This window comes from Polypterus senegalus, chromosome 14, assembly GCF_016835505.1.
Source record: "Polypterus senegalus isolate Bchr_013 chromosome 14, ASM1683550v1, whole genome shotgun sequence".
Lineage (NCBI taxonomy): Eukaryota > Metazoa > Chordata > Cladistia > Polypteriformes > Polypteridae > Polypterus > Polypterus senegalus.
In genome coordinates, this window is record NC_053167.1 from 35,225,761 (window position 1) to 35,369,939 (window position 144,179).

Here is a 144,179-nt window from a genome sequence, read left to right on the forward strand (position 1 = left end):
ACCTAAGTCAACTCACACTTGCATGATAATACGAGAGCAAGGCATGATGAGTGAAATAATCTGCCTTTCTCAATATGGTCATCATAACCATTTTATTTATACCAGGATCAGTAGAGCTCGTGACCATCCCAGCAGCATTGGCTTCAAGGCAGGAACCAACTCTTGCTGGTAGGCTTAAAGTGCAGTCTCACTCAGGTTGGGTCAAGTCAGGCAGACGTGCAGTCCAGTCCCACCCTCTGGAAATGACCATCCATCTGCTGCAGCCAGGTGTTACTTGGGCATCTCCTTGGCCTGATCCAGTATCTGAGGTCCCCAACAATGAGGATCCTGTGAGCCGGTTCATTCTCACGCCACATGACCATAGTGCTGTAATTGATGCAACCTCACAATGCAAGTAATGTGCTTCAATCAGGACTCCATGAACAATTGCTCATTCGACACAAAGTCAAATCAACAGTACCCAGTAATCAGACACACTAATCAAGAAGTCCAGTCTTTGTCTTAGGTCACTGGATAGCATCCATGTCTCACAACCGTATACGACAATGGGAAGCACCAGGACTGTAAAGACTTGGACCTGCATCCTTTTGCAAAGATATCGGGAGCACGAGACACCCCTTTTCAGTGACCTCATGACCAAAACAAACAACCTCCCAATCTGCTTACTGACTTCATCGGAAGAGTCACCAGAGACATGAATGTTGCTGCCAACGTAAGTAAACTTCTCCACACGGTCAACACTCTCTCCACGGACAGACGTACTGCTGATGGCTGTGCCCAAGAAGTCATCAAAGGCCTGGATCTTGGTTTTTATCCAGGACACTCACAAGTCCAGATTCTCAGACTCCTCGCTCAGTCTCTTGAGAGACCAGATCAGAACCTCCATTGACTCGGCGAAGATCACAGCATCGTCAGCAAAGTCAAGATCAGTGAATCATTCTTCACCAACAGATGCCCCTGCCCAACATCCAGTCCATGCAAGAATTGAACATTGTAGGAGCAAGAACATATCCCTAACAAACCCCAGAATTAACTGGGAAATACGCAGAGGTTCTTATACAGTAATATATCAATCAAGTTTCTGATTAGAAAAGATAGATAGATAGATAGATAGATAGATAGATAGATAGATACTTTATTAATTATTAATCCCAAGGGGAAATTCACATACTCCAGCAGCAGCATACTGATAAAGAACAATATTAAATTAAAGAGTGATAACAATGAAGGTATAACAGACAGACAATAATTTTGAGTATCATGGCCCCCTCACAAAAAACATAAGGAGGTCTGTGCCTCACCATGTGTCATGCCCTAATCACAGCAGGCTCACTGTACTTTAGTTCAGTTTTTCTTTATAAGTAGCTAGTGTTTCTTTTTTTTTTTGTTTTTTTTTACCTCATCATTACACATTGGCCTGTTTCCTTTTGGTAAGGCTAACTAAACCTGCTGTCTGGTCAAAGCCTGACTGCAAATGCACAACATGTTTGTTTTGTTGGCTGTGCAGCCATTTCAGTCCAGCCTTGCTTTGGGCTACACAAGCACTGTTATTAAATCCTTTCAATGCTGCTTTATTCTGTGTTGCTAAGAACTTTATTCCCTGCAGTTTGCAGGGCTGCACCATGGTGTTCCAGGCAACAAGTGACACCTGATCCAGCAGGGTTGAACATTAATTGTACAAACACAGTTCTTGGCGTAGACATTATTTACAGTGAGTTGTGCCTGAGGGGAGGAGGCTGCAGGTTCTGTGGATCATGTTACAGGACCCAGCCCCCCTGTTCATGGGAGTCAAGTGCCAAGCTGCTGCCAGTGCTTTCAGGGAGACTTTACTGTTGAAGTCTTGAAGGGTGGTCTTTGTTCAGTTTCCTTCATCTACAGATCACAGCAAGCACATCAGACCAATGTTGTGGAAGTGACAGAATATCGCAAGTTCAGCCCCACCTCAGTTTGCAGAATGCCTTGTTAGAAGTGACAGTCTTTTATCAAGGCTGACTGTCATCCCACATGATGGAGAGCATTGTCAACAGTGTTAAGAAGAAGGCCACTGAGCGGCACCACAAAGCTGAAGTGATGATTGCTGGAGAGCAGCTCAGGTAAGACCTCTTTTCTGCACATCAGTAGCTGTCAGTCTGCAAGGCATGAGAAAAACAGCTTGCACCAGGAAAGTTGGCACCTCAGGGAAGGAGTGCCCAAGATGTGTAATGGATGACATGTATGTGGCTCCCGCCCTGCAGGTGATCCAGAGCTGGTTTACATTCTCTCATGTGTGACTTGGCTTTGATTTTCAACATTAGGAGCGTTTTGTGTCAACAGGCTTTCCTTAATGTTTTTAAACAGATTATCTGTAGGGCACCTTCTCTTTTGACAATGGTGAGTGTTTTTTTTTTTATCTTCCAGTATCTGTGGTACTAGGAAGGCTGTTTGTTATCTGTTTAATTCAATGTGCTCTCATGCATTTACTCCAATGTTTTGGCTGTACTGACCGCACCTGCCTGGCAATGGTGGTGTTGTGTCTGTGCCTGACTTAAGATCCCTGCCTGTTGAGCTCATGCCTGTTTATTTACCCCGCATATTCAGAGGCTCCAGTCTGTTTGAGTAAGGGTCTCCTTGATTTCTTATATTTCACTGCCTCTGTGACACCTTTATACTTTGGGACCTTGTTTGAGACTTCTTTGTGATGTATGGGATACACCTCTGTACTGCATCTTTATCTCAGATCTCGGTGTTCCTACTGGGGCTCATGTCTATTTACACTGAAACATCTTTAATATAGCCAACTTTTCTCTAGTTGCCCCATGGTATCCCTTGCTGCACAGGTTTAGTGATTAGCAATATTGCCTAATGGATCCAGAATCCTGTGCCAGGTCACTCTCTTTGTGGAGTTTGCATGTTCTCCCTATGTCTGTTTGCATTCCTCTCAATCTACTCACATCCCAAAGATGTGTATGTTCAGTTACTTTTCTGTTCTACATTTACTTTTTGTAAATACTGCTTGTTCATAATTCACCCCTGTAGTGAACCAGCCCCATCTTAGTTTGGGTTCTAATTTGTGAATGATGTTGCCAGGATACCTTTTAGTTCACTTTACCTTCAATGGGATTAAACAGTTTTGACAATGTTGTATTTTGTTTTCTTTGTTTTAATTCAGTTCAGTTCACCTCATTTTTGAAAATTGTTCTTCATTGAGTGCTGGGTCAGAGCGTTGTAACAAGTTCATAGGTAAATGCAATTACAAACTTTACAGATTACTAATGACATAATGAATATATGGAAACTCTGAAACATGCAATTAAAAAAAACGAATGGGCTAGCCCTTATTTCATACGTACGAGTTTGAAAATATCTTGTATATACGGGATACTTTCACTAAAGTACAACATGTTGTGAACGCTGGCCCGGACACAGACAGACGGACAACATAGTTCACCCAACACACTTGTTTATTTACACTATATACAAATTTACCGTGCACTCCAATCCCCAGTGCCTCCAGCACCGATCCCCCAAAGTCCAGGCCTTACAGTCAAACAATGCCTTTCTGGCCTCCTCCAATCCTCTCTCCAGCTCCGTCCTTCTTCCACCCGACTTCCGCCAATGACTGGAGGGAGGCGGCCCCTTTTATAGGAACCCGGATGGGCTCCAGCTGCTTCCCGGCAATCAGTCCTAGCCACACCCCAGTGGGGCGAAAGTGTCGGCTGCACACCCGGAAGCTGTCCGGGTGTCCCCTGTCGTCTTCCCCCCAGCACTTCCTGGTGTGGCGGAAGTGCTGGGCTCCGGGGTTCCTCAGGCATCTGGGCGACGCCTGGCGGTGGCCACGGGCCCCTACAGGGTTGGACTTCCAAGCCCTCTACCCGTGGCCCCCAACATAACCAGGACGGACACCCCCTCGCGGTCTGGAGGAGGCACAAGCCCTCCTCTGGTCCTCCTGGGCGTCCGACCGGGGACCACAATGTTTTCACGTTCACACAAGATAAAGATGGATTGAAGAAATTACAAAAGTGCCTTTCAGGTATCCCGTATGTACATGAAATTATCTCATATGAACGGGATACTTTTATGTATGTACAAGATATTTTCACATATATATGAGATATTGTCACATGCGTACAGGATAGGGGTTATCCCATAATATATTTTCATTGTGTGGTTTCGCACTTCCATATGAATACACATAAAGATTTGTTTAAACACACAAGAAAACAAAGCCAGTTGAAAATGGTTACCAGAAATGGAATCTAACAATATCTGTCCATTAATTCATTCTTGAACAATGGCTAGTTGAAAACAGCCATACTTGTACTTGGGGCTTTTACTTATATTTGCAGCTTTACCTTTGGATCACCACGTGACAAATATCTCCAGTCTGTTCACTACTGCACCCCTTTTGTGCTGGCTACTCAGTTCTTCACTACATTGCTGAGTCTTGTTTTTATAAAAGACATCCGCTCTTCTACTAAACTTATATTTTCTTGTAATGTATATCCCTTTATGTTCTGCTTTATTAAAGTCTTCTGTCCGTTTGTCATGTTTACTATTCACCTGTATGAATACCCCAGTATTTCAGATTAACTGGGGCTCTTTGTCCCAATATGTCTGTTTTATGGGAGTCTCCTGTATTTAGGAGATTTAATTTGCAATGCTTTAGAGTATCTGATATATCATGAGAGCTCCTCTATTTACAACAAGGATTCTGACATCCTCAATATCCAAGTCTATATACTCTTCAGTCAACACCTTTTACTGCAGACCCTCTGCCTTCACACCTAAACTAAGCAAATGTAATATTTTCATGACCCCATTTATATCAGTACTAGGCTGACGCGCCTTTTAAGGCGACCGATTTTTTAGTTGACCACTTCTTAAGGCAATTCAATATGTAGATCAATTTGATATTTTATACAAACTCATTAATTTGGTTATATTGCATTTGAGCGGTATTACTTTAATACTCGTAGTTTCTGTTATTTTTGTGATGAAATTTAAACTTTTTTTCTATATTGAGGTCGTCCTTTTGAACCCCCCTGATATTTACTACGCGGTGTGGCATTTGTACTCCATCAACATTAATTATTTCCAGAGACATAATTTTGTCTATTTTTCCAGCGCATCGCGCACAAAAGCAAGGGGACGATGGGAGCACCAGAACTCTGCTCACATCATGTCGATTCGTACCGCAAGCTGCAAGTAGTAAGTCTGTGATAAGCGGAATACCGCTACGCATTCCACTCACGGGACGGAAGGACAATCCCGACCGCTTTTATATAGTAAAGAAGAAGATATCGCACAGTCTGGAGTAGAAAATCATCTTTTACATGGAAAAACGAAACTACAAATCCCATCATGCATTGCAAAATGGACGGGGCGTGTGTGAAACTCCGCGCCTGTGTAGCACTCACGGGACGGAAGGGCAATCCCGACCGCTTTTATATAGAAGGATATGGTTGCAGAGGGAGGAGCCTGTCCCTGCAACATTGGATGCAAGGTTGGAAATATTCCATTGCAAAGCCAGTTTAGTGTCACCAGTCAACCTATCTATCATAACTTTAAGGTGTGTGAAGCAAAACTACACAGAGAACTGCACACATGCTGTAAACAGGACAAGATTTCAATGGAAGAATCTGGAGCTATGAGGTAATGGTGCCAATCAGTGCAGGGCAGTGCCATGTCAGTCTATATTAATTCAGTTCTTTTTTTTTTTTCTTTAAATAGGGCAATTCTCAATTATAGAGCAGCGTGATGATGCAGTTATTAAAGCTGCTGTTTCATGCATCCACCTTTCTGGATTTAAATTCCACCTCTGGTTTTCATATGTCTTTGGGTTTTCCTCTGGATACTTAATTATTCCTTACACATCTTCTTAGATATTCAAGTTAGGTTAATCGTTGATTCTAAACTCCCCTCAGTCTGTGTATACACTTGTGTATGCTCTATAATGGCTTCCCACCTTGTGCTAATTGATTCCATGATAGACTCACAGTTGTGAATTGGAATATATGCATGTACAGTACATATGTATGTACTTGTCTTTTATGAGCTCAGAACACTGTACATTTATACAAATATTGTTAAACCTATGCACAAAACACAATTTTAAACATGAACATCCATTCTATCTGTCAGTATTGTTTTTTTAATGAATAAACCCTATTTGCTGCTATTCTTCTGTTTCTCATTTATGTACTTCTGACTTCCATCTCTTGCTTTTAATTTGTGATTTTTCTTCTTCTCAATTTATTTCATCTTGTCCCTTATCCAGTATGAGTAAATTCTCTCAAATTCTTTAATGTCTCCCTCATTTTAGGCTGCGCCTGCATGATGCCAAGCTCATAAAGGATCGACGTTATCATCTTCGCACCTATCCAAACTGCTTTGTGGCCAGGGAGCTCACCGATTGGCTGATTGACCACAAAGAGGCTCCGGATCGAGAGACAGCAATGAAGCTTATGCAGAAACTAATGTCTCACAATATCATCCATCATGGTATGATTCTTAGATTGACCAGCAATTACCTAACATGTTTTTATCTTAATAGTCTCTTACTGCTAAATGTGCTTCACTGGGATGAAAGTCGTGGATGGACGACTTCTACAGGTTATAACAAGCTCTGAGTGAAGTCAGACTAACTGGATATCAGCAGCCCACACTGGATTGGAGTGCCCAGCGCTGGTGAAGTCTCAATTAACTCAATCACCTAGGCACTCCAAATCCCACAGGAATGTGTGCTGCCATTTTTTAATGTTCAGTGTGAATCAGAATTTTTTTTCTTATTTCCAGAACTGCCGCCTTTGCTCCCTGCAAATATGTTCTGGGCAATCCCTTTTTTTTCCCATCCCCTCTTGACCTCTCTGAGAATACGTAACTAACTGCAGAAGGAAGGGTGCCTTTCCATAGTTAGTTACTTGAGAATTCCTTCTGAGTTAATGTATAACTTGAGTCTTGGTTGAGTTTGAAGGGGATGCAGTTATGCAGGACATTCTTCTAATGAGGTTAAAAAAAAGTGAAGGACGAGTGTACAGTGAGGGAAAACAATGACATTTTTTCTGGAAAACAGAACACCACCTGCCTTGAAATATGCATCCAGGTTGTCTATTCTTGATCTTGCACCTGGCTGCGCAGGTCCTCTCTTTGTACCAGATACATCTTGTTTGGCTGGGTATCCTATCAGCTTTACAACTGGTGCATTGTGGAAGCTGTGTTGGCATAGCAGGAATAGGGTGACATGCTTGGAAACTACAGTATATCACCCTTATTTCTGATTTCCTTGGTGATTTTAGCACTGTGTTTCATCAACATCTCTGGCCATTGTTACTTGTGGCAGTGGTTTGGGAAATGTTGCCAATGACATGCTTATTCACAGCAGCTGTTGTGCACCCATCCAGTTGTAAAAAACATTTTAAACATATCCTATTGAGAGGAACACCAGTAAAACCAGCTTTTTTAAATACTCCAAGTGAACACTGATACACTTGTTGAATATTTGCAAAAATATTGTAGAGATAGATAGATAGATAGATAGATAGATAGATAGATAGATAGATAGATAGATAGATAGATAGATAGATAGATAGATAGATAGATAAGAACTTTATTTATCCCGAGGGAAATTCTTTTGTCATATACATGCTCAGTGCAACAAGAGGAATAAAGATAAGGTAATAAAGAGTTAAGAAGATCAGTAGTAATAGTGCAAACAGAATAACTAAATAAACAGAATAACAACATAACTCTCAACAAAATATCAAATAACTATAACTAATAGTTTGTATTATAACTATATAACTCCTTTTATACCACTCAAAATATTTTGTCTTGTTTTTGCAACTCGACTCTTCGCTCGCTGACTTCATGTCTTCAACTTTTTCAAACCATATTTTATTTAGATAGTGCTTCAGACAGCAGATGAGCGATAGGTCCAAGTCTGGAGAGACTGAGTGTGCTATCTTTTTGAATCTGTAGTTTCCCAGAGCAGTCTTGGGATCTAATGCAGTATGAGCGGGTTGCATTAATATGAAATAGAAAGAGAATGGTTGACTAACCCCTAAGAAAATCGGCCTAAATTTTGACCAGTTATGTTGGTCTTTAGAGGCATATACAGGTTGTTGTCGACTTTTGACCTATGCATCTTACGACCAGTCAACATACAGCCGTTACGGCATTTCACAGGCCGATCACAGTTTTCACCACACTAGCTCTTTATGATTTGACTCATTCATCTCAATCTCAATTTATTACCTACAGAAGTTTTGACTATGTTCAGTTGCATTTGTCTTACAATTACAGGGGAAAAAAAATGAAATTGATCTCAACATAAAAATGAAGGTGATCAACCAGTATGAGGCAGGAAAGAAAATGAATGTCATCACATGTGACTTTAAGTTATCCTGTTGTAAATGGTGTTCACCACATGCGCTGTACTGCTGTGCTTTGGCTTTGAATCCGGTTAATGTCCGAAGCTTCTGCATTTTGAATCATGATGTGCTGCTTCGTGCGAACCGACACGAAGGGGTAATGAAGTGACACTGAGCTCCTTTATCTGTTAATGTTTATTATTAACAGGCTTAAATGTTAAAACAGAAAACATTTGAGTGCTCCAGCTCTGTTGGTACAATTCGTCCTCTCATAGTTGAGAGAGGCTCACACTGATGATGTAACATAACACAGATAAATGAAGTATTTGTGAAGCTGTTAAAAATCCGACATCCATATGAGCATCAGTAATAATGAAACAAAATAAAAAATAATTTTACACAAAAAAACTGAAAATCTACACAATGATGATGAAATGGATTTGAAACAAACAATATAACTAAAGGGACGTATTGTACAGTACTATATACACTCACCTAAAGGGTTATTAGGAACACCTGTTCAATTTCTCATTAATGCAATTATCTAATCAACCAATCACATGGCAGTTGCTTCAATGCATTTAGGGGTGTGGTCCTGGTCAAGACAATCTCCTGAACTCCAAACTGAATGTCAGAATGGGAAAGAAAGATGATTTAAGCAATTTGGAGCGTGGCATGGTTGTTGGTGCCAGTATGAGTATTTCACAATCTGCTCAGTTACTGGGATTTTCACGCACAACCATTTCTAGGGTTTACAAAGAATGGTGTGAAAAGGGAAAAACATCCAGTATGCGGCAGTCCTGTGGGCGAAAATGCCTTGTTGATGCTAGAGGTCAGAGGAGAATGGGCCGACTGATTCAAGCTGATAGAAGAGCAACTTTGAATGAAATAACCACTCGTTACAACCGAGGTATGCAGTAAAGCATTTGTGAAGCCACAACACGCACAACCTTGAGGCGGATGGGCTACAACAACAGAAGACCCCACCGGGTACCACTCATCTCCACTACAAATAGGAAAAAGAGGCTACAATTTGCATGAGCTCACCAAAATTGGACAGTTGAAGACTGGAAAAATGTTGCCTGGTCTGATGAGTCTCGATTTCTGTTGAGACATAGTCAGAACTTGGCGTAAACAGAATGAGAACATGGATCCATCATGCCTTGTTACCACTGTGCAGGCTGGTGGTGGTGGTGTAATGGTGTGGGGGATGTTTTCTTGGCACACTTTAGGCCCCTTAGTGCCAATTGGGCATCGTTTAAATGCCACGGGCTACCTGAACATTGTTTCTGACCATGTCCATCCCTTCATGACCACCATGTACCCATCCTCTGATGGCTACTTCCAGCAGGATAATGCACTATGCCACAAAGCTCGAATCATTTCAAATTGGTTTCTTGAACATGACAATGAGTTCACTGTACAAAAATGGCCCCCACAGTCACCAGATCTCAACCCAATAGAGCATCTTTGGGATGTGGTGGAACGGGAGCTTCGTGCCCTGGATGTGCATCCCACAAATCTCCATCAACTGCAAGATGCTATCCTATCAATATGGGCCAACATTTCTAAAGAATGTTTTCAGCACCTTGTTGAATCAATGCCACGTAGAATTAAGGCAGTTCTGAAGGCGAAAGGGGGTCAAACACCATATTAGTATGGTGTTCCTAATAATCCTTTAGGTGAGTGTATATGGTCAGGTTTGAATACATACACTGGTCCGTCTTACGTCCAGATCAGCTGATGACCAGTCCATCAAAATCAAACATGGTCGTAAGTCGACAACTACCTGTACTGTAGTTGATATGGTCTATACCTTCAATTTCCCACAAAGCTGTGCTCATGACCTTGCAAGCACTGGCATAGATCTTGAATTTATTTGGCACTAGAGAATCATCTTGTTTCTATTGTTTTGACATTTATAGACACTGGGGCATAGTAATCTATCTATGTTTCAATCTCAGTTGTGAAATGCATGTTAAATTTCTCCAAGTCCAAATTCGTTAGCCTAGGATTTTCTTTGGGAACATTTACATGCAATGATGCTTCATTTCAGGAGTCAATGTTCTGGGCACCCAATCTGCACATGCCTAGGTCATGTTTAATTATCCATAAGTGATGGATTCAGCTGACCATAACTAATCCCTGTAGTGCCCTCTAACTCACAAATCATCACTCTTTTATGACCATGTGTTTTCAGTCTTTGGTGCTGAAGACCAGTCCACCCTTTTGTAATTTAAAAGACATCCTGTCGTGATAGAATTCTGCAGTCTATTTCTTGGACATGTGAAGGGGACTGGTGCTTGGCACATATTGAGCAGGCATGAATAAATCCCTGTTTTCTAGTTTTGGAAATGCAGTGATAGCATATGATAGCATGTGATACGGAGAAAAAATCTTGATCCCAGATAACTCTTGATTCCTGGTTCACTTTGTCACAGTTATATACTTACAGTAGGCTCTCAGAACTCCAGCAAGTATATTGCATAAGAAATGTATTTAACAAAGACATCTTAGGAGCATACCACGCAAGATGTTATTCTTGCATTCTAATCACAGATATGCTAACAATTCTTTGTTCAGGGGAAGCTTTTATAGATATTAATATACCAATTTAGCTCATACTGTAGCTGTTGGCATGCAAATTGAAAGTATAGTGAGATGGTCTAAACATGAGTAATGGAATATTTTCTTGTTATTGAGACTCAAGGTCAAAGATTGCTTCCTAGAGAAGCATCTGTTTATTTTAATCAGATACACAAATGTCAGTTGTGATGGATGGCACACATGTATGGGTGTCGTGGCCAGGATAGAGCATGGTTCCTTAATTGGAAGGGAAGTCAGCCCAAAGATACCGCAAGAAATAGGCCAAAGATCATCCTCTTTCACCCAGAAGACAGGCAGAAGATGCCAATTTGGTGGTGGGTACACTTGCATCCTGGCCAGGTTGGACCCAGGAACAATACCCAGCTGGGAGAACAGTATAATGGAAGGACAAGAGGAGTCATCCCAGGAGGACCGTGAATTACCCCGACCCAAAAGGAGGCAGCATTCCTGGGTGGTTGTGCCTGAACAGATACAAGGCACACTGGATGTTGAAGAGTGGATATATGTGGAGTAGTGGTCAATGCTTTGGACATTAGACCATGAGGTTGTGGGTTCATATCCCACTAGTGACACCATGTGACCATGAGCAAGTCACTTGACCTGCATGTGCTCCAACTGGAAAACCAAAAGAAATGTAATCGATTATATCATAAATGTTGTACATCGTCTAGGATAAAGGCGTTAGCCAAATAAGTAAACGTAAATGTAGTCCTCAAGAACAGCCTTGTTGGGTTCATTGGGGGAACCAGGGGGTGCTTCAGGGATTCTTCATTCCTACTTTCTGGGACATCTGTTTGACACGGAAGTACTTCCATCAGGTCAAACCAAGTATGGGATTGAAGAAGTCGTCCGACCTCATCCAGGCGAGTCAGAGTCTGGTGGAAGTTAACACAGCTCACTGGAGTGGTGTAGGTTAGGATTAAAGATAGAGAAATCGTGAAGAGAATTGTGTTTATTGTACTACTGGAGCCTTTATGGAAGGTACATGTAAAGATAAACTGGTTTTATTTAAATGGGACTTTGTCTGTGTGGTTATGTCTGAGATTGGCTGCTCTTCGGCTTCCTCTGGTGTTCATAAAGTATAAAGTGCCTTTATTGTAATGGTAATCTTACGGAAGTCTTTCAAGAATAAGTTGAACACAGCTGCCTCTCTTAGAACAATATTTCTTAATTTAACACCAACACCCAATACTTGATTTTGCCGTGTGTAGCGTCTATGTTGATGTGGTTGTGTAAGAGGAACTATGCTCTATAGATTGCCACAGTTAGAAACTTGCAATTTACATATTTTAGTACATGGGAGATCATATTTGTGTGCTTAAGTAAGTACTGTAGGATACTTGTTTCTGATTCAATATTAAAAGGTTTTTGTTAACTCTTCATGCTTCTGCTGTAGATGGTTGTTGGTTGTTAGGATGTCTGGTGGATGGTGAATAGATGTACTTTTTGCTTTCAGTCTTCATTTTGACAAAGTGCAACTAGGAATGCTTTCAATCTGGGCCATCTTTATCCTGATTAGCAGCTTTGACACACTAATTCTTAGAAAATTGTTCACTGATCATTCATGCATCTACAAGAGAAAAAAACCTAACTATTCACTTACTGCAAGGTGAGCACTCTCGTGCCAGTCCATACCAGCTAGGCTCCCACTGACGTGCTTTACTTTTAATAATTTTCTGTAACTGCCTGAGCCAAAATGATTGATTGGATAAAGAGCAACGGAAAAATGTACAAGGAGTTAAGAGCACCTGTTATCACTTTACACACATAGCCGACCCATTAGTTACTCAACTGCTTGTCAGCTTCATATCAGCTAAAGTAGTTTCAAAAAGCTGGAAAAAATACCCCTTCAACTTTCATCCACTGTACTTGCCTGTTACAGACACTGACTGCCAGGGTTAATATGCTCTTCGGTGCTTTTGAAAAGTAGCTCATGTTTAGTGAGTGAGGGTTCAGCTTTTTGTGTCCCTTCAAGGATGAAAATTATTAATTGTTCAACCATCTCTTCATTTTGCACTCTTGCTTTCTCTATCACAGGATCACAGAAAGCCAAATTGTTTTCTGGTCATACTGGAGATAAGGCAGAATTACTTAGCAACCAGCCCATCCCAGAGCACACTTAAGGCTTTGAAATGCAGGAAAGAAAACAGAGTCCCCTTAAACAAGTCACATGCAAAACATCACCATACAGTTTATTTTTGTGTAGTGCCCTTCACTGAGTGCAGGGCTCTGTGACAGATTGTCAGTGTAAAATGCAAGTATGGATTATACTAAATATGTAGAGTATATAGATACAGATTTATTAAATCACACAGAAAACAAAATAGAATCTAATTAACATAAATGGAAACCTACCATATCTGTCTATTAATTAATTTTTAAGCTATCACCAGTTGACAACAGATGGCGATTGTAAAAGAGTAAGACAGCCTCAGACTCATTCACATTCCTGGAAGATCACAGAGTAATGACAAGAGTCCCCAGTTTTACTTTTACTTATTTGACTGACACCTTTACCCATGACGGCTTTTATGATACAATTGGTTACATTTCTTTAGACTTTCAAATTGGAGCAAAGGCGGGTCAAGTGACTTGCTCAGGGTCACACAACGTCAGTAGCAGGATCTGAACCCACAACCTCAGGGTTTGAAGTCCAACCAGCACTACAAGTTTTAAAATACGTCTTAAGGCTGTGTTAGATTATGCAACATTTCCATTGATTTTTTAGAGTCTGAGGCAGTCGGAAGCATGTGCTCACATAATGTGACATGCCTGGTGACTCCCTCCAGCTAGTTTAGGGATATGCATGAGAGCTGACAAGCAATGAATGTTCATATAATACAGCAACGAGGAATTAGGAAGAGATGCATGTGTTTTGAACCTTACAAACAGAAGAGAAAGTTGTCTGTCTGATGTCTCAGGTTTTATGTGCCATTACAGAATGGAAAAAGAAAAAAAAGGACAGCGTCTGAGGCTGAACTCACTGTATCTTTTAACCCTTTGAACAGCACAGAATATAGTAAGGCAGTGTGTTATTAGCAGTCACCAAAAGGGGCAAGCACCACTTCAGTGGAAGGATAGCACTTAGTCAGAAAATGTGCTAGTCAGCCATTTTAACTTGACAGTAAATCTGACATACCCCATGGCTAGAAGTTACGTAATGTGACATTAGCTTTAGGAATGTGAGTGGAAAACCAGAGTATCCAGAGATTTCCCACTAGGGACAAGGTTACACATACTTAGCAAACCTAGAAATTGAAAACAGTCTCTCTTGGATACAAGGCAATAGTGCAAACTCTGCCTGTTTTCATGCCAGTGAGCCTTTTATTTTAATTCACTGCAACTCAACTATTCATTTTAGCATTTTAGCCTACTGTTATCAGTGCAAGACCTTTAAACTTTATGCACTGCAGAGAGAAAGTTGTTCTGTAAATGTTGCTTACCTATTGGAACAGTATGCATTTTAGCTAGTCCATCATCTGTTGTCCTTGAGACTTGAATATTTTAAATTGTCAATTAATTCTCAAAGATTGCCAGTCTTTGCCAACTATAGAAGAGGTTCAACCATTTTTCCTCATCCCCTCCATGCTTTTCTGAATGCTCATTCACAAAATTCAGCATACACAGTTCTCAATGAGTTGTTTCTCCAGTGTGTTCTGACTCACTAACATCGGTCTAAGTCAGTGTTTCCCAAACTTAGTCTTGGGGGCACACTGTGGCTGCAGATTTATGTTCCAATCAGCTTTTGTTTTTATTGGACTCCTGGGCTAATTAAGTGATGTGTTATTTCATAAGTTCTTTGTTTTGGAAACAATATAGAAATTAGAAAACTAAGTTTGGTAAATATATATATATATATATATATACAGGCCTGTTGGGTTTTCGGAACTCATGTGGTGCTGAGGCATTGCCCCCTGCGTGGTAGCACTTGGGTCCCATTTTGAGGTGGCCCATCCGGATAGGTGTGTGGAACATCTTGTCTCTCCGGCATGATGATCTTCTTCTTCTGCTGTCGGAGGAGCTGTGTAAACTCTGCATTTCAGTGGAGGCACTCACTGAGGTTCGCAGACCTGGGACTGGCCAGATCTCTGTAGGTGGGTACACCTTTTATTGGCCTGGTTGCTCTGATGGCTGTCATACTCATGGAATAGCTGTTGCTGTAGTGGATAGTCTCCTTCCAATGGTGTCCGATGTCATTCCTTTCAGTGAATTATGAGACTTCGACTAAGGCATTCTCTGGGTTTTTTGTCTGTTGTCTTAATGTATGCAAATGAATGATATCTCAGTGTTGGAGACATTTTATTCACAACTTCGCTTGGTGGTTGATGGGTGCCCACGAGGTGACACTCCTCTAGTCATTGGTGACTTCAATGCGACCACAGGCACTGACAGGGCAGGCTATGAGGATTGTGTTGGTCTCTAGGATCTGTGATCACTTACTCAGCGACTGGAGCAGTCTGGTTTTACTCCTAAGAAGTCTACCATTGAACGCATTATACTGTAACACTGAGGGCTCTCATGGAGCGCAAACGCGAATGTGTGCAGAGTTTCTTTGCAGCCTTTGTTGATTTTCATAAAGTGTTCAACTCAGTTGATCGAGCTGCCCTGTGAGACATCCTGAGACTGTGACGGATCCTCTCAAGGTTGCTGGATATCATGGCCGACCTGTACACTGGTACTGTGTGTGCTGTGCTGAGTGGAGGCAGAACCTCTGCATTTTTCCCAGTTTATTCTGGGGTTCATCTGGGATGTGTTCTCGATCCTACTCTGTTCAATGCTTGGGTGTTAAGCAAGGTCGTGAGGTCCAGCGGCTGTGGGGCACCTGTTGGTGAAGAAAGATTCACTGATCCTGACTTGGCCAATGATGTTGTGATCTTCATTGAGTCAATGGAGGCTCTGATCAGGACTCTCGAGACACTGAGTGAGGAGTCGGAGTGTCTGGGCTTGAGAGTGTCCTGGATGAAAAACAGGATTCAGGCCTTTATTGGCCTCTTGGAAACAGCCATCAGCAGTGTGTCTGTCTATGGAGAGTGTCGACCTTGTCGAGAGGTTTACTTACCTCGACAGTGACATTCATGTCTTTGGTGACTATTCTTATGAAATCAGTTGACAGATTAGGAGAGTATAGGGGTTCATAAGGTCGCTGAAAAGGGGTGTGTGGTGCTCCCGATATCTATGCAAAAGGGCGAAGTTCTAAGTCTTTAGAGTCTTGGTGCTTCCTGTCTTGCTATATGGTTGCAAGAGATGGACACTATCCAGTGACCTGAGGTGAAGACTGGGCTCCTTCAGTACTGTGTCTCTTCAGAGAATCCTTGGGTACCGCTGATTTGACTTTGTGTCAAATGAGCAGTTGCTCACAGAGACCTGAGTCAGACACATTAGCTGCATTGTAAGGGAACATCAACTAAGGCACTACAGCCATATGACACGATTCCCTGAGGGTGATCCGGCTCACACAATCCTCATTGTTGAGGACCTGAGTGGCTGGACCAGGCCAAGGGGACACCTATGTAACACCTGGCTGCGGCAGACAGATGGTCATTTCCGAAGTATGGGACTGGACCGTGTGTCTGCCTTGGGGGTTGTCAACTAGGATCACAATCTGTTGTGTTGTGTGGTGGATGTGGCAACGCGCCATACCAGTGCATGTTTCCAACCTGACTTAGTCTGTTGTAAAGCTCAAGTTTCTCTGAGCTCTTTTAACTGAGTCCAGTCCTTGAATGAGCAGACAAGGTAGTGGGCTTCCATGAACCAGCTGTATAAAAGTTATTATGTAACCCTTTTTTGGTGAAATGTATGTTCTCTGTTAGTGCATGCATCCAATATGGTGTCTGTTACTGATGCAGCTTTAGTATTGCAATCATGAATGTCACCATAATGGGAAAAGCAGGTGTCATCCTGTTTCATTAGAACTCCACCAAACAAATTTACACTTGACAAGAAATGACTCCAGTGATTTTTTTTATTATTACATTTTATTTTTTTTGGACTTCAGAATTTTATTTAATCACAAAATGCCAAGTAAGTGATAGGCAGATGCGTGTTAATAGGGTATGAAAACACATATACAGTAAATATATATACTTTAACACACAAAAACGCGTAAAATGTACATGTATTGACATCTGTCTCTGAAAATGCATAGGTTTTAATTTTTCCTTAGCATAGACCACATTGTACAATTCTTTGAAATTTGCTTTTGCTTCATCTCATTTTTTCACGCATGTTCTTTTCAATTACTATAATGTGTAGCTTGCTTGATAAACAATTACACTGTGATACAGAGTTTGAAGCTACAGTCTTCTGGTTTCAACGAGCTGGGTTCAGTTCCTTACCTGGGCAAATTTTGCATGCAGTTTGCACATTCTTCTCATGTCCTGGTGCACTCGGGTTTCCTCTCACACACCACAAATATGGAGAATAGTTTAACCCGTGATTGTAGAAGTTTGTATGCCCTAAAGTAGTGTACCATTTTTGTTTTTTGCCTGGTGCTACCAAAATTTGCCCCAATTGCTATACCCATGTAATGTATAAAATGGATACATGGATATTCAAGAAGCCATTTGAACAGATTGTGATCCTTTTTGGTATTGTTTTCTTTTAGTGTGTGATGAGTATTCCGATTTCAAAGATGCAAAACTCCTGTACAGATTCCGAAAAGATGATGGTACATTTCCACTCAGCAAAGAAGTCAAAGTGTTTATGAGAGGGCAAAGCCTCTATGAGAAGTAAGTAGTTTAGTAGTAAGTAGCCTTGAGTTTTGCATCATTTTTATTGTTACTGTTGTGACACAGTACTGAACTACCATATAAGTGCCAAGTAGAAGGGGACATAGGGCAGTTGGCCAAATGGGATATGGGTCTGGGCAAACTTTTCCTGGCAAATAATACTCACTGGCACAGGCAAGCTTCTGTAAGATACAAAGTAGGTAAACCAGTGATAGTGGTTGTTCACAGATGATGATAATGGTGGTGGTTGTTGTTGTTACTATTTATTATTATTACTATAATAAGGATATTATGTGGGTAGCCTTCACTCTTTGTACTCAAGTACTTTGGAAGGAGGAATCCAGAGTGTTGCTAAGCAGGTACTAGCCATTTGTGTGCTTGAAAAGTTTATGGAGTATCCCAAAATTAATTACTTTTCATATACAATCAGATGGGAAGGTCCTAAAATTAGTCAGAAGGTCTGGGTGGTTTCTGTATTCTGTATGGAAGATGAGGGCAAGGGCATGGAAATGATTTCACGATGTTGCTTCTTTGAAACTAATAGTACCACCAGGCTTGCCTTGGCCTTTAGGTGCAAACTGGAACTCACAAGTCCATTGAGTCCTGGGTCCACAAGTGGGAACTCTTGAGGCCAAATGATTTTTTGGAGATGTCCCTGACCCTAGAACTGGTTCCTGGAAGATTTATAAGGGCACCTTATCTGCATCAACCAGCCCTTGGTGATTGCTGTCCAGATTTAGACAAATGTTTATGGAGGTAGTGTGGCCACAGTAATTTGTGCTGGTGTCAGAAAATTTCTGAACCTTGTAGACAAGCTATGCTACCTTTTAGGCAAGGTTCAAACCTCCAAAACTAGAACCAATAAGGCAATTTGGTTTGCCTTCTATTTACTTTGCTGGTACTTTGTGTTCTTCCTGTTTGTCACTTTCTTGCTTCGTTTTTGAATTAGTAAAACCTTGTTTTTTTAAGGAGTGCAGGTTTCGCAGTTTTGGTCCAGATTAGTTTGGAATATACGTAAAGCTGCCTCCATCACATTGTATTAACCTTAGATTTTATGTGAACATACAATAATTATGACTATGCTAATGTAATCCTTTTTCTGAATTATTTCAGTTATATTTTATTTATTCTTATAAAGCAATTGAATTTATTTTTATTTTATCTCTTTTAAAGATTTGTTTTTACTAGTACAGGTGCCAGTCATAAAATTAGAATATCATGACAAAGTTGATTTATTTCAGTAATTCCATTCAAAAAGTGAAACTTGTATATTAGATTCATTCATTACACACAGACTGATGTATTTCAAATGTTTATTTCTTTTAATTTTGATGATTATAACTGGCAACTAATGGAAGTCCCAAATTCAGTATCTCGGAAAATTAGAATATTGTGAAAAGGTTCAATATTGAAGACACCTGGTGCCAAACTCTAATCAGCTAATTAACTCAAAACACCTGCAAAAGCCTTTAAATGGTCTCTCAGTCTAGTTCAGTAGGCTACATGGGAAAAACTGCTGACTTGACAGTTGTCCAAAAGACGACCATTGACACCTTGCACAAGCAGGGCAAGACACAAAAGGTCATTGCTAAAGAGGCTGGCTGTTCACAGAGCTCTGTGTCCAAGCACATTAATAGAGAGGCGAAGGGAAGGACAAGATGTGGTAGAAAAAATGTACAAGCAATAGAGATAACCGCACCCTGGAGAGGATTGTGAAACAAAACCCATTCAAAACTGTGGGGGAGATTCACAAAGAGTGGACTGCAGCTGGAGTCAGTGCTTCAAGAACCACCACACACAGACGTATGCAAGACATGGGTTTCAGCTGTCGCATTCCTTGTGTCAAGCCACTCTTGAACAAGAGACAGCGTCAGAAGCGTCTCGCCTGGACTGCTGCTGAGTGGTCCAAAGTTATGTTCTCTGATGAAAGTAAATTTTGCATTTCCTTTGGAAATCAAGGTCCCAGAGTCTGGAGGAAGAGAGGAGAGGCACAGAATCCACGTTGCTTGAGGTCCAGTGTAAAGTTTTCACAGTCAGTGATGGTTTGGGGTGCCATGTCATCTGCTGGTGTTGGTCCATTGTGTTTTCTGAGGTCCAAGGTCAACGCAGCCATTTAGCAGGAAGTTTTAGAGCACTTCATGCTTCCTGCTGCTGATGAACTTTATGGAGATGCAGATTTCATTTTCCAACAGGACCTGGCACCTGCACATAGTGTCAAAGCTACCAGTACCTGGTTTAAGGACCATGGTATCCCTGTTCTTGATTGGCCAGCAAACTCGCCTGACCTTAACCCCATAGAAAATCTATGGGGTATTGTGAAGAGGAAGATGCAATACGCCAAACCCAATAATTCAGAAGAGCTGAAGGCCACTACCAGAGCAACATGGGCTCTCATAACACCTGAGCAGTGCCACAGATTGATCGACTCCATGCCACGCCGCATTGCTGCAGTAATCCAGGCCAAAGGAGCTCCAACTAAATATTGAGTGCTGTACATGCTCATACGTTTCATGTTCATACCTTTCAGTTGGCCAACATTTCTAAAAATCCTTTTTTTGCATTGGTCTTAATTGATATTAATAATAATAATAATAATACATTTTATTTATATAGCGCCTTTCCCATGCTAATTTTCCGAGATACTGAATTTGGGACTTCCATTAGTTGCCAGTTATAATCATCAAAATTAAAAGAAATAAACATCTGAAATACATCAGTCTGTGTGTAATGAATGAATCTAATATACAAGTTTCACTTTTTGAATGGAATTACTGAAATAAATCAACTTTGTCATGATATTATAATTTTATGACCGGCACCTGTATATGATAATTTTCTATTAATAATTTTATATCTTCGGATCTTTATTTTGAAGTTATTTACTAAATGTTATATGAATAAGGATTGATAGGCTGTTCTGGTCATTTCTCATCAAAGCTTTTGTCTAAGGCTAGTGCACTGTGCATTGTTTACAGAAGTTTGCAGGAAGTTTTGTTAAGTTAATTGAAAAAATAAGATTCAATTACTCACCAAAATACCTTGCTATATGTACAGAAAGGTGGAGCTCAGCTCTATCTTGGCACCCATCCATAAACACACTAACCATTCATACCTTGGAGATAATCCAACAACTTTTCTATATGGTCCCAATTTTTATGGTTTGTGCAGATCCAAAATTAATTAGAAATAATTCAAGAGCTTCACATCTTGCAGTGACAAGTTAGGCCCTCTTCCTCCTTATGATCTGCTACCTGCTATTCCAGTTTCTTCAGTTATGAAAGAGCTTCAAAACAAAACAGTTCCGATTGTCTTGTAGGACTTTGCCTCAAACTACAGATCTCCAACTTGTAAGGTAACCTGATGCACTGTAACTGTCATGCCACCCTAACCCTAACCCTGAGTACACCAAAACTCCTACTCTCAAATATTTTGGTATGTTGAATCGAACCATCTCCATATTTTACCAAAACCATTAACTTCTGCAAATGTAGATTTCATGTAGCCAGTTTTTCATTTATTCTCTTGATTGGATGTCCCACATTTCATTTGTGGAGAATGGAATTATGTTTTTTTTTCTTCTTTTCTATTTTCATATGAATATATTCATAATTTCCCAGTTTTTGGTATTTATAAGGTTTTGGAAGTTAATGCAAAAATAGGTTGTATGACCATATATGTATATTTGTACAGAACTGCATGGTGTTTTAGTGTTCAGTGTCATCCTTTATTGCACAGTTACATGTTAACATTTTTTATTTGTATATTGTAAATACAAGTCTGCAATATAAAGTAAGAGTAAAATGAATTAAATTAGCCAGCCTATTCACTGGGCCCTTCATGACTTTTCATTTAGCCAAAGTATTCCAAAAGAAAGTTATTATCGTATCTTTGATCATGTTTTTCTTCATGAAAATGATTTCTTTAATACTAATTAAACTTTTTCAGAGGTGACATGGTGGCACTGCCACTGTCTCACTGCTCTTGAGAACTTCTATAGGTTCACAGCCTGGTCTCTGCATGTCTGGAGTTTATATGTTCTTTATATGCTCTATGTGGGCTTTTCCTGCTTCTCCTCCCACATCCCATATTAGGATGACTGATATCCCTAAACTAACCCTATGTGAACAAGAGTTCCCAAGATGCACTGTCACTCAGTCTGGGGTTTGTTCCTGCCTTGAATCCAATGATGCAGTGATAGACTTCAGCTCCCTATGACCTTATGTATTAGTGTTTAATTGTTTTCCATTAAGTGTTTTTCTGTGCATCTTTTTGTAATTTTGTTTTCCTTTTAATCATGTCAGTTTAGTATGTTATCTGTTCTGTGTTTTGTATATTGAGATTACAGGCCCAGCTAGTGTTCTCAGGCTTGCTTTTTCAGAATATTCGAAAAAGAAAAAAAAAAGCAGTTTTAACCTTCATGGCCTAGTTAACACTACGGTGTTTGAAATTGGATAAATAGATGTCTATATTTTTCATATTATTGGATTCACTGAAATTAGAATAATATATTATATAAAATAAACTCAAATAATTTAGTCCATCTAGAGATATTCCATCTATTCCATCTAGAATAGAGTACCTATTATGGTTATTTTTGAAAATTTAGCACCTTACAACAGCATTCATTTTTGTTTTTACGTGTCTGACATGGGAACTGAGCTGGAAGTCCACTGCCTTAGCTGCTAAAGTATAATGCCTTGTGCCTGATGCTGCCAGAATAGGCACTGTGCTCTTGTGACCCTTTGAACCAGACACATGTGGTGCAGAAAGTGGATGGATGAATATAATCTAGTGGTCAAATACTTAATAATAAACCTTACTAAGCTCATCGTTGTGTCTTTCCTACTGTATAGCCTCATTGGGTCCGAACAATCCATTATGAAGGTGAGAGAAGAGAATGGCATGAAATATCAGCGCACATTCCCCGGGTGCGAGATGATTGACTGGCTAATTCAAAATGGAGAGGCTGACTCCAGAAAAGAAGCCGTGGAGCTATGCAGGGCCCTTCTGGAACATGGAATCATTCAGCACGGTAGGGCATGGTAACTTACCTATGGCTGTGGTAAAAGCAGTTGATTCCAAGTAGCATTGTGCTGCTGATCTTATGGAGTCCAAGGCATTGGGTTCCTGTAGGTAATAACAAATTATTTTCTGTATCATGGTAATCACACTACAAAACAGACTTATAGCCATAGTATTCCCCCTGTAATAGAACTGCAATTGTGGGCTAAATTCAGGTATGTGTTCTTCTACAACTTGGAGCACTGTTTGTATTTCTTTGATTTGATATACTTTATTAATCCCAAGGGGAAATTGTCTTTTCCTATAACATTTAGGGATTAAAGCGCAGGGTCAGCCATTGTACAGCACCCCAGGAGCAATTGCTAAGGGCCTTGGTTAAGGGCCCGACAGAGTAAGATATCTTCTGGCATTAATGGGATTTGAACCAGCAACCTTCCAGGTACCAGTGCAGATTCTTAGCCTCAGAGCCACCACTCTATCCTAAATGATTTAGCCCTGCTGTACGTGGGAGTTGAAGATGTTGGCTATGTCACTATCATTACCTTTCAGATATAAAAAGCGATGGAAGCTTAATGGGTAATATTTATAGCAGCATTTCTAATTTGCCCACAGACAAAGAAATGTGTTTTTTGAAAAACTGTTTTGGAATCATAATTGTTCAAATTATGCAAACAAAGGTCAATGTAGAGGTCTGGATACCAAGTGGCTTCCATGTATTAAACATGAACGTGAAAACAAGAACGTGAACTATTTTATCAGCGGTTTTTAAGGTTATAAGAGGTCTAACTTTTGTTTTATTAAGTGTAAAAATACAGTCATAGTAATCTGGTTAATATGTGATTTAAAGTTTAGATCAGAGTCAATGATTACCTCTAAATTCTTTACCACCACCTTGACTTTTAAACCTAAAGGATCTAGTTTATTTCTAATACTTTATTTCTATATTTGTCAATCACTGATTTTTCCTTAGTATGACAAAATTACTACTCATTCATTCAGAAATACTACTAAGACATTGGATCAGAGAGCCAAGAGCATCAAAGTCATCAAGCGCTATCAATAAATAAAGCTGCATGCTATCTGCATAGCTACGGTAGCTGACCTTGTGTTTCAAGAAAATCTAAGTTAATGGAAGCATGTAGATTGAAAAAAGCAGCAGACCCAGAATAGATCCTTGTGGTACACCATATACAATATCATGGGTCTTCAAAGTACAATTACGTCAACTAACAAAGAACTTTGTGCCTGTAAATAAGGCAGAAAAAAGTTTAAGATGTTACCAGAGAAGCTCATCCATTGTCTAAAGTGATTTCTAAGAATACTGTGGTCTATGACGTCAAATGCTACACTCAAGTCATAGAGAACAAGAACAGATATGTAGCCTCTGTCCGTATTAAATCACAAGGCATTTACTGCGTTAACCAGTGCAGATTCAGTACTATGATTTCTTCTAAAACCTGGCTGAAATTTGTTAAGAATAAAATGTTTAATCAAAGAATCATTTAGCTGTTTGAAAACTGCCTTTGCTAGAATTTTACTTAAGAAAGGCAGGTTAGAAATCGGTCTAAAGTTTTGTCAAATATAGAGCAGTCAAGATTATTTTTCTCGAGCAGGTGTTTAACAACTGCACTCTTTAGACAGTCAGGGAAGACCCCCATACCTAATAATAAGTTCACTATATCAAGTACAGAATCAATTAGCACATTGGATACTTGGGTGCTGGGTCAAGGACGATTTAGGCTGATGTAATATATTATTTCTAATATACACTCAAGTCTCTGGCATGTTCTCATTGAATCTGACACTCTTTCTGTCTTCCAAGGTATAATAGTGCTGGATGATTTCTATGTCAGCTGTAGCTCTCACCTTAGCATTAAAATTTTCCACCTTACTGGTTACACCATTAGCATTATTAAGGAAAGCACTACAATCGGACTGATCGTTTAGAATATTAGCAAATAATGAAGATGCAGATGTATCAGAATAACATTTTTTAACAATACACTTCTCATTAGTTGTAGTTTTTAGTATTTATACATAAAATAATATGAAAAAATGGTCTGATATACCGATATCCACGAACTGCCTCAGGTCAACTTTTAATCCTTTTGAAATTATTAAATCCATGTCCCTTATGTGTGAGCTGGCTGTTGTACTGAATAAGACCAAAAGAATGCAGTACGTCCATTAATTTTCTTGTTTTTGGGTCACATTGGTTATCCACATGGAGACTGAAATTGCCTGCAATTAAGAACCTGTCACGGTTGGTTATTATAGCTACTAAGTCTGAGAATTCCTCAATAAAAGACACATTACATTTTGAATATTTATAAATAGTCAATACTAGAGACTGCAACTATCTTTGAATAACATCAGCAAGATACTCGACAGATGTGAAAGTACCAAAACCGGCATGTTTGCCGTTTAAATTGGCTCAAGTAAATACTCTTTAAATCGCTGCCTTTTTTCCCTTGATGAACTGAACTGAACAAAACTGTAATTCCTAGGTGCTGCTTCAATTAACACTGCTGCACCGTCAGCTGAGCCACGTTTCACTTAATGTAAGAAAGTCGATTTTCATATCATTGATAAGATTAATATAAAACGTCTTGCTGGTTAATGCCCTAATGTTTAGTAAAGTCACATTTAATGTCTCGGAAGAGCAGAACTGAATTTGAGTGTTACAGCCGCTTGAAATGGTAATTAAGTTATTCATGTTTATGGCACTTTATGCAGATTTTTTATTGAAACTTTGAACTGTTATTATAGTTCTAATACAGTGCACATCTATAGGTGAAATGATAATTAAGTTATTTGCATTTATACCACTTTGTCCTGTTCTTTTAGTTGAACTATAGTTTGTTGTTATAATGCTAATAGAGTGCACATCTATAGGTGTACTCCCTAAAGAAATATCACATCCTTAACACGGCATTATAGTAAACATTAGGACTAAAATTACATAGTCAAGAAAGAGATTACTGTACTTTTGAGATATTGTCGGAGAGGACCTGGGCTCCGAATCTGTTTGGATGTAGGCCATTCCATCTATACAAAAGCAGTCTCTCAAAGAAGAGGTTCCATTTGTCAATGAAGCCAATGTTTTGCCTCTCGCAGAAGGTTCTCATTCATGTGTTTAAGGCCAGGAGTCAACTATAGGTTTCATCTGATCTATGGAGCTTTGGAAGAAGACCTGATATAATGATTCTCACAGCTGGGGTCCTCTTCTTCATGGCCTAAATATGAGGATGTGAAGTTCATCTTCAGGAGTTTCGACTGTCAATATCTAATGTCGTTGACGCCAGAATGGACTACCATTGTCCCGGTAGTCCTGACCTTGAGCTCTGAAAGAACTTTTTGGGATTCTTCTTCCTACATCTTTAACTCATGCACATGGGAAATGCAACACAAATGTTTTATAGTTGGGTAATCCTAAATTCAGGTGACGCACAATCGAGTCTTCTTTAATGACCAAGTCATCACTGTCTGCAGAAATAGTGGGGGAGTGTGGAGCGTCAAAGAGGTTGTGTGTGGCAATGCTAGATTGAGGAAATGGAGATGACCTGGGCTTGTGTCAGTAGTGTGGTAGACAATAGACTTTAGGGACTTTCAGATTAGACTTGTTTGTCATTTTAGAAGAATTAAGTGGATAGGTTGGGTGACCTTTCTTGGGCTGAATGGCCTGTTCTCATGTAGATTGTTCCAGTGTTCTTTTATAGTCATGTTACCCCATCTTTGTCTAAATCTTTACAAAAGCAAATGTTTTGTTAAGGTGATACTTTAAATTAGAATACTTTTTTATGATGAGGCTCATAAACATATTGTGTGTGTTGTCATATTCTCTGGTGATCACTTTCAATATAATTATTCCTAAGAAAATAAAGGACGGACTGAATAAACAAATAAATATAAGGCCATAAAAACATTCAACATTTTTTGACTATCAGAGTTGGATGTAGTATATTGTATACATTATAAGCTTGATAAAAGAGATTAAAAAATTAAGTGTTCTCGCAGATTACCATTATTAAGTTTTTTATTTTTTTTATTTTATAAAAGAGCATGAGGACACAGGTGAAACCTCATTAAGGGCAAATATAACACAAACTTTACAAAGTTTTCTTCACATAGAAACACATTAAATAAATTAAAAAGTAGTGTTGTAAATAATAGGACTTGGCTCAATATTATTTTGTTGGTTAGGTGGTTAGGATACTTGGGCTCAATGGGCTAGGCTTGTTAAAATTGTCCTGATTTTTATGGCTCCTCCCTTTTTACTGCTGAGCTATCCATCCATTCTTCTATCCCGAAATGTTCTCACCATAAAGCACCTGCCCTGTTTTAATTTAAAAACTGCCATTAGAGTATAAACCTTTCTGGCATTATTTAAATTTTACAGAGGATAAAAGGGTGAGGTAAACTGCATCAGGAAATGGTGTATGGACCACCCTGCATTGTTGCTTTAAACATAAACTGCTTGTCTCATACAGTACATGTCTCCTCATATAAGTGCTTGTCTCTGTTCAGTTGATAGTAGCCATTTATTCCAAATTATTCTATATTAAGCCATTGCACGAAGACACAATGTATAGATAACTCAGGGTAAATGTAAGAAAGATATTCAAAAGTAGGCATACAGTGCTGTAGTACTTACAACTGCTGACTCACAGATCCAGTTCCTTGGGTTTGAATCCCATACCTGGTTTACTGTCTTTGTGAAGAATGCTTTTGGGATTTTCTCTGGGTATTCTAGCTGGGGTTTCAGAATTAGCCCTGTGTAAATATCACAGCTGATTCCAACCTTGTGCTAGGCATTAAAATTACAGGTTCTAGCTCCATACAACCCTAAACTGATTTGAGAATATTATATTATGTGAGAAAGCAGTTCTTTGTACAGGAGACAAAGGATACATGGGGTAATTTGCTACCAAACAGTACAGTATGGCTGGAAATAGTCGGTCAACTCTCAACTTCATTTACTTTAATATTGTAATTTGAAACAATTGTAAAGTTAAAAAACTGGACTGTTTAAATATAAATGTGTTATTGTTTTACCTGCAGAAACAAATAGGAGATGGGGAATCATCATGGGGCAGCTTGGTGGCACAGTGGTAGCGCTGCTGCCTCGCAGTAAGGAGACCTGGGTTCACTTCCTGGGTCCTCCCTGCTTGGAGTTTGCATGTTCTCCCCATGTTTCTGGTTTCCTCCCACAGTCCAAAGACATGCAGGTTAGGAGCATCGGCAATCATAAGTTGTTCCTAGTGTGTGTGTGTGTGCCCTGCGGTGGGCTGGCGCCCTGCCTGGGGTTTGTTCCCTGCCTTGCTCACTGTGCTGGCTGGGATTGGCTCCAGCAGACACCCATGACCCTGTAGTTAGGATATAGCAGGTTGGATGATGGATGGATGGAAGCATCATCATCATTTATTTTATTGACTGAAAGTAAGGCCTGATAATTAGGGTACCGCATTGCGTAAAGAGAGAGTGAACCATAAAAGCATCATTGACTATACATCACAGCTTTCTTGTATATCATCAGACTTTCCTACATATTGATATAATTTAAATAATTTAATCTAATTTTTATTGCTGCCCACCAACAACCTGGTTTACTACGATGGCAACATAGCCACTGTTTAATTTGTACATTCTTCTTATGCTTATGTGCTCTTACACTTACCAAATACATTCATTTTGTATTTAATATTAGGTTTATTATTTTAAATAGGATGTGTTAAGTCCAGCCTCTTGCTGATGGAATTGTTTCCAGTCCCCCGTGAACCTGTGTCGGATTAATTGGGTTTGGAACCTTCATGAATGTATTGTAATGCTTGTATTTAAGTGAACATCATTTCATGTATTCGAGCCAGCCAAGCCATTTACTGAAGAGTGGTAATGCATTTAAGAGCCCATGTAAAAAAAACCAAATACACTGCCTTAGTCATTAACATTGAAAGAATCCATGTGTCCAGTTCATTGTGCTAATAGGTCTGTTTGGTTGGCTCCACTACAAGTTTGTTGTAACTTCATACAGCTATTTGAAGTGGAAATTCACCAAATGACTTGTATTTTCTGTCCCGCAGTCCTGCTCAGACACCATTTCTTCGACAGTAATCTACTCTACCAGTTTCGTATCAACTTTCGACGGCGCAGGAGACTAACAGAACTGCTTAGTGAGAATCTGCAACCCATACAGGAATGTACTGATAGTCCCTTCTGTCTTCGCAAGCTGAACCCTGAGCCGAGCAATAGCAGTTTCCTTTCAGGTACAGTGGCAGTGTTGTGTTTCCACAAGTTTACCAGTTTGTCAGTAACTGTGTCTACATCTTTCTGTCACCTTTACTCTGTCTCTCTCTCTCTATTTGTTGATAGTTGTGTTACTGTTTGTCTGCCTTTGCAGAGGATTAACTGTAAACTTCATACTGTAATTTGCTCCCAGCTTAATACTATATGTCCTTTTGTATATACAGTATATTGCACCTAATTGGGTATCTTTTATTTTTTGAGTGGCTTCTACTTATTTAATATCCTGCACAACAGACTTAATAATTTAATCACTCCCCTTGTGTCCGTCACAATGAATGTTGTCCAGTGTACTTGCTGTAATTCCATGCTGTAATTCAAATATTTAACACATTCAGTACATCCCAGAAAGATGTAAATATATTTCTGAGTTAAAGGTACGTATGAACAAATGTGGAGTAAAATAGACCATGGAATACAAAGCAACAACCTCCTTGTTAAGATCTGATATAATTCTGGGGGATTTGCTTTGGTTTGTTATGTCAGAAATGTGTAATAAACTGTCTGAGCCAGCCTTCCAAAATGTTGAGAATGCCATAGGTGACGCACTTTGAACCGGTTTTAGGGGAATTGAGCAACTACATTTTAAAGTAATGGTCTAAATTGATGGTTTCATGGATGTAGGTTTGTTTTGTTCTGTAGAGTTAACTATACAAAAATCTACAGAATTTCGAAAGAGTCTCAAATAAGAGAGCTCTACTGTGCATCCAAATCAAGGAGGCAGTTACTGTGCCACATTTCCAAAAGATGCAAACCAACTAGTGAAGTTAAGCAGTGTGCTCAGGCAGTCAAGAAGGAAATTGTGAAATGAATGGTATAAAGTGGTTGGAGAGTCAGCTTTGTGGGGACAATCAAAGTGTATTATTGTATACTGCAAAAAGGATGAGACAGTAAAAGTAAAATGGTTTGTGGATGGCCACCCCATATACTGGAAAACTGCAGAGCAAAAAAAGAAAAACATCTTTACAGAACAGAGTTCGAAACAGAACTAAACTAACAGTGCGAGACTGGTCTATATATGTGGATGAAACAGGAATGGGTGGGATTAGGGAGGCCAAGATAGGAAATGACGTCTTCAGTAGGTGGGTTCTGGATATCGGCGGTGACATCAGTGGGTGGGTCAGATGTGACATCATTGGGAGGCATGGTCTTCACTCCGTCTACAAAGGGACAAAAGGATCACATGACAGCAGCAACACAAAGTCCACCTTTAGAAATACCACTTTTAAAGATTATAAAACATCTGTGACGATGTGGGTTCTGGCTCCACACTCCCATTGCTGTTCGGGAGCCCTTCAACCCAACACCGTCGGTAATGTTACCGATAAGCTAGTCAGTGAAGGCAATAAACATCTGAGAAAGCGGATGGTTGAAAGTGAAACAGTGCTTTTATTAAAAATCCAACAAAACAGTGTTCAATAAATAAAGTGCAGTGCTTTCATAATTCCATAAATAATCTCATAAAAGAAATGGGGAGGTTAAAACCATTAGAAAAACAATCCTTTTAAAACGAGGTTAAAACGATCAGGAAGCAGTCTTAAAAACAAACAATTGACAAACCCGGTGCCTTCATTTAAAACTAGCGTCCCTCTTGCTTCACCCATCAGGGCCCCGCAACAAGGGAGACACTCACTCTGCAGCTGACCTTCTTCCTACTACTGCTACTGCTGCTGTCAGTTGCCTCACCGGTCCTTGGCTCCGGTCGGCTCCTCCGGACAGCGACTTGGGAATCCCTTAACGGACAAGGCTCTCACGTTAGGGACACCGCGTCCCGACTCCCGCGGAGAGTCCTGCGCCTTCCCGGTCACTCCCGCCCTACAAAACAATCTTCTGCGGGGCGACCACAACCACTTCTCCCGGGTGTTGGCCAAACACCCAGGCTGCCTTCAGCTGCCTGTGAGCATTCGCTCGCTTCCTCCTGCACCGAATTGCTTGCGTTCTCTCTCCTTCCTGCTTCCAACCTCCATTTCTTTCTTTCTTTCTTTCTTTCTTTCTTTCTTTCTTTCTTTCTTTCTTTCTTTCTTTCTTTCTTTCTTTCCCTCTCATTCTCATTCCTCTTTCATTTCTCTCGCGACCGACTCGCGCTTCTTTTAAAATGAAGAGGGACCATGACAGCTGTAACGTATTAGCCACGGGAGCAATCACGGATGTGGGCAGTTCCTCACCTGTGCACTCGGTGAGAAACGCCCACACCCCGAGCGTCCCGCGGCTCGTCATGGCCCAACGCCCTCTCGCTATGCCCGCCGCGAGAGCGGGGATTATTTATTTAAAAATGAATGGTCTTTGCTCAATGAGCTGTGGACCCGCTATACCACAATCTCCCATGCACACATGTGGACAACACATTTTGATTTTCGCTACTGTGGATTTAGCTCTGCTATTTTTAGTTTCCAGTACACAGTGTTGCTTAATTCTTAAATGTGCCAATGTGGCTTAAACGCATTGTGCAAAAAGTAAAAAAAGTAGAAAAAAAGCATAATTTGACCTATGCAGCTCATTTACTTAAAAAAATAAAAAATAACATCAGAGGCTGTGATTGTTTTGCACGCTGTTCAAATGTCCAGAACCTGACCTGAGACTGTCATGTATGAGCAGTAAGAATATAGGGAATTATAATTTTGCCAGAAGCAAGTTCAAGTAAGTTTCTGAGATTGTAAATTCTATAAGTGGGTCCATGTCTGAAAGAGGATACTCTGTGGTGCCGAAAGTGTCATTCTCTCTATACCAAACAGTAAATGTTATTTCCTATTTTACATTAACTTGAATAACCAAGGACATGGAACCACTACAAACTAATATTGTGTGTCTTTTTTAATTCTGAACAATCACTTCTTCTCCTTCTCCTAACAACTGAAATGCTCTCAATTCACAGTGCATCCCAACAAGGAGATTAAAGTGGTGTCAGCTTCTCGCCGGAGCAGCGTCACATCACTGGCTGGAGGGCCCGGGAGTTACTTCAGCAACCCACCCAATCTTGGCTCACAGCCTGTGGTAGAGTGCAACCCCAAATCAGGTTGGCATTCACTTAAACTTTCCAGCTTTTTTATTTATTTATTTATTTACTTTTTTTAATGGGTTACACAAGGTGAAGAAGCTGAAAATGGGGTTGGAGGCCTCGCTATGAGCTGTAAAGCTACATATCTTGAGTTACTACCGTGTCTTACTTGCAGGTGCCCAACACTGAAGCAGAAGCTTAGGAGTGCAGCGTGGTGCCCGTCTGCCATATAAAGTATTAGAGGCATGGAGAGATCGCTCAGTTCTCCTTTACCTAATTCTGTAGTGCATTCTGTAGCCTCTTTCATTTTTGTGAGTTTTGGCAGAATTCATTCTTTCAGTGTAGTTAATGAATGACAAGATTTGCCAACGACTAGCACTCTAGGACCCTGTGCTTATATTACTGAAAAAAAGACCTGCCAAGATTAATACTTGGATAATGAATAACATAAAAACATTTCCTATGATCAATATGGTTTAGGTGACAGAGACTAGAGCCTTTTTATAATCAGAGTACACTGTATACAGGAAATTCCATTATTTATTTTGGTATGGTGCCTTGGAATATATTGAATACTGTGGACAAAAGGGAGCAGCGTCTGACGTGTACTTCAGACAGCATGGAATATAAAGTTATAAATAAAGAGAATAAAACAGTAGAGTTTAATATTGTAATTTTTTGTCATGCTATAGTATGTACTTAGATCTGACTGGAGGTTAAGATATCACCCTAGGACAGGGGTCCTCAATCACGGTCCTGGAGAGCCGCAGTCGCTGCAGGTTTTTGCTCCAACCCAGTTGCTTAATAAAAAGCACTTATTGCTAAAGTAACACTTCTGCTTCACTTTAGTGATTTTGAGCCCTTATTGCTTAATTTTGTCTTAAACAGATATTTTAATTGCTCCCTATTATCAATAACATGCAAATGACAAGAGAGAGCAGCATTTCTCCATTTAGCTTATTTACATTTACACCTGTGTGTATTTATCTGCACTATTGGGTTTAATTAAATACTTGGAAGAAAAATGAAGAGAAAAAAGTGAAGGACTGAGAATTACTCGTCCATTTTAGCCTTCAAGTCATTTGCATGATAGAAAGGGAAAGAAAATCTAGGATATGAGAATGACCTGACATAGCAGAGTTAATTTAATTTCATAGCTTGTTAGTGCTTTATTGGCAAGAAGAATTGCTTTCTAATTAAGCAACCAGGTCAGAACAAAAACCTGCAGCACCCCTGCTCTCCACGGCTCTCCAGGACCGTGATTGAGGACCTCTGCCCTAGGAGGTCTTTCTAATTCCATTCCACTGTTTAAATTTTTGTGGTTTGATATGCATCCCCAGCAATGTGATATGCTATGCCGCCACATTAGAGCACATACACTAGCAAGGCCAAGTGTTGAGAGAGGATGATTCCAGAGGTTTATTGTTATGGTCCATGCTGAAATAATGCTTCTTGGAAATCATGGTGCCAGACCCTGGCAACATGTTGAATGCTGGACTGATCTACAAGTAAGAATTTTACTGTACTTGAAAGTAAACATGACTGGTTTCAACTTCCTACCCCCATACCAGCCAGGTTCTATGTACTTGCATCTCCACCATAAACATATGCCTTGTTAGCCTTTGGCTGGTGTTCCACATACTCCTTATTGGGCAGCGTGTGAAGTATCAAAATCATTTTTCAGCAGCTATCCCACCATTCTTATTTATAAAAGAAATTTGCTCCTTGATTCTCATATAATGAAATGAAGCACCATGGTTTTGAACAGAGACATTGATATTTTTAAGCAAAGTGCATTTTTCATGCAAATGTAAGCAATATCGGCACTGAAAAAGGGAAATAGGCATCATTGATCAAGTATGACATTTAAACGAAATGACATTTTAAAAAGCTGAGATGCATTAAAACAAATGAGGCACAACAGAAAGCTGCACTTCAGCTTCAAGTTTACAGTGAAACAGCCTGTAATGCAGACAATGGCAAGAAATGCCACGTACAACACCTTTCAACATCGCTTTGCATTTACACCATTAGGCAGTTTAATGACCAATGTTTTAAGACCTTTGAACAGTGCCAGCAGCATGGTCTGGTTCATTACCCTTCATTCTTTACTTGGTGTCTAAGCAGACATTTGGAGCTTAGGGTGACAATGTGGTGTAGTGGCTATGGCTTTCAACCTCCAACTCTCACGGTGCCAGTTCAAATCCTGCTACTGCAACTAGAGTTTATAGACAACTATGCAATACTGTGATTTCTGAGCATTTTTTTTGTTTGTATAGGATTCATAAATGTTTATATCTCTAAAGTATATTATAAATGACTTTTTAAAAGTTTTTCCAGGCAATGTGAAGACTGTGAAACTGAATGCCATCACGCTTTGCTGATATATATCACGCGACATACATTCTTACAGGTTCAGAGTATGAACTGCAGTTCTATAAAGATCACTTTTCTAAGAAGCATGTGCCCTCTGTTGGATACCACTACTGACAATGTGTGACCACGAGCAAGTCGCTTCACCTGCCTGTGCTCCTGTTGGGGAAAAAAAAATAAAGGAAATGTAGCCAATTGCATTTTAGATGTTAGGTTAATTTGGATATAAGTCAGTGTAAATGTAAACTTATGATCACTGACTTGTGTTAGGTTCTTTTGCTCCCTAGGCCAAGCTTATTAGTTCGCCAACCAATCGTTCGGTAGTTAACCTGTGGTTAACCTAGGTGAATGCCTAATACGCCTTAATGTTGGCACCGGCACTGCTTATGATGAAGGCCGAACAATGTCTTCACCGTTCCTTTCTTACAGCCCTAACTTGGGCCTGGTAATGGTAGCAATAACAAATATTTTTTTTTAATATTTATTGGCTCTCTACCTGAAGGCAAAAATGCTTGTGTGCACAGGACACTTATACAAATGACCCCATCTTACATGGACTTCTTAGTCAGTAGGAGTCAGTCCTGTTGGACATTTATAGAGCTACCAGCAGTATGCAGGAAGACTTCTAAAGAATAGTGTCATGTTTTATTGATAACTACATGTAGTTGCCCCAAGCTACAAATGACATTTATTACTTTTTAATTACATTTATTTATTTTAATAATCACAGTGCTGCTGCCTCACAAATCCAGGGTCCTGGGTGTGAATCCCATGCCTTGCTGCTGCTCATGTATATTTTGCGTATTCCACCACAATATGCCTGGGTTTGCCTCCAGCTACTTTGGCTTCCCCCCCCTGTCCCCAAAAACATGAATGTTAACTTAATCTCTATTATGTTTTCTCAATTTTTCAGTGTTGAAGAGAAAAGTAACAAACGAGGAACTTCTCTCCCCTGGTGCCCCATACATTAAGAAAACAATCACAGTGAGTAATTTATCATGGACTGTGACTTTTTTCCCCCTAGGAATCTCAAGAACAGAGATTTGTTTCTACATGCTTTACAGTATTTATTAATTCTTTTTATTATCTTTAACATTTATGCATATTAACAGCTCAACTAAATCAGTAAAGCCGTGTTTCTGAGTGTGGTAGATATTTATTAAGTGGTAGTTAAGCACCCATTTTCCTCTTCTGTCTGAATAAATGTACTTCCACTACCTCCCATGAGCTACTGTATGTCATTCAGTCTTGCCAGTTATGCTGTGTTTTGAACCATAATTTTCTGCTACTATAAATTTGTTCAATGAAACAAGGTGCCAGCTGAGGATATTTGTATATTCTCATTGAAGTCCATTATCATGGCTGTCTTGTAAATATCAATTTATTTTGCTGACTAATATATGTTTGACAACTGTTTATATTTGCTCCCAGTTAGTGTCATATAGATTGCTTTGGTGACACAGTGGGCTATGCCGCTGCCTCATGGATCTCATGTCTTAGTATGAATTCCGTGTCCAGGTGTTGTCCTTTTGGAGTTTGTGCATTCCAAACATGTCCGCTTGAGTTTTTCTCTGGTACTCTGGTTTTCCTCCCACATATCCAAATATTTGCAGGTTAGTTTCTTTAGCAGTTTCAAATTTTCCCTCACTTCAATGTGAATGTGGGTGTGTGTGTCAACAGGTCCTGAGATGGACTTGTCACCTTGCCCTGGCCAGTCTACCAACCTAAATTCAGTGCTGCCAGGTTAAGCTCTGGCTCCCCACAACCCTACGTTGGATTAGGCTGGTGTGAGAATTGTATGTTTTGTTAGGGTTATATCATGTGATTCCAATGGATGGAATGTTTTCAAGAGACTAAATCATGCTTGTCAACTCAAAGTCTATTTATTATTTTTTGTAAATATTTTTAGCTTGGAGCTTGTCATTCTAACTTCACAGTTAGTTGTTTGTTTCTCAATTGGTGATCTTTAAGCAGGTTCCATCTTTGTCCACACGCTCATATTGAAGAAGTCCTTTTCTAAATAATAGCTGGGATACACTGTATTAATTCCCTTCATAATTTTAAATACTTTGTCATTCTAACCTCTAAACTGCCTTGTGCTTAAACTGAAAAGTTTAATGTGCCTCAATCTTTCCTCATAGCTCATACGTTGTACTCCTAGAATCAGTCTAGCTGCACTTCTCTGGAAGCCAAAACTGTAGACTACTTAGGGTGAGGCCTCACTCATGCAGCACAAAACTTAAATATGACCTCCTTTGACATGTGCTCTTCAAAGCAAGGTATACAACTTAACATCCGTATAGGTTTTTTAATTACTTCTTTATACCATAGATAGTGAAGAGTCCACTGTGAATCCCAGCTCCTTCTCATAAGGTGTGCCCTCAAGTTTAAAAACTGCTAATGTGCAGTGAACAGTAGGGGGTACCACCAAACTCCCAACCCCTAAACACACGCGACCCAACACAACTCCGGGTGCAAATGTAAGGATTTTTAATCCAGACAGCTCAATATAATTACAGTTACAACCAATATACAGGCTTTGTAAGTTCTCTCTCCTTCTTACCTACCGGAATGTAGCCCACTGCCTCCCGACTCTGACTCCTCCATGTGTTGCAGTGGGCTCCTGTTATGTTGGACCTGGGAGCACTTCTGGTGATGTGACATGGCCAGTTTAGAAGTACTTCTGGGTCTTAAGAAAGCCAGGGAGGTCCTCCCCTGGCAATGCACTCTATTGTCCGACAGGGACCCCTACAGGGCTACACCTCTGGGCTCCAACTTCCATCTAGCCCAACAGGTGTCCAAACCGAGACATTACATGAGAGACACTGCTGTTATAGTAGGCGATTAACTGCTCCCTGCCATCCTGTTTTACTGATTCCTGTAGTCTTCGGGCATCTCGCTCGGGATGGAAATCATAAGGTGTCCCCACTGGGTACTGCCTGCACTTAGTCCAAACTTCCATTATGGCATTCCAACCAGGTAAGGGATCAATCTCTGTCCTAGGCAGGACTCCTATTCATCCTCTGGGGCATCTATAATGTATTCAACTCCAATATTTTTACTTCATACGTATAATGATTTACTTTTAATTACGTGTAGATTGCATGTTATCTGCCTAAGCCTAAATGCTGTTCTGGTTCTTTTGTAATACGTTGGCTGATTCTAGATTAAATGCCATTCCGCCTACATTGATATCATCAACATAGTTATTCAGCTTGTTAGTCACATTCTTATCAAGATCATTTACTATCTATTGTCACATTTTGGGCTCTGAGTTGCACAAATAAAACCTAAAAAGTGTTTTTTTAAAGCAGACTTTATCCTTGGAGTTGCAGGAACAAGCTTTGAAGTCTTTCAGTAGAAAGTAAATGGGAAAAGCACAACAAACAAACCCAAGAGAACCTGACTCTTCATGTCTTCTTGAAAAGGTGTCTTCCTCTGAGCTGCTCTGCTGGAGAGGGACAGGACTGGTAGCTTTGCGATGGATCTGAAAAACAGGAGTACACCTGCCAAGGAAAGTCTTATTGTATCAGCAAGATTTTAAGACTTTACTGTGCGATATAAGAGTTGCACGTTAAGGCAGCTGACGTTCTGCTGATCCTGCAGCTTTCTGACTAATGCTTGCATGAAAACTACTTAGAAAGTGTAAGCATAGCGCTTTACTGCCCATACTTCACAATATATATTAGAAACAGCACTGGTACCAAAACGCACATCATACACTGAATGGTGTAGCTAATGTGCCATAACGTGCTTGTGTTTGACGTTACTACGGATGTCATTTCTCCTCATGTAAGGAATTTGAAAACACAGAGAGACTCTCATCTTTTCTGACCTTTTAAGAAACCTTTTTGTCATTTTCTGACTTTGATCACTCTGCTGGTGTTGTCGGGTGACTTCTTTTGTTACTCTTTTAGGCATTGATATTTCTGTGGTTTTGAGCAGAAATATTTTTGCTTTGCAATGCTTTTTGTAGTGTTGTGGTATACATTTGTACAACCTGCTCAGTATATGCCTGTGCTTGGTCTCCTTGGGTCAGAAGAACTAAGTAAGGTCTTGAAGAGTTGACTGTGAGGCTTCTACTTTTAGGTCCTATTTCAGGTAAATATTTCAGGTAACGTGACGCTGTATTCGGATTCAGCGGGTTAGAAAATGGATGGATGGATATTTCAGGTAAACACTGAGCCAGTTAAAGAATTCGATCACAACACCCTCTCTTGAGTTTCCCTCCTAGTCACAAGTTAGATGTTGGCTATCTATTAGCATATTCTGTGCCTCCTCTTTATTGTTTTATTGTCCCTGCTTTGGTAGCAACATTTACATTTCATTTTAGGTATTACTATACCTACTGTATCTGTTATTGAATCTGTCTATTGTAGTTCCAGTTTTGGGGGGCAGACATGGAGCACAAGGCAAATACCAGTTCTAAATGCAGCGCTAATGTATTCAAGGACTCACCCACACTCAATCAGATCGGGCAAATAAGACAAAACAATGAATATCTTACTCACATCTTTGGGATGGATGGATTAAACCATGCATAAAAGTGGTATTAATATTCAGAGTTCACATAGACAGATTCCAAAGTGGGACTCAAACCAAGGCTTTTTTTGTGTGTGAATGTTTTAAATATATGATTTAAGCATATCTTTGATTTTCATGATAATAAAGACTTGGAATGAAAGCATATACAAATAATATGAGAATAACAAGTGATGGAGACTTGCAAACCTATGCTCAGCGTGTAGCTTTTGTCTTAAAAATAAGAAGTGCTATTTTTACCTCAGCCCATATTATTAATTTTTGCTGGAGTGTGGAGAGATTTCACCTCATTGCACTACGCCTGCAGATATTTTAGAGTGGGCTGGTGGGCAAGAGATAAACAGAAAAGAAAACAATGAATATGGTTATCTGCAAAATCTCAATTTCAGGGTCTTTTCTGACCATCACCCATTTTTAAAGGTCACTTTAATTTTATTTATTTATTTCTTTAAATTCAAATTCAAAACAGTACTGACAGGTATGTGACACCCAAACCAGCTGGACTAGAAGAGTGAGTCAGACTCTCTGAACATCATGCTCTGTTGCTGAAATCTGTTTATGCAACAAGCTGTTCTTATGCTTTTAGGCAGCTTGCATTTGCAGTATCTCAAGAGAGTCTGGCACCATTCCCAGTGTTTATTAGGTAACACACACTGGGAGGCTCTCAACCTGCGGAACAGTATTTGTAGGAAAAAATTAACTGAACAAGCAGAAGAACAGGGTTTTGTTACTAATTTCTGCTTCATTTCATCTTTGCAGTCGCACGCATCTGTTTAAATACGTTAGCCATGGCTACACAATGGAGTGTGTATACCTCTCTTGTGTTTTTTATCAAATAATTTACCAGTCGGTTAGGTTTGGCCATTCTGTTGTCATTCAGGGTGCAGTCACTACAACAGCGCCATCTCCTGTTACAGCAATAATATTGAAACTTACATTAAATTGAGTAAGCCACTTCAGGAAATGGATGGATAGATTATTTAATCCATAAACTGTAGATTCTTTTTTAATCTATTAAGTCTGCGTTATTACACAGTGTGAGAAGTGCAGTATATAGTGTCATGTTCACTTCTTCCTTGAAACATTGTTTTGTAACAAGAATTATTAACTAAGCAATCAAAAGAAAGAAGCTTCGTTGTCTTTAGTGTAACATTGCTTACTAACTAAGTTAACACGGCTGTTATCGTGTTAAAAACACATGGCTAGCATGTTAAATAATTCCACCCAAGACAAGGCAGCTTTTTGTGGCCCCCTTCCCACACCTTCCTCATCTGCAACCCCCTATATCCTTACTAGGCATGAGATGATGCATTTAATTCACATACAATGCTGTGTATGTTTTGTGATACAACTTCATAATACTATTCTACCACAAAGCAGAACATCTTTAGGGAAACAAACAATATAATAAAAATAAATTTTGAAAAAATTTTAAAGTAAAAAGAGAGGATATTTTAAAAACAATAAAATACATTTTTTGATTCTTATGTTTCACAAAATACATGTATGTATGTATGAATGTATGAGTATACGAGCGTATATATATATATATGTATATATATATATAAATATATATATATGTGTAAATATATAAATATATATATATACAGTATATATACAATAATTCAAAAGGGGAGAACCCTGTAGAGGCTTGTGGGACTTCCCAATAGGCAAAAAGGAAGAGGGGGAGAAGTTGATCCCAATTCCTTCCATCCTCGTTGAACACCTTACAAAGCATTTGTTTGAGAGTCTGATTAAATCTCTCTACCAGACCGTCAGTTTGAGGATGATACACCGTGGTCTTTAGCTGATTTATTTTAAGTAACCTGGCAGTCTCCTTGTACGTCTCCGAGGTAAAAGGCGTTCCTTTGGTCTGTCAGGACTCCCTTAGGGATGCTGACTCGTGCAAAGACCCCTACCAATTTCCGTGCGATGGCTTTAGAAGTACCTGAGCGCAACGGAACAGCTTCGGGGTATTTGGTAGCACAATCCACGAGGACTAAAATGTATTTGTGTTCTCAGGCTGAAGGTTCTAGGGGCCTGAATAAAACGACCCCAATTCTGTGAAATGGGACATCAATTAGGGGAATAGAAATGAGAGGAGCACGGTCCTTCCTAGGAATTTGTCTCAATTGACACTCCGGACAGGAAGTGCAAAAGCGATGAACCTCCTCATTGATTCCCGGCCAATAAAAGCGGAGCTTGATCTGCTCCAGAGTTTTCGCAGTGCCCAAATGGCCACCTAGGAGGTGGGCATTTGCTAACTCACAGAGCTGCTGCCGGAAGCAGTAGCAGTAGCCTTTGCTCCTTTCCGTCATGCTCTGCTACGCAATACAGAAGGTAATTTTCCAAAACTAAGTGAGGACCCTGTGGCATCGACTGGTGAGTGTGCTAGTCGCTGACCAGAACCACTGCATTTTTGGCAGGCTTAAGGGAATCGTCATTCCACTGCTTTTAAAAGAAGCTGGCGTCTCTTTAAATTGAAACTGCAAAAGGGAGAGAGGGTCCAGGCCGACCTCAAGGGACGTGGTTCCTCCCGTTTCGTCTTGGCGCTGGTGGATGACGTATCGGCCCGCGACGGTCCAGGAGTTGCCACGTCACTCTCCGCTGGCTGGTTACACGGTGTGAAGTCAGCTTTAAATGCCTCATCCCCATCTATAACAAGGCCTAAGTTAAAAACGGGAGTGGTATGTGTCTCATCGCTTTTAATTTTAGACCAGTCCCGTCCCAGTATCGCCAGATGTGGTGGATTTGGGAGGACCGCCATGGTTAATTTCTGTACCTATCCTCCACAACTGATGACACAGGTGGTGGACCTGTACCAGCGGATTTCTTTGTGGACACAGGTTATACTGGTCTTAATATTTAACCACGGCAGCACAAACTGGCAGGCAACAATGATAATGTTGCTGCTGGAATTCAAATAAGGCTCTGGTCTGGTACCCATTTACAATCACCACTCCTGTGTGTGGGACCACCAAGGGGTTAGTCAAAGCACACCAACCCCTCCTCCCCCATTACCTTCACTCCTCCTTGTTCTCAAGCAGTTTGCGTGCCCACAACACCGAGTACGTAGGCACAAGCTCCGTGTTGTTGTGCCCTGCGGGGAGGGGCTAGGTTTTGGGGACGTACTGAGCTCAATTCAGGGACGGTTCTGCTCTCTCAGATTGTGAGGCTGTCCTATGTGTCTCCAGGAGCCCTTTCATGTTTGTAAACTGTATACCCCAGACTGGCTGCATGAAACGGTGGGGCAGAGCTTTTAGGAGAAGGTAGCAGGCCACCTGCTCTATTACTTGTTAGGGCTTATTCTAATGTGGCCATAGCCATTGCCCTACCATTGCCCATAAGGACCAGGCTTGTTTGTGGGTCAGCCGCTCTGGGCCCAACCTCCAGTTTCTGACTTTACTCACCTAAAAGTCTGAGGCATCCCTAGGTGGAAATCGTGGCCCTGTTTTCACAGGGAGGTAGGTACTCTCTCCCAAGATATCATAATAAGACCCTTTTGCTTCCCCCCTCTGGACCAGCCCAATTCTGTGAGCCCCTCATGCACACTCCCTGGCCTGCCTAGATTGCCCAGCTAAGCGTACTGGGAGTGGAACCCGTACCAAGTCTCTACGAACCACGGGACAGTTACCCCCCACCTGAACACTCGGTCATGATACGCTAACACCTGGGTACATTACAGGTCCTGTCCCCTTCTCTTCTGGGACCTTTCCATCCTGCCGGCTATGCCACTGTCACCGACTTGACCGTAAGTCATAGTAAGGTTTGGGTCAGCCACCCGTATAATTGGTATCCTGGCTGCAAAATTGTAAAAATGTTACACAGCGCTAATGTGCAGAAAACCGAGTCCAAAACAGAACTGAGGGAATAGGGTAAAGGTGGAGGCTTTTAAAGGGGAAGACAGGAAACAAGGTCAAAGGGTCATAAGGGTCTTCAGCCATAGGCTCAAGCCTGGACGTGACATTACAGGGGCTGGTGCCGGCAAGGTCTTCTTCCATAGGCTTGGACCCAGAAGTGACGTCAAGAGGGCCAGGTGGAATCTCCCGTGAATGGTCTGCAGGAAAGGGAGAAAACGAGTCAGTGCACTCTGCCACATCCCGGTATGATACAGAACTGCAATTCCTCATTCCCTTTAGCTGCCTCCCATGCACACGTGTGTGACAATATATATACATTATATTATATATATGTATATATATATATATATATATATATATATATATATATATATATATTTTTTTTATTTAATTAAGTTTCGGGATGGCAAAATTTAGTGAGTAGCAAACCTCTTTCAAGCTTCTCTAAATACCTTGGCAGGTTCAGACACAGTTTCCTGCCAGCTAAAAAGTGCCTGCCTGCCCTTTAAACTAAAAATGTGCAGTGTAAACTTAACAGACCTTTAACAGACATTATATTTCTGTATGAAACGTTAAAAACAGTCTTATAATTGGCAAACTGTTACGAAATGATAGTCAATAAATATTGAGAAGCCAAGGAAGCTCCATCCATCCCTACCCTCACACAGACAGGTGGAGACACAAATGTTGCACTGTACACGTTAATTTTTTCCATATGGGGAAGCACTTTCTTCACTCCCCACAAAAGCACAACATCAAGCCCAGTCCTTTTCACCTCCAGTCCTCCTCACTGGCTTTGGCCTTCTTTATCCCGACTATGGCTTTTGAGTAGTGGTGACTGGCCCCCATTTTTGTAGGACACCTGGAAGGAACCAAGCTGTCCACCGACCTTCTTCCAGCAGCACTTCCTGCTGTGGTGGAAGTGCTGCCAAACTGGGACCAGTAAACATCCAGGTACCCCCTGGCATTGGCCACAGACCACAACAGGGTTGAGCTTCCATGTTCCAAACCTGTGACCCCGCTGTAAGCCAATAGGGCTACCCTCTGTTGGTCCTGGGGAGACAGTATCCGGAATAAGCCATCTCCCCTGGTTCTTCTGTGCTGAAGGTGTCTCGGCAAAATAAGGGCCCAGGCAGTCCACCACACAATCTATACTGAGCTTTGTGGGGCGAAGCATACTGTCCCACGGGGGCCGTTGTTCTGCTGGATGGGTAGTCATATTCATCTGAACCACAGCTCCGTCCTGTAAGGTAAAGACTAAAGGGGGTGGAGAGGCACTGTGCCTCCACCTGTGGCTGACTTGGTGGCACTCATAACATTGCTGCTCCCCACCTCGCGTCTGTGCCCTCAGGATGTGGAAACATTGCGGGATTCGCAGCTCTGCCTTAGACCAGCTGAGGTCGGGCCATACATAATACAGTATGTGAAAATCTTGGAAAACAAATGCCAATATCAATTACTGACATGTAATTTTGAATATGCACGTGTGCCATTTTGATTCTTGGGAGCTTGCAGTACAGTGTAGCAATATGAATTGCAGCTCTGAGAAATATGACACATTTTAAATGTAAATATTTCTTACATTTGTACAAGGCAATATATAAATTAGGCACTTGATATGTATTATAGTAATGAGACAAAGAGAGATTAGAAATCTTTGGGGCATCACAAGGACCAACCCCATATATTCAAATAAAATGCATGATATAGCGCTATTAAAAAATGTCAAAATGATACAAGTCTCCATCAGACTGATTCAAGATGACGTTGCTTCCAGAGATAAAGGTCCTGGGCAGGAAGAGGCAGGTCCAGGCAGGCGGAAACCAGAAGTGACGTCAGAGGTGTCATGGTGTTAATGATCTGGTCTGCAGAGAGAGGGGAAAAGAAAAGTGCATTAGTCAACATCACCCTCTGTTTTTCCGGAGGAAGTGTACAATTATCCCAACCTTTAAACTGTCCCCTATTCACACACGTATGACAGTATACAATTTTAGTGGCTCTTATACTTAACTCTCATTGTTTTTATTATTATTATATTTTAATGTTAACGAAAATACTTTTGTATGAAAATGCCACTCATACCAATCATCCAATAGCTTCTCTCCACATGATAGAGATCATGCCAGGGTTGGTCAGCTCTGATCCTGGAGAACCACAGTAGCTACAGGTTTTCATTCCAGCCATTTTCTTAATTAGTGACTAGTTTTTGTTATTAAGTAACTTCATTTAATTGATTTGCTATTTAAGATTCAGACTCTTTAAATCAGGGCTGAGCAACGTTGCTCCTGGAGGGCTGCAGTGGCTACAGGTAATTGTTCCAACCCAGTTGCTTCATGAGAAGTCATTCATTGCTAATGAAGCACTTATTATTCCTCACGTGACATTTTTCTGCTTCATTTTAGTTGTCTTGCTTGTTAAGCTTTTGAACCCTTAATTGCTTATTTTTGTCTTAAACAGCTGTATTCATTGTTTTAACTGCTCCTTATTAGCAATAAGATGCAAATGACAAAGGAACCAGCAGTTCTATGTCTAGCTTGTCTCCATTTCCAGCCGTGTGTATCCATCATTCACTATTTGGTTTAATTAAGTACTCAGAAGGAAACTGAAGAGAAGGTGAAGAACTGAAAATTACTTATCCGTTTTAGGCTTCAAATCACTTGGATGATACATCTATCATTAGAAAAGAGAAAACAATCTGTGATTTAAGAATGAACTGACATGGTAGAGTGAAATCACTAGAGATTGGAACAAAAACCAGCAGCCACTGCAGGTCTCCAGGATCAGAGCGGGGCACCTCTTGATTATGCATTGCAATTGTGTTATTCAAAACATTGGTAAAAATAATAATGATAATAAAACAAAAAGGGTAAGTAGAATAAGCTCTTCCATGAATTGATCACAGACAGCCAAAGCCAATTAATTCTGCATTCTATCAGACATGCTTTTAAAATGAAACACTGGGCTTAAAGGCTGCATATTTAAGAGTATTTCAAATTAACGAATATACTGTTTGACTCCTTGCAAATGAAAAGACTGACAGTGGCAGCTGAAGCAGACTGACAGTGTGTTAAAAGGGAAAACAATAGCAAAATACTGAAGCATCAGTAAAGAAGTGCAAAGTGATTGGAGCCTCTTAGATTTAGACCTACGTCAGTAGTCATCCAGGGAGACCAGACCATAGCTCCAGCTCGCAGATCCTGGCATTTCTGCACATCTGACCCTCTGCATAGCATTAAAGATCGCCTGTAGATTTTTCACTCAGGTCACACTTTTCTTCTTCTTAGTTATGCCACTGGCTGTAGTCTTTTCAGCAAGCCATTGAATAACCCAGGAGTGTCTAACTTTTTGCACCAACATTGAGACTCACACTGTGCTCTTGTAAGTGCACATACTTTCAGAGCCTTGTACGACCTTGCTCCTGTCGTATGCCATATTAGCATGACTAAACTCATGATCTTGAAAAGATCACCATTCAACAACATCAACCATTGTGCTCAAAAATGCTCCAGACAGAACATTCGATGAGTTTCACCTCTCATCTGTGCTAGTGCCTTTGCCAAACTGACATAATTAATCTATGTACTCCGTTGTGTTACATTGTTCTTAGTGTTGCTATTTTGTTAGAGTGTGGAAAAAGTAAATTCACTGCTCTGTTTATCATTAGCATAAAGAATCAGGGGCAAATGATTAGAACTTTGTTAGGGAGGATCACATCTTAATCTGTCTTTGTTAAACTTCAGACATTTAGTTTGATTTGTTCTTTGTTGTTGAAGTGTGAGTTATTACCATCTCCAGATATCAACAGAACTCAATGAAAGTAGTTTATGGATGCCTATGAGTTTGGGAAGGTTTTTAAAAGTATTTTCAAACAATTGGAAATAAACAATTCCACTGCCTGGAAGTTCATCTATAAATTGAGGAGATTTCAAACAACTTTTCCAGACCAGGAACCCTCCAGCAAGTTTATCCTGAGGGCAGAACTAAATATACAGAAAGAAGTCTCTAAGAATCTCAGAATTTCATCACACCGTTTACAGGTAGATCTTGCCACTGTTGATGTCAAAGTACAGTATATGTGTCTACAGTTTGAAAGACACTGAATAAATTAGATCTACAGTACTAGGGAAGCATACCCCAAGGAAACATTTGCTGTCCAGAAAGAACATAAGAGTATGAGTGAGTGAACACCTAGGCCACGACCAGAGGTTCTAGAACAATGTGATCTGGACAGATGAGACAAACATAGAAATATTTGGCCACAGATACTGGGATGGGTGGGTGGGGAGTGGGTCAGGGTTTGTGGTGAATTTGAAATGGGCTGTGAACACAAGACACCTCTCGAAGACCACACAGCTAGAAGAATTCTGCATGTAGGAGTGGGAAAACTTTTTCTTTCAATGTCAGAGACAAATAGGCAGCTGCAGAAAATGTCTATTTAAGGGAGCAATACCAGCTTTTAGAGCCAAGAGAGGAGTTAGTTTTTCAGCAGAGTAAAGTGGCATAACTGTACATTTTTATATTGAATAAATTACTGCAAAGTCAATTTTTTAAATTACATCTCCTTTATGTAAGATACTGTTTAAAGGAAGATCAAATTTTGATATGTCCACATACAGTATGTATAAAAAACATTTAATAGAGTGCACTTACTTTTTGTTATAAATTAGATACCTTACAAATTTGCCTACATTTCCCCCTAGGTACTAATAAAATATTACCTGTCTATTTCTCTGCCTGATCAGTAGTAACCCAAATTAAAATCAGCAATTCAATTAATCATATAAAATTAAAATAAAATTAGTAACTGCATGTCTTAACACTGAAAGCATCAATGTAAGACAAGTAAGTTAGAGATAAATGTAGCTGCATACAATTATGATTATAGCAGTAACAGAAACCAGGCTAAATCTTAGGGATGGGCATGAACATAATATAATTTTTAACTAAAGATAAGCTAAATCAACTAAGTTGCCACTTATTTACAGCAGGAGTTGGATGCAGGTTGGCTTCAAGTGGGTGATGTGTCAAATCTTAGTAAGGACTAGGCTCACCCGCCTTTTAAGTTGACCACTTCTTAAGGCAATTCAATATGTAGATCAATTTGATATTTTATACAAACTCATTAATTTGGTTATATTGCATTTGAGCGGTATTACTTTAATACTCACAGTTTCTGTTATTTTTGTGATGAAATTTAAACTTTTTTTCTATATTGAGGTCGCCCTTTTGAACCCCCCTGATATTTACTACGCGGTGAGGCATTTGTACTCCATCAACATTAATTATTTCCAGAGACATAATTTTGTCTATTTTTCCAGCACATCATGCACAAAAGCAAGGGAACGATGGGAGCACCAGAACTCTGCTCACATCATGTCGCTTCGTACCGCAAGCTGCAAGTAGTAAGTCTGTGATAAGCGGAATACCGCTACGCTTTCCACTCATGGGACGGAAGGACAATCCCGACCGCTTTTATATAGTAAGAAAGAAGAAGAAGATATCGCACAGTCTGGAGTAGAAAATCATCTTTTACCTGGAAAAACAAAACTACAAATCCCATCGTGCATTGCAAAATGGACGGGCGAGTGTGAAACTCTGCGCCTGCGTAGCACTCACGGGACGAAAGGACACCGGACCGCTTTTATATAGAAGGATATTTGGATTCATCTACAAGGCACCAGGGACAGAGACCTGATATTGGGAGTGCGTTGCACACCCACTGCAGACAATAGTTTCAGTATGCAGTATTTATAAATAATATTAGAAATAAACAAATTTAGCAGGGGATATTAATGTCATGGGGAGTTTTAATTACCCAAAATATTAACTGGAAGATCATTAAAAATAATTCAGCATAAAAACAGGACTTCATAGAAGTAATCATTAACTGTCATTTAACACTGTATGTTAAAACACGAATGAGTGGAGAGGCTGGTGTAGGTTTAGAATTCTGTAATAATTAGGATAGAATTCAGGAGAGCCATTAAGATATGGTGACTATCATATAATACATTTCACAGTATACTTTCAGAACACCTATTCAAAATTAAAATTAATTTTAGTAGTCTAAAATTTGAGCATATATGTAAAAGTCTGAAAAATTAAACTGGGTAAAACATTTAAGCCTGGTTGTAGTCAAGGAGCAGTGCAGCAGGTTTAAAAGCATTTTACATAAAGACAAACATCCCAAAATTTAGGAGTAGAGAGAAGCTAAAGAGAACTCCACCATGAATAAATAAATGAGTAAAAAAAAATCTGCAAAAAATAATAATACATCTGTAATGCATACTGAAACAATACTGAACCAACACTAACCGTAAGTATTTATGATTGTAATGGTTAAAATAGGATATTAAGAAAGCTAAAAGGTATTTAGAGAGAAATATTTCAGAAAATACAAAAAGATAACCTAAGGAGATTCTTTCAGTATTTTATTAATAAAAGAACAGTCAAGTAGAAGGCTAAAGTTTATTAAAGATTATAAGGGTGATCTAATATGTAATGGGAGTCTGAGATGAATAGACATCCTTTCCAGGGTGGAGGGGGTTCCATTTCCTGGACAAGAGGTTGGTATTGTGAAAGGACATTGGTAGATTGTCTTTCAGGCCCATGTGTTCCTCCAAGCAGGCAGAGCTCCTGACTGGACACCTCATTGGACTTGTCTGATGTTTGGACACCCCCTACAGGGCAAAATATGCAGACATTGAGTATTGTGAATTCTGTAAATTTAAAAGTTTTCACATTTTATGAAGTTGATAACCTCCTAGCAGTTACATGGACTATTAGGAAGGTACTTCATGATTTTGAAATTGTGGATTGTGGAGGTAGAAGTATTACTTAGATTAAAAGCCCTGAAATCAAACAAATCCCAAGACTAGTTTACCTTTTTCCTAGAGTATTAGGGAGGTTAAAGAGTACATACAGTATACTGTATAGGGGAAAATCCTACAGACCCGGAGCAAGGAAATGTTGTTCCATTATATAGAAACAATAATTAGCCTAGTGCAATTATCTATAGGCCAGTAAGGGGTAAATTAATGGAAGCAATTATTATGAAAAAGACATAGCATCATATAGAAAAATAGGTGTATATGTGGGCAGTTAGCATTGGAGCACAGGGGAGACTATATTTTACTAATATACTTGAATTCTATGAGAAACCAATAAAAGCATGCAATTTAATTTAAAGGCAGGAGGGTTATGTTAGGGAAGCTAAATAATGTCACAAGTGAGGCCACTACTCTTTTTAGTTGTTATAAATGATTTGGATAAAAGTATACCTAACAATCTGGTTAAATTTGTAGTTGATACTAATCTAGGTGGAATGCAGAAAATCTAGAATTATTAGAGATGGACATGGACAGAATGCTGACTTGAGCAGGTTTATGAATGATGTATTTTAATATGGCAATGTAAAGTGTTGCATGTAGGAAGTAAACATGCGAACATTAAGCACACATTAGAAGGTGTAATGTGAACATGAAGGTATACATTATAAGGATATAGGTGCCATAGTGGACTTATCTCTATCTACATATAGACACTGTACAGAAACCGTTAAACAAACTAATAGGGTGTTGGGTTAAAGAAACAATGTGTGGAGGACAAGTGATACAACCCACTGTATATAAAATTGCAAAGGGAATTTTTATGATTGATGCAAGCTATTATTTTAAAATGTTCTCAACAAAAACACAGGGTCATAGATGGAAATTGGTCAAAGGTAAATTTCTCACACATATTAGAAAGTTTTTCCTTTGTCCAGCGAACCAGAGAATTATGGAATAACTAATTGTTGTTTTGTTAATTTGTAGAGCTAAATGGACAGTTCTAAACTGCCGCATTCTAATCTCCTAATATTCTTAACTGATCTTTAAACATTCACAAACACCCTACTTACTGAATGATGACGTGACTTACTTGTTGAGTATTTGATTGCTAAAGGACTTTTGCTTGTTACATACCACTCTTGATGTTATAACCAGTTGATCGGATCATTTTAAGAACAGTCAAACGAAAAAAATAAGTAACAAGATAACGCGGTTGAACTGCCAAAACAAAAGCAAGAATGGGAGTAAAAAATGAATGTTAAAGTTGAGGTCCTTAAAATGTCTTCAATCTGAAGTGAATTCTGTAGTCCATCCATCCATTATCCAACTCGCTAAATCCTAACTACATGGTCCGGGGGTCTGCTGGAGCTAATCCCAGCCAACACAGGGCACAAGGCAGGAAACAAACTCCGGGCAGGGTGCCAGCCCACCGCAGATTCACTATAGTGTTTCTCTTAAATAAATTAAAGCATGGGCATACCCACTCAGTGTGCAGACATCTAAAATAGGGCATTCTTTATAAGGCACCTGCCACAATAAGTCTGAATTACCACAAGCAACATGTCAGTGTCCGTGGAAACCAAAAAACAAAAATAAATTCAAAGTGTGTACAGTAAATACACCATTGGTCACTTACATTTCTGACACCTGGAGTCTTTAGTGTTTCCTAACACAGTGACTGATGTTCCCTTGTGCCACTGTTTATTTAAATTCAACACTTTTACAGACCTGCATTGGTTCTTTCTCCCTCCCTCTGGACTAAACACAGTCACTCCTGTTATTATTATCACATTAATTAGAACCTTAGAGGCTTTTCTCTACTCTTACAATAAATGCCTCTTCTCTCCTGCATACTTTATGACATGTTTTTTGAGCCTCATTTAGAAAATATAGGAAACTGAAAGTCAGCTGTCGATACCTGTATCTTGTAAAATGAAATTCTTCTATTTCAGGATATGCTTAGGTGCTTTAGCCTTCAGTCTGCAGTTTCCAATTCCAGAAATTACTTCTAGTATTTCAAATGGTTCAGTTGTTGGTGTATCCACACACCCAAACCCTACAGAAAGAAAGTAGAAAATGATCAAGCAGAAATCAATGCTAACCTGTACCTGCCTTTGAAATAGAACAATGTAACCCTTCTCATCTGACTCACTTCTACTTCTTGCAACTGCTTTGCCTCACAGATTGTAGGTGATGCTGTGGGTTGGGGATTTGTCGTCCGTGGAGGAAGACCTTGTCACATCCAGGCTGTTGACCCCGGTGGCCCTGCAGCAGCAGCTGGAATCAAGGTATGATAATGAGCTTTTACTATGTAGTCCAAAGTGAAAGATGATTCAGAAGCAGATGATCTATTTTTGTTTTATTTTTTGAGTTTATTTTCTTATCTTCTTAGGGAGTCAAAGCTACGGGGCTGTCAAAAAGCAGGGCTTGTTAAAGTCCATTGAGGCATTCCTTCTGTGATTTTGGGCTATACAAGGAATAAATTGTTGTTGTTCTTTTTAACAAGGGATGAGATAGTATTAGATCACAGTTTTTCTGTTTCATCATTACATTTTATGCATGATAGTCTTCATATCAGGATTCTTATTTTGGATTTTAGGGTATTTCGTAGACCTGTAAGATTTTTAATGAATGAGTCCTTATATTATTTAGTGCCTTTCAGATTAAAACAGTTTTATTCACAGAAGACCCCCATAAGGTGCAGGTAGGATTGAATTGCTGAGGTGTGAATTTAACATTCTCAGTTTGAACTCAGCAGCCAGATATTGCATATGAGGTTGACCTTTTCTCATTATGGCTGCAAAAGGTTTTTTTCCAAGTATTCTCTCATATATTCAAAGATGTGTAGATTAGTTTGATTGGGGACTCTAAAGTGCTGCTTGTGGTTGTGCATGTGTCTTGGCCCCCCATCCTGGGTTGATTCCTACCTTACACCTGATGTGGCAGTGCTTTGAAACTCTGATTTATGTTAAATGATTTTGAGATTTTTTTGTTAGATTACCTTTACAATAACATGTGAAATTTAGACACATGTATTACAATAAAGTAAATCCAGCAGCATAGTACAGGGAACAGACAAATTAAGGGTGGTTGAAAGACACAAACTGCATTAGTAATTTCATTTCATACAAGCCAATAAGAAGGGATGGATCTTCAGTTTCAATTTGGATGTACTGTATGAAAGGAATTTCAACGCAAATTAGTGAAGGAACTCCAAAGAGCAGATGTTAAAGAGCCAACTGGGCACTGGTCCAAATGTAAGCAGTGAGCCTCTGATTATGTGAAAAGGCCAAAATCTATTTTTAATATCCAGGGTGAACCAAAATGAAGTACCACAAGTCATTGCACAAGGTAGAGGCAGCTGAGTGGGTTGGGGTGGGGGGCCTTTTGATAGGCGGACCCTTGTAGTTTTCAGTCAGCAACATTCTTTGGTCTGGTGCACACCGTTCTTTTGCTGTCAAAGCAATCTTCAAAAATAAAACAAAACAACAACACCATTTATTTGTATAGCACTTTTTCATACAAATGAGGTAGCTCAAAGTGCTTTACAAGATCAACAAAGAAAATATATATAAACATTAGGTAATAATAATTAACAAAGAATAAAATAAGGTCCGATGGCCAGGGAGGACGGAAAAAAAAAAAAAAAACTACAGAGGTCTGGAGAAAAAATCAAAATCTGCAGGGTTTCTGAGGCCACAAGACCACCCAGCACCCCTGGGCATTCTATCTAACATAAATGGTCTCAATCAGTCATGGTTTTCAGGCGTCATGTGAAAGAATTAGACGATGATGGTCATGTGGACTTCTGGCCTTCAATCCATCAATGTAGAGACTGCAAGTTGCTTTGATCAGGTGGTGGTGGTGCAGATCACCACCAAAGAAAAATGGAAAAAGAACAGCAGAGAAAGTAGGTGTTAGTATGGATTGTGGAGCCATGAAAAAACACAAAAAATGATAATTAAATGCATGTACAGAATATCAGAGTTACACTATAATGAAACTATGATAAAGCCATGTTAAAGTAATGGGTTTTTAACAGTTTTTAAAGTGCTCCACCATATTAGCCTGGCGGATTTCTATCGGTAAGCTATTCCAGATGTTAGGTGCATAACAGCAGAGGGCTGCATCACAACTTCTTTTAAGTTCAGCATTTGGAATTATAAGCAGACACTCATCAATCATCATCCATACGCAACATACGTTACGAGCGAACTTCAGCATTCTTCCTAATGGTGACGTTCCAGATCAGATAACAATTTTTCAGTGGGTGGCTAAATTTAGACATACAGGTACAACATTGAACAGAAAATCTCCAGGCCATCCTCGGACTGTATGAACAGCTGAAAACATCCAAGCTGTAAGGGCATCAATGTTGCAGTCTCTTAAACGTTTAGTGTGCAAACTTGCTTCTGCCTTAGTAATTTCCAACATGTCAGGAGCATTTTGCATGAAGACCTTAATTTCCATCCATAGAAAATGATGGTAATGCAGGAACTCACTGAGAGAGCCGTAGAGAGTTGTGCGTGAGCATTCTGCAAACCGTTTATCGAGATGCCATCGTCATGTGCAGCGACGAGGCACATTTCCATTTGAATGATTGTGTAAATAGGCAAAACTTTCACAATTGGAAACCAATCCTTGTGAACTTCATCAGAGACCTCTGCACAGTAAGTGTGTTACAGTTTAGTGTGCAGTTGCAAAATTTGGCATTGTAGGACCATACTTCTTTGAGGAGGGTGGAATAACAATCATCATCACTTCAGGATGTTGCATTGGAATGCTAAAGAACATTTTGCAGCCCCAACTAGAAGAAATGGATGTGATGGATGTCTGGCTTCAACAGGATGGAGCAAGAGCTCGTACGGCCTGGAGATTCATGCAATTTTTGCAGAAGATGTTTCTGGGGAAGCCGATCTCCCTGCATGTTGATGTTGGGTGACCTTCTCATTCGCCTGATCTTGCGCCATGTGATTTCTTCTTGTGGGGTTATCTTAAGTCAAACATATACACACACACCAACCTCAAAACCTTAAAGCCCTTAAGGACGCTGTTTACCGCAAAATCGCCACTATTCCCCTTGAAATGGCCAAATGAGTCATGCGAGCATTCAGAAATCATGTGGAAGAGTGTATCTCTAATGATGGCCGCCAACTTGAAGACATCATTTTTAAAACAAAAAAAAATCCATTTTGTATACCCTTTCTTGTGTCGTAATGAAATGTATTTCATCTTTTAGCATTTTAATATAATAAACATTTGAAATGTGGTGCTTCTTTTTGGCTTACCCTGTATAAAGATTTAGTCATTCTTCAGTGTGAATTTTCACATCTTCATAAAAGTAACTCAGTCAGTGATGCATGCAACCATATTCAGTTTAATTTAGTTAGTTTAAGATCAAAGCATTGTCATTATAGCTTTCAACCATGGACACATGGAGTAAGTTAACAAGTAGTGTGGTAGACAGTAGGACTTTGGGAACATTCAAAAGTCAGCAATTTTATTTTGAAGAATTAAGTTGATAGGTGTGGCAGGCTTTGTTGGGCTGAATGGCCTGTTCTTGTCTAGATTGCTTTAGTGTTCAAATGTTCTAATACAACTAAATGTACTGGGTGTTCATTCAATTGGTGCAGAAAAATTAAACAGAGATTGACAGATTAATAGATGGTACACAACATATTGCAGCAGATAAAGGTTAACAAACATAAGAATAACAATACAATATTAAAACATAGCATAATAAAAATGTAGTATATTAAGTACACATAAACACTATAAATTATAAATAAAAATATTAGATAGGATTATACAATATGTTTTCAAGCAAAAAAAAAAAAAAAAAGACCTTATAAGTGACTGAGCTGTAGAGGGCGCAGTAATGGCACAAAAGTGCTGCAGATTTCTACATTGGACTTTCAGACACAAAGCAGGTCAAGCAGCTGACTGCATGTGAGGTACAGTATCTGCTTACTTCAATGTTACAATGTTACAATGTTACATTACGTGATTTCCAGTTGGTGGGTTATGGCATACTTGCTGCCCGCGATCACTGGACAAACCATATCAGTTTAAATGACTGGAAATCACTGTTCAGTACTGACCCTCCAGTACAGTGCTCACCCCTTTCTGTGACAGCAAATAATGTGCAAAGGGTTAACATGTACAGTAGCTCAGCTGCAGTCCCAGCTCCTTTTTTTCCCTTTGCCATTCTATCAGATTTGTAAAACACATCTGACAGATGAGCTTCTTTTCTTTTGGCGAAATCCAAAACATCTGAGGTCCTTATTTCTCGTCACTGTACTGTATGAACTGTACTTCTAGGTGAGCACTCATTGATGGTCAGCTCTCATGCACACAAGCCTGCCTTTATGACCAAAAATCAAATCTGTTTGATCTCATCAGAGCAAATTGCAGACTCGCTAGAGCAGTGTTTCTCAAATAGTGGGGTTAGTGGTTATAAATGTAACATTGCAGTTTTATCTGAAAGTTTAGAAAGAGGTTGTACATTTCAATTGTGTTATTTCTTTAATGAAATTGTAACAGTAGACAAATGAAAGGAATAAGGTACATGGCCATCCAAAAAAGTAATGCAGTATTAGTATTATTCATATTCAAGATGGACCATGTATAAACTACAAGGGACAAATTAATTGAAATTGAGTGACAGGTAGTGAATTTAATTTTAGAATTCAGTTGTTCTGTCATTAATTTGAATTTACTGAAGCAGTAAGTGACAAGTTGTGTTTCATTGCATTTGAGTAAGCAATTCTTAGCGATGTGGCGGATGGCCAGGGCCCTTGCCCGGCTGGGATGCCTATATACTGGAAGGACTGGGGGAGAGAACCTGCTTAGGACATTACCTCCCCCGGAGCACTAGATGTCAGCCTCCTGAGTTTCTACAGCACCACAGATTCCCACAGGGCTTCATGGTTGTTGGAGTCTGGCACAGCCCTGTTAGGTTCCATGGATGCCACCAGTGGGTGCTGCAGGGACATGTGGAGTCCTATTTCATTGGACTTCCGCCTCACACAGAAGTGCTTTCAGATCATGCTAACGGATCACCAGAAGTGCTCCCGGGTACAGGATTAAAGAAGCCAGCTGCCACTGCTCCAGGAGCCGGAGTCCGGATGTCAAGGACAAAACTTGCTTGAGGGAGAGAAGGCACAGAGAGGAAGACAGGGTGCTTTATGCTTCATTTGTGCTCTTGTGCTTTGTACTGTGCTGTAGGAAACGCTTGCCGAGAAAGCATTTCACACTGAATAAAGCCTGTGTGAATAAAGCTGGACTTGCGTCTGTGTCTGTCTGTGTCAGGTAGGAGGCGCTAGAGTGCCCCCTGCAAACCACAGGGGTCACCTTTAGACTAGGATCAAAGACATATCTTTAATAAACATTATAGATCTAAGAATTCAGTTTGATGTTTTTATTTTTTTTAGTGTTTCAAGATGCACATTGAGATTTTCAGATGTTTAGGTAGTCATAATGAACAAGTCTAGGTGTGCAGGTTATCTGTTGTATTGTAGTTTAGCTTAGTTAGATATTGGTCAATATGGAAACACAGGATTTCATAGGATGCAATTTCAATCTTTTGGCCATTGGTTCATGGATTTTTGTTTAACCTCTTGGATGTTTCAACTTTTTCATGGTCTTGTCCTCATTCATGTTTTATTGTGAAATTAACAGAGACAGTTATAATTCTGTTAGTGATGTTTGAATTTTTGTCCACCTAGGTACGTCAGTTTGTGTACTCTGTGAATGGAATAGGAGTGCTTCATCTCGACTACCAGACCATCAGTAACCTTGTTATGACTGGTCCACGAACACTAGTAATGGAAGTCATAGAAGCCATAGAGTGATAATCGGTCAAATGCATCGGCACCAGGTGTTTGGTGTTGAGAAATACTATTGGACTAAGACAGAGAAGAAAAGTTTCCTAAACCTCTTTGTGTGGAAAATCAATCAAATGTGTTTAAAGGAATGGCATGAGGTAAAGGAGGATATCGGTATGCTCTCTGTGACTTGTGTCTACTCACCTGTCATCAAGTCTCAAATTCTTTGTATTTAATATTACTTGAAGATGATCTTCTTTTTCAAAGCAGGTGTTGAATAAGTATGAGAAAAAATGGAAAGACAAACCCTTTGGTCATTTTGGTCAGGATGCAGTTTTGAATTGCAAACTCAAAAGATAAAACAGAAGTTTCCTAGATATGAGTGTCGAGATTATTACTTGCAAAGTAAGACGGAATGGGCCTGCAGACTAAATGGAACAGTGTGACCAATAATGAAGCCACAAATTGTCATCTTCTTTTTCAGAGATAGAGGTATAATTTTAGACAATCACTGGACTGGAAAACAATTTGTAGATCCTACCACTTACTTTTTTGGTAAACCATAATGCAAGTATTTCATTTTTAATAAACATAAACCTGGTTTACTGATAATTATGTCAACGTGCAGTGAGGTCAAACTAAATCTCCAAGAAAATCTGGCATGAAAAGAGTAGCATCTTAAGAATGACCAACTAAAGGAGACATCTGTCATTTGCCAGTGCACCTTAATTTAGGCTTCTGTTTATCCATCTATTTACTGGCTTTCACAAAAGGAAATTTAGAGTAACAAATTAAACTAAACATAGTTTTGAACAGTAAGACCCTGGTGGAAGTGGTTTTTAGATGATCTTACTCAAAATGAGTTCTATATTAGCTGAATGAATAAACTAATGAATGAATGAAAACCCTCTTTGGGATTATGGAGAGGTCATATGTTCTGAATCATTTTTACACAGTACTTTTCTTTCAATAGTGTCATTGTAAAGGGGCTGCTGGACTTCATGTTTACCAATTCTTCATTTGAGGCCAGATTAAAAAGTGTTCAAGAAATTATGGTAAATTGCTGTTAGATACCCTGCAAAGCCATTCAAAATCTAAAAAGGGATGGATGTCATGCCTACCAATCTGTTCTTAACAAGAGTTGAAAAATATGATGCTATCATTCATGCTAACCTATTGTTGCAGGATCATCAATGAAAGGATCATTCTGAGCATTTCCTGAAACTATTATGAAACCCTACTTTCAGGAGACTAAACTGGGAAACCGGGTGGGATGAGGTCAGTTTGTTTGGCTGAGGTAAATACGATTGGATTGACGACAGTGTATTTTATTGAGATGTTTGCTGTGCTGAGAGTTACAATTCTGTTTAGTGTTAATTCTCACACACCTTCCCTGTTTTCATGTGGAACTGAAGTGGTGGTCACTGTTTTTAAAATACAGAGTCATGAAGACTTGCTCAAGTTTTAAGTGGTCATGGACAGTGGCGTAGCGTGGGCGTCAGCTGCCCGGGGCGGAGGAAAATTTCGCCGCCCCCTTATTTAGGTATTTCAATTTAAAAGACTAAAATATACAGTAATTTTTTGCCGCCCCCTAAAAGTGCCGTCCGGGGTGGGCCGCCCCCACTATGCTATGCCATTGGTCATGGAAAAGGATATTCTATTTAAGAATCAAGGTTCAGTTCTTTGAAGTTTCTTTATATTGTGGAACTGTGGATCACCCCCTACTTCCTTTGTGAGAGTCCATCAATCCACTTCACTTTTTTGTAGACAATACTGACTTTGAAATATCGAAGGGGAAAAGTACTGTTGTTGTTTGTGTATATAATCTGTTATTTATTTTTTCTGCTCCTCTACAATCAGGCATGATAGTTAATAAGGATGCACCTCTTGCTGAAAGGGTACTGAGCATGACACTCAAGGAGAAGATCTCAGTGCAGACTCTGGACGTGCTTTTCAGAATATGTCAAGGCCTGAAGTGAAAACCGATAGAGAAAAGCTGTAATCTTAGTGGGGAGAGAGGCCTTCCTGTCCTGTTCAACTATAACCAAGGGAATTTGTTTAGAAATAGATGGAGGGGAAATTCTTTGGTATTCAACATGAAAAGCATTATGTAATATTCATGTATTGATCTCAGCCAAAAAGGAAGCATAAGGTGACTTTTTATTTTGTTATTCAACCTTGGCTCAGTCATACAAAATGAAAAGTTTTTGAAAACTACTACTACTTCTACTACTATTCTGAGGACTATGTGCCATGACTAACATTGTACAACAAGTGAATTTTCAGTCCTCAAAATCAATGTAGATAGGGAAAGGTAAAAGTTTGGAAAGGAATTTAATTTAAGGTAGCATTTGGCCACATATTGTTCATAACAAAAAGTTGCAGGCATTGAAGCCTTTCACAAACAAAGCTATGGAATGTTGATGTAAGGATATTCTTATTAGCATTTTATAACCACAAATATGCACTTCAATCCTTTTGTTTCAATATTTTTTATTCTTTTGTTTCAACAAGAAATATTTTTTTTCCTTGAGTATAAGGAAAAAGAATAATCCTTTAATGGACAAGGGTGCTCTCTAATGGGCATTTTTCATCCACAGAAAGTTTCATTCAACAGTGTGGCATGATTACTGTATAACAAAACAACATTCTCCAGCCTGTTTAATCTAATTCATGGTCGTATTTCTTCAACATTGGGCATAAGGCAGGAAACAGCTCTGGTCAGCCTGTGTGCCACAATTATTTAAAACAAAAGTAAAATGTAATGGGTTACTCCATTCTCATGTTATGCAGGTTAGGTTGTTTTGCAGCTCTAAACTGGCCTGGTGTAAATGCATGTGGGTTGCAATGAACCTTCAGCCTATCCAATGCTAAACCTTATTGTTGGGATAAGCTCAGGTCTCCCACAAACCCATTGTGAAATAGTTTGTTTTGGAATAGTAATGAATGTATATAATGTACAACATATATTTCAAAGGGAAACATGTTCTACTTTTGATTTAGCTCTATGTGCTGCTAATTTCATAATAATTGCAAACCGTACAAATGTAAACCAAAGAATGTTACGGTTGAAAATGGAAGCCACAAAAATATTAAAAACAAAAAAGATCATCTGGGCATCTTACTATGTCTCTCTCTCTCTCTCTCTCTCTCTTTTCTAAATTAGACAGGTAATATGTCCAGAATCAGCATTTACATGTTAGGCCTAAGGCCCTTCTGCGTATCCATGCTGACATGTAAGGATCATGACCTGTTTTACCTCTTTGCTATCTAAAGTGAATCACAGTGAAATATTTGCCACAGATAGCAAAGATCTTTAAAATACCTCAAGATCATCACTTGTCAGCAATGGATACAGAGTCGGTGTTATTTATTATATGCCAGTGATTTTTCGAGTGGATTAGGATCTCCTGCTGTTAATGGCTCCTGACAACCTGAAGAAAGCTTTTTGTTCATAACCATCATTATCATTCCCCACATTCTGGTGCTCAATTATAGCAGTATAAGATATCAAGAAAAAGTTGATACCCTTTACTCAACAAATGTTGAGATTTTGACATGATAAGGAGAACTTAAACAAATTAGGGGACATTTCAGTTCATCCATCCATCCATTTTCAAAACTCTCTAATTCCATTACAGGGTTGTAGGAGGGAATATGATTTAGTTTACTGGATGGGACATCAGTCCATCCATGGGCAGGCTTGTACACATTCCCCCAACCATTCTAATTTAGAGACATTGCTCGTGCTAAAATACATGTCTTTGGGGGGAAAATGGGGTACAGGAAACCTCCTCCCATCACAACACCACTGAACTGCCCTAACTCTGTTCCCATCAGTTTGTTTTTATGTAGCTGGCTTTCAATTGCATTAAAATTGGTAAGTTCAGCAGAAATGTTTGAGTTTACCCTTCCCACTGACTGAGCTAAGAGCATTGCAAACACGTGTATATATATATTAAAAGTGAAACACAAACAACCACACAACACACAATTAAATCTATAAATATGTAAACTATGCATAGTTGACTGTCTCTTTCACTCATTAACAGCAGCACTATCGTGGTGTGGCTAAAAAGCTGAAATATGGCAGAATGGTACATCTATGTCACTAGCTATCTGTTAAGAATAGACCTTTCAATATATCCGCGAATCAGCAAAGCCTAAATACCCCCAAATCTCAAAAATGCCTTTGACAGGTTTGATGAAAAATTTGTGATAGTATAGAAAAAAAAGATTAGTCATTGGTAGTTTTCTTTTCTTTTTTTTTCTCAATATTTTTGAGAATTATTTCATTCCAGTTTAGAGTCATTGCTCATGCTAACATACATACGCATATATACTGTAGTTTATCAGTTTTACATAAAATGTAGCTATGAGAAAGCCATGTTAAAGTAATGTGTTTTTAGCAGTTTTTTAAAGTGCTCCACTGTATTAGCCTGTCAAATTTCTATTGGTAAGCTCTTCCAGATTTTAGGTGCATAACAGCAGATGGACACCTCACCAATTCTTTTAAGTTTAGCTCTCGGAACAATAGGCAGACACTCATTTGAAGATCTAAAGTTACGTTTTGGAGTGTAAGGTGAAAGACATTCTGAAATATAGGATGGAGACAGATTATTTAAGGCTTTATAAACCATAAGCAGTATTTTAAAGTGAACTCTGAATGGCACAGGTAACCAGTGTAGTGACAGCAGAACTGGAGAAATGTGCTCGGATTTTCTTTTCCTAGTTAAGATTTTAGCAGCTGCATTCTGCACTCGTTGCAATCGATTGATGTCTTTCTTAGGAAGTCCTGAGAGGAGTGCGTTACAGTAATCTAGCTGACTAAAAAACAAAAGCATAAACTCATTTATCAGCACCTTAAAAGGTTTTAAGGGATCTAACCTTTGCTATAGTCCTTAAGTGAAAAAAATACAGTCCTGGTAATCTGATTACTATGCAATTTAACATTTAGGTCAGAGTAAATAATTACCCCGGAATTCTTTACATCCATCTTGACTCTTAAGCCTAATGGATCAAGTTTATTTCTAATACCCTTATTATATCCATTTTTTGCCAATAACTAAGATTTCTGTTTTCTCCTTATTTAGTTTAAGAAAATGACTACTCATCCACTCAAAAACAAAAGTAAGACATTGTGTCAGTGAACCAAGAGAGTCGAGGTTATCAGGCACTGTTAAGAAATACATTTGTGTGTCATCAACATAGCTGTGGTAGCTCACGTTATGCCTTGAGATAATCTGACCTATAAGAAGCATGGAGATGGAAAAGAGCAGTGGACCCAGGATAGATCGTTGTGGAACACCATACTGTGTAGTGTCTTTGAAGTATAATTATCACAACTAATAAATACATTTCTACCTGTTAACCAAGACTTAAATCAATTTAACACACTGCCAGAGAGACCCACCCACTGACTAAGGAGATTTATAAGAATATTGTGATCAATGGTATCAAATGCTGCACTCAGATCTAAGGGAATGAGAACAGATAAATGGCCTCTGTCCGCATTAACACGCAAGTCATTTACAACTTCAACCAGTGCAGTTTCTGTATTGTGATTTTTTCTAAAACCTGACTGAAACTTGTCAAGAATAGCATGTTTATTCAACTGATCATTTCGCTGCGTAATGACTGTCTTTTCTAGAATTTTACTTTAGAAATATGTCTAAAACTATCAACAACAGAGGAGTCAAGATTATTTTTCTTGAGCAGGAGTTTAACAACAGCAGTCTTAAAACAGTCTGGGTTAGCACACTATCAAATGGCACATCACATACTCCTTTGGAAAAGCTTGTTGGTATTGAGTCTTGGACACAGGTGGATGGTTTCATCAATAAACTACTAATAAATAAATATTTTTTAAATTATTAATCACAATTACATTTTTTATTCAATTGTGAACAATTATTGGGCATGAACACAATATGGATGAGTGGCACATGTTCATTGACTCCATAATGGAAATAAATTCCCTTCTATACCTATACCACATGCTAATAACATTAAAAAGGGTCATATGGGCACATGAAGTTGCTTTTTAGAAAACATTCAGTATCAGAAACATAAGTGCAAAATCTAAAGATCTGAAGGTGATTACACTTTTGCTTGGTTAGCTGTTTGGTTACAACTAATACTGTATTTTTTTGTGCGAGTGGAACACAGGGGACAAGCAACACCATTATGATGCCTCACTTGTTCCATGAAAGAAAAATGTGGTCAACAGTTCATTTGTTGATCCTGAAAAGCTAAACATATCAGGTTTACCTTCATTCTCTGCATATCATACTTGGACCTATGAAAACCTTTGTTTAAGCAATGACTTAAACAAACAGAATTCACATACTGGAGAAATAAATTTCCCTGAAACAATGATGCCAAGCCCTAAGGAAGTCATTTTTGGAGGTCCTCAGATCGGAGAAGTGTTAAAAGATGAGAGATATAAGTTGAATGAAGTTAAGAAAGCCTCTTGGTAGAGCTTTAAAAGTATCTCCAAAAACATCTTTGGGAAAGTGTAAGGCTGAAAAGTATTCTGAAATAGAACATGATTTCATTAAGTCACACCAAACAATGGGGTGCAATGTTATTGAAAGTTAATTTCTTAGACTATCACTTGGACTGCTTTGTTGAAAACCTTGGTTTTGTTAGTGATGAACACGGTGAGTGATTTCATCAGGACATTTCCAACACAGAAAAACATTACCAAAACAAGTGGTGTCCCAGTATTCTGTTTAACTACCGTCGGACTCTTAAGAGAGAAGAACAGCACAAATAAAAGAGAAGACTTAGCTTATACATTTGTCATTTAAATAAACATGTCAGTATACAATGTTTTTAAATTTAAGCTGTCATTCAATAACCTTACTTGATAGACAAATTCTGGAAATATTTTTGCAGTCCACACAAAAAATAAGATTAAGGTTTTCATCCTTTGGAGATTTTTTTTTTTTTTGTTTCCAGTGTAATTAGTTTCTGGGTCAGAGACATTATGAACAGATAAGTCAAAGTCTATCTAACCTTGACTAACTCTCTGTTTTGTTCCCCCAGTGACCTATTGTGCAGATTAATGTTCACAATTTCTGTGAAGTGCAAAAAATGTCAAGTTACACACGGGTAATGATATTGTCTCTCATTCATACACAGCAAGGTTATTATAGTTAACGAAAACTAAAATCAAAACTGAAACTATTATTAAAAAAACATTTTCGTAAACTGAAATAAAATAATTAACAAAAATGAAATGAAAAACTAAAACTAAACGAAACTATTAAAGTAGCAGGAAGGACGAACTGAAATAAAATAATCATTTACTAAAATATTTTTAGTTTTCATTTTTGAATGAATATTGTTGCCTTTAATCTTTAACCCTTGTAAGTTGTAACTCTAAAATAGAAAGTCATCCACCATGAGCAGCCCGCACATATTCATCCAGTGAACAGAGTGAGCTGAATACGGGTGCATAAAGCGTGTGAAACAGAAAACGATTTACGTGCCGCCTTTCTTTGCGCTTGTTGTATATCAAGATGTAATTCAAACGGCTGAAATCAGAATGTGCTGGTCAACAAAACCTTTAGCATATGAATGGAAAAATCACAAGTGAGTAACGTGACTGCTTTTTGTTGACAGCAATTCACCTGCCACTTTGCACAGGAGAAATCATTTTTACTTTCTCATAAACAAAGTATTGAGTAAGTATAGTAATCATGAAAAAATTCAACCTCGATATTTTGATGAATCTTGACGTTATAGACTTCCCAGAGTCCAAAAGTACCGTTTTTTGGAATTATGTGTGTGCATGTGGGTGTGCGTGTGTCTGTGTGTGTGAAAACACGATAACTCAAATACGCAACATAATGGGTGAAAATCAGCATTTGGTTGCTACACCACAATTGTAGTATTAGTATTAACTTTTGGGCCAAATCCATCACCCGGAAGTGGTACTTTACCCAAACACATACTCAATTTTTTTTTTTTTATTCATGCAGCTGCAGAGTCCGATTTATTCAACTTTACTTTTATAATAATTGTTCAATATATGGGGGGCACGGTGGCGCAGTGGGTAGCACTGCTACCTCGCAGTTAGGAGACCCGGGTTCACTTCCCAGGTCCTCCCTGTGTGGAGTTTGCATGTTCTCCCCGTGTCTGCATGGGTTTCCTCCGGGTGCTCCAGTTTCCTCCCACAGTCCAAAGACATGCAGGTTAGGTGTATTGGCGATTCTAAATTGTCCCTAGTGTGTGTGTGTGCCCTGTGGTTGGCTGGCGCCATGCCCGGGGGTTTGTTTCCTGCCTTGCGCCCTGAGATTGGCTCCAGCAGACCCCTGTGACCCTGTAGTTAGGATATAGCAGGTTGGATGGATGTTCAATATATTATTAATTTAATTTGATTTGTTGTTGATGGTTCCTTAATGTACATAATATAAAAATATAATGATTGTCTTGCGGTTTACTCCTCAAATATCCATCCCCATATCCGAGTATACAAGAAAGTCAGGGGGAGACCACTCCCGGTTTTTGAAAATAAAACGGCAGTAATTGAGAGACTGACTAGGTCATCATACAAGATCAACATATTGTTGCTGACTAATGACTTTTGCTTTAAAAACATCGTTTAACAATGAAGTGATACAAACAAAGGTAGGTAGGCAAAGAGAGTCTGCCAAGTGATGAAAAACTAAACATACTAATGGGTTTTGTATTTATTCTATATTTATTAATTTATCCTTTTTAGTTCATATTCACAACTCAAAATACCCGATATTGTGAAAGTAACCCATTAGCAGAATTATATTTTAAAATACAGTAGTTGTCTCCCTTTTTTCAATGTTTTTCTCTCTCTCTCAAAATAGATAGTTGAAATATCATATTCTTTTTGTCCTTATCATACATATTGCATACCAGGGATTTTTCCTGCCTTATATCCAAACCTGCTGCGGTAGGCTCCAGGTTCCTGTGATCCTGCTCTGGATAAACAAGTTTAGATAATGTTTACTGTATATTGTTCTTAATCTCACATGCTGTGTCTGTCATGTTATGCCTGTCTGTACTCCTATTACCTGCTCTTGCTCTGCTCATTATAGGTTTACTGTCCTTTATGTTGGGCTATTCAAGTCTCACTGCCCCTAACCTTGACACTTGTTTTTCTTTGTTTCCCACAAAACAGCTAGGTGGGGTCTGCACACTGAGTCAAGCCTAAGAGCCCTGTTCTTCCTGAGCCCCCGTGATTTTCATGAGAAAATATTTTAAAAATTATAAAATTGTGTAAAATTGTTCATATTCAGTATCTAGTTTTGATTATGCTTATTTTTATCAGACAAAAACAAAACCTGATAGTAAACCATGTACTGTAGTAAGTTTCCACTAACATTAAACTCGTATCCAAATCTGTTTAGTGTACAGATCTGTTTGATTGTGACACAAAACTAAACTTTGTAGGAGCTCCATGCCATAATTACTAAAAGTAAAACTGAAACTAATAAATATAAAAATAAAATAGAAATGTCTTTGTGATATAAAAACTAAACTAAAACTAAAAATACACGAAGAAGGAAAACTAAAACTAAACTGAATTTCCAAGTAAGGTCAGAAAAAATATAGAAATAAAAACTAATATAAAAAGGCAAAACTATAATAACCTTGATACACAGGCTATCTTGCATGGTCAGGAAAGATAACTTGGCATTGAATCCAATAAGAAAAGGAGAGCAGGAAAAATATCTTAACAGCTGAGTGCTTTGACCGTCATGATCATAAATTATAAATGTGAACTTTTATTATAAATACTAGGGGATTTACCCCCTGCTCACTTCGCTCACCAACCCCCCTGGCCTGCGCTACGTGCTAGCCACGTCACGTCTCTGCTGCTCGTGTTGTGAAGAGGGGGGCTGAACAAACCCCAAGGAGATGCAGTCGCTACTCCGAAACCCCTTCTTAAATGGTGATACAATAGGAAACAAATATAGGGAGTCTTCGGATTATGACACAGTTTCGTTCCTACAACAGTGATGTAACCCGAATTTTGGTGTAAGTCGTAACACACCCTAGCCTAAGTCACTTACCTATTTTAACACATTTGCAAAATCATATTCTAGAACATAAAAACACAACTAAGCCACAGAAAAAGGAAAAGGAGATAAATATACTGTACTGTATTAACAGAAAAAATGACAAAAAAAATGAGTGGAAAAAATTCCTTACCTTTATTCCTTCTGATCTCTTTACAATGTCTAATTTCACTTCCACCATGACAGCTTTCCTCTTCTTCGAAGCACTACAATCTGAAGACTCTGACTTTCATTCAGGATCCAAGATAAGGGCCATAAAGTCGCCAAACAAAGCCACACAAATGGAACACTTCCTCCACGCGCAACAAAACTAGTTCGCCAACTCCCTTACTCATACGCTGCATTACTGCATATTCTTCTGCTGTGCGCAACCAAACTAGTTCGTCCACATAGTCTGTAAGTACGAAACAAATAGCGTAAGCCAAAACACTGATGTCTCAATTTTTTAAAGTTTTTATGGGATTGAGCGTTGTAAACTTGAAACGTTGTATGTCGAAACCCGAGGACTCCCTATACAGTTTTTTTTTTTACCTCCTCTTTGCTCGATCAGCTGCTGGCTTGCTGCTGCTGTCATGCCGCGTGGTCTGCATCTCACGTGGCGCTTCGAACATTTAAAAGCCTGTACAGCAGCTGTCTTTGTCATCTACTCTTTGTATTTTATTTCTGGCCCTGATCGTGGTTAAATCTCTTGGCACAAACTCTTGTCTCGAGGGACATGAGTTCTTGATATTTTATTTTATAATTTAAAAAAGGAATAAGAATATGAAAATCTAACAACATCACATTAAAGTTCGATACATTCTGAAAAGAATGATACCAAACATATATATGTAGGTTTTAATATAAGCCCGTGACATAAAAATGTCACATAAAATCGCTGCACAAAATCGTTGCACTTTTAGGCTTAGGATTTTATATGTAGAGAATAGATATACATTTTAACATGTACATTATAGAACATTATTGAGGTCCCTGGTTTGTGCTTCAAAATGTACCCACATAGCATTCCCTTAATGTGAATCATTTAATAATGGGTAGGGACAAAAAAAATAGTTTTTATTTCAAATAACAACAACAACATTTATTTATATAGCACATTTTCATACAAACAGTAGCTCAAAGTGCTTTACATAATAAAGAATAGAAAAATAAAAGACACAATAAGAAAACAAAATAAATCAACATTAATTAACATTGAATAAAAGTAAGGTTCAATGGCCAGGGGGGACAGAAAAAACAAAAAAACTCCAGACGGCTGGAGAAAAAATAAAATAAATAAAAATCAATTTGTTTATATAATATCTGTTTACTTGGAATAATAAAAATCTCGTAATTGTTCAGTATTAAAAGTGACATTTAATAAATGCAAATTGAACAGTTTTATTGTGGGGTAATAGAGTGGTGTAGCCATTAGCTCCATGGCCTTACCCGTCCAAATTCAGGACTTTAGGTTATCTTCAGGTCTTTCTTTCAAATTAGAAATTGTGAGTGTTAAATGAATGACCATCTTAAAACAGACTCAGTAGGCGTCAGTGCTATTGTGGAAGTGTATGTGCTCTGTTTTGGACTTTTCTGTCAGGACTGACATCAGCAATGTCTCAGCCTGAAATGAAATACAGTGGTACCTCTGTATACGTCCTTAATCCCTTCCAGGTCCTTGGACTTATACCAAACAGGACGTATAGCAAACAAATTTTTCCCATAATGAAATAATGAAAAAAATGATTAATCCATTCCCATGAAAAAAAATCATATTGTTATTGGCATATTATACATTGGTGGGGTTGTATAAAATTCAAACACTGCTTAATACTAAAATACATAAATACAAAAGTAATTAGATGAAATAAATGAAAATTTAACCTCACTTTCTTTTTCACAATCGTAGATACCGTTGTTCTCGACATACGGTATGCAGCTGCCATGTCCCGGATACGCAAGCCTTCATACTTTCAACAATCAATTCAAATTTACATGAAGAAACAAAAAATCACGTTGTGATGATGCGGGTTTGCTGTATGCTCCCATCTGCTGTCCGGGAGCCCTTGAACCCTACACCGTCGGTAATGTTACCAATGAGCTTAGCAGTGAGGCACAACAAAGCACGGGATGGTGAAAAAGTGCAAAGTGCTTTTATTAAAACAATCAACAAAACAAGGTGTTCAAATTAAAGTGCAGTGTCCAAAGTTCCAATAAATAAATCCATAAAATCAGTAGTGAAACGTGGAGATTAAAAACAATAGAAAAAAGTCTTCTTAAAAACAACGAGGTTAAAATACAACTGAAAGCATTCTTTAAAAAAAAAAAATACAAGAAGAAGCCTGGTGCCTTTTTACCTGGCGGCCCCCTTACGCTTCTCAACAGGGGAGTTGCCCAACTTGCAGCTGACCTTCACTCTGCCTACTTCAGCTGTTCAGTTCACCTCTTCGAACCCTGGCTCCGGTAGGCTCCTCCTGACAGCGACTTGGGATCCACAGCGACCTATTTCCAGTCAATCCCGCTCCATGATTACTCAGCAGGAGTGACCACTACTACTATTCCCCAGGTGTCGGCCCAACACCCGGGCTCCCTGTTCAGCTGCAACACGAGCCTGCCTCCGCAACGTCCTGTCCTTTCTTTCTTTCTTTCTTTCTTTCTTTCTTTTCTTTTTCCTCCCCTTCTAGCCAACTCGCACTTCTGTTTATCAAGAGGGCATGGCAGCTGAAATCAGCAGCCCCAGGAACAGTCATAAATGCGGATGGTGTCTCACCTGTGCACTTAGGTGAGAAACGTCCACATTGCAAATCGCCCTGAGAACCGCTTCAGCCCAATACTATCCACATGCAGAGCCACCACGCCCCCTCACCAAGCCGCAAACGCGGTGATTATTTATTTTAAAACTGGCCTTTGACAGGAGCTGTGGACCCGCTATACCACACATGGGAAAATTCACAGAGAGTTATAGCGCGGGTTGTTCACTGAATGCTAGCAACTGGCGTACTGACGCTCATGGGCAGTCGTGGCTTTGTCTTGTGAGAGGTAAACAAGGGTAGCACGTGAGTCGTATTCCAAACAAAGGTCGTATACCAAGCAAAATTTTTCACGTCCAAACAGGACGTATACCAAGTTGGACTTATTCCAAAGCAGACGTATACTGAGGTACCACTGTATTTGGATTTGGTAAGAGGATGGATGAATTTTCAGTGTATAATGTGCGGTACTTTAAATCATTACAGTATGAAAATCTGTATTGTTGTCTATATATTGATCTGGCAAAATTTTACACCGGATGTCCTTTCTGATGTAACCCTCCTTATTAATCTGGGGTTGAGACAGTACAAAGAAACAAACTGGTTTGTGCATTACCCATTACCCCCTCAAAAGATAAGTATGAAGCTGGTTGAGGAGACCCTGGAAAGGTGGATATATGCTCTAGAGTGGAGAGGAATGAAGGTAAGTAGGACCACCATGACAGAATACATATGTGTAAATGAGAGGGATGTCAGTGGAATGGTGAGGATACAAGGAGTAGAGTTGGCGAAAGTAGATGAGTTTAAATACTTGGGATCAACAGTACAGAGTAATGGGGATTGTGGAAGAGGTGAAAAAGAGAGTGAAGGCAGGGTGGAATGGGTGGAGAAGAGTGTCACAAGTAATTTTTGACAGCAAGAGTTTAAAGGAAGGGTCTACAAGGCAGCAGTGACACCAGCTATATTATATGGGTTGGGAACGGTGACACTAATGAAAAGACAGGAGACAGAGCTGGAGATGGCAAAGTTAAAGATGCTAAGATTTGCATTGGATGTGACGAGGATGTACAGGATTACGAACGAGTATATTAGAGGGTCAGCTCAGGTTGGACGGTTTGAAGACAAAGACAGGGAGGCAAAATTGTGTTGGTTTGAACCTTTGCAAAGGAGAGATGTTGAGTATATTGGGAGAAAGATGCTATTGATAGAGCTGCCAGGCAACAGGAAAAGTGGAAGGCCTAAGAGGAGGTTTATGGATGTGGTGAGAGAGGTCATGCAGGTGGTGAGTGTGACAGAGCAAAATGTAGAGGACAGGAAGATGTTGAAAAAGATGATTCGCTGTGCCAAACCTTAATGGAAGCAGCTGAAAGATGAAGAAGAAGAAATTAATGAATTATAGTAGGGATTAAGAAATTGTTTAAAGCTTGGAAAACATGAACAAATAAGATTTGTGTCATGAAAGCCTGAGACAATCAGATGTCTGGGGGAAACACTGGTCTCTCTTTTTATTCCTCAGATTGACAAAAGAAGAGTAATGGCTCACTGATCATACTACAGTACTCTTGGCTGAAGCCACCTTTGACAGGCAGCTGATCCTTTGGGTCCTCCTTTTTGCTTTCATTCTCTCCTTCCTGCCGTGAGTGGGAAAAAAATAGACGAGGCAGTCAGACTTCTAATCTTTGACCCCGTTCCACTAAAATCATTCTCCATAACAAAACCCTGATTAAAATCTTTATGATAATAGTAAGAGGCTTTGCTAGCATTACAGATGATAACATTCAGTTTCTTTGTAATTAAGTAAACCTTATTAAAGTATTTATGACCGGGCATCTGGCTAATTAAACAAGTCTTTATTTGCTCAGCCACACGCCAGCCTGCCAGGCATCTACATTTCCTCTTCTGGCTTTCATAATAAGTTTAATTTTAAAACTTTTGAGCTCTCTGAGACTGAAAAACTAGGAACACCCATTTGGCAGAGCACTCTGCTCAAGCATGAGATCGGGCCTGGCAGAGGGTCTAAAATGTTGGTAAAGCCATTTAGAAACAGCTCTATGCCTGCAAAATTCTAGGCTCTGTAGATTCAATCCCCAAATCACAGGTCACACTTTGCATTGTGGTTTAAGTTTTTTTATGACCTGTTTGACTTCAGTGTTATATTCCCCCAAACGGATCAATGAGAGTAACAGAATGTGTTATTCCCTACTTTCCGCCATATTCATCATAAATGGTGTTCTGCTGTAAGGGAAGCTTATTGTGTTTCCATTTTCAGATCACATCTCTTTGATATCAATTCATGAGTGAAATGTCTTTTATATTACTTAAGAAAAAAAAAATCACAGGGCATACTGCTAATCTTATAGGTAACATTAACACCTAACACTGATTGAACATTAGTCTAAATCCAGCCTGTGGAGGCCTTCCCTGTTTGCCTGCTTAAATGGGTTTCCTATTGAGAGCCCAAATTCCTCACACACTTCAAAGACACGGTTTAAGGATGATTGGCAACTCTAGATTGGCCCATTTTATGAGAGTCTTGCCGTAAAGGGATAGGAATTCTATCAAGGGTTGGTTTTACATTATGCTTATTATTTCAAAAGTAGTTTTGGTTTTCATTCTGCACTGAAAGAGAAAAAAGGGGCACAGTTTTCTTGGTTCCCATTTTGTTCCCTTATTGTTTTGTTTCTGTTTCCTGGTACTTCTTTCACTGATCTTTTTTATCTAAGAAACCACCTGAGTGAGTGGTTTTGTCCTTCAACAGCATATATGATTCCTTCGATGTCCACATTTCAACCAGCTGCCTTTTTCTGACTTCTTCATCATTTTTTTCCATCTATTTGTATACCTGCCTAGTTCAATTACCATAATCTTTTAATAATAGGGTACAGTTTATTGGCGGATGCACAACTATCCTCATTCACAGATAATATTACTGTCTTCAGGTAGCCTCACTTTTACATCGTTAAGGATTTGTGAGAAAACTGGAATACCCAGAGGAAAATCCAGAGAGGCATGAGGAGAACATACTGCCTCCAGACAAAGTTACTTGGGTGGAATTCACACCCAGCCAATAAAAGCTATGAGATACAGTGCTAACCACTGGGCCACCAGGACACCCTCTTGAACCATAAAATACTACATTCAACACTGTTTAATGATCCTTTTTCTGAATCCGTATTGTCATAAGGTTAGTTGATAATTCTGGGCTCATTTTCATATTCTGTTTTTGTGTGAAAAGAGTTAATGCAAATAATTTTCTTTTTTTCTAGAATGATATTTAATTTATTGCTCCCTTTCTCTTTTTTACAGTCTCAGAATACTAGTGTTCTTCATACTTCATATTGATTTCTTTCATGAGTCGATTTTACCTACATTATAACTAGGGTTGCAAGATGTTTGGCAAAGGAAGGACACATCCTTCTTTTTGGCCTAGAAAATGTCTGGCTGTTGCAAGTTAATAGCATGGGCCAGGGCTTGAAATGGGCCACTACACACTAGTACGGCACTATTCCATTTAAGGGGCTTCATTACCAGAATTAAATGGTTGCACACTGACATTAAATGGTTTGAACTCAACCCCTTGGCCCCCGTCTATCAGTGGCAATTGAAACTGAAAGGTCCATAGACATATCAGCTCGCTCAAAAGACCAACAGTGATCCAACCATCTCCCCAGTCCCGCACCACCCCCCGATCTTTGATGTTATATAGACTAGGTATAATTATGCGATGAAAAATCTGCATAATGAGTAGGATGTTGAAGCCAAGAAAAACACACATCTATAGTTTCTTAAATGCTTTAATAGTCCATTGCCTATTTGTGCTTTTCTGGATAGATTTTGTTTTTTTCCGAAGGCAGGAGGAGAGGAGGAAGGTAAAGAGAGTGGAACTGAGCGTAGGAACATTGAATATCGGCAGTATGACTGGTAAGGGGAGAGAGTTAGCAGATATGATGGAGAAAAGGAAGGCTGATATATTGTGCGTGCAAGAGACTAAATGGAATGGGAGAAAGGCCAGGTGGATCGGAGGTGGATTCAAATTGTTCTATCATGGTGTGGAGGAGAAATGGAGTAGGGGTTATTCTGAAGGAAAAGTATTTCAAGTGTGTTTTGGAGGTGAAAAGAGTGGCAGACAGAGTAATGATTATGAAGCTGGAAATTTGAGGTGTGATGATGAATGTTGCTAGTAAGTTGGGTGTGCAATGGATGAGAAAGAAGATTTTTGGAGCAATTTGGATGAAGTGAACCCAAGGGACAGAAAGTGGTATTTGGAGCAGATTTCAATGGACATGTTGGTGAAGGGAACAGAGGAGATGAGGAGGTGATGAGTAGGTATGGTGTCAAGGAGAGGAATGAAGAAGGTCAGAGGATAGTGGATTTTGCCAAAAGGATGGAGATGGCTGCGGTGAATACGTATTTTGAGAACAGGGAGAAACATAGGGTTACGTACAAGAGTGGAGGAAGATGCACACACGTAGATTACATGCTATGCAGAAGAGTCAATCTGAAGAAGATTGAAGACTGCAAAGTGCTGGAAGGGGAAAGTGTAGTTAAGCAGCATAGGATGGTGGTCTGTAGGATGATGTTGGAGATCAAGAAGAGGAAGAGAGTGAGGACAGAGCAAAGAATCAAATGGTGGAATTTAAAAAAGGAAGACTGCAACATTGAGTTTAGGGAGAAGGTGAGAAAGGTAATGGGTGGCAGTGAAGAATTACCAGACAGTTGGGAAACTACAGCAGATGTAGTAAGGGTGACAGCAAGAAGGGTGCTTGGTATGACATCTGGACAGAGGAAGGAGGAAAGGGAAACCTGGTGGTAGAATGGGGAAGTACAGGAGAGTTTACAGAGGAAGAGGATGACAAAGAAGAAGTGGGAGAGTCAGAGAGATGCAGAAAGTAGACAAGAGTACAAGGACATAAGGCACAAGGTGAAGAGAGAGATGGCAAGGGCTAAAGAAAAGGCGTATGATGAGTTTTTTGAGATGTTGGACACTAAGGAGGGAGAAACGGACCTGTACCGATTGGCTAGACTGAGGGACCGAGCTGGGAAAGATGTGCAGCAGGTTAGTTTAATAAAGGATAAAGATGGAAACATACTCACAAGTGTGTAGGGTGTGTTGAGTAGATGGAAAGTGTACTTTGAGGGGATGATGAATGAAGAAAGAGAGAAGAGGTTGGATGAAATAGAGATAGTCAATCAGGAAGTGCAATGGATTAGCAAGGAGGAAGTAAGGACATCTATGAAGAGGATGAAGAATGGAAAGCCGTTGGTCCAGATGACATACCTATGGAAGCATGGAGGTGTTTAGGAGAGATGGCAGTGGAGTTTTTAACCAGATTGTTTAATGAACTCTTGGAAAATGAGAGGATGCCTGAGGAGTGGAGAATAAGTGTATTGGTTCCGATATTTAAGAATAAGGGGGATGTGCAGGATTGTAGTAACTACAGGGGATAAAATTAATGAGCCACAGCATGAAGTTATGGGAAAGAGTAGTGGAAGGTAGGTTAAGAAGTGAGGTGATGATTAGTGAGCAGCAGTATGGTTAATGGCAAAAAGAGCACCACAGATGCGATGTTTGCTCTGAAGGTGTTGATGGAGAAGTATAGAGAAGGCCAGAAGGAGTTGCATTGCGTCTTTGTGGACCTGGAGAAAGCATATGACAGGGTGCATCGAGAGGAACTGTGGTATTGTATGAAGAAGTCGGGAGTGGCAGAGAAGTATGTAAGAGTTGTACAGGATATGTACAAGGGAAGTGTGACCATGGTGAGGTCTGCGATAGAAGTGGTGGAAGTGGGATTACATCAGGAATTGGTTGTGAGCCCTTTCTTATTTGCAATGGTGATGGACAGGTTGACAGACAAGATTAGACAGGAGTCCCCATGAACTATGATGTTTGCTGATGACATTGTGATCTGTAGCGATAGTAGGGAGCAGGTTGAGGAGACCCTGGAGAGGTGGAGAAGGTTTATGGATGTGTTGAGAGAGGACATGCAGGTGATGGCTGTAACAGAGCAAGAGATGCAGAGGACAGAAAAACATGGAAGAAGATGATCCACTGTGGCAACCCCTAAAGGGAGCAGCCGGAATGAGAAGAAGATCAACCATTAATTTTACATACACAAAACATCTCTACAACCTTTTAGTCAGCCACTCCCAAAAATAAAACACAACACACACACCAATGAAAGCCAAACTTCTCTTCCTCAATTAAAGCCGGGACCCCCCTCTGCAAAATTTGCTTTCTGTTCTTTGAAGTTCAGCTTCATTTAAGACACACTGGTGTCCTGGGCAGTGACGTGCAGTGAGGTTCATGGCTGGTGAGACACTGAATCCTTCAGAGTCAGATTTACAAATATATGAACCCAAAAGAGTAGCTTATTCACTATTCAATTGGCAGCATGCACATTGACTACTGATTATGTTTCATATCTCATCAGCATTCTTTTCACACACATAGGTAAGTTACATATTTGGCTAAGAAAGAACGTTACATTTATACTGGTGAGAGAGCGGATTTGCTCTGCACCCTCCATGTGTTCCAAATGTGCCATTGCAATTCCTCAATTCATATTTATACAACAGAAATGAAAGTATAGAGTGGTGTATAAAAAAAATGAATTTCAGTTTTGACCTTAATTGAAAGATTTAGTTGTTTTTAAAAGCTTTTAATTTTGTTACTGTAATCAATTTTAATGCAGAGTGTTCAACAAAAGGATAACAATAAAAGCAAAAGAATGTTCAATTTAATGTCAAAATAATTTTTTAAATATTGGATTGTTTTTCCTTAGTCTGATCCTATTTTTTATAAAGTTGAAAACCGTTTATTTGTAAATAAAGTCCATGCGCCTATCCTTCTCCACAAAAATCTCTGTCACTTTCTTCTAAAGGTCTTAATCTTCCATTTTGGCAGTCAGTCGGAACAAAAAATAAAAATAAACAGACCGCTGCAGTGCACTTTACTTTCTGATATCGCTAACTTATTGGCGCCCAGAGCCTCTGAGTAGAAGAACAGCAACATCAAGCACCTCTTGGGCTCACATGTGCCCCCTTCAGGGCGACACGGTATTGTCTGCCTCACCTTATGCCTTTTCACTGCGGTTTTATGTCCGATCAGCAAGACTAAATATGACATACACGTTTATTAAAGATAGCAGCCAGACTGTGGAAAGTCAGGGTGTATATTAAATGTATCTGTCTAACATTATATTGGCGACATAGAGAGAGATAGCAACAGGCACACACCAATTGTATGCATATTAACCCAGTGTGGGAGGCATAGCGCAGTCTGAGGCTTGGCTCGTTGCTGCCACCCCTTGTGTTTCTCACCTATATTTGAACGATTCAGCGATTTTGACTATAAAAATAATGAAAATCATCGGAATCATGCAGAAAACAAATTTATAGCACAGACCAACGGACAAATTTATTTTATGTTATCATTATTAGTGTCTTTACTTTTCATGATGACATGTGAGTCTCTGCCTCCCTTGACCACACGTCCCTGGTCCTGGGGTGTCTTATCTGTGACTGACTTAGATTGATGTAATTTAAAAGCATCAGTCCCACAGCCATGGTTAAAAAAATCGCTTTGTCTCAAAATATGTAACCATCTGGAAGCCTCAGCTCAGTTAGATCACTTTCGTACACATTTCTCAGATTCAGGTTCACGTAACAAGCTCTGCACCACCTCACACCCACACCCCTGCTCTTGCAACCCCCACCTTAAATATTGTCTTCAGCAAAGGGCCATCATGTGCATCATCAGTCATCAATCAGTTTATTAGCCACATCAACAAGTTCAATATAATATCATTTTTGTCTCCCGTGGTTAGTTTTTTCTTGTTTCTAAAGATTATTAATTGTTATTTCTTTTTTTGAAACATTTTCTTGTTCTGTATGTTTTTCAATGGCCATTTCCATTTTGTAGCCGTGACACACACGGTATTGCTATGTGGCCTGTGGTGCTGGCATGATTTCAGATTAAAAAGAAGACAGCACACATGGCAAACGTTAAGACCTTTAATTTTATAATGACTCTTGAAAAAAATGGAAATACTATTTGGGAAACTTTTCAGGCTGTGATTCTCTTTTAATTTTTTTTTTTACTACAAATTCTGACAAAAGCTCATTTGACATCTTGTGAAATAGACTCCTGTTTATTTACTACTTTTCATGGACTCCACTACAAAAAAGAGAGGTATTTGCTTATCTCTGCTGCACTAAAAGTACATTTAGTGGGAGGCAACCCAGTGGCAAAACCTGAATCTAGGCTGCGTTCCACTTCTACCATTCATTCTCATGACACTCCTTCAGCGAGTCACCACTCCTATTTTGTGTCCATCATCCAATGCCGATTTGTGCTTGTGGGACTTCTTCTCACTCCCCACCAACCCATGTTAGGTTGGAGACTGCCTGGCAACGACATAACAAGACCAACAGATTTTTTTGCAAAGGTGTGTTTCGTAACAGGTGAGTGTTGCTTTATTCACCCTGCCACGTTTCCATCTCTCTCTCTCTCTCCAGGTAACAGGTCTGGTCTACCAGTGTAATAATATTTTTAGTTTTGGTATAAACCTGTCTGATGTATCATCATTTTCAGAAATTGGCAGAGTAATGCAGACAAATTCACAATGAAGAAGAAAGATGAATATTAATAATTAGTAATAATGAAATGTATGTATTTAACAGGGCGGCATGGTGGTGCAGTGGGTAGTGCTGCTTCCCGGGTCCTCCGTGTGTGGAGTTTTCATGTTCTCCCAGGGTCTGCGTGGGGGTACTCTGGTTTCCTCCCACAGTCCAAAGACATATAGGTTAGGTGCATTGTCAATTCTAAATTGGCCCTAGGGTGCTTGGTGTGTGTGTGTGCCCTACGGTGGGCTGGCACCCTGCCTGGGGTTTGTTTCCTACCTTGCACCCTGTGTTGGCTGGGATTGGCTCCAGCAGACCCCCATGACCCTGTAGTTAGGATATAGCGGGTTGGATAACGGATCCATGGATGTATTTAACATTTCATTTTAGCATTATTAATCAATAGAAAAAAAGCTTTTGTTTCAAACAGAGTTGCCGTTATTTGGCAAGCTTTGTCCCTTATTTAAAAACAAATACAGGAACAGACTGACTATAGAAACAAAACTGCGCCACAACTTGCGAGTTACTTGGTGGTACACTGTGTAACATTTTTGGGGACCTTAGCTTAAAGGTTAAACCCCTGGTCTAGGCCATTAAAGTAAAAAAATAATTGCTGTGAGGTTTAATAGATTACTGATAACCTGGATAAGTAGGACTCAGAAATATTTTGCTAATAGTGTCCATTCCCAAGCCATAGAATGTCATTAACGACAGAAAGTGAGAGTCCAACAAGTATTATTTACTGTAGCAGCTGTGTGAAATTATGAGTTGCTTTCTGCTTTTGAAACAAGTTTTCAAAATAGTCATTTTAATTAAAACATTAGAACAGTTTGATGAGAAAAGGCCATTCAGTTTAATAAAGCTCGCCAATTTTAGTCTCTGTTTTCTTAAACTTAAGGGGTTAAACTCCTTACATTTTCCAACACAACTCATAACTTGAAATCCTGGAAAAAGTCTTAGTTAATATTTTCTGGCATAACAGTAGGTGACTAATAGATTTATAATAGGTAGTACCAAATTTAAAGTGTTACTCCAAACTTTTTAATTCCTTCTGTTCAGCAGACCACAAGGGTAGAATGAATATGGACCAGAAGATAAAATGTGAGTTGAAAAACAAGTGTAGTCAAAACTAGAAAGTCAATCCTGACACACATCAAAAACTGAAAACTTAACCAAATCTGGACTGTGAAACTCAAAAACATGTCAAGTCACAATTAAGAATTTGTCAAACTTGGACAATAAATGTACTGTGTTGCCAGCTTAAAAACCTTGGCGTCCATTATATCAACTTGATGCGATTTTCAGGGGCTGTGGCCTAGCAATGCAAGCACAAAACAGCAGCACCGTAGGAAAAACAAAATGGTGCTTGCAATAAATTCAAAACAAGCAATAATTTGTTTTTTAATAATAAAACACAACATAATAAAAACAATTAAATATTTCAAATCTTCTAAAATATGGAAATAGTATGGAGGTTTATTCCTGCTACTCAAAAAAAAAAAAAAGAAATGATTGAGTTATATTGAGTATAATTACTGCCAAAAGTCTGGGTCTGAGCACTACTCAATTTATAAAGATAAGTTACATTTTGAGTGCATTTTGTAAGTGTAAGTTGCATTTTAAATGTGAGTGATGCACTTGGCAAGTGTTTTGTGGTCATGTGAGTTTTGGCAGGGCTCTTGTATTGCATCACTGCCAAAATTATTTAAGAGTCAAAGTAATGAGGCAAAAGCAGGACCTCATTCTTCTAGCCAATGGGAGTAGTCAATGCTAACCAGCCAATCACAAGGCACACCTCCAAAAGGGAATGTGCATAGTTAACTCCATGACTCAGAACTCACTAAAAGTATTAATTTTCTATTCCTGTTGGAAGAGGCTTCAGTGTAATTGTTCAATTGCCCCCTAAATGTATCTGGGTCCCATGGTAACATTTTTAATGTAAAATTTAATTTTTTACTCTTCTTATTTTTGTGCCATATCTTTTAGAAGAATGCACATTAATGACTTAAGATTAGTGCATTCTTTTTCCCTCACCACCTCTCAGGTTACTTCTCTTTTATTGTTCCTGCTTCATTCAGAGAATGATACTTTCTTTCTTTTTCTTTTTAATCCTGCAGCTTACCGCCTTTATTTACAATTTCTTCATTTCAATACCTTTCTTCCGCCCTTGACCTCTGATTGAAATTACCAAGCGTCATATATCAGTCATTTCTAACTTATCTCCACATTAATTCCACTCCCTGCTCTCCTTTCTATCCAATATTCATTCTGTATTCTTCAGTGGTCTCTTTCTAATGTTTTAAGCTTAAAATTGTCTATATTTTGCATTTTCCTACTTTTTTTCAACATCAGCAAATGTTGTATCATCCCTGATTATGTTCTGTTCCAATCACAGAAACATTTTAGGTAATTATGCAATTATTACAATTTTATATTTATAAATATTTACATCCCTCCTTGAACCGTCACCTTATCGTGGTGGAGGGGTTTGCGTGTCCCAATGATCCTAGGAGCTATGTTGTCCAGGGCTTTATGCCCCTGGTAGGGCCACCCAAGGCAAACTGGTCCTAGGTGAGGGATGAGACAAAGAACGGTTCCAAACCTCCAATGAAGAATAAAACTGTGGACAACGTTTTCCCTTGCCGGACGCTGGTCACGGGCCCCCTCTGGAGCCAGGCCTGGAGGTGGGGCTCGATGGCGGCGCCTGGTGGCGGGCCTGCACCCATGGGGCTCGGCGGGCACAGCCCAAGAGGTAACGTGGGTCCTCCTCCCATGGGCTCACCACCTATGGGAGGGGCCAAGGAGGTTGGGTGCAGTGTGAGTTGGGTGGTGGCCGGAGGCGGGGACCTTGTCGGTCTGATCCTCGGCTACAGAAACTGGCTCTTGGGACGTGGAATGTCACCTCTCTGAAGGGAAGGAGCCTGAGCTAGTGCGCGAGGTGAGAGGTTCCGGCTAGATATAGTCGGACTCACCTCGACGCACAGCTTGGACTCTGGAACCAATCTCCTTGAGAGGGGCTGGACTCTCTACCACTCTGGAGTTGCCCCGTGAGGCGCCGAGCAGGTGTGGGCATACTTATTGCCCCCGACTTGGAGCCTGTGCATTGGGGTTTACCCCGTGGATGAGAGGGTGGCCTCCTCCGCCGGGTGGGGAAGGGTCCTGACTGTTGTTTGTGCAGTTTGGAGTATCCACCCTTTTTGGAGTCTCTGGAGGGGGTGCTAGAGGGCATACCTTCTGGGGATTCCCTCGTTTTGCTGGGAGACTTCAATGCTCACGTGGGCAATGACAGTGAGACCTGGAAGGGCGTGATTGGGAGGAATGGCCCCCGATCTGAACCCGGCGGTGTTTTGTTATTGGACTTCTGTGCTCGCCACGGATTGTCCATACGAACACCATGTTCAAGCATAAGGGTGTTCATATGTGCACTTGGCACCAGGACACCCTAGGCCTCAGGTCGATGATCGACTTTGTGGTGTGTCGCCGGACTTGCGCCATATGTCTTGGACACTCGGGTGAAGAGAGGGGCGGAGCTGTCAACTGATCACCACCTGGTGGTGAGTTGGCTTCATGGTGGGGAAGATGCCGGTCAGACCTGGTAGGCCCAAACGTGTTGTGAGGGTCTGCTGGGAACGGCTGGCAGAGTCCCCTGTCAGAAGTAGCTTCAACTCCCACCTCGGCAGAACTTCAACCACGCCCCGAGGGAGGTGGGGGACATTGAGTCCGAATGGGCCATGTTCCGTGCCTCTATTGTTGAGGCGGCTGACCGGAGCTGTGGCCGCAAGGTGGTCGGTGCCTGTCGTGGCGGCAATCCCCAACCCGTTGGTGGACACCGCGTGAGGGATGCCGTCAAGCTGAAGAAGGAGTCCTATAGGACTTTTTGTCCTGTGGGTCTCTGGAGGCAGCTGATAGGTACCGCAGGCCAAGCGGAATGTGGCCGGTTGTTGCTGAGGCAAAACTCGGGCATGGGAGGAGTTTGGAGAGGCCATGGAGAAGACTTTGGACGGCTTCGAGGAGATTCTGGTCCACCGTCCGCGCCTCAGGAGGGGAAGCAGTGCAGTGTCAACACTGTATATGGTGGGGATGGTGTGCTGCTGACCTCACTCGGACGTTGTGGGTCGGTGGGGGAGTACTTCAAGACCTCCTCAATCCCACTAACATGCCTTCCAATGAGGAAGCAGAGCCTGGGGACTCTGAGGTGGGCTCTCCCATCTCTGGGACTGAAGTCACCGAGGTGGTCAAAAACTCCTTGGTGGCAGGGCCCGGGGTGGATGAGATACCGAGTTCCTTAAGGCTCTGGATGTTGTAGGACTGTCTTGGTTGACACGCCTCTGCAACATCGCATGGACATCGGGACAGTGCCTCTAAAAGGGGACCGGAGGGTGTGTTCCAACTATAGAGGGATCACACTCCTCAGCCTCCCTGGAAAAGTCTATTCGGGGATTCTGGAGAGGAGGGTCCGCCGGATAGTGAACCTCGGATTCAGGAGGAACAGTGTGGTTTTCGTCCTGGTCGCGGAACAGTGGACCAGCTCTTCACCCTTAGCAGGAGTCCTGAGGGTGCATGGGAGTTTGCCCACCAGTCTACATGTGTTTTGTGGACTTGGAAAAGGCATTCGACCGTGTCCCTCGGGAATCCTGTGGGGGTGCTCGGGAGTATGGGGTACGGACCCCTGATAAGAGCTGTTCGGTCCCTGTACAACCGTGTCAGAGCTTGGTCCGCATTGCCGCAGTAAGTCGAGCCCGTTTCCAGTGAGAGTTGGACTCCGCCAGGGCTGCCCTTTGTCACCGATTCTGTTCAGAACTTTTATGGACAGAATTTCTAAGCGCAGCCAGGGTGTTGAAGGGGTCCGGTTTGATGGACTCAGGATTGGGTCACTGCTTTTTGCAGATGATGTTGTCCTGTTAGCTTCATCAGGCCGTGATCTTCAGCTCTCTGGATCGGTTTGCAGCTGAGTGTGAAGCGGCTGGGATGAGAATCAGCACCTCCAAATCCGAGACCATGGTCCTCAGCCGGAAAAGGGTGGAGTGCCCTCTCAGGGTTGGGGGAGAGATCCTGCCCCAAGTGGAGGAGTTCAAGTATCTCGGGGTCTTGTTCACGAGTGAGGGAAGAATGGAGCGTGAGATTACAGGCGGATCGGTGCGGCATCCGCAGTGATCCGGGCTCTGCATCGGTCTGTCGTGGTGAAAAAAGAGCTGAGCCGTAAGGCAAAGCTCTCAATTTACCAGTCGATCTACGTTCCTACCCTCACCTATGGTCATGAGCTATGGGTAGTGACCGAAAGAACGAGATTGCGAATACAAGCGGCTGAAATGAGTTTCCTCCGCAGGGTGTCTGGGCTTTCCCTTAAAGATAGGGTGAGAAGCTCAGTCATCCGGGAGGGGCTCAGAGTAGAGCGCTGCTCCTCCGCATCGAGAGGAGTCAGATGAGGTGGCTCGGGCATCTGATCAGGATGCCTCCTGGACGCCTCCCCGGTGAGGTGTACCGGGCACGTCCAACCGGGAGGAGGCCCCGGGGAAGACCCAGGACACGCTGGAGGGACTATGTCTCTCGGCTGGCCTGGGAACGCCTTGGGATTCTCCTGGAAGAGCTGGAAGAAGTGGCCGGGAGAGGGAAGTCTGGGCTTCTCTACTTAAGCTGCTACCCCCGCGACCCGACCTTGGATAAGCGGAAGAGGATGGATGGATGGATGGAATATTTACATTTTTTATATTACAATTACTATCTTTATGCCTTTGTTGTACCATGATGTAGGTGAGGTCCATCATTATATTGCCACTATTTATCTAGATGTATGAATCTTCCCTTGTTTAGGCAGCATGATTGTTTTCACCAACTGATTCTCTCCTATAGAGTTGTACAGGATTTGTTATTTTCATTGGTATCTCCCAATCCATTATAACTGCTACAGGTCTCAGACTTTCTCCACCTTCTAACATATTATAAATTACATAGCAACAAACGTATTATGAATGTTGATACTTAGTACATTTTTACTTTCTCGTATACGAGGTATAGGGAAAGTATTATAATCGCCCAAAAATTTGACCTCGAGATTTTGATGACTCTTGACGTTTTAGACCTCTCCGAGTCCGAAAATACCATTTTTGGAATTATGTCTGTGTGGGGGTGTGTGTGTATAACCACAATAACCTGAGTACGCTTTCAGTTAGGTCAACCAAATTTTGAATACAAGTATTAGGTATAAAACATAGGTTTCTATTAATGTTTGAGCTATTTCCGCTAACCAGAAGTGGTACTTTTATATTTGTGCAGCTGCAGAGTCTGATTTATTCAACTTTATTTTTATAATAATTGTTCAATATATTATTACTTTGATTTGATTTGCTGTTGATGGCTCTTTAATGTACATAATATAAAAATATAATCATTGTCTTGTGGTTTACTCCTCAAATATCCATCCGCACATCTGAGTATACAAGAAAGTCTAAGAGAGGCCACTCACAAATTTTTTTTCTTGAGCTTAATACATATTTGGGACCAGTTAATTTTTATTTACTTAGTTTGTCTTTCTTTTTATTAGCTTTGTTTTGGTTTTGAGCTTATTATTTTTTTCATGCTCTAAAATTACCACAACACCACGTTGTACTGTCATTTTGTGCACTCATGGTCATACTGGCTTATTGGCAGGGGCCATGGCCCTGAAAGTCGTGTACCTTGATGTAAGTGAATACAGAAGTGACACAGTAATTTTAAACTAATTTTGTGATCTTGGTTTCCATCTAACGGATAAAAACTAACCTACTGTAGAAGACTTTTTTTTGTAGATTAGTAACAGTTTCAGTCTTCTGCCACTTGATTTTGACTTTTGCCGACCTTTGCCTTGAAAGAATTACATTGAAGTTGAAGATTAACCTCTCCCATATGGGCACAGCCATTAGCCATTTCTTGCACATTCTTACAGCTTGTTGAGATTTCCTAGTATCTGCTCAAGATTTACTCCTTACATAATAAGATCCAACTTTCCACTAAGAGGTAATTAATTGGTTTACTTGCCCCATTAAAAGATGTGTCTAGCACACAGTACCAGGTCAATCAATGACAGGAACAGATGTCCTAGTAGAGTTTGTACCTGACATTGATAATTTTATTATTAAATAGTGTGGCATTATGCTTAATTTATGTGAGCCTCATTTGTACTTTACAGACGGAACTAAGTGAAGAGTTTTAATATTCTCCATTGGGACTGTACAGAGACTGTCTTTCATTTGCTTGTATTACTGCTTACTTTAGTCAAGGCAGGGTTTAAATTCAATAGGAAACTATGTTTTAGCTTTATATCAAGGAAATTAGCCAACCATCACATATTTATCAGTATCTCAAGCCCTAAAACTGTAATAAATGAACATTGTTTAGTTGATGCTGCTGCCTGTATGGTGTGTTTAGACTGAAGGCTGGTTCATCTTGCAGCTTACTCAGCAGTACACCATCCCCTAAATGAGGCCTCCTACATTCATTTGATGTGAAGTAACAACTGCATTGTCTTCAAAGCCATATTAACAGCATCATAGGTCCTCTATGTGGGAACATTGTGGGTCCCTATGCACCTGTGGCCCCCAGTGCCCATTGGGTCCATACTTTAAGACAGCCCTGATTGCCTTTTTAATTGTAAGATTAACTGTCTTTTAGCCAGAATCAGTAGCTTTCCAGCCTATCATTTTTAAAATCCCGCAAAGCTAAGTCAGGGCTGTTTTTAACATGGTAACAGGGTTTCCTGTGTGCTGACAACTCCAAACAAATGTAAATGCAGATTTCTCTTTTTGTTATGTTTCATGATTGTTGTGTGTTTACTGAAGTGTATTCAGGTTAGCTACTCCTGCTGACTCAGGCAGTATTGACATGTCATAAATCGCTACTGAATGAAAATGTTGTGTTATAGATACGGATGTCAATTTGAAAACAACACTAAATCACCCTAACAGCATTACGGTTCAGGTCAGGCTGGGGAGCAGGCACAGGTACAGCATGTTGCCCATTTACCACACGACAAAACACCTTGGGATTCTGGTTGGCAACCTGTGGTCCATTCCCACCCTCCAGAAATGACCATCTATCTGCCACAGCCAGGTGCTACGTTGGTGTCCCCTTGGCCTGGTCCAGCTGCTTGGTGCCACCAATGCAGCAGTGCAGGGATCTAAGGTCTAAAATAAGTACATGTGAAAGGTGCTATAAAAATAAAATATATTACTATTATTACTTTGCACTCATCAGCACTGCTGTTGATGCTGAACCTTGGATAGTGTGTGGTTTGCTGTTCCATAATTCCTAGCTAGAATATCTCAGAAGAAAAAATAAACTATGCCCTATTTATTTTCTTAATTTTTTTTTTTAAACCAGAAGTCAGTTAAAAATAACAAACTAATGAATTCTCAATACCGATGCTAAAGAATTTGGTAAAATTAGCAACACCTACCGATAACTTGTGCTGAGAAGACTGTAATTTTATTAACCTTTGTTCTTTTGTCAAACTAAAATTAATAACCACCTACCATCTACATGCTGCAGTGACACCAGATCCATATTTTGCTCCTTCTATATAAATGCTGGCCATCATAGTAGTGTACAGTGACATGGGGAGAGGTGGGGCTTTCAGTCCCAGATGCACACACAGCCCCCCAATGAATGTAATAGCGTTACTAGAACATGCTGGAAACCCCCTCCACTCCACTCTTCAAAGTTATATACAAGTATGCAAAACCCCGAGGGTGATCACCCACACCACCCACCCAATATTATAAAAATGTGTAACACAATCAAAGAGGGACCTGAGACTTTTATCCCTTCAATCTTAAAAATACCCCTGGTAGTGTGCACCAGTTATCTCTACTGCTTCATGCATCCAAGGTTCATATTGCACATCTGGCCATAATCATTCTCCCAGTATCGATGTGGATTCTGTTCCCACTTTTCTAAAGATGTTTGATATAATGCTGAGTGGGAGTTGTTGTCTACCGTGAGCTCAATACTGAAGGGACAGGCTTTGACTCCACATGACCTTGAATTGGACTAAGTAGGTCTGAGAGTGTTACGTTTATAAGTGGTAAACTCATCTTTGTAACATCTTCAAACTATCAAGCACATCTGATTTATTATGGAAAATCTGCTTTAATATGATATTACTTTCTGATTTAGAGTACGAAATCACATTTTCTTTCCTCATGAGCTATGAAAGTCTATGTTGATGAAAAGTTCTTCAACTTTGGCAGTCAAGTTGTTTATCTTCCCTGATTTTCTCAACAATTGATGATAATAATAATAATAATAATAATACATTTCATATATGCTCAAAGTGCTTCACATCAATTAAGAATGAACAATGGGGCATACAACATTAGATACAAATAATTTCCACATAAAACACTAAATAAAGATAAATACAGGAAACACAACAAAAAAAAAAAAAAACACAAAATGCTCCAAGAAAGCCCCGAAAAAACAATGTCATTTATAATATAAATACAAACCATCTTGAGTATCTGCACAAAAAGGGTAAAACTGAAAGAACCTTAAGTTAAATGCCTTCCAAAACCAATGAGTTTAAGTTGTTTTTTAAAAGAATGAATTTATTCAGCAGATCTTATTTGTTTAGAGAGTCGTTTGAAGGTCTGAGTGCTGTAGAGCTAGAGGCTCCATCACCCACAGAGCACATATTAGTTTAGCGCACAATGAGTTTGCCAGAATAGGTGGATCTTAGTGGGCAGATAGGAATGAACAGTGATGGAGGATGTTTCTGAGGTCGCCTGGTTCAGGTCTGTGTAAGGACTCTTGCAGCAGAGTGTTGGACCAACTGGAGCTGTTATAAAAGATTAGAAAGGGGGATCTGCCAGTAGTGAGTAACGGTAGCCAATGAGGGATGTTGAAAAAACAGGGACACGTTTCTCAGCATTAGGAAAGCAGAGGAATGAATGAAAATGGCATATGTCATGGTGCTGGATGCAAGCAAATTTCTTAATGTGGTTTATGTGGGTAGAATAAGAAAGGGGAGGAATCAAAAATGACACCCAGATTCCAAGCAGAAGAAAAAGGTCTAATGACATCTTCACCAAGAGTGATTGAAAAGGAGCTAATTTTTTTAAGATGAGCTTTAGTGTCAAGGAGGTTTTGTTGCAGTATAATTTATGTTACAATCGTTTTTTTTATTTTACGGAGACAAGTTGTGAACTGAGAAAAGGTTGAACTTTCACTTTTAACACCGAAATGTATCCGAGTATCATCCACATAAAATGATAACCGATTTTCCAAAGCTATGAATAGTATGACCAGTGGGAAGCATATTGATACAGAACGGCAGAAACTACGGACAGAGCCTTAAGGAACTCCTTGTGTGACTGGCACTGAGCTGGACCCTGCTATTGCCAAGACCAACAATTTCTTACCTATCAGTCAGATAGGATTTGAACCACTGGAGGGCACTGCTAGAGATACCCAGAATGTTCTCCATTCTGGCCAGTAGACTATCACATGCTGCACTTAGAATTAACAGAATTAATATACTGATTTACAGAGTGATATGTTTTTCTTTAATAATTAGCAACTAATTTAAATCCAGTAGACTCACCCTTTATAAAAAGCATTTGCATTTTTATTTATAAGGAGAAACTCTGACAATGCTTGTATAACTGCTTCAGTACGTAATCTGTGGTTCTACACGTAATGGCTGGGATACTTTTAAGCATAAGTAAATAAACACCTCGTTCTCAAACGATCTCAACACAGTTACAAAAGTAATAATAATACTGGTGTTCAGATGATAACGGTAAATCGATATCGATAACATCATGGACTGTTCATAAAGAGCGGGGCTTTCGTTTTTTCCCAGAATGCCATGAAAGTGAATTTACATAATCGAGCCACACGGCTCAGCAGCTCACCTTCGTTTACGCTGATTCGATTAGCTGTTACACCTTAATACTGTGGTGCTGCAGAAGGGTGATTGCCTCTACATCAAGAAGACCAAATGAAGGAAATCGTCATTTGAAATCGTGCAGCATTCCCGGGAGCATTTAGAATCAGTGCAGTGCTGAGATTGTGTCAGAGGCGGACTGGGTATTGAAGTAGTTCAAGAGAACAAAGTGTGAACTAGTAAAGGGGGCTGGAGTGGATCGACGAAGACTCAAAAGGCTATCGAGGGACACAGCAAAGGAAAGGATGGGCGATTGGATGAGAGGCGCATAGTGAGAGACACTGCTTTGGGCGCGAGTGCGAGAGAAGGAGCGATCGAGGGGTCGCGAAGGTGCTTACCACAATTTCGGTCAGGGCGCATCGCTTGGCTTCCTTTCCCGTTGTCATCAGGTATGTCTGATCTGATTTAATATGGTGGAAGATGATAACTTTATTATAATCTTATAACACGAACCAGTATAGTTGTGGAATACAGATGTGTATAATTAATAAAGTCATGATTAGGTACAACTGGCAGTTTAAGTAACTTTAATACGCTCTTACTTTAACTAACTGGAAACCCTGTTATGAAAAGTTGCACCAGTGATAGTATGCAGTGACACAGTTAGAGTTAGGAGAATATATAGAAAACTGTCAGAGATTCCAGCCGATTATGTGCGGTGGTGTATGAATTCATTCACGTACGTGGAGTACAAAGAAATTGATCGGCTTTGCTCGATCTACTTAAATCGTTTATTATCCAGCACTCTGAGTGCTTATTTTACTAAATACAAATCTATAATGAAGGCGAGCCTTACTCGACAAAATAAGTTATCAGAAAACACCTAGTTTCTTGTAGGTGCGTCATACGTTTCATAAAGCAGCCGGTGCTCCAGTGGTGTATTGGAGCTCCGCCCTGGGTTGGTTTGCCCCTTACTTTCAGCTGCTGACAGGACCGGCTGCGGTTCACCGCGACAATTTAGTTAAAGTAGGTTCACTGGATAGATGAACATACACTCTATGAAACCTAAGTCTGCTGCTCCTCCCGGTCAGAGTATGTAAATAGCCGAGATACCAGTTGCAGATAACAATCCCCACTGAACGATTAATTTTGCTACCTGCGGCACTGAGATCATGGAACGATGGGAGTGCAGACTTGAATGGAATCAACATCACTACTGATCTTGGGGAAAACCTTACAGAAGAAACCTGTTTAGCCCTGGCAACAGTATGCCCTCTAGACTGAAGATGATAAAGGGATTTGAAATACACAACAAAAATGAGTCGCCATCTGGCAAGTGGTGCCTCGCTGAAGCCGATCCGTCCGCAAGTTTTATTTGCACGTAGGTGTTTGCCTGGAATAGACTTGCGCCCTGTTGTGGTTGGTTTCTTCTTCTCCCCAAGACCCACAGAATGCGCCATCACAACACGCTTTGCAAAGTGAGGAATGCTACACTTTAAAATAATAGCGTAAAATACAAAAGTACTCAAAAAACTTTAATCCGTTTCAGTAGGAATACATTGAAATGTTTTCTTTTGCAACCCGTCATGATTTTGAATGAAAATTCTCTTTGTGTAATGTTTATCAACGAGAATCATATAAACATCTTAAATTATCATTTAATATTTTAGGGAGATTATTCCTTATCCTTTGGACTTGAATTTCCCTTCTTGATGTGAGCAACATTTTTTATAATCTTCTCCAAAATGTGCCATCATATCCATCCATCAGTTTTCAAAAATACATAATCCAATTCAGGGTTGCAAAACAGTTAATTATATTAATGTGTGTTTTGGCTCCTAAGTAAGTATTGCTTAATATTTTCTGTAGAAGGATTTAAACTTCTTTCTTTCTTTCTTTCTTTCTTTCTTTCTTATTTCTCTTAATTACAGATGTTTCAGATTTAAGATTTAAATGTTACAAATGTTTCAGATTTAATTGCTGTACACTGTAAAAAAAGTATTTTTTTACAGAAAAACATGTCACAGTTTACAATATTTTAATGTTCTTCAATATAACTGATATCTTCTTGTATAAAAACAGTACTTACGTGCAATTTAACATTTTCTTTGTTATTTAACAGATTTTTGTCCATCAATACAAAGAGATCCCCTTTTTTTAAAGAAAATATTAGTTTTCCATCTGTAAATTTAGTTTAGCTTGTCAATTCAACTAGTATTACAGAATAAACCTATTCAAACAATAAACTAAAAAAATACAGTAAAAAGTTCAGCAGCAGTGGGTGCCAACCAAAAACCTTAAAATGACCATTATTTTCTGTTTTAAAAATATATACCCTCAAAGTGACAGTAATTTCTGTTACATCATTAAGGGGCAAACGATTGTTAGTTCACTGATACAATTTGTATTCTCAAGGTAAATGTCTGCTAAAAAACATGTTTTTCAAATATTAAAATGTTTTAGTTACTTCAATTCAGTACTGAAAACCTAAAAGAATAAAAGAATGCAGATACTTCATAAAAATAGCACTTAGGTGATCTCATTATCACCCATGTGAATCATTTTGCCAGACTTCAGGGAATAAAAGGTTCTTCTTTACAAGTGAGTTTGTGTTTGCAGAATTTTCATATTGGGTTTCAAGTTTGTCTTCACCTCAGTTAATTCCTGGCCAATTCCACATGATTCCAAATCGATGATTAGAAAACGTAAGGTGAAACTGGCCAATCTTGTCACTATAACAGTGTAATAAAAATGAAAAGTTTTAAATGAGCATGTATCAATTTCAGTGACATGCATGATATTTTTTTTAAATGAAAAATGTTTAGAATTTGTCTTGGCAAAAGTAATAAAAATAGTATGTAATACATTAAAACGTGTTTATGTGTCTACTTTAACATTAAAGATAAGTACTTCATATGAAAAAAAAAGTAGTAGTAGTGCTGCTACTAGAAAACATATGACAGGGTGCCTCGAGTGGAGCTGTGGTATTGTATGTGGAAGTCGGGAGTGGCAGAGAAGTATGTAAGAATTGTACAGGATATGTACGAGGGAAGTGTGACTGTGGAGAGGTCTGCGGTAGGAGTGACGAATGCATTCAACATGGAGCTGGGAATACATTAGGGATCGACTCTGAGCCCTTTCTTATTTGCAATGGTGATGGACAGGTTGACAGATGAGATTAGACAGGAGTCCCCGTGGACTATGATGTTTGCTGATGACATTGTGATCTGTAGCGATAGTAGGGAGCAGGATGAGGAGATCCTGGAGAGGTGGAGATATGCTCTAGAGACGAGAGGAATGAAGGTCAACAGGAACAAGACAATACATGTGTATAAATCAGGGGAGGTCAGTGTAATGGTGGGGATGCAAGGAGTAAAGTTGGCGAAGGTGGATGAGGTTAAATACTTGAGATCAACAGTACAGAGTAATGGGGACTGTGGAAGAGAGGTGATAAAGAGAGTGAAGGCAGGGTGAGAGAATGGAGAAGAGTGTCAGGAGTAATTTGTGACAGATGGTTACCAGCATGAGTGAAAGGGAAGGTCTACAGGACGGTAGTGAGCTATGTTATATTGGTTGGAGATGGTGGCACTGACCAGAAAGCAGGAGACAGAGCTGGAGGTGACAGAGTTAAAGATGTTGAAAGGATGGACAGAGGACATTAGAAGGTTGGACGGTTGGGAAACAAATTCAGAGAGGCGAGATTACGTTGATTTGGACATGTGCAGAGGAGAGATGCTGAGTATATTGGGAGAAGGATGATAAAGATAGAGCTGCCAGGAGAGAAGAAAAGATGAAGACCTAAGAGAAGGTATATGGATGTGTTGAGAGAGGACATGAAGGTGGTGGGTGTGACAGAGCAAGAGGTAGAGGACAGGAAGATATGAAAAAAGCTGATCCGCTGTGGCAACCCTTAATGGGAGCAGCCGAAAGAAGAAGTAGAAGTAGTGGTGTTGCTGCCATGCAATGTGGAGACTAGAGTTCGTGTCCTGGGTGTTTCCTGCAGAGTTTGTATGTCCGCGTGGATTTCCTCCAGGTGCTCTTCCTTGTACCCAATGCTTGCTAGGATAGGCTCCAAGTTTCCTGCTTAAGGTAAATGGGTTCGGAAAATGGATGGTTAGAAAAAATAAAGAGCATTCCAAATAATTTTTACAATTTTTGGTAGTAATGTTACATGTTTATAACTTCTTTTTATCTATATAAATATTTTGAACTATGAATAGGCTCTGCAATTATAAATGTGTTTTTAATATATTACATAAATGTATTATACATTTATATTAACCAACTGATATTTTACTAAAGATCTGCATTTTTTTAAGATTTCAACACTAATTGAAATAGGTAAAACTTTTAATTATGTGAACAACACATTTTTTGTAACAGACATTTATCGTGTTAATACAAGGAGTATCTGTGAATAGATAGATAGATACATTATTAATCCCAAGGGGAAATTCACATACTCCAGCAGCAGCATACTGATAAAAGACATTAAATTAAAGAGTGATAAAAATGTAGGTAAAACGGACAATAACTTTGTATGATGTTAACGTTCCCCCCGGGGTGGAATTGAAGAGTCGCATAGCGTGAGGAAGGAACGATCTCCTCAGTCTGTCACTGAAGCTACTTCCTCTGTCTGGAGATGATACTGTTCAGTGGATGCAGTGGATTCTCCATGATTGACAGGAGCCTGCTCAGTGCCCGTTGCTCTGCCACGGATGTCAAACTGTCCAGGGGCCTCATGTATAACGATGTGCGTAGAATTCCACTATAACATGGCATAAGCACAAAAGGCGAAATGTGCTTACGCACAGAAAAATACAGATGCAGGAATCTGTGCGTACTCCAACTTCCACGTTCTTCCACTACATAAATCCCGATCAGCGTGAAAAGTAACGCTCGTGCACGCGCTTTATGTAATGCCCCAACTTCTCCCAGAATTACGCCTCTTTGAATATGCAAAATAATATAAATCGCCCTTAAGCGCAGCCTTCTGTGAAAAGACAATGGGAAAAGCACGGGGGAAATATAAGAATTTCAGCGAATACCAAGTGGAGGCAAAGGAAAAACATACTATTTGTTTAATTAAACCGTGGTATAATCAACAAAAGGAAGTTGATCGAGTGACATAGCGTGTTGGAGAAACTTGAAAACTCACGTTCACAAAATCGCACAGTGCCGGAAATAAAAAAGAAGTCACATATCAAAGTCGCCTTGAAAAGGCGAGTTGTAGCCCACTGTCCGAGTGTCATATGAAAGCTTATTAGGGTACAGAGAAAAAAAGGCACACAGTGGGGAAAAAGCACAAAATGTCAACTTCAATCTCAAAATTTCCACTTTAATCACGTAGTTTATTTTGCCATTAAAAAAGAACATCATAAACTTCATCTTAAAATCGTTTAATTAACCAGTTTCTCAAATCACATTGTAATTAAAGTATAGAACGTTAAATGCTTTGTTTTGTATGTGATCTTCTATGTGCTCTATGTCCGTGAATCACTACGTGCTTCTTAAACCGGTTCTCTTCCTCTGACAGGACACAGAATCCATTACATTCATGATATTGCAGCTCTCTGAATACAGTAACTAAAATACTGAGATGTACACGTGATATTATTTTCATGATGATAGTTAAAGCATGTTATTAAACATGGGTTTCACGGTGCAGTGATTGTGTGCGACCTTCGATGAAATTATTTATTGCAGCAGTACTCATGGGCGGCTCTATGTCCAATAGAGAAAGGCCAATGTCAATATGGTATATTATGCACGGTGAATGGCCACATCCGTTGCGGACACTGCATAGCCGCCTCGTGCTCATGACACAAGCGTTTGACTTTTGTTGAAATTTGCCGCTGCGTTTTTAGCTCTGTCGTTATTTTCTCTTTCTGTTTTATATTCAATACTAGCAAAATACCCGCGCTTCGCAGCGAAGTAGTGTGTTAAAGAAGTAATGAAAAAGAAAAGGAAACATTTTAATAATAACGTAACATGATTGACATTGTCATTGTCATATATATATATATATATCTATACTAATAAAAGGCAAAGCCCTCACTCACTCACTCACTCACTCACTCACTCACTCACTCACTCACTCACTCACTCACTCACTCATCACTAATTCTCCAACTTCCCGTGTAGGTAGAAGGCTGAAATTTGGCAGGCTGATTCCTTACAGCTTACTTACAAAAGTTGGGCAGGTTTCATTTTGAAATTCTACACCTAATGGTCATAACTGGAAGGTATTTTTCTCCATTAACTGTAATGGAGTTGAGCTGGAATGACGTGGGGGGGCGGAGTTTCATGTGACATCATCACGCCTCCCACGTAATCACGTGAACTGACTGTCAACGCAGTGCATAGAAAACCAGGAAGACCTCCAGAAAGCGCTTAAGAAAACATGCATTTTATAATTGAGAAGGCAGCGAAACAATAAGAAGTGAGCGAGTGACATATACTACCATATTCATGAGTGTTGCCAGCTCGGAAAGAAAGCAAGGTGTAAACCTAAACTTTAAATTAAGTTCATAGACAGGCTACCGCTGGCGTTTCACATGCCCACAGGTAATGCGGGATACAAGTTTAATGAGAGGACGCAGGATATAAACGAGAGTTTTGATCACTTTGTAACTAAGTTAAAATTGTAGGTGAAGGGGTGTGCTTATGCAAATTCCGAGACTGTGTTTGTGGGGATTGACAGTTAAGGCGGGTGGGGAGTCACGTCATCATCTCCCCTCCCACCTCATTTTGCTCTGAGCTGAGCTCATGCTACGCTGTCTTCCGAAGCAACTTCGTCAGACTGCCACCAAATACTCACAGAAAAATCCACAAGTTAATACACACGCTATCTCTAGAGTTTCTCCACACTGAATCCTCCAGGCACTACTTACAAAAGGTTACATTGACAATCGTGTTACGTTATTTTTAAAATCTTTCCTTTTCTTAGCACAAGCACAGCTGAGAAGCTTTGATGCATGTGCTCCATAACGTTAAAAAATAATGCATTTAATCACACTTTGCATTACAAGCAAAGGTGAGCTTTTGTCAATGCATGATTTCCTGGTACACGATTACATTGATCAGCATCACGATTCATTTTACCCTCGCACCACCTTAGTTTGAGAAGAAGTATGAAAAATATGAGGTTAACACAGAAAAACAGATCACCAATCCAACCTTTATGAATAATCGATTCGCCATCAATAATTGTTTTGGTAAAGCCATCCTCCTTCCATTTTATAATTTTTCCCGCCACTAGCCATGATTAAATGAGCGGTAAATAAAGTAAGAGCAAAGCGAGGGTGACTTATTTAGGCAGGCATATATATGACAGCAACACTCATGACAATGTCAATCATGTTACGTTATTATTAAAATGTTTCCTTTTCTTTTCATTACTTCTTTAACACACTACTTCTCGCTCAGTAGGCGCTGGTATTTTGCTATATATATATATATATATATATGAATGACCTCCAAAGAGCGCTGAGACTTTTGATATCATGAACGTGTCTGCAAACTGGGGTCTCCTGCCCAGCAAAAGTCGAGCAGCCAGCGCGTGCGCATAGCTGTGCCGGCCTTTGAGACGCTGACTGCGCTTCTGCCTTAAGTCAAAGTGAGCACTTTTAATTTTTTTCATCCTCCCCCTGCGCTATAGCCCAGACAAGTGCAAACACGGGACCCCTTTTCTACACCACGGCAAAATAATATTAAGGCGATTCACACTTTCTTTTGCACGTTTACGATTATCAGGTCATCACCTCGAATTATTAAGACACGCACACGAGTGCAGGACTGACAGTGCCATCACAGCCGATTAATGGCGGGACATCTCACCAGTCTACACAAGACCCACCGCGACTGTCCCCAAAAGGCGATCATAACGTCAGCGAACACATCTCTCTATACTATATAAAAGAAAAGGCAACTTTCCTTTCTTTACACCTTTTTTCTTTTATGCCAAACCAAAGCCTTTCTCTCTTAACACTGCAGAGGACACAAAACTAATTTTCTTTAAATACCGGTAAGGCACATTACCAGAGGCACAAATTTGAACGTTCACATAGAAAATGTAATTTCAATGTACCTGTACTTCTTAAAACGTTAATGTTTTACTGTTTAATAACTTATAGACTTTATTTTATTATTTTTCCCTTGCACTCAGTGACCAAACCTATACACACACATATAGACACATACAAACATACACACAAGTATATGTATGTGTATGTATGTATGTGTGTGTATATATGATGTAGATAGGTATGTATGTATATATATATATATATATGTGTGTATATGTAGATATGTATATAGATATGTAGATATGAAGATATGTATGTGTATATATATATATATGTATGTATGTATGTATGTACTGTATGTATGTGTGTGTGTGTGTGTGTGTGTATATATATATATATATGACAGCAGCAATCCAAGCTGTGAGAAAACAGTAAAAAGGAGGCGTGTCAGACGTCGTGGTACATTTTCTGATGCAGCTGCCGAAAACAACTTCGTGACGCTGCCTCCAAATACACAAAACAATTACTTTGACAATCATGTTACATTATTTTTAAAATGTTTCCTTTTCTTTTTCATAACTTTTTTAACACATGACATCGCTGTGAAGCGCGGGTATTTTGCTATATATATATATATATCACAGCGATACTCATAACAGTGACAAAACAATTACATTGACAATCATGTTACGTTATTTTCAAAATGTTTCCTTTTCTTTCTCTTTTCTTCTTTAACACACTACTTCTCCGCTGCCAAGCGCGGGTATATATATATAGATAGATAGAGATATATATATATAGATAGATATGAGAACAACATATATACATATATATATATATATATAGATACATAGATATATATATATATAGATAGAGAGATGAGAACAACACTCATATCAATGACAAAACAATTACATTAACAACCATGTTACGTTATTTTTAAATTTTTCCTTTTCTTTTTTTTACCTTCTTTAACACACTACTTCTCCGCTGAAGCCGGTATTCTGCTTATATATATATATACACTAGCAGAATACCGCGCTCGCAATAGTAGTTGTTAAAGATATGAAAAAAAAAAACATTTTAAAAATAAAGTAAGATGATTGTTAATGTAATTTTTATGTCATTGATATGAGTGTTGCTGGCATATCCTATCTATCTATCTATCTATCTATCTATCTATCTATCTATCTATCTATATATTTATATATGTACACACAGACACACACATATATAAACATATATATATACATCATATATATATATACATATACATACATATATACATATACACATATACAAATATAGACATATATATACATATATACACATATATATACACACATACATATATATATACATATATACACATATACATATCTACATATTGTGGAAACCGTACCCCCAACACAGTCAGACCGACACCAGGATGTATAAAACACGCTATTTATTTTTCCTTTACTGCACCACAATGCCTTCTCTCATCAACTCTTTCCTTTCTTCTTCTTTCACCAACTCTTTCCTTTCTTCTTCTTCTTTCTTTCTCTCTCTTTCTCTTGGACCTCCTCCTCCTCCTCCTCCTCCTCCTCACAAGCTTCGTCTCCTTCCTCCCAACTCTGGCTCTCCGTCTGGAAGGAGGCGGCTCCTTTTATCAGGACCCGGATGAGTCCCAGGTGCTCCCCTTGTCGTCACTTCCTGGTGTGGCGGAAGTGTCAGGAAAGCCCCTGGAAGCACTCCGGGTCGTCTTAGAACCGTTTCCGGGAGCACTTCCTGGTATGGCGGAAATGTTGCCCTCCAGGACTCCCCAACTGACCGGGCACCCCTGGCGGTGGCCACATCCTCCACGGGCATCCCAGCTCCGTCTCTGTGGCCCCCAAATAGACCCGGGCGGCTGCCCTCTCATGGCTGAGGAGAAGTATTGTCCCCGTTGGGGACTGTCCAGGCGTCCCGGCCGGGCAGTGTCCCCGTACATCTCTGACAATATATACTGTATATACACATATATATATATACAAATCTACATATATATATCTACATATATATATTAGGGGTGGGACTCGATTAAAAAAATGAATCCAATTAATTAGAGGCTGTGTAAGAATTAATCTTGATTAATCCTATGAAATCGCACACGTAAATTTGCCCCAAATCGCAAATGTTTTTTTTTAATTTAAAAGGGTTTTAGTGGGCGACAGAATCAAATAATAGACATGGACATAAATATTGTAAACTCATGCTGTTTTAATTTCTGAAAAAAAAAAAAAGCTTTTAAACTGCATTTGAATTCAAAACAGAAACAAAAATATCATCCCTGGTTAAAATTGGGCAGACTTAAAAATAAAGTGGTATTTTAAGTACTTTAAGTACATTTTCAGAATAGTATTGTCTTTAAATAATAATAACCAAAATTTCAACATAAAGTGCAGTTTTCTTCTTAAAAAAATAAGTCAGAAACATAAAAGGTAATTTGACCAGCTTACTCTTTAAACTCTGAGTAATATTAGCCAAAATTATTTTGTACATTAGGCTAAAACAGTGTGATTATTGAACATTTTGTAATTAGATGTAATTAGAATTACTAACGGTCACGGAAGTCCAATGATCCCCAGTAAGAGCCACAAAGTCCGCTTTCTGTAATGCATCTAATTTTGCTTGCTTTTCAGTGTGCACAAAACCATGCTTTTATCAAGGCTTCCGTCAGGTAGTCTTTTGAAATGAAATTTTCCTCCGATCAGTCGTAGGAACGCACTTTATTCCGACTCTAACATTTTTGTAGCTCTGATGTGTGCATCAATGTAATCGATGTACCAGGAAATCATGCATTGACAAAAGTTCCCCTTTGCTTAGAATTGAAAGTGTGATTAAATGCGTGCACTGCATGCACAGGTTTTTTTTTTTACACTGTCTTCCTTTAGCGGGACATTGACTTTTTCCACCGTGTGCTTTGTTTCCGCAGTAGCTGCACTTATGAATATGCTTGTATGTATCAGACGCTTCATATTTTTTTGCTGCCTTCTCAATTGTGTAATTCGGTTTTTGTTCAGCACTCTTTGGAACTGTTGCTTTTTGTCTGTGCACTGCGTCAGTTCATGTGAGCCGCTTGGTGTTCTTGCATCGAAGATTCCCAGCTGTGCTGGTACCATCTCGTGTGATGTCCACCGCTGTATGTTATGTTAGCTAAGACCCGGCACTTAAAAGTTTCTTTCGCAGTTTTGCTCAGTTTGTGCCAAACACCACCCTGACCATCTCATCTTCCTCTGCATAAGCACAGTCCTTCACCCGTGAATATTTAGTGGGAGTGTTTCTATTGGATTGCCGCTGACGGACGGCCTCATATGGGCAGGCACTAAATTACAAACACCAGCGGCAGCCTGTCTATGAACTTAGTTTAAACTTTAGGGTTACACCGTGCTTTGTTTCCGAAGTAGCAGCATTCATGAATATGGTTGTATGTGTCAGTCGCTCGCTTCTTATTGTTTCGCTGCCTTCTCAATTATATAATGCATGTTTTCTTCAGCGCTTTTTTGAGCTCTTCCTGGTTTTCTACGTACTGCGTTGATAGTTAGTTCACGTGATTACGTGGGAGGCGTGATGATGTCACATGAAACTCCGCCCCCCAAAGCCATCCAGCTCAACTCCATTACAGTATATGGAGAAAAATAGCTTCCAGTTATGACCATTACACGTAGAATTTCGAAATGAAACCTGCCCAACTTTTGTAAGGAAGCTGTACGGAATGAGCCTGCCAAATTTCAGCCTTCTACCTACACGGAAAGTTGGACAATTAGTGATGAGTCAGTGAATGAGTGAGTGAGGGCTTTGCCTTTTATTAGTATACTAGCAAAATACCCGCGCTTCGCAGCGGAGAAGTAGTGTGTTAAAGAAGCAATGAAAAAGAAAAGGAAACTTTTTGAAAATAACGTAACATGATTGTCAAGGTAATTGTTTTGTCACTGTTGTGAGTGATGAGTGTTGCTGTCATATATATATATATTTACACACACATAAACATATATATATACATATCTATACATATACACATATATATACACACACACATATATACATACACACACATATATACACACAAATACATATATATATATATATACATACACACACACATATATAAACATATATACATATACATACATATCTACATATATACACACACACAGCTATTTCGTATCAGTGCAATACGCTGCTTGTTAAAACGGATAACTCCCGCTCTTACGTGCAAGTCTGCGTGGATATTATGAACTATCGTATTTGTTCAAGTTCTACTTAAATTTTAAATAGAAGGAATTTTTATTTAGTCGACAGAAATATCTTTGATAGGAATGGTAAAAATAGACAGGAATATTATTCGTGAATAAATCAACTCAAATCTTAAACAACTTATAATATTTTGCTCTCCATAAAAATATACCCTGTCAAAATTATACAAATTCAAATATGAACATGCTGCATAACAAAACCTGGAAATATAAATAAAATGTGTTCCTTTCAGCAATAACAAATCAAATCATTCAGTTGTCTTTGCTCTTATGTCATTTTAGAGCTGGACGCCTGGCATCTTTTTTTGGCAACAGGTTCGTTTCTGTTTGGTGTGAGGTTCTGTGTTGTGGAGATTCTCAGGATGGATTGCAGGTGCTCATCAGTGAGGCGACTCCTGTGTGCTGTTTTGTTAGTCTTTATCACTGAGAAGAGCTTCTCACACAGATATGTGCTACCAAACATGCACAAGGTTCGAGCCGCATGTAGACGGACTTTTTTTGTTCTTCAAAGTCACCAAAGCGCCATGCAAACTCAGTGCGCTCAGTTTATCAGCAAAGTGCGTATTTGGGAACACCGTAGTGACGACTTGGTTTAACATTACTTGGCAACAGGGAAAGTGGGGCAAGTTGCACTGGTGCATTTGTGTCTCCCATAAAAGCAGCTTCACTTGAAATCACTTTGTGATTGTGCACGGGTAAAAACGTCCGCTGAAGTGTCAGATTCTTATTTAATTCTTCTGCTTTCTGTATCTTCTGCATTGCATTCAGGTTACCCTGATGTTTTGTGTCATAGTGCCGTCTTAGATTAAATTCTGTAATTACAGCCACATTAGCTCCACAAATGAGACACACGGGTTCAGTAAACATATACTCAGCCTCCCATCGGTTTTTAAAGGCTCTATTTTCAGAATCAACTTTTCTCTTCAGCATCGTGTGAGCTAGCTTCGCAATAACTTGAAGCATCATAAGCTAGACTTGATTAACGCGCTTAGTGTTCGGCAAGGCAGCTGAAGCGCTGCATTATGGGATCTGTAGTTTATTGTGTTACCAGCGCTTCATATACCTGGGCCATTAATAACAATAATACAGTATATAAAATGATCTCGGGCGGATATAATTACATGCCGGGCGGATGTGGCCCTGCCCTTGAGTTTGACACATATGGACTAAATAGAACTTGAAAAGATATATTTTTTCAAATGTGATCGCGCAATTCAGATAGAGTTGACGCACTACAGCCTGCATGCCTCAATAAGTCATCCTCCCTCGCTCTTACTTTTTACCGTTCATCTAATGAATACACTGAGTATGGCTTTACCAAAACAATCATTGATGGCGAATAAAGTATCCATTATTCGAGTATGTAGATCGGGATATATATATACATATATATATATACCAGCGTATCGCAGCGGAGAAGTAGTGTGTTAAAAAGCTAGAAAAGAAAAGGGAACATTTTAAAAATAACGTAACATGACTGTCAATATACAGTATTTGTTTTGTGAGTGTTACTGAGTGTTGCTGTCATCAAGGATTTGATTATCATTATTTCTTTCAATCAGGTTCGTATTTGTAGGATGTGTTGTGTTCAAGTTACATTCCGTGTTTGTCAATCGTTGTAAAGATAAGAGGTTTCATTCATCGATTCGTTTCTTACTGCATCAATAAACAGCTCGTCTTCTTCTTTATCTGAGACCCGACACACTGCATGCACGGGTTTTTTACACTGTCTTCCTTTAGCGGGACATTGACTTTTTCCACCGTGTGCTTTGTTTCCGCAGTAGCTGGATTTATGAATATGCTTCTATGTATCAGACGCTTCATATTTTTGCTGCCTTTTCAATTGTGTAATTCGGTTTTGTTCAGCGCTTTTGGAACTGTTGCTTTTATCTGTGCACGCGCCAGTTCACGTGAGCCGCTCGGTGTACATGCATCGAAGTTTCCCAGCTGTGCTGGTGCCATCTCGTGCTATGTCCATGGCTGTATTTAATGTTACCTTAGTCCTGGCACTTAAAACTTTCTCTCGCAGTTTCGCTGAGTTTGTGTCAAACACCACCCTGACCATCTCATCTTCCTCTGCATAAGCACAGTCCTTCACCCGTGAATATTTAGTGGGAGTTTGCTATTGGATTGCCGCTGACGGACGGCCTTATATGGGCAAGCACTAAATTACAAACGCCAGCCGCAGCCTGTCTTTCTGAACTTAATTTAAAGTGTTGGTTTACATCGTTCTTTGTTTCCGAAGTAGCAGAACTCATGAATATGGTTGTATATGTCACTCGCTCGCTTCTTATTGTTTCGCTGCCTTCTCAATTATATAATGCATGTTTTCTTCAGCGCTTTTTGGAGGTCTTCCTGGTTTTCTATGTACTGAGTGATTACGTGGGAGGCGTGATGATGTCTCACGAAACTCCGCCCCCACGGCGTTCAAGCTCATCTCCATTACAGTAAATGGAGAAAAACAGCTTCCAGTTATGACCATTACGTGTAGAATTTCTAAATGAAACCTGACCAACTTTTGTAAGGAAGCTGTAAGGAATGAACCTGCCAAATTTCAGCCTTCCACCCACACGGGAAGTTGGAGAATTAGTGATGAGTCAGTGAGTCAGTGAGTGAGGGAGTGAGTGAGTGAGTGAGTGAGGGCTTTGCCTTTTATTAGTATAGATATATATAGACAGCATGTGTATTAACTTGTGGATTTTTCTGTGAGTATTTGGTGGCAGCGTCACAAAGTTGGTTCCACAAGACTGCGTTAGTTGCAGAGCTCAGCTCAGAGCGACCTTTACCAGCAATTTTAACTTAGTTACAAAGTGATCAAAACTCTCGTTTATATCCTGCGTCCTCTCATTAAACTTGTATCCCGCATTAGCTGTGGGCATGACAAACGCCAGCGGCAGCTTGTCTATGAACTTAATTTAAACTTTAGGTTTACACCGTGCTTTGTTTCCGAAGTAGCTGCACTCATGAATATGGTTGTATGTGTCAGTCGCTTGCTTGTAATTGTTTCGCTTCCTTCTCAATTGTATAATGCATGTTTTCTTCAGTGCTTTTTGGAGCTCGTTGGAGAATTTGTAATGAGTGAGTCAGTGAGTGAGTGAGTGAGTCAGTGAAGGCTTTGCCTTTTATTGGTATAGATATATTGGCTTTGCCGCCCCTGCAGTCCTTGCTTTTCTTTCTCCAAGTAACCGATCCCCACACAATCAGCTCTGTAATAGACGTTAAGCCATCTGTAAGCTTAGAGCGCCGATTTTTCAAAACGTTTAAGGAACATTGAAATATCTTCGTAGTACATGTTTAATTATTCTGTCCTTCACGCCAGTACCAGTGAAGAATATAGATTATTTAAATGAAGTTGAAGTTTTATCTGTATAATATAATACACATATTTTGCTGCATTTCATCTTAAAAATGATATCGTCATCATATGTAAAATACGCGCTTTATAAAATGGCACAGGTTGTGTAATATTATAACTGTAGTGCAAGTTTACAGTGAGGCTTATAAGTACTAACAGTGCTACAAGTAGCACTTGATTGAGTGCGTTTAAAGTTCTTGGGATTAAACTGTTTTGAACCGCGAGGTCCATACAGCAAAGCCTTTGAAACGTTTTGTCGTGGCTGAGACAGTGTGTTCTTGATACTGTATACCGATAATTCTCTTTCCGATCAGCTGCTGCTGTGATTCACACTCAGATACAGTGATATAAATACTCTGAGTGGTGCAGTGAGAGTAATATGGAAAAAGATGATCCGCTGTGGCAACTCCTAACGGGAGCAGCTGAAAGAAGAATAAGGTGCAGTTAGAGTAACAACGCTAAAGCAGTTATAGTATTTGGAATACTATGGCTATTCCCTGGACCATTATATTGTTACAAGTTAATTACAATCAGATGCATTACACTAATCAACAATATGCGGTTAGTTTCAGTGTATTTATAAAGCCGCGTCAGAAAAATAAAGAGTATCCACACAGGAGCAGTAGCACTGCTTTGACGCTGGGTGCCGCCAGTCTGCAAAACTGAGCGGAGAACTTGCGCACGACAAGGTATGAGGTACCGTGGAAAAGTGCGTGGCTTTACGCCAAGTGTAGGTTTTATACATCGCGATTTGAACGTGGAAAGTTCTTACGTAACATTTCTGTGTGTACGCACCGTTTATACATGAGGCCCCAGCTCTGTGCCTACAATAGAGCCTGCCTTCCCCACCAGTTTGTCCAGGTGTGAGGCGTCCTTCTTCTTTATGCTGCCTCCCCAGCACACCACCGCGTAGAAGAGTGCGTTCGCTACAACCGTCTGTAAGAACATCTGTAGCATCTTATTGCAGATGTTGAAGGATGCCAGCCTTTTAAGGAAGTATAGTCGGCTCTGTCCTCTCTTGCACAGAGCATCAGTATTGGCAGTCCTTTTCCACTTAACGATGTAATAGAAATGTCTATGACTTTAGCCGTATTTTGTGTATTTTTTAAATCCAAGAAATTATTGTTGTTTAAAGGTTTTTGATTGGCACTCATTGCTGCCATATCTTGTTACCTTTTTTAATATATACAGTGCTCTTAATTGATTGCTGAAGTAGGTAAAGCTACTGGCCCACCTTTTCCTATATTTAAATACTGTTTACATTGTAGTATTTTTGACATGTCCCTGTGTCTTGAGATCACCACCATTTTGCAGTGACAGAACAGTGTGTTAAAGTCTTTCTGTTTTCCATCTTTTGTCTCTTGTGTATAAAGATTTTGTCTTATCACACCAACCTCACTTTTATTTATAACTTTATTTTTTATGCTTGGGAGTGAAGCTACATGAGTGATAACCCTCGAGAGTAGGAAAATTGATCATCACTAACAGGACAGGGGTGTCTAAGTGCCTTAGAGTAAAAGTCGTAGATGTAATGTCCACTCACTCAGACGCCGATAGACACACCAGGCTGTCTTATTGAAACGGCTTTCCTATTTCATTCCATGCTTGTGTCCTTTACTTCCCTTCTGCCTCTGGGGATGAGACTAGACAATTTGTCTGCTAATGAGAAAATCAGAAGGCATAAAAAAGTTGTGAAATTCACCTTAGTGGCTAATAGATAAACGATAAGGTGCTTGAGAATTTTCTCCAGAAGACTGAGTCTCTTTTTCATGTCACAAAGCAGTTGCTTAATAACATGTTTGATGTTCTGTAATTCAGACTGGTGCTTTTGTACTGATTACAGAGCTTTGTGGCGTAACTCACATTTATGACTGCCTTCAAACAGTTGTACTCCATCCATCCATCCATTTTAATAACAGTGAAGGTGACGGATAAAAGTGACGCTTGCATTTGTGGAATTTTAAGATGGGGAAAATAATATGCTTGTGTTTAGAAAGCCCACCGTCGCAACTATGTCAAAATTCCTAAAAATGTTAGGAATAGTAATGCAGTTAAAGTGTGACTATGACAATCCAAGGAAACATGTCTCTGAAAGTTGGCAAATTAAAAAAAAACAGCATTTAAAATGTTTTGTTATCCTAAAATTAATTACAGGATATAATGTGAAGTCAAGCAAAATGACAGCTTTTACAGTATTGGCTAACTGAACACAATATACTTCACACAGTTTTGAAGAAATTGCCTGAAAATGTAATCCATTCAATTAGCCAATAAAAGGTGTCATTTTGCTTAACTTCTCATTCCATCCATAATGGCTGACAAGGTACAACACCCTAGTACTGCAGACCTACAGGGTATAATAAAATAGGCACAGGTCTTTTTCTTTACACAGTCTATTTATTATATTATAACTTCACATGCGTTTAAGGGTATGTTTGATAATTTTCAAATAGTTTTTTGTTGCGTCTTACCTTTTCATTTTGTTAACCTGCTTGTTCCATTAAAGGTTCATTGGGAGTTGGAATAAATACAACAGCATTGGGCACCAGGCAGGAGCCAACATTAGACGGGGTGCCATACCGTTCGCAAGGCAGAATGGCATTGTCAACCGACAGTGCAACTCTTTTTGTTTTCTGTAGGTGTTCTTGATGTATTTGAGGAATTATAAAGTATTATTTGAAATGCACTGAATTCATTTCATATATCTTGAAAAATACAACATCATTTTTTGCAGATGATGTTATCCTGTTTGCTTCATCAGGCCGTGATCTTCAGCTCTCTCTGGATCGGTTCGCAGCTGAGTGTGAAGCGGCTGGGATGAGAATCAGCACCTCCAAATCCGAGACCATGGCCTTCAGCCGGAAAAGGGTGGAGTGCCCTCTCAGGGTTGGGGGAGAGATCCTGCCCCAAGTGGAGGAGTTCAAGTATCTCGGGGTCTTGTTCACGAGAGAGGGAAAAATGGACCGTGAGATCGACAGGCGGATCGGTGCGGCAACCGCAGTGATGTGGGCTCTGCATCGATCTGTCGTGGTGAAAAAAGAGCTGAGCCACAAGTTCTCAATTTACCAGTCGATCTACGTTCCTACCCTCACCTATGGTCATGAGCTATGGGTAGTGACCGAAAGAACGAGATCGCGAATACAAGCAGCTGAAATGAGTTTCCTCCGCAGTGTGTCTGGGCTTTCCCTTAAAGATAGGGTGAGAAGCTCCGTCATCCGGGATGAGCCGCTGCTCCTCCGCATTGAGAGGAGGCAGATGAGGTGGCTCGGGCATCTGATCAGGATGCCTCCTGGACGCCTCCCTGGCGAGGTGTTCAATTGGGAGGAGGCCCCGGGGAAGACCCAGGACACGCTGGAGGGACTATGTCTCCTGGCTGGCCTGGGAACACCGTGGGATTCTCTCGGAAGAGCTGGAAGAAGTGGCCGGGGAGAGGGAAGTCTGGGCCTCTCTGCTTAAGCTGCTGCCCCCGCGACCCGACCTCGGATAAGCGGAAGAGGATGGATGGATGAAAAATACAAAAATTATTATTTTAAAATATTGCCACCTACAAAAGAGCTCTTTTTAAGATATAATGGTGTGAACATGAGTAATTAAAAAGCAATAGAGGCATGGGTTCTTCATAAATGTAAATCACTTTATATTTATAAAACGTGTTGCATTTCAATAGCTTCTACCTGTTGTAGTTAACATGTAATTTTCGAGTTCCCTTTATTTTTGTTTTACTCATGTAATTTGTTCTTGAGACATACATGTCACATTAAACAAGCTCAAACTGATGAACACATTTTACCGAAAAAGTTAATTTAAAATATCGTGATATTTGTATGTGTGTATATAAAATGAATGTATTGTGACAAGTAGGGGGAGCACATAAGACACCCCAAACCTATAATATCTTCGAGGAAATCGAGGTAAATGAAGAAGGATACTTTTTTAACAGGGTTAGAATATATATCCTTTCCATAAATATGTATACTGTATGCATATTTTACACATCAATACGGTATATATACACAAACACTGTATTTGTAGGAGACAATAAACGCCTGGGGCACACTGTCTTGGAGAAAAAGGCAAAGTTTGACTGTATCTGATCTTTACCAGCTAGACACTTTTAACCATTCTGCATAACGGCTCAGCACAAAATACTGTCTATGATTTTGGTAGAATGACACAGAGTCTGTTATCAATAATACTCTTGTTCTTATTTATGTTAATGCCATCTTTCAAGGCATGGAGGGTGCTAGTCACCACCTCTGAGAATATCGTATGCATAGCAGCACCAGTTCCTATCGCTAGAACATGCTATGCAAAAATAGCGCGACTTGATTTAAATGCAGATAAAGGTTTTGGTGTGGCAGGTCATTTAAAAAGTTGTACTCTGTGGCTAAAGGCTGTTCCATTTTCAGTAATTTGCTTTATACTTAAAATCTTAAAAAATTGTAGTGTGCACTGTAGTTATTCTGAGCTGTCTGTGACAAAGGGGGTAAAGCCATTTACATTGTTAAAATTACAAAGATGGGTTTTAAGGTTGGCTGAGCTTAACCAAATTTAACTGAAAACTAATTTGGTAATTTTAGCTTGGCAGCACCTTTTAATTCCTGCAATGATCTTTGCTGCAGAGGCCTGGATTAACTGTATGTGACTCATAATTACTATATTAAATCATATGCCCTCAAGACCGCAATGTATAGTCCGGGTCTTCGAATAACACAATGAGTGTACCCTAAAGCCATGCTCATAAAGTGACTTGCCCAAACACTTTTTGTTTGAATGAGTAATTCAGTCTTCCTTTTTGTAAAGCTCTGAGGCCACATCATTCACTGCCTTTTTAAAACTTAGCAGTGGCTCTTAATTTGGGAACGCCTAATGTTTGCGGTTCAGTAGTTATGGATAAAGGCTCACCTGGAATTTTACAGAGTTCACTGCACCAGCACACTTGTGATATGCTTTGAAGGTATTGGTTAGAACTCATTAATTATTCTTTTATTTATTTCTAATAAACTGGAAATACTTTTGAAAGCCCCCGAAGTTACCTCTCAATATTTATACATTACCAAAGTAACTTTTGAAAATTATGAAAGTATATTAATGTCTGTGGCAAATGGCGATTTGATGGATAGTTGCACATTTGTTTTATTTATTTTGGGGTAGCTACATTTAGTTTTTGTCACTTGTTCTGTGCTGTGAATTTGTAATTGAGAAGTCTGAGAAATATATAGCAGTCATTATCAAATATATATGGATATACTGTATAATGTAATACACAAAAAATAAATTTCTCCTATAATTTTGCCCTTGCAGTTTAAAAGTAACTAAAGAGTGATCAGGTTTGTTTTTTTTATTATTATTATTATGGACGTATTTTGGTATAACTTTAATATGTGGGTTCCTATGGTCATTAAGTGTAAAAGGACTGAAGATCATGTACAGTAAGAATCTTCATATTTCAGGTTTCTTATGTAAGTGACATGCCCAGATGCCATTTTTGTGGGTAATTTGGTTTCTATCAACATCCTAAATATAAGTGGGCATTTGAATAATTCCCTCCATCTTGTAAACACAGTTTTCCAAATTCAGAATGCTGAAAAAGAGAAGCATGGTCTAGGAAAGAATCAACACTTGACAGGGTGTCAGTCCTTCGCCCAGCTTTGTAGTAGGTGTGCATGAGGGTACTTTGTAGTGACCTGGCATCTCAATTCAACTTTTGCCCTATGATGGAACCAGCAGGTTCGGAAAACTGACATATGCATCCCAAAGCAGTTAAAGTATAACATACAGCAGGCAGACAGACAGCCAGCCTTCTCATTTCTCTACCCAGGTGGGTTAAGCAGCTTGCCCAGGAACTACAGCACACTGTCAAGAATGAATGCTGCCTCATTTTTTTAAGATTGTTTGCATGATTTATTATTTTGAAGTGGGTTATAGTAATGTTTATTTTACAAAGGTGTTTTTTATTTAACAATCTACAAACCAGTTTTCCCAGTCATATGCAACTTTGTATGTACAATTACATAGTACCTCACCTTTTCAGTCACTTTAACATTGGCACTGACCACTTTGGTTGTATAGTAAGAACACTCCTGCATTGACAACAGCTTTTAAAATGCTGAGTACAACAGAAGACGGGGGTAATGCAGACAGGAGCTTTGTTTAATTTGTTTATTTACCGCAACTTAATTTAATCACCTCAATAGTCTGTCTAATAACTAAAGAAAACTGACAAATAGCATGTGTTGAAAATATAAATAAAAAATGAATATATCTGCATTAATGCAGTCACGTACAACTTTTATATTTTTGCCTTGGAATGATTATTTACAGAAAGACTAAAAATGCAGACAGCTATCAACGTCTTAGAAGTTTTAGCACAAGTAAAATATAATTAGTGATTTCCTGATGATTACATATTTGAAATTCTTTATTGAAGTATTATACTGATGAAAGACACTTTTGTTTCTCGCATCCCTCAAAAATGGTTTTAAGTTCTTCCAGCTTTTCATTAAAGCTTTACTTCCTAAAGCCACAGTAGTCCTGATGCTGTTGCTTTTGTATCCTTAATACTGGAAACACTTAATGTTTGTACTGTGAAAGATGTGAGACTATTTACACGAGAAGCCTTAAGTTAGACGTATATTCTACACTCCCAGGGCGTTATTCAGACTGTTACAGTGCGATAATGAATTTTGTGAGACCCACAGTGAAATTTTAGAAATTCTATGTAGTTAGAACATTCGAAAAATCAAAACAAGAACAGGCCATTCATCCCAACAAAGTCTATCCACTTAATAATTCCAAAATATCATCAGATCTAGTTCTGAAAGTCTGTAAACTCCTGTTGTCTACCACACTAGTTGGTGTGTAAAGAATAACTCCATAATGTTTGTGAAATTTACTCTTACCTGCGTTCTTGATGAACTCATTTTAAAGGAACAGTTTTGCTCCGCTGTAATAATTCCCTTCAACACTTCAATCATGTCTCCCCGTAATCGTCTTTTGCTGAAATGAATCTGCTTCTGCTTAAAAGTGTACATTTCAAAAGAACCTCATCAACAGGATTGATTTGTAAGATGACAGGGTCATTTCAGCTTATTAAATATTTCTTGGCATTTTGCTGGCACAGTAGCACACTTAGAACATTTCTGAATTATTTATGGGCTTGGAAAATGAAGGCACACTAAGTTTCATTTCTTTAACAAGTCTGGTAAGCTTAGGAATGTTTTACTAATGCCTTACTAATGGATGCTTGCTTGTGGTATCCTTAATGGACATGATAATCATAGTAATCTCTCTGGCCGCCACAACTTTTAACGCCGTACACTCCTCACGCTCTTTACCATGTTGGCTTTGCAAGTTAAAATATAAACGTTTTCTTGTGTAAATTAATATCATTCAGTGGCAAAATTTGCATGTTATCTTTTGTTACATGGTGTCTTGGAATTTATTACAAAATATTCCAAATTATAGTTGCCACATCTTTGAATCTTTTTTGTTCACATTGTGCTTTTGTAACTTTTATAATCTTGTTTGTACCACTTTTTTACTGTTCATTCATTCATTTCAAATACAGTAGCAGGCTAGAGCTAAATAAGGCCTCAGGATACGCTATATAAAAAGAGTTTAAAGTAAGCAGCTTTTGTACTTTTCTAAAGTTTGCTGTTGTCCGCTTTAGTCTCACTTGTATTAATAAAATCACGCGCCGTATTACTAAGTGTTGTTTCTGGTCCAACAAGACTCTTGCAAGTTTAATCCTATAAATATCAATTGAGCACTGTGTAAATTAAATACAGTGTTTCCCAGAGACCATGTCATATTTTTGGATAGCCTGACAAATAAAAGACATACTTTTTAAAAAGCCACTTGTCACTTCTGTGTTTGGTGTGAATGACAGTTGTGTTCTCACTTTGACAATGGTGCATGATAAATTATAACTTGCACCTAAGGGGAATGATTTATGACTTTGTGCTAGAGCTTTGAAACAAGGCATGCAAACTTCAGCTGGTTTCCTTTCTTAATGACAATGGAAAATAAAATTCCATACATATGATTTTTCCTTTTGTTGTTTTATTGTATTTAAACTCACAAGTTTTTTTCAAGGTGGCAACAATCTTTACACTTAGGTTTATTTTAGGTATGGAATCTGTTGTGTCAGGACTCTCACATTATTTGCAAATTTTGTTGCCACATGCTGCTTAAATAGCAAGCCATTGTTCAGAAGTAGTGGTCCAGATGTTATTAGTGATAACATTTTTTAAAGATGAAGTATTTTAGTCTTACATTTTATTCAACATTTCCAACCCATATAACACAGCTGGTCTCACTACCGCCTTGTTGACCATCCCTTTGACTTTCAGGGAGTCGCTATAAAAGTATAGCAGCTAGAGCAACAAGGCTAAAAGACAGTTTTCTCTCTTATGTCATCAGACTTGTAAAGAAAAGCCATCCACTGCCCCTCTCCTCAGCACTGCAGGATAGCTCATGTCTGGAGGATGGAAGGCCTTCTTGAGACCACATAACCTGCAGAGCTTAGACTGAATCATTTATTTATTTGCCCGGGCCCGCTTACTTCTGTTTGGTTTTGCATTTCTTTTGCACCTGAGCATTTTTGTTTATTGCCAGAGAACTCACAGAATAAGATTTTCATTGTGCTGAGTACATATAACAATAAAGTTGAAAGTTTAAGGGTTAAAGAAAGTTAAACATACCATATCATTTTCTAAACGTGCTTAGGCCTGAGCAGAGTCATAGGGGAGCTGCAGCCTAACCCAGCAAGCATTGGAGACAAGGCAGGAAAAATCCCTGATCAGGGCGGCTGTCCATCGCAGGGAAACACACACACACACACAAAAGGTCAATGTAGCATCGCGTTCCAACTAAGCTCCATGTCTTTATACTATGGGATGAAACTGGAGCGTCCTAAGGAAACCCACCCGGACACACGGAGAACATGCAAACTCCACACAGGTAGGACCCAGGATGTGAACATTGATCTTCTTATTGTGAGGCAGCAGTACTATCACTGTGCCACCATGCCACCTGCTCTCGAACATGCCACACACAATTGCACCTATAATTACGTCCCGTGATGAGGAATTAAGTTGGGTTAGGTCTCTAATCAGAATTATGATGAATTACAGTATCTGCATTTATTTTACAACAAATGAAATTACACTGAAGCAAAAGCAAAATTTTTAAATATTTAATTTGGAAAAAGTGTTATAAATGAAATATTAATATCCATCCATTTTCTAACCCGCTGAATCCGAATAGGGTCACGGGGGTCTGCTGGAGCCAATCCCAGCCAACACAGGACACAAGGCAGGAACCAATCCTGGGCAGGGTGCCAACCCACCACAGGACACACACAAACACACCCACACACCAAGCACACACCAGGGCCAATTTAGAATCGCCAATCTACCTAACCTGCATGTCTTTGGATTGTGGGAGGAAACCCACACAGACACGGGGAGAACATGCAAACTCCACGCAGGGAGGACCCGGGAAGCGAACCCGGTCTCCTAACTGCGAGGCAGCAGCGCTACCACTGCGCCACCGTGCCGCCGAAATGTTAATATAAATGATGATTTTGATAATTGCTGTACTTAAGATTTTAAAAGGTTTTTGTTTGCTAGGTGAAATATCTGATGGCCACTTGTGCACTCGTAGAGTATAGATGCGCTCTTGTAGTGTAGGAACTAAAGATCTTGCAAAGCTATCTTGAATTTGAGATCAGGTGCTTTTTATAGTTTAACACCTTCCTTTTTTACAGTACCCATAAATAATAAAGTGTTCAAGTGATTATTGATAGAAATTGTGTCCTTCCTATTATTTACTGTTATTTCATGTATGTTTAATTTTTTTTATAACAGCTTTGTAATGTAAGCTTTTTACAAAACACATTTTTATTTTTCTTGTCTGTACGTGGTTTTAATTCTTTGTTGTACACCTTTGCAATTATCTGATTCATTCTTTCTGAGATGCCATATAATGGCAGTAAAATCAATTTCACCTTTCCAACTGTGTATTGCCTGAGGTACACACATTTTAAGAGTTATTTTCCTAACCATTTTCATATCTTAAAGGATTGTCTTGTCCTAAAAGGATTTTTGATGGTATGTGGCAATAGTTTAAAAGGACTCCATCAGTAAGAATTTAATTTCACATTATTTTTTATCAAATTCTGACAAGGTCACGCTACTGTTTCCAGCAGCCGTATTCATCCCAAAATTGCAACCGCAGGACCCTCTTGGCAAATAGTTTAGATGATTTGTATGTTCAGTTTTGTAATTTACATACCTTCTTGTTATTCTATCCAACTTCGCCACAAGAGTAATAAAATTTGCTTTACTTGAGTAAAATAGATACAAATTAGGTCATCACGGCAGGAAAACTGATTTTTTTAGTGTTAGCATTCAGTGCTTCTGATTTTAAGCCCTTGCAAAATTTTACGGTGAAATTAAATGTAAGATTTAGAGAAATAAATGTAACTTTTCAACAAATAACAATTAGATTGAAGATTAATAACAATTAATAATCATTAGTTCAATAATAATGTTGAAATGTTGTAAAGCAAGCAGAATGCACAACTAGGGCTGCAAGTAAAGATTATTTTGGTAGTTGACTAATCGTTCAATTTATTTTTCGATTATTTGATTATTCACGATTATTTCATGCCTGACTATTTTGATGCCTGCGCCCTGTGGTTGCACATCCTGTTCTGGGCTCCAGCGCATGTCTTATCTGCTCACGTCTGTCCACCTGTGAATGTCACCCTCATGTCTCATGTCATGAATAATAATCAATTAAAATAACCAGTGAAACATATCAATTTGAAAATAATCAGAAGTTTTTATATTAGTTTGACCATCACAATAAAAAAGAAATACATTAAACAATACAAACTAAAGTGCACGTAGTCTTTAAACAAAAAAAAGCATTTAACTTAACCAAAAAATACATTGTTAAAACTGAAACGTTTTTCATATTTTAGTAATAAATGACAAAATGTAGACATAAGCTATATAATGTGTACAGCCTGAAGTGCAAAGATCAAATAAACACTTTCACAAAAGGTGCAAGGATGATACAATAGCTTCCGTGGTGCAGCGGTACGAGTTGCTGACTTATAATCGAGAGTCCCCTGGTTCGATCCTGACTGCCTCATATATTTACCGTTGTGAGTTGCTGTTATTGTTAATATACAATAAACACATACATTTGATTTGCATCTGTAACAGCCACTGTATTAAATGTATAGTACTTGTAAAAGTTACCGTATTTTTTTTTTCACTTTTATTCTGTCAGTCACGATCACGATACATACTACCGCACAACCAGGGATCTGACGCTGTTACTTTTTTCTGCAACTGGGAATAACTGTAGATGTGAGTGGTGTTTTGAGACAATCAAACTGGAAATTCTTTGAACTGAGCTGACGAATCTGCCTTATTCGTATCTCATTGTCACCTGATTTTTTTTTATTCAATTTTATTGACTGTTCCTGCTTATGCTGAATTAGTTTGCGCCTTAAGGTCCGTGATGTCAAAGCTGCACTGAAAAAAAAAAAACAGAGACATAGGTATATATGATATTTGGAATTATTCATTTTATGACCTTATAATACATTTCGAAAAACATTGTGGCACGGATGCAACATTATTCATATTCATTCGCGTACCTTCTTGCGGTTGTAATCTTTTTCCCCCGATCTTGCCCAGTCTGCGCAGGACTCCAGGACATGCAGAGGAAAGAATTTGTGACTGGAGACAAATATATGTGACATTTTGAAGACATTATTGTATGACCTGAATAGTGCCAATCAGAAAACATCATTGCACTAATGCAATATTATTTGAAAACGAACAGATCGGCTGTAAATTTGTTACTTGTAAAAATTCCCCTTTTTTTACTTTTATTTTCTCAGTCTCATTCACGTTCTCCCTCCCCTCCTGATCTGACCCTAACTAGCTAACTAACAGTGCTCAGCATACGTTCTCAAGAGACGGCAACATCACATCTCCAGGATGCTTTTGTTTCAGATGCTCATGATGGTGCTGCCATGAAAAGAAAGCTCCGCTTTGCATAATCTGCATTCAACTTTTTTTTTTTTTTTGGTGAAGTGCTCCCACACTTTAGAAAGTTTCTGTCACAATTTTTTCCATCTCCTTCCCCCTCCTCTATCCGATCCGCTATTGCAACCATGTTTATTTTCCTTTAAATTCTTCTAATCCTCAGACGTTCTTCTTCGTTGGTAGGACTGTGTGCAGTCTTGACAAACAATAACAAACAATACTGCCCCCAGACGTTCATGTAGTGCATTGCAGTTACAAAAACCAATGTGGTTCTTTGTGATTGGAGCCTCTATTGAAGGTTCTGTTCATGACGTGTCAACAATAAAAAAATCTGCGTCGGCGATTTTTTGTAGTCAACGTTGTCGATTATGTCGACTAATCGTTGCAGAACATACAGCACCTATGCACAACATACAGCTCCATCTGTGGGAGACAAATGATGGTCGAGCAGCACACATACCCCCTTGCCACTATGTGTGGGACACCGTTTAGGAAAAAAAGTTGTATGTTTTAGTGGGGCTGTACTGAAATGCTAGCACAAGTACTGGTTTCAGTGTAACTCTATTCCTTTGCCTGCACATACTGTATATACGTTTTACATCAGCACAACTCTTTTGAATATTTTCCTGAGCTGCATACCAGGAGGATTCCAATGAAGTGTTCATGCTCTCTCGTTCTCACTGTCTTTATATTAAAAAAAAAATCAGATCAGCTCAAATGCAGATCTTGTCACAAAAAAATTTAAAAAAGAATCTTGGGTCGAGATGTGATCTTCTCGGAAGACACTTTAATGTCCCACGAGACAAGGCAGTGAGACAAAAGGACAGCTGCTGTACAGGATTTTAAATCATCGACGCGCAGCACAACAAGCAGACCATGCAGCTCGGCAGCAAGAGCAGCAAGCCAGCAGCTGATCAGACCACATCTCCTTAGCGCAGTGTTTCCCAACCTCAGTCTTGGGGGCACACTGTGGCTGTAGATTTTTGTTCCAACCAGATTCCTAATCAGTGACAACGCCTGATTGCACTGATCTCATATAATTAGCTGGTATTATTATTCTTTTATTCTACATTCAGAAAAGCACAGAAGCATGATTTTTACATTTATTAGACATTTAGATATATTTCTGCTTTTGCTATAGATTTAAATGCTTTACTCTTTTTTGTTGATTTCATTATATTTTGCCCTTTCTCTGTGCAGTTTTTCTCCTTTGTTGAATTAATGACCATTAAAAATGAGCAGAGCAGACCTGCTGGCAAACAACACTGAATACTCAAAGGCTGCAAGTACTTTAGCATCAGACCCACTAATTAGTAAATAATGGATTAATTAAACAATAAGAACACCTAGAAAAGTAGAATGAAAATCAAGATGAAAATATTGTTAAAATTAAAACATTACTCCCATATAACTGCTTGGTACATTTTAATATATATATATATATATATATATATATATATATATATATATATATATATATATATATATATATATATATATATATATATATATATATATATATATATATATATATATATATATACTGCTCAAAAGAACTAAAGGAACACTTTTTAATCAGAGTACAGCATAAAGTCAGTGAAACTTATGGGATATTAATCTGGTCAGTTAAGTAGCAGAGGGGGTGTTAATCAGTTTCAGCTGCTGTGGTGTTAATGAAATTAACAACAGATGCACTAGAGGGCAACAATGAGATGACCCCCAAAACAGGAATGGTTTAACAGGTGGAGGCCACTGACATTTTTCCCTCCTCATCTTTTCTGACTGTTTCTTCACTAGTTTTGCATTTAGCTACAGTCAGTGTCACTACTGGTAGCATGAGGCGATACCTGGACCCTACAGAGGTTGCAGAGGTAGCCCAACTTCTCCAGGATGGCACATCAATACGTGTCATTACCAGAAGTTTTGCTGTGTCTCCCTGCACAGTCTCAAGGGCATGGAGGAGATTCTAGGAGACAAGCAGTTACTCTAGGAGAGCTGGAGAGGGCCATAGAAGGTCCATAACCCATCAGCAGGACCAGTATCTGCTCCTTTGGGCAAGGAGGAACAGGATGAGCACGGCCAGAGCCCTACAAAATGACCTCCAGCAGGCCACTGGTGTGAATGTCTCTGACTAAACAACCAGAAAGACTTCATGAGGGTGACCTAAGGGCCCCATGTCCTCTAATGGGCCCTGAGCTTACTGCCCAGCAGCATGCAGCTCGATTGGCATTCGCCATAGAATACCAGAATTGGCAGATGCACCACTGGTGCCCTGTGCTTTTTACAGATGAGAGCAGGTTCACCATGAGCAAGTGACAGAAGTGAAAGGGTCTGGAGAAGCCATGGAGAACATTATGCTGCCTGTAACATCATTCAGCATGAGCAGTTTGGTGGTGGGTTAATGATTGTCTGGGGAGGCATATCCATGGAGGGTCACACAGACCGCTACAGGCTTGACAAAGGCACCTTGGCTGCCATTAGGTATCAGGATGAAATCCTTGGACCCATTGTCAGACCCTATGCTGGTACAGTGGCTCCTGGTACACGACAATTCCTGGCCTCATGTGGTGAGAGTATGCAGGCAGTTCCTGGAGGATGAAGAAATTGATACAATTGACTGGCCACCACACTTTCCTGACCTAAATCCAATAGAACACCTCTGGGACATTATGTTTTGGTCCATCCAATGCCACCAGGTTGCACCTCAGACTGTCCAGGAGCTCAGTGATGCCCTGGTCCAGATCTGGGAGGAGATCCCCCACAACACCATCTGTCATCTCATTAGAAGCATGCACCGATGTGTTCAGGCATGTATACAAGAACACAGGGGCCATACAAAGTGCTGTGTACAATTTTGAGTTGCTGCAATTAAATTTTGGCAAAATGGACTAGCCTGCCACATAATTTTTTCACTCTGATTTTTGGGGCGTCTTTGAATTCAGGGCTCTGTAGGTTGATCATTTTCATTTCCATCAAACGATGTGGCATCCTTTCGTTCCTAACACATTACCCAGTCTATATCAGTATAGATATCCAGGAGGATTTCTTTTTCCCATTGAGATCTGATGTGTTTTAAAGTGTTCCTTTAATTTTTTGAGCAGTTTATATATATATATATATATATATATATATATATATATATATATATATATATATATATATATATATATATATATATATATATATATATATATATATATATATTACCAAACTTAGTTTTTTAATTTCTATATTGTTCCCAAAACACAGAACTTGGGAAATAACAAATCACTTATTTAGCCCAGGAGTCCAATTACAAACAGAAGCTGGTTGGAACAAAAATCTGCAGCATAGTGTGAACCCTGGACCGAGGTTGGGAAACACTGACTTAGACCTTAGCATGTGTTCAGAACCCCCACCCCACCCCTTTCACAACGCGAGCGACAGAGACGCAAGAAACGTACAGAGAAAGAGTGTGAAAACTATGAATGCTCAAGTCAAGTGTATTCACTGCATGTTATCGTGCAGTGTGCCGTTACTGGTCTGAAAATAAAGAAAGGTGAAAGTCTCAGTAAGAGTGATCTGTTCAGGTCACAAGAACACTTTCACAGTTTTCTTAGAAAAAACAGAAAATCAACAGTTTTGGAAATGTCTGCTGTGGTAGAAAGAGAGCATCAACAAGCCATGGAATTAAGTTTAATTAAGAAGAAGAAATGGCTTCTCATTAAGAAACTGGTTGGAGTGAAATTGGTGTGAGTTTGAAGCCTCAGTTTAGCTCATCATCTGTTGGCTTGCTTCATGTTTTATTTCTGTTTGGCTGTTATTTAATGAAAAAAAAAGAATCAATTCAGAGGACCGAATCCTTAAAAACAGGGCTAGTAGAATGAAGGGATAATTAAATTACTTAGCAGTGAAAACTGGTCACTGATTAGGAACAGGGTTAGAATGAAAACCTGCAGACACTGCGGCCCTCCAGGACTGTAGTTCGACACCCCTGTCTTAGTTCCTACATCCTTAATTAAATTTCTTCCACATTTGATGTGAAAAGTATTACAGTATGTGACCTGCAAATTGGAGATGATTAAGATATTACCTGTTAATATTTTTGCCAACTTCCTTCCAGTTCAAAGCCTTAAAGAATGTTTTCAGAGCTGCAGAGAAAAGGTTATGGGATATTAAATCACAATAGCAAATGCCTTTTTCACTTTAGATTCCTCTGTTTTATAAAAAGTTAATGTATAGAGTTGCAGTATCTTGATATTCAACATCTTTATAGGCTGATATTAAAGAGACTGAATCAAACACTTTTTTAAAGTTTATAAATCAAAGACATAGCAGAAGCTCACATTCGTTACTTCTTTCCAAAACCTCATTTAGTACTTTCATATGGCGCATAGTACTGTGCTACTGTGGAAACCAGCTTGTTCCTTTACTTGGATAAAATCTAAAGTTTTTTTTTTCTATCTGATAAAATATTATATAATACCTATAACAACCTTAATAGGCCTATTATTCGGAAACTGTCCTCTATTCACTCTCTTAAGAAGCAGTATTATTACTATATTGTTCCAGCTGGAGAGCAGTACAGTATTTGTAGACATTCTGTGAATAATTTCACTACTTCTGTTAGGACCTCTTCTCCACCTACTTTAATCATCTGTACTGTAATTCCATCTTCTCCTGGGTGTTTGTTCTTCTTCCTTTTTTTTATTACTTCAGCCATTTCCTCGACATTACGGCAGAAATATCATCACTATGTTCTTTCACTGTCGATAAAAGAAAATGTCAAAGCTTTCACATTTTGTGTATTGTTTTTTTGTTACTGTTCCTCCAGGTGTCATAATTGAATTAATCTGACTTCTTCCCACTATAAGATGCTGTTTAGCTTTCTTTATACTTTTGTTTTGTTGTATTGTTGTCATAACTGTATTCTCATTATTTTATGTTAATCTGCTAGTACTTCTTTCCTAGTGGTTTTACTTTACTCAGTAAAATCTGTTTTGTTTCTACTATCCCCGTCTTGTATGTAATAGAAGTTTGGCACCCTCTGAAATTGCACTTTTCTCGATATCTCTAATACCTGCTATTTCAGTTACAATCTCTCCTAAAATGTCAGTAAAAGACTTATGTTTGCATTCAGAGTCATCATGGTTTCCCATTCTCTCTATGACCTCAGATCTATTATTTAATCCTGGCTATAATTTCCCTTTAACTAGTTTTGTTCTTTTTTGATTTTATGTTTAATTTTACTGTAAATATTGAAATAATTGCTTTAGACAAAAATAAAGGTTTGGGGACCGTCCCCATATATTGTCGGCGAGACAATAAGCCAAAAAAAAAGATGTTGATTCAAAGTCTTGAATTACAGTGAAATACATAATTTAGACAAAATGGCGTTTATATGTAAAAGAAAAAATATGTGACAGGAAATGGTTGGCAGTCTGGAAGCTTTACAGGAAGTGACGTCATCAGAGTTGGCCGGAAGTGACGTCATCACGGCCATCTTGAAAACCTGAATGTTGATTTATTATTTCCCATCTTAGTTTCTTTTGGCAAAAAGAGTTCAGGTAAGCACCACGTGACAACCCCTTATCTCGCGATGTTTCACTCACCTTTAGGCTCTCTGACTGCCTCCTAATCGTACATGTGTGACAATATGTATATCTTAAATTATTTGTTTGGCAAAATAAAATCTATGCAATTTTTAATTCCATTTGGACCTTTCCAGATTCACTTCCTTTGAGGCTTCATCTTGAAAAATGTTTCAAAATAAAAATATTATTGTTTTGAGCCGAGTCTTAAAGCCTGGCACCCTGTTGGTTCTTTTCCCAAAACTACATTTCTCTCTGCCCTTTCATTAATGATTTTCTATCCTATTTTAGCATTAAATTTCACCATCTTATACTGAGATGTACTGTCATCTGTTCATTCTTATACCACTCAGTAAATTTCATAATCTGAACGTGAAGGTATTGGAGGGTAAATCTAAATGATCGCAGCCCTGTATCTTTTGTTAATGTTTAGGTTTTCTTTTGCTACTGTCTGAAATTCCCTCAAATTCAGTGATTGGTGACTTTAGGATTTTATTAATAGTAAAACCGACTCTTGATGTCAGTCCCCAGCTTGTTCCTTTAAAATAAAACATGTGGTCTGAATTCAGTTCTAACTGCCCTTCACTTCTCCTATGCATGTACTTCTGACAAACCATCTTATTTCATAATCCTAAATCAATTTTCAAATAATACTAATCTGTCTTTACTATATAGTGTTTTACAGTTCTACAATTCATTGTTGGACAATATACATTTTTCCAGTTTTATTTACCTGGCAGTCTACCATCATAAAGTGGGCATTGTATCCTCTGACTTGCTGCAACACTGACCATCGACACTTTCAGTTTCATTCCATCCTGTGGCCAATAAGGAGTTCTGAGGCTTCAGAAAAGAATCTCATGATTGTCTTCAACAAGGCAGGTTTCAGACATTTGACATACTGCCTTATGTTTGAGCCGGGGTCTCTGTCCTGACTTACGTTTAATTGGCTTATGTCCTTTTTGTTCCTTTTTTTGTCCTTTGGTCTTTAACATTTAAGTTAATGTGGTAATTTATGTTTACTATGTAGGTAATTATGTCAAAAATGTGATCAGTTCAATTGGTTGTTTGGTTTCAATGTGTGAATACTTACTCTGCTATGCCATGTTTTTTTGTGGGTAGTTCCTCAAGAGGTATATTCCATGTGCTTAGTGTTTGGGGAGTTTTTTCCTTTATGCTATTACCATTTCTTTATATTTATTGGCTTTTTGATTTTTTTTCCTTCTGATTTCTTTTCTGGGTAGTGTTTTGGGACTTGTTTGTTTAGAATTAACGTAAATACGTTTTGCCGGCTTATTTTTTTTTTTGCTTACTTTTTTGTTGGGGTATATTTCATATACTTTGAAGCTACATACATTTTGCCATGGTGTAGGCCAAAGTCAGACACTACAGTTGGGGATTAGGCTGTCTTCATGTGCCCCCTCTCTGAGCAGGCACATGGAAATTCTCTGGCTAGTCTTAGCCTCACACTACTTTGGCCATTTTCTGTGAGTGGATTACTACAGTCTGTGATTATGGAATGGTAAGCAGCCTATCCATTTTCATTCATCACACGATACTCATCAAAGGATGAAAGACCACAGGCCCCATGAGGAGAATGTGTGAAGTGGACATTAAGTATCTACCACATACGATTCCCTTAATCCTTAAGAGTCATTAATCCTCAAGATTTCTTTTAATGCTTTGTGTCCCCTTACTAGCACTATGAAAGGTAATGTATAAAATAAGTGCCTTCAATAGAATATATTGTAACGTCTCGGGGGTGCAAGAGGTGGAGGACTAAAATTAGCCTCTTTATGATAGTTGTGGGGGAATGGAACTAAAAAGGACAGCACTTCTTCTACTATGCCGTTCATGTCCTTGGTGGCGTCACACACTCCCAGTTGCTTTATCCCATTGTCTGCTTACACATGCTTTCTAGGTCTGCCTTACTTCACTCACCATGGGGCCAAAGGCAACCAATATGCTGCAATATCCTCCATCTCCATGAGCTGACCCAGCACCAGGGTCCATGCATCTGAGCTGATGGACTTAGCAGCAAGGAGACATATCTGAAGTGCTCTCTAAGTGATGTGTGATGGCCGCTTATACTAGATGCTATACTGTACTTTTATAGCTGGCCTCTCTAGGTATCCCAAAATCCCCCACTGGGCAGTCTGCGGCCACCTAAAAATCATGTCCCTCTCAGGTTTACACCCAGGGGTCTTCACGATATTTTTAAAGGTAGTAGGTAAGCAGATCGGGAACAGTGTTATTGGTCTTTGTATTACAAAGGTTACAAAGCAGCAGAATGCTGTGCAGTGCATGAATAGTAATTTTGCTGCTTGTCATTGTTTTGTGCATGAATTGCTTTTACAAAATTCTGCAGAAACAATTAAGAAAATTTAATTAGTCTTTATAAAATACGTTTAAGGAGAAATAATGTTAAAAAGTTTGTGTAAGCATAGGATTCATTCAATTATTGCTTTATGTGGTAAATTTATTCCTGATCATTTTTGCAGGGCTCTTTAATTATCCTTAAGCATGACAGTGTTCATGCTTCTGAACCAAATGAGATTTATTATTTACAAATAATGATAATTAGTAAAGAATTATGCACAATCCAAACAGTTGAAACCCGTGAATGACAGTAAGTTGCAAATATTTTGCTGGTCCTACACCTTTTATTTGTCTTTAGGTGCAATTTGTGACTTTCTCAGCAAAAAATGGAGACAGCAATTTTGACTGCTTTACTCCAATTTATTAATTTGTAAGTGACAGTTAGTGTGCAACCATCCTTTTTATTCATCTTTTCAAACAGCCTAGTCATCATTCCAGAGGTTTATGAAGGGCAGAAGAGTGCCAGTGCAGTGACACTATCATATTAAAAATTTCACTTACCTCCTTTCCTTTTATTCCACTAACACAAAGCAGTTCCAGATCTTTAAGTTTAATGAAGAAGTTTGCTAAGTTGAATTTTTACATGCTGTTCCATACTGTATGGGTATGAATTTTAATTGAATGATGAGAATAGATGCTTGTTTGCAATGGTCCATGTAAAACTCTCTGCAACACAATCTATGGGGTGCTATGGAAATGCAGAATATTCAGTAGGAACTATTAATGTCCAACGTGTGAAGGGTGCAGGAAGCAAACTCATAAACTTGACAACTTGACAAGGAAATGTAATATTTTTTCACAGAATAACACTTTATAATTGGTTTAGAAAGCAGTACCTTGAAACAAATTTCAGGTTTAATTCAAATAAAGGCAGAATGAACACCTTGCACATTGAGTCCATGTGGTTCATATACAGGTTTATAAAACAGTCCTAGTAGAAAGACTAGATTATACTACATGATATCTCAAAATGATACAGTATATGTATATAGGATATATTAAAAACATATACAAAATCCAAGTTAAGTGTCATATTTACAGTTTTAAGCTGCAGTAGTTAAAAAATACAAAGTTAATCCTCTTTGATTTAAATGTTGCTATCAAAAGAATGGACTTACCTAGTGATAGAGAATTTCCATTAATGGGAGATGTAAAGATGCACAAAGTTGTAGAGCAAGAAATCGTTTGTGGCTTGCCTGTTTTTATTAAGTACACAGTACTGAAGGAAACCTTGAGCTGTTTGGATTATGAAATTTGAGGCAAGAAGTCCATTTTGGATAGAAGCCAGTGTATTCAAGCCAGCTGAGTGCTATGAAGACCATTCTTTGTGGCTAAGGGTCAGAAGTCATACTTCGTTCAGAAAAGAACTCCTCAATTATAGCAGTCCTATAGAAGTCATGCCAAGGCAATAGATTTTTGCTATGCTTCATTAGTAACAGAATGAGATTTTGACTGTAGTCACAGTGCTGAAAGAACAGGGTTTCTGCTGGTTTTTACAATAGTCATTTCCCTTTTTATGTTTTGAAATATTGATGTGGAATTAATCTGCAGTATAAAATTTACTAAAACATGCATTATTTTTTGTCTTTGACTTGATAACAGATAGTTGGGTAATTTAACTCGGCTGACAGTCAGTGTAGTGAATAATGCATTGAACTGTAACCCATAAGGTTGTGATTGACTACCCACCTCCAGCTTGCTGTGTGAGACTAAGTAAGTCTTTTGACCCACCTGGGCTCATTATTATTGCCAGTTTAACCACCATTTTCTTCTTTATCATATTAGTTGGTCCTGTCCCATATCGTTTTCACTTTCTCTCCACGGTTCTAGCCATCTTTTGTAGAGTGAACTGATTTTTTCATATGACGCTATCTCCAACTACATCATCTTTGCTCTCCTTCTTGGCCTTATGGCCTACATCATCATCTAGGTGTGCCTCTTTACTGATAATCCACTGTCTTTTGCTCTATGTGCCCAAACCACTTTAGTCTTTTTCTCCTCAGCACAGCAGCAATCATCACCACACCAAGTCTTTTTTCTTAACTCACCATTTGTCTTCCTCTCACTCTGCGACAGTCGACATATCCATCTGATTATGTGTTCCTTTCCAGTATTATGTTCAGTTTTCATTGCCCGTGTCTTACTCCACACCACATATTTCTCACACAGCTTTCCTAAAAAATTTTTCAGTGCTGGAGACTCTCCTTTAGAAGTCTGATTTAGGAACAGTTTCCAGAATTTCTTCCATCCACTTCTCACCCTGGCTATCACTGCTGTGTGCACTCCTCCATCTTCACCAGACATGTCACCAAAGTGGAGGAACTCTTCTATTATCTTCAAAACAGCTCCACTACAAATATATACATTTGCAATTACAAGATCAGCATTATTCACCCCTCACCAATTTTGTACATGCAAAGGTCTCACTAGCTGCCTGCAGATTATACTTTACACCTCTATGTATTTTATGCACCAACTTTTGACAACTTGTGAATTTGAGTTTTTTCCATCTACTTTACCACATACACCACATAGTTATGCACTCACTTGTTTCGTGCCTTCCTTTCATTTCTGTTTTGACCTTCACCTAAGTCTTTCCTGTGTTTGCCTTGATTCTTTTCATTTCACTAGCATTCCACTTCAGTATCTACTGCTTCAGTTTTGCCATCAAAACATCATCAGCTTAGAAGAACTCCCATTACAATATTTCATACACTTCTCTAGTCATCACTTCCATCACTATCAAGAACAGCAGTAGAATTGGAATGAATCCTTAGTAAATCCTCACTTGCACCACAAACCTTTTACTACTTCTATATTCTCTGCTCTTCTGACCACTAGTTGTTCTTCCCGGTACACTGTTGTCACAACAGACACTAACAATTCATCCATACATGACTTTCTCAAAGCCCACCTCACCTCTTCAAATCCAGATCTACAAATTCTTAATGTGAATTCCTTCTCTTATTCAGATGCTTTTCCTAATAAAAAGATTGCATGCATTTTGCTAACTTTCACCTGCTCCCTGATTCTATTCTGTAGCACTGTCTCAACCTCTATTATTGTTTTCTCCAAAAACCTGCTTGCTCAGTGTGACTCTCACCCCAGTAGATCAGCAATTCCTTTGACAGGGCTCTAGAGTGCGACCAATTTGGTCGCATGTGCGACCTAATTTCTCAATGGTGCGACTAAAAAAAAATCAAAGGTTGCACCGGTGCGACCAGCTGTTCGAGGGGGAAAAAAAACGAAATTCCGTGACTCTTAAAGTCTCCCTGTTGTTCAACAACAGACACATATTAGGCCCATATCGTGGTCTAAACCAATCAGAGATAGTGAAGGGCGGATCCCCCTCTGATTGGCCGTGGTCCAGATATTCCTGTACGTGTGTGTACGTTTGAAAATGCATGTGATGCAGTCAGACAGAGAGAGGTGAGTAGCCCATCAGGTAAACAGTGGATGTAGCCGCAGATTATAAGAGAAGATGAAAAGAACGATTGACAGCTTTTTCGTTAAGAATGTTAAGTTAGGGCCTGATCCGTCCGAAAATCATAACCAATGCTCTGACACGGAGCCATCAACCTCCCAAGTTATACCAAGCCCTGGTCCGGAGACGGCATTAGATAATGAGCCACATACGATCGAGTCCGAGCCCACTGAAATTAAAAGGGGTAAAGTGTATACATTTCGAAAAGAGTGGCTTGACCAGTTTCCCTGGCTAAGATACAGTAAAGCCGATAATATAATGCACTGTATTTACTGTAAAGAGTGTGGGAAGACCATGGCCGGCAGTAGTGCATTTGTGACTGGTTCTAATACATTTAGAATTGAAACGCTGAAAAAGCACAATGCATCTATAAAACACATTACATGCCGCGATAAATGCACTGCTCACATGTCCCCTCTCCCCGCTGCCTTTCAGCGGCAGGCAGCAGCAAACAGATCATCAGACGAGGCCGAGATGATAATTAAGTTTAACGTTGCCTACAATATTGCAAAAGAAGAACTTCCCTTCACTAAATTCAAGTCCAAATAATTCTTATGAAGAAAAATGGCTTGAACGTAAACCCGACGTGACAGCAATGATGTCGCGTCACCCAATTTATAGGAGTCATCGCAGATACATTGGAAAAAAAAGACGTCTGTGCAAATTGCGAACAGTGCGTACATGGCATTCCTGATCGACGGAGACACAGATATCGCCACAAAGGAATGCGTCATTGTGTACAATCGTATCTTGGAGAGGAAGACCGGTGAATATACTTATTGGACACATTGAGGTCGAGCACACTCATGCCCAAGTCTGGAAGATTTTGATGCTAGAGAGAGTGTGGCCAGCTGGTTTAGTCAAGGCCAAAGATCAAGAAGGCCAAACTACAGGAGTTGGCCATCTGAGGGGCATGTGACTGCAATGGAGGATAGTCCATAAGACATTGTGCCAAGAGATGTTCAGTTTGAAGCCCTTAAAACACTTAATTTAGATTTTCTTTTTAGTTAATTTATCTTGAGATTTTTTAAGTTTAAATTTCAGCTCAGTAAAGCACTTTAAGCACCAACACTTTTTCAGTAAGTCACCTTTCTTGTAGAATTGTGCTTGCCTTCAAATAAAGAACTTTATATTGACCAGATTGTTAGTTAATCATTTACAAGTCAATATTGCCTATATGGACAGCGATTTAAAAAAAAAACAAATAAATAAATAAATAAAGTGAACTTGTAAAACTGTGGTGTTAAATGTGATGCGGTTGAAAATTTGGGTGCACCTAACTTTTGCGCTGGTGCACCTAAGAAAAAAAGTTAGGCGCACCAGTGCAACCAGTGCAAAAAGTTAGTCTAGAGCCCTGTTTGATCACAATTCTTTTCCAATCTTTATGAATAATCCCTTTACATACAATCCTATTGTGATTAATAAAAATATGTTCACAAGTATGCTGTATGTAAGAGCCATTTGCCAGTTGTTTAGGTCATTCTAAGTTGATAGAAGTATTTTCGTAGTTATATTAATTGTTTTCCTATCAACTAGTGCATAACACATGGTAAGTTCTTATAACCCCCACAAGCTGAATTGAATTGTTATATTCTAAGTATTTCTTGTCCCTCTGACCATAGATTAGTCTCAGTTAGTGACCTGCCTTGCCGTGTGTAAGGCATGGAGGGCACATGGTTTCAAACCAGGCCTTAACGTGCCTAGTTGTATGTACAGAGCCGTATGTTTAGAACATACTGAATGTGAAGTAAAGAACAGAGATATAACTCATCCTTAAGTATAAAAACAATTGAAGTTTAACAAGAAGAAACATTTTTCCTTTTTTTGCATTTTATTTTACGTGTGTAACAGCTTTTCTCTATTATTGTGTGAACTGTTTGCTTGGAATCTTCATTAAACATTTTTAAAACAAACCTTTTTTGAACTGAAAGATTTTTTTGGTACGCGTTTGACTCATGCTTGATCTTGCCTCGTACCAGCAACTACACCATATCCTCAAGGATCTTGTGAGTAGACTTGGATATACAGTAAGTGTTTGCCAAATGTATAACAATAACAGTTGTGACCAATAGTGGGTGTCACAGGCTCCCCAAACCCCAGATACAATTCCATGACAACAGTCCCGAGTTCAAATGGTGGTTTATTTTACTGCATGGCTTGTACAGGTTTCTTTCTCCATCCATAAAGACAAGTCCTTTTCTCTAGTTGTTCCTAACTCCTCCCAGGCGAGCTCTTTTGAAGGACCTGGTAACACTTCCGGTTCCAAATATTGTATGGAGGAAGTATATGCGGGTTAGGTGGGAGCCTGTCCTGGGAAGAACAGCCAAACCCTGCAGCTCCCCCTGGCATTACCCATTAGTCCCACTGGACTGTAGTTTCCAGTATGGTCTGTGGGTGTTTATATGGCTATATGAGCCCAGGAATGTTGTAACCTAATGTGTCTCGGAGAATTCTGGCTTAGAAAGCTGCCTCACTCAGCCCATCCATTATATTGGCTTCCCAGCCAGGCAAGACTCTTCTGTACACCCTCTCTGATATGTTAGTACATCCATTTCTCTTATCATGCTTCCATAATATGCCAGCCTTTTGGCTGAGACAGAGAACACCCTCCTTCCCAATCACAAAACCCATTACGTCAACCTCCTGGCCAAATAAAGGAATAGGGTTCAACCCATGGCAGTTGAATATAACCATTTTCATTTTTTCTGTAGATTATTCAACTAAGCATTTTGATCTCCTGTATTCCACAAGATGGTACCCTTTAATTTTCTTCCCCTTTAATCCAGGTGCTTTTGTTTAATGTTAATGCACCTGATATTCAGTTTGCCTTGACAGCCCAGTCATTCAAGTGGAAACGATTCTTATAGTAGATATTTGACATCAGATACTCAGTGTTTAGTAGAAACAGCCAAAAAACCCCAAAAAATGGGGATAATAAAACCGACAATTATTTCAACATTTCATCCAATATTCCATATACCCAATACATTTAACCTCATTAAAGCATTCCTGCTGAAATAAAGTGTGTTAATTGATATTGCCGGCAGTGTTGCAGGCATAGCTCGCAAAATACAGAAAGCACCCACCAGCTTTTAAAAGCAAGACAGTACTGAAGACACGGTTATATATCAAAGCAGTGCTCTGTGAGTTTGAGGCAGTGAAACTGATTCACATTGGAAAACAGTAATTAAATGTAACCTTTACCTTGTTTTCAAGAGCCCTGAAATGATAGTCAGCCATTTCAGAGAATGTATGGCTCACCTCAAAGTTAACTCTATGTTACAGTACTTTTTACAATACTGTATACAAGCTAAAGTATGCCTTATAATTGAGTTGCTTCATTTTGTACTGATTATGATTTACCCCTACATCTGTAACAGACAACTCATCCATGTTTTAGTGCTACGTTGAGTGTAATGAGAGTTTGTAAAATGCGAGTCACTGCTTCAAAGTCGTGTGCTATGAAGTGAATATCTTTAGTAGTAGTGCTAATGTGTGCAGAGTACAATCAAAGTCTTACTTGCATTTCCGACCAACAAGCAACAAATCACCACACTCTAACTACCATGATTTGTTTAACAGGAAACACTGAAAATATTTATAGTTTCTACAAAATGCCCTTATTATATTAGACAAAATACAACGAAATAGTAAAGAGGTCAATGATTTAACTCTGTTCATCCTGTTTAAATTGTAAAATCTGACTTGCGAACTAATATTTAATTCATCCACAAAGACTTTGCAATGTGAGGACTGGCTTCTGATTAAGTGACTGAAAACCTGAGACTGAGTACCCCTGGCCTAGGTTGTAATTAGCCAGTGTTACTTCTGTTTTGAGAAATGCTAAATATTCAAAATAAATGACAAGCCACAGCATGTGCCAAAGACAAGGAATTGTTCTTACTGTCCTTTTAGTGCCATACAGGAAAAGTTTGTTTACCTCGAAATTCTCAAAAGGTGGGAATTTAAAGGTGGTGGATAAATGCTTTAAAGATCTGCACATTTGCATTCATGTCAGTTCATGGTTTTCTAACTTGTGATAAGGTGCGTGAATGCAGCTTTCACCTTTCAGTTTGTCTTTTCATTTCCGTCTGGCTTATTTACAGCTGGGCACTCTTTGCAACAGACATTCACAGTACTGCAAACAATGCCAAAATGGATGAAAAAAACATGACTAACACAGAGTGCAGAAAAGGAGTGAAAAAGAATGATAAATTGTCTTAGTGGAAATTGGAAGAATAAACCAAACTTAACTTAAGGTCATCTTTCTTTTGGTATGCTGTTCATACATTTTCAAGATAAATTATAGTCTGTATTTGAATGTTCTTGTTCTTCCATTTATCTTTGCAGTTTATCTTTACTTGACAGTGATTTCTCTGAAGAACGGATAATAACACTACAGGCACTCCTGATCCATGTGAAGGAACACATTAATTTTAGAATTCAAAGGAGTAAGGAGCACAAGCTTTGTTAGTGGACAATAGTTTCCAAGGATGCAACATTTCTGCAAAAAACAGTTAACGAAATGTGAGCCTTCAGGCACTAATTTTGAGCTGCAAATGTGAAATCTTATTTAGCGGCTGGAACAATGGTTAGTGCTGTTTCCTCTCAGCATTCTGGCCTGGTTTTGAGTACCAGACCTGTCACTGTTTGTCTATAGTTTGCATATTTTACTCATTCCCATGTAGGATTTTATGGATAATTAAGTTTTCTCTCAAATCCAAAAGACTTGTGTGTTTGGTTGATTGCTGTCTTATAATTACCGTATTTCCCTGAAAATAAGCCCTACTCCGAAAATAAGCACTCTCATGATTTTCAGGATGCTCTGTAATATAAGCCCTACCCCAAAAATAACCCTAGTCAAGATCATCAGCTGAAAAGTAAAGCGCCTAAGACCGGCTTTATACTTCACGTGACACGTGCACCTGTGGATGCTACTGCTACTGTTTACCGCTGCTGTCAGGTCAGGAGTAAGCCCTAGAAGCACATAGTGATTAACAACTGGGTTGGTTTTAAGATGACGTTTACGACGGTCTGCTTTAATGATATAGGAAACTACAAGGTTAAAGTGGACATTTCGAGATTAAAGCCGAAATGTACACCACTTTAACCACCTTAATGTCCTTAATTTTTTTCTCTGTGGCTCAAATATGCTGCTGTTGTGAAAGTGCAAAAAAACAAAAAATTCGGCACAGAAGTTGGTATGTGAGATCTTTAAAATGTATTGTGTCATTACGTTAGGGAATATGCGGTGCTTGAATATAAAAATACCACAAATGCATTTTGCTTCACCACATCGAACAAGTCATCAAACTTCGAAGCAGGCACATCGATCCCGGAGGATTCTAAAAGCGGCTGGAGTCTCAAGAAATTCAGGCTGGAATTCAGGGTTTGAATGTGGAGAGTTATGATGATATTCCAGAAGAAGATGACATGACTGTATTTGAATACATGTAGATTATTGTGCATGAAAAAATATAAGACATCCCCTGCAAATAAGCCCTATTGGATCTTTTGAAGTAAAAACTAATATAATACGGTAGTCTGGTGTGTGAACAAGTCAATGTATTTGTCACCAGTTCAGAGTTAGTTTCTTACTTGCACAAGCTGCCCCCTGTATTGGTTAAAGTAACCTGCAACTGTAAAATTGGATCAGGTGGATTTGCAAAACGGATGACCATATTTTTTAATTTACTGAAATTTCACCTTTAATTTTTATAATCATTTCAGTTTTATAGGGATATTATTATGTGTAGAGAATGAAGTGAAATTCTTACTTGCAAGTACTAATCAACATGTAGTAATAATATGCCTCTGTTGTTTCTCTTTATATGTATATGATTGATACCTTAGGAGATTTTGACAGATCATGGTACGCTTTCCGCAATTCATACACAATTCATGAAAGAATTGTGTAAAAAAAAAAAATCAAAAACTAAAAAACTAGGTACTGTACTACTGTTTATTATCCTCAGGCTAATGGTTTGACTGAAGATATCATAAACTGTAATAGAGATTATTAGGCATGTTCACGAGGATCCAACAACCTGGGACACTGTTACAGTTTCTTACATGGCACTACAAGCATTTGTGGGTCTAAATCCATTTAAATTCTATCTATCTATCTATCTATCTATCTATCTATCTATCTATCTATCTATCTATCTATCTAAATTGATTTTTGGGTGGGAAATGTTGAATCTTTAAAGGGAAAGCAATCTTATAACTGACCAGAAATTTTGATTGTTTGTTCAAGTTATTAGTTTATAAGAAAAACTGTTTGTTTTTCTTGATAGCAAAACAATTTCTCTACCATGAGCAAGAAAAACAAAAATAATTATATAGTAAACAGAATTCCATAAAGGCGATCATGTCCAGACCATTCATCACAAGTATTTGGCTGTTGCATCGAAGAGGAATGAGTAAATACTGTAAATTATAAAGTTAACATACCTGGATGAAGTAAACCCCTTCAAATACTATGTATGAACGTTAAAAGGAATGGCGTGACCTGAAACAAATGTTTATCACTTCAGCTGAAATTTCTGATGAACCTGACATTTCTGTAGGTGATGATTTATCTGACACATAAAAAGACAGATACTGTCACTTATCCAAAGTAAGCGTAAAATATATTTCCATCTCTAACTGTGTTGCTAAACATAAAATAACAACAGAGTTTGGTGTTAAGTTCTGAATGCATCTGGAGCTCAGGGTACATTCAGTTGTTAGGAGGCTAAACAACTGCTTGAATTAGGAATAATCCATGAAAGCTGAAAACAGTGGAGTAGTCCAATTGGAGTGCTTCCTAAAACAGATGGAAGCTTACATTTCTGTATACATTTTAGGCAGCTGAATAAAGTTTCTAAATTTGTTGCATTCCTGACACCCTGTGTAAATGCGTTATTGGGAAACATTAGTTTTAAGAATCTTACATCTCTATAGATGTAATTTAGAGATAATGGCCTGTCAAGGAAACCAAAAAACTGCATTCTCCCATCCCAGATGTTTTATTCAAGTGTGTTAGCTTTTCACCTGGACCTCATTGTACTCCAATATGATGGATTATGAACTAATTCTGAATTCTCTAGTGCTTATCTTCATGATCATGTAATTTTTTAGAAATGATTGGGATTCCCATTTAACATGCCTTCAGGCAAGGCAAGACCAATTTTGTGAAATGCTATTTAACTGAAACCCCCCCAAAATGTAAATTGGATATGTCAAAACTTAATTAGATTGTTTACCCTTTGGGTAATTGTTTAATTAAACAACAAATGTAGAACACCGGTGAAGTACTCGTGTCCTCGATGGGCAACACAAAAGGAAGTTTGTGCTTACTTAGGATTTTCCAGTTATTACAGATGATTCATTCTGAATTTTACTGCTTGTGTTCTCCCTTAAACTAACTTAACAAGGTTGAAAGATTCACAGTATGGTGTGGACTGATGCTTGTGAAAAAGCTTTTACAAATCTAAAAAAAAAGTTTCTCCATACCCTGAACTCTGAAACCCAGAAATCTCAAAGGATTTTATTTTGCACAGAGTGCCAGTTTTTTCAAATTGGTTGCTGTTTAATTTCAGGTTGCTGATCAACAAGAACACCTAAGCACATTTTTAAGCCATAAATTGTTGCTGAGATAATATATGTTGTAATTATTCTGTTATTGAAAAGGAGTGTCTGGTAGTAAAATGGGCAGTTGAAATGCTCCATTATTACTCCTGGGAATGAAGGTTTATATTGGTTATCAATCACGGTCATGACTCTATACTTATAAAGACATTAATTCAAGGCTCATTAGATGGTTTCTTCCTTTGCAGCCTTTTACATTTTCAGTCCAACACCATCCCAGTAGACAGTACATTAACACAAGCTGGCACAACCTGTCACATAGAGTTATACTATTTAAACAAGTGAATAAAACTGCAGAGAGGATGTGAACCATGTTGTGGAGAAAGCTGCACTTTCACTTTCTAGGTATGATACAATTACAAATAAAACATACTGTAACGATCTGGGAAAGAAAGTGCCACTGGGCAGAGTGTTTAATTATAAATAGTTAAAAGAAAAAAAAAGGGGGGGGGGGCGTTTAGAAACAACTGCCACTCTTAATAAAACAGCCTCTGGGGTGCTGGGAAGGTGGGATGCTTGTATGTGGGTTGGGTTTTTTGTTGTGGGCTGTGTTTTGCTGTTTTTTTTTCTGCTTCTTGTCCTGACTACGTTGTTGTTGCTCGGTTTTTTGTTAAAAAGTAGGAAGGAGAGTGAATAAAAACAATTAATTGCCGCCACTTGCCTGCGGGATTTATTTGCCCGTCTGGGAAAGGGATATTACACTGGTGTCAGAAGCGGGACGAGGCATCCCATTGAGACATCTGTTGCAAGAAACAGAGGACGTGAAAATAGCGGACAAAGAATTTCCCCCTCCACCTTGGTGGTTACTGCAGTGCAAAGAAGAACCCGAGGTCAAACATGAAGAACTGAGAGGCGCGAGGGAAAGGCATGATTTACCAAGGTTGAAACCGGGATGCTACGACAGGATGGGCAGCTGGGAAGATTTTGGAACAGGTTTGAAGTTGTTGCAGAGGCGAATAAGTGGGGAGTCAAGGATAGAGCAGTGCAGTTGGTGGCGGCGTTGGAAGGGGAGGCTTTGAAAATCCTTGAGGATGTTCCGCGGGAGGATTTAACAGACTTAGGGCTGCTTTTAAAGGCCATTGAGCGTCGTTTCGGGAGGACAGAAACCATATTAGGACTGCAAAAGCAACTGCACGAACGAACTCGGAGGTCTGGAGAACGTCTAGGAACATTTGCCGTGGAAGTGCAGGGACTGGTGGGGCGAGCCTATGCACATTTCCCCCGCAGGGTCCGGGATGAATTGGCATGTGACGAATTTCTCCGTGGACTTGAACCTAAAGCGTTGCGCCACCACGCTCAACTTGCCCGACCAGCAACTCTAGAAGTGGCCCTTGAGCGGGCTGTAGAGTTTGAATTGGTATGTGAGGGGGAATCAACTTGTACAGAGGGTCGGGAGAGGGAGCGGGTAAGGGTGTGCCGCCAGCCACCGCGCGACTATGTGTTGTGTCTGGGAGAGGAACCCTCAGGAGGAACTCCCCCGGTGGGACTAAACCTTATGAGAACATCAGCTACGGCCGCTACACCACCTACTTGCTGGCGCTGTGGCCAACCCGGGCATCTTCGTCGATTTTGTCCTTTCCGTCCAGCAACTATTCTGGGCTCCAAAGAAATGTCGGGAAACGGCCAGGGTTCGGAGTAAGCGGGACATTTCCGGACCCTTTAGTGCAACTGACAACAAATGCGGGCTGGGGCGACTCGGTGATCCCGGTGGGACAGCTGGGCTGTGGAGATTATTGTCATTTGCCTATTCGAATTTGGGACACTGATGTGAAGTCTTTGATAGATACCGGGGCTATGTCTACTGTAGTGCGATGTGATCTGCTAACTAAAACTGTTCCCTACAAGCCATTCCCGCCAATTTGTTACTGCCACGGGGGAGCATGCTGTGATGGAGGGCCGGACCACCGCTCTTCTAAGAATAGCAGGACATGATGTATTGGAGGAATTTGGAGACTGTTTCGCCACCTCTTCTAAGGACATCGGGCGAACTCACCTCGTCCACCATCGACACGGGAGATGCGCACCCGATCAAACAGCATCCGCGGCGCATTCCCCTGGCACGACAGATCGAGGCAGATCGGTTGGTACTTGAGATGTTGAATTCTGGCATTATTGAACCATCAGATTCTCCTTGGAGCTCCCCTGTTGTTTTAGTTAAAAAGAAATCAGGAGAATGGCGTTTCTGTGTTGACTACCGCCGGTTGAATGCAGTTACGCGAAAAGATTCGTATCCGCTTCCTAGAATCGACGAGGCCCTTGATCTGGTGTCTGGATCGCATTGGTTCTCCACGCTAGATTTGAGAAGTGGCTACTGGCAGGTGGAGTTAGCCCCGTAAGTCAAGGAAAAAACTGCATTTTCAACCGGGGGTGGGTTTTGGCAGTTTCGACGATGTGATGGCACATGGACCCACGTTTGAAACTGCTTTGCACTCCCTTAGAACCATACTAGCGAAATTGCGAGAAGCAGGACTTAAGCTACACCCTGATAAGTGCCAATTGCTGCGCCGAGAAGTCACCTACTTGGGACACTGAGTAAGTGGAAGGGGGGTGGCCACAGAAGACAGCAAGACTCCAGCAAGCGATCCGTGACTGGCCGACTCCAGTTAATGTAGGGCAAACCCGGGGGTTCCTCGGATTGGCATCCTACTATCGCCGTTTTGTTCCTGGGTTCGCTACGGTGGCTGCTCCCCTTCACCGGCTAACAAAGAAGGGTCAGTATTTCCACTGGGGAGCAGAGGAACAGTCCGCTTTACAAGCTCTGAAAGATACCTTATGCCAGGCTCCCATCTTAGCCCCACCTGACCCTGCCCTGCCTTTTGTTTTAGACACGGATGCCAGCAATGTAGGTCTAGGTGCTGTCTTGTCACAACCATACTCCCAGGAAGAACGAGTAGTTGCTTATTTCAGCCGAGCCCTAAGCAAAGAAGAAAGAAACTACTGTGTCACACGGAGAGAGCTCCTGGCAGTAGTTGAAGCAATCCGGCATTTTCGACACTACTTACAAGGGACTGCATTTACACTGCACAGTGATCATGCATCCTTACAATGGCTAATGTCTTTTAGGGAGCCAGAGTGGCAAGTTGCAAGGTGGCTGGAATGGCTACAGTCGTTTCAGTTTGAAATCCAACATCGCCGGGGGGGTCAACATCACAACGCAGATGCGCTATCCTGCAGGCCATGTGCTCAGACAAACTGTGACTACTGCCGCCGTCAGGAGGACCAAGAACGAACAGGGGAGGTGAGACACAGTTGCTCATTGTTAGCGCTGTCTAAGAGACAATGTGATTGGGGGTTTTGGCAGAACCAGAATCCAGAGATAAAGAAAGTTAGAGCCTGGGTGACAGACAATCACCGACCTAGTTGGGAGAAGGTAGCCCCAGAGGATATGACTGTTAAGGGTCTCTGGGCCCAGTGGGACAATTTGACCATTCGGGATGGGGTGCTGATGAGAAGATGGCGAGCCCCTGCCACTGGAGAGATCACTTGGCAGGTGATAGTGCCAAAGGGGAAACAGGATGATGTTCTTAAGTCGGTGCATGGGGGTGTGGGGTCTGGCCACTTTGGGGTTAGTAAGACGCTGAAGCGGCTCTGACAGATGTTTTACTGGGGGCAGCGCCGACGAGATGTTGAAGATCACTGCCGCCGTTGCGATGTGTGCACTGCGCGAAAAGGGCACCCTGAACAATCAGTTGCCCCCCTTCAACAATATCAAGTCGGTCTGCCTATGGAGCGGGTTGGAATAGACATATTGGGGCCTTTTCCCCGTTCACGTCAGGGAAATAGGTACATCCTTGTTGGGGTAGACTAGTTCTCCAAGTGGCCGGAGGCGTACCCTATTCCTAGCCAAGATACGGAAACCGTGGCTACTGCCCTAGTTGAAGGCATGTTTAGTAGGTTTGGCATGCCGCTAGAACTCCATTCAGACCAGGGGCCTCATGTATAACGCCGTGCGTAGAACTCGCACTATAACATGGCGTAAGCACAAAAGCCGAAATGTGCTTACACACAGAAAAATCCAGATGCAGGAATCTGTGCGTACTCTAACTTCCACGTTCTTCCGCTACATAAATCCCGATCAGCGTGAAAACTAACGCTCGTGCACGCGCTTTATGTAACGCCCCAACTCCTCCCAGAATTACGCCTCTTTGAATATGCAAAATAATATAAATCGCCCTTAAGCGCAGCCTTCTGTGAAAAGACAATGGGAAAAGCACGGGGGAAATGTAAGAATTTCAGCGAATACCAAGTGGAGGCAAAGGAAAAACATACTATTTGTTCAAATAAACCATGGTATTATCAACAAAATGAAGTTGATCGAGTGACATAGCGTGTTGGAGAAACTTGAAAGCTCACGTTTTATTTGTCCGTCTGAGATATTACAATACTTTCTCACAAACATAAGCCAGAAAGATGCAGGATCAGTTGAACGTCTTAATATGCAAGTCTCATATCTCACTATAGCATAAGTGCTTGTTTCTTCTGTCCCAGGCTGGGATGCCTCTGTCTTTAAGATCTGTGTGGAAAGCATGGTCCCTTCCTAAAACTTCAAAGAAGTTGAATGAATGAAATCAGCTCTGTGGAAAATAAAATGAATCAATTTGTTGACAAAGATTAACTGTTCTATTTTTGTGCTTTTAAGTCTATTTTTTAACTCTTGGATAAATTATGCTTTATCCCAATTTTGAAATACTGTACACTACAGTTCAAAAGTTTTAGAACACCTCAATTTTTCAAGTTTTTCTTCAAATTTAATCAGCTGAAATGCAATGAATGATCTAAAATGGGGAAACGGCAAGCAGTAAACTGGTAGAGATTTAAATTTTAAATTCAGGTTAGTGAAAACTGAAAAAGGGAAATATCAGAACATTACAAATGGGCCTTCTTCAGAGAACAACTAGTTGGTTCCAAACTACAAATGGTCTGCAACAATAAAAGTAAATTAAGCAATTTGAAGCAAACAATTTGCACAGGTGTCCCAGCTTCTGTTGATTACTTAAAAACCCTCTGTCTGCCTTAAAGCAGAGTTGGAACAGACTATCTTACTACACTCACTGAAGTACTACTTGGACAATATTCCAGTGATAATGGTAAGAAAACATCATTAACTAATGAAATGAGACAGAGCATTATTTCCTTTACAAATGCTGGCCTTTCATTAAGAGAAATTGCAAAAAAAAAAAAAAAAATCAAAATGTCAGAGAGTACGGTGTTCTACACAATCCAAATGTATTTGGAAACTAGAAGAAACTCTGATAGTTAGAGGTCCTATTCAAACAAGTTTCTGGGGGTCATCAGCTTGTGTGATACGTACCTCACAGCCAGTGACGTGTGGTGAGGTTCATGGCTGGTGAGGCACTGAATCCTTCAGAGACAGATTTACAAATAAATGAACCCAAAAGAGTAGCTTATTCATAATTCAACTGGCAGCATGCACATTGACTGCTGATTATGTTTCATATCTCATCAACATTCTTTACACACACATAGGTAAGTTACATATTTGGCTAAGAAAGAACGTTACATTTATAGCAGTGAGAGAGAGCAGAGAGAGCACATTTGCTCTGCACCCTCCGTGTGTTCCAAATTTGCCATTGCAGTTCCTCAATTCATACTCATACAACACAAATGAAAGTATAGAGTGGTGTATAAAAAATGGATTTCAATTTTGACCTTAATTGAAATATTTAGTTGTTTTTAAAGCTTTTAATTCTGATGCTATAATCAATTTTAATATAGACTGTTCAACAAAAGGATAACAAGAAAAACAAAAAATATTCAATTTAAGGTCAAAATTATTTTATAAATATTGGATTGTTTTTCCCTAGTCTGATCCAATTTTTTATAAAATTGAAAACGTTTATGGTCTTACCTTTATTTGTAAATGAAATCCATGCTCCTATCCTTCTCCACAAAAATGTCTGTCACTTTCTTGTAGAAGTCCTCTTTATTTTCCTTTAGTTTTAAAGGTCTTAATCTTCCATTTTGGCAGTCATTCGAAACAAAAAATAAAAATAAATGGACTGCTGGAGTGCACTTGACATTCTGATATCGCTAACTTATCAGCTCCTCTGCATAGAAGAACAGCAGCAACAACCCAGTGTGTGAGGGAGAGCACAGTTCGAGGTGTGGTGTGGCTCGTCGCTACCGCACCTCATGTTTCTCCCGTGTATTTAAACAGGAAATGAGACAATTCAGCGATTTTGACTATACAAATGATCAAAACTATTGGAATCAAACAGAAAACAAATTTATAGCACAGACCAGTGGACATATTTATTTTATGTTATCATTATTAGTTTTTTTTACTTTTCATGATGACTGCCTCCCCGACCGCACGTTCCTGCTCACAGCACAACAGGTTCAAGCCTAGCTTAGCAGTGATTGATAAAAGCAAGTTTCAGTTTCTGCTGTGAAGAGGAGACTTTATCCAGTCTGTAGTAGTCCATAGCCGGTATTTCAAGGCCATTTATTGTCCTTTAAGAAATGGCTTTTTTACTGCCACTCGCCCCATAGTGTGGTGTTGCAATTAAGGCTTTGGACTTCAAACCCTGAGGCTGTGGGTTCAGATCCCACTACTGACATTGTGTGACTCTAAGCAAGTCACTTGACCTGTCTGTGTTCCAACTGGAAAACCAAAAGTAAAGTAAACAATTGTATCATAATTTGTTGTAAGTCGCCTTGGATAAAGGAGTCAGCCAAATAAATAAATGTAAAGTATAATCACGATTCATTAGTTTGTCTTAAAATACCAGGTTAAGCACGAGTTTCAGAATTTTCACCCATCAATGAATATTATTGCCTAATGTAATTTGCTATTCCAGTGAAAGTAAAGATAAATTTGGTATCAACATCCACAAGCAACCAGGTGATTTTTTTTAAGACTTTGTTTCTCCTTTTTTTTACAGCTGATTTTGTGAAACTGCCTTCTGAAATGCCTCCTCTGTGTAAACTGCTGGTGTCCTGTCTACCTTTGTTCGCTTCCCACATTTTTGAAGTTGTTTGTGAAGGTAATGCCATTTTATTTTGGATTGTATCTCAGAAAAAGAAATGTCTCCATTATGTTACCTTATACATGGTATCTCTGCGCTGACTGTAATGAAAAAGATTTGGTCAGAAGATGTAAGGCCTAATGGATTGTGTTACTGGTGTTTGATGGGTGACATTTTTCAGCTGTTCCACGTGTTTTCTTTAAAGTTTTCTGAGAAAAGCACGTTTGACAACATTATCTTACCTTCCTTTAAATATGGCAGCATGACACCTCACAGTTACATTGCCTTTTGTCAAGAGAAGAATCATTTCAAGTATTATGAGGGCAGACAGTAGACGTACCTTTCTGTTCTGATCTTCCTCATTCTTATTGGCAACCTTAATAATCAAACTTTATTTTTCTGACACTGCTCTGTAGTTAATACTGTCACAAGGCATTTTACTTTTTCATGCTGATATTTCAATTTCTACTTTTGCTTTGTAATGTTGAAATGGAAGGTGTACAAGTTATTTGATCTGAGTCATATACAGTTAGTCAGTGGCAGGTATTGAACCAGCAGTTTATGTGGTTTAAAATCTTTTACGTTATCCTTTAGGTCATGCAAAATGCATACATTTATACTACTAAAATATTTGCCATAAGGTCAAGCTTCACTGGTTAGTAGTTATAAGTTGCCCTCTGTGGTT

The 144,179-nt window shown here is 39.4% G+C and overlaps 2 protein-coding genes across 4 annotated transcripts in view; both read left to right on the forward strand.

The window, feature by feature from the left end:
- The first annotated feature begins 1,751 nt into the window (after nucleotides 1-1,751).
- Nucleotides 1,752-58,043, forward strand: deptor (DEP domain containing MTOR-interacting protein). Of its 3 annotated transcripts, none has more exons than XM_039735364.1 (9): nucleotides 1,752-2,093; nucleotides 6,302-6,480; nucleotides 17,560-17,683; nucleotides 22,537-22,715; nucleotides 28,786-28,968; nucleotides 31,878-32,018; nucleotides 35,287-35,357; nucleotides 51,789-51,893; nucleotides 57,333-58,043. In XM_039735364.1, exons 1-9 carry the CDS (start codon nucleotides 2,005-2,007, stop codon nucleotides 57,456-57,458), a joined length of 1,197 nt encoding a protein of 398 aa, XP_039591298.1. In that variant the 5' UTR covers nucleotides 1,752-2,004; the 3' UTR covers nucleotides 57,459-58,043. The 3 variants fall into 3 exon arrangements, with proteins under 3 accessions (XP_039591298.1, XP_039591299.1, XP_039591300.1); XM_039735365.1 differs by lacking the exon at nucleotides 1,752-2,093 and adding an exon at nucleotides 2,290-2,370; XM_039735366.1 differs by lacking the exon at nucleotides 1,752-2,093 and adding an exon at nucleotides 3,149-3,219.
- A 31,682-nt stretch (nucleotides 58,044-89,725) lies between these two features.
- LOC120514307 (collagen alpha-1(XIV) chain) overlaps nucleotides 89,726-144,179 on the forward strand; it is a 228,986-nt gene continuing 174,532 nt past the window's right edge. The window contains exons 1-2 of the mRNA XM_039734634.1: nucleotides 89,726-90,156; nucleotides 143,411-143,512. Coding sequence (XP_039590568.1) covers nucleotides 143,437-143,512 — 76 coding nt within the window. The 5' untranslated portion in view covers nucleotides 89,726-90,156; nucleotides 143,411-143,436. The remainder of the gene's footprint in view (nucleotides 90,157-143,410; nucleotides 143,513-144,179) is intronic.

What these genes read in the sequence shown, in the direction of transcription:
- deptor (XM_039735364.1), top strand. Translation starts at nt 2,005, where the DNA reads ATGATGGAGAGCATTGTCAACAGTGTTAAGAAGAAGGCCACTGAGCGG. An exon ending in ATTGCTGGAGAGCAGCTCAG is followed by an intron (nt 2,094 to 6,301) that starts GTAAGACCTCTT and finishes CCCTCATTTTAG; the next exon opens with GCTGCGCCTGCATGATGCCA. An exon ending in GGGCAAAGCCTCTATGAGAA is followed by an intron (nt 17,684 to 22,536) that starts GTAAGTAGTTTA and finishes CCTACTGTATAG; the next exon opens with CCTCATTGGGTCCGAACAAT.